This window comes from Dromiciops gliroides, chromosome 3 (genome assembly GCF_019393635.1).
Source record: "Dromiciops gliroides isolate mDroGli1 chromosome 3, mDroGli1.pri, whole genome shotgun sequence".
Taxonomy (NCBI): domain Eukaryota; kingdom Metazoa; phylum Chordata; class Mammalia; order Microbiotheria; family Microbiotheriidae; genus Dromiciops; species Dromiciops gliroides.
The window spans coordinates 449,518,380-449,650,664 of record NC_057863.1 but is presented as its reverse complement, the minus strand read 5'-3'; the positions used below and the strand labels follow the sequence as shown (position 1 = coordinate 449,650,664).

The 132,285-nt window shown below is 35.8% G+C and overlaps 1 protein-coding gene across 2 annotated transcripts; it reads right to left on the bottom strand.

The window, feature by feature from the left end:
- Nucleotides 1–28,151: 28,151 nt before the first annotated feature.
- Nucleotides 28,152–130,936, bottom strand: TTC21B (tetratricopeptide repeat domain 21B). 2 transcript variants are annotated; one of them, XM_043998361.1, is made up of 29 exons: nucleotides 130,747–130,936; nucleotides 120,244–120,373; nucleotides 120,037–120,147; nucleotides 116,604–116,770; nucleotides 114,925–115,047; nucleotides 111,923–112,080; nucleotides 111,399–111,483; nucleotides 105,791–105,889; nucleotides 104,465–104,657; nucleotides 98,548–98,645; nucleotides 98,034–98,234; nucleotides 94,365–94,494; nucleotides 92,617–92,774; nucleotides 86,062–86,283; nucleotides 80,437–80,675; nucleotides 73,028–73,100; nucleotides 70,561–70,671; nucleotides 68,592–68,730; nucleotides 66,277–66,383; nucleotides 60,591–60,779; nucleotides 58,887–58,997; nucleotides 55,314–55,395; nucleotides 43,265–43,415; nucleotides 42,498–42,659; nucleotides 39,783–39,978; nucleotides 35,339–35,563; nucleotides 33,309–33,429; nucleotides 30,580–30,647; nucleotides 28,152–28,739 (listed from the first exon to the last, which is right to left on the bottom strand). In XM_043998361.1, the coding sequence occupies exons 1-29, from the start codon at nucleotides 130,765–130,767 to the stop codon at nucleotides 28,662–28,664; spliced, it is 3,948 nt and encodes a 1,315-aa protein (XP_043854296.1). In that variant the 5' UTR covers nucleotides 130,768–130,936; the 3' UTR covers nucleotides 28,152–28,661. The 2 variants fall into 2 exon arrangements, with proteins under 2 accessions (XP_043854296.1, XP_043854297.1); XM_043998362.1 differs by having other exon boundaries at nucleotides 66,277–66,359.
- Nucleotides 130,937–132,285: the final 1,349 nt, after the last annotated feature.

Sequence of the window (132,285 nt, the reverse complement as noted above, 5' to 3'; positions counted from 1 at the left end):
ATATATGTATAACCTATATCTGATTACCTGCTGTCTTGGGGAGCAGGGAGGGAAGGGAGGGAGGGAGAAAAACTTGAAATTGGAAATCTTATAAAAACAAATGTTGAAGACTATCTCTACATGTAACTTGAAAATAATAAAATACTTTTATTTAAAAAAAAACACCCTCCAGTTCATGTTCTTTTGGTTAGGGTAGTTTATATTTGTATAATAATCCATATTTCTTTTAAATACTCAGGTTTTCTGGCATATAACTACATATAAAATAGGTTCTTATAATTATTTTAATTTCTTCTATACTGTGATTCTATCTTGTTCATTTTTAAATTTTGTTCATTTGGTTTTCTTTTTTCTTTTAATTGTTAATGGCTTATTAATTTTATTGGTTTTTTCAAAGAACCAGCATTTAGTTTAGTTTATTAATTCTATAGTTTTTTAGTTTCCAATTTATTTCTCTTCCAATTTTAAAGATATATTATTTTTTAAAACATTTTATTTTTCTCATTTTCTCATTTGTTGGTTTTCTAACTTTTTTCAGTCACATATTCAGTTGATAATCCTCTCTTTTTCTATTTTCTCAAAGCTTATTTTTTTCCTCTGTGGACTGCTTTAGTTTACCGTCTACTCTGACAGAGAAAACAAATCAAAATTAAATATACAAACATTAGCTAAGGCAGCATGATTTAGCAACCTTGGGTAAGCCACTTAACTCCCGAGCTTCAATTTGTTCTTCTATAAAATTAAGGGTTTTGTCTAAGTGATTTTCAGTTTGTCTTATAATGCAAATTTTCTGTGACTTGGAAACAGAGATTTTGCCTTCAGAATGGGTCTAGGAAACTTAACTAAGCTCCATGAGGGCAGTAACTATCTTATCTATTACCTGTCTTCTATATGTATACATGTATGCATTTATATATGTATATATATGTTCATTTGTGTATATCTATACACCCATGTGTATATATTCATATATTCAATAATATCTGTGGGCCTGGGTGGCTAGGTGGCACAGACACTTACTAGCTTTGTGACCCTGGACAAGTCACAACCCCAATTGCCTTACACTTCCAGGGTGATCTCCAGTTATCCTGATGTATGTCTTACTACTGTACCCAGATGGCTCTGGAGGAAAGAGTGAGGTCGGTGACCTTGCACAGCCTTCTCTCACTTAAATCCAATTCAGTGCAAGTCATGACATTACTCCTATGTCATGGTCCTCTTTGAGAATGAAGAACAAACAACAAACAACCCAATATCTGTGGAATTGAACTTCTATGATGCTGCCCTCAATCAAAACTTTTTTTGGAACTTATTTTTTGGAAGGGACTTCAGGAAAAACCAATGTATTCCTTTTAATTCAAGTCAATGAACTATGTTCTAGAACATGTGATTATGTGTTAGGGGGATAAGGAAGGGAAGGAAACAAAACAAAACAAAACCAGTCCCCCAAATTGAGAAGGTTATATTCTGTTGAAGAGGAAAGGACACAATTCAAACAGATAAGTAAATCCAAAATATAATGGTGTTAGTGGTGGGGCATTACCAACTGGGAGAATTAGGAAGGGTCTCTGGGAATATATCAATAATGTTAATACTATATGGTTGCAGGATGGATTTGATTTTGGGAAAAAAGTATATAATGGGACACAATAAAGTAGAAGGAAGCTCATAAGACAATGTAGATGAGCAGTGAAGTTTGATTATTGTGTTAAATTCAATACACACTTTTAAAACTTGCTTATAACAGTTCACAATTTTACCAAGACTCCTCTTTTTCTGCTCTGTTTATTGAAATTTTCATTGTCTCTGTCAATTCATACATTTTTTTAAAAGAAAAAAAAAGGATTTTTAAGGCCAAGACTGGAAAATGAGACATTCAATTAAGATGGATTATGCTGTTTTGATTTTTAAAAAAGAGCTAGATAGTGTCTGGGGCACCCTTTAACTTGCAGGGTGGATCTCCCAAGAACTACCTTAGGCTCAAGGTACTCTTTAAATCTGCTCTCAAAACCTTGGCTCAAAAGCCTCTATCTGTATTTACAATTTTAGTTAGGCAGAAGACACAGTTCAAAGCAAAGACAAAATGACATAGTAAGAAAAGTAGCAATAAAATGAAGTCCAGGCTCCTTCACCCAAGCAGCCAGACAGAGAAGAGGGGAATTCCCTTGATCTTCCACCCTTGTAGCCTGACAAGTCTAGGAGATGTTCTTACTCTCCTTATCTTTGGCTCAAACAAAGTCAAAGGGAGTTCCTTATGTCTTTCTAGAACCTACATAATCCCATTCCTTCTCCCTGAATCCCAGTACAGTTTGAGCCTGGGAAGTGTGAGAAATAATTATTAATAATAGATATCTTTGGGGACCCAGTGATCTCCCCCTTTTTCTTAGTCTTTTATCTCCCCTCCCTTAGCTCTGGTTTCTAGCTTCCAAGCTGGAAGCCAGAACTCTGATTCTATCATTTTCCTATCAAGTCTTCAAGTTTCAAGTACCACCCATAGCTCTTATCCTTAGGGTGAAACCCCCTTCATTCACAGATTCAGGTCATGTTTAGGCCACCATTGCTAGTCCTTGTTCTTCTACCATTTAAAAAATTCTTGGATAGAAAAAAATGGCAAGTCAAAAGAAAATTGAGACATAATTCAATACATTTAATGAAAGATCTAATACTAATGTACATGCTAACTTTGGTAATATTTTAAAGGAATTTTAAAAAGGAATCTAATTCATGTAAAATATACATACATAAAAAAGAAGATATGGAATCATTAGGGAAAATAAAATGTCCAAAAACTAAAACCAGCAAAGGATGTGGCATAAAACAGACTAAATTAAAATTTAAAAGATCAATAGATAACAAAAATAAAATTGAAGAGGAAGCCCAACATATAGCAGGACTTGAAAAGCAACTAGTTTTGAGGGACAAAGTAGCAAAATTTGAAAAAAAAATAAGCACAAATATTAGATTAATTTGGATTCCAGAAGGCACCAACAAAGAAAAAAAAACAACTGGGTACTATATTTGAAGATTTAAATAGTGAAAACTTGTATAAAGAACTGGCCCTGGATTCAGGAGGACCTGAATTCAAATCTGGCCCCAGACACTTGACACTTTAATAGCTATGTGACCCTGGGAAAGTCACTTAACCCTCATTGCCCTGAAAAAAAAAGAAAAGAAAAGAAGAAAACTTTCCATAAATGACAGGTAAGCAATGCTTCACAAATTGATAGGAAATAATAGAATCATAGCTCATATACCATTATGATTCTCATTAAAATTCTTTTTCTAAATAACATTTTTTAAAACAATCTCCCTTCCATCCATCTTTAAAATTGAAAAAAGAAAAACAAATCAAAAACCATGAAACAATTATGGCTAGTCAAGCAAAACAACTTTCCAGACTGGTTCAGTTCCAAAAGTAAAATGTTTTTGCTTTACTAAGTAGACTGTTTCTGTTTTATGTAATGAGAATTTCCCACCTTCAAAGGGAAGGGAAAGAGGAAAGCAGGAAGAGAGATGCACATGGAGTAAGGGTGCCAGCACACAGTTCAAGGATGTGTTGGGGCTAGGGACAGGAGGAGGAAAACACCTGGGCCTGGCCAGAATGAAGAGGAAAAATGTTGGGTGGGGCAGAAACATAGGGACTGACAGGGAGGCAGACAGATGAGGACAGGCAATAAAAGGGTCAGGGACAGATGTGGTACCTGAGCACAGTCTGATGGGAGAAAGACACTGGGGTCTTGACATGCTGGCAAAGCAGGCAAAGTTCTCCTTTCTCCACACCCAGGTCCAGGTTCTCAAGCCCACTCCCCCCAATTTTGCTCCAGTGGCAGCATTGGTGGACTCTCCATGGATCTATTCTGCTTTCATTTGGAGGGCTTTTTAGTGTGGGTTTTTGTTTGTTTGTTTGTTTGTTATTTTAGATTCTGTTGGTTGTTTAGACCTAAGAAAGTGATAGGAGAGAATGTTAATACTTCAGGTTAATTTTAAAACTGTTTAGTGCCATATTTTTTCTGAGAGTCAGCTGTTCTTCCTGAAGTCAGGAAAACTTTTCCAGGATACCTGTAGTCCATAGGCTAATTGTGTTTTTTTAAGACATATAATTTCTCAATTCCAGAATTACTAGGACAAAGGAAAAATAGTCAAAGGAGGAAGAAAATTACATTTTAAAATATCTATTATAGTATCATTGAACTTTTAAAAAAACAATAAAAGAAAAAAATCATCAAGGTGGACAAAAATAGACAGTCGTTTAAACACAACATTGGATCGCTCAGGGCAACTAGGTAGTATAGTAGATAGAGCACTGGTCTTGAATTCAGGAAGACTCATGGTCCTGAGATCAAATTCAGCTCTAGATACTACCTATGTAATGCTAGGCAAGTCACTTAAACCTATTTGCCTCAGTTCTTCATCTGTAAAATGAGCTGGAGAAGGAAATGGCAAACCAAGTCAGTATCTTTGCCAAGAAAACCTCAAATGGGGTCACGAAGAGTCTGACAAGGCTGAATGACTGAATAAGAATAATTAGCTAAGTCACATACATTGCAAATGTGACCAAATTGTTTGAAAACAAAACAAAAAAAATACTTCTAATACTAGAACCTTGAAGAATTTTACAATAAGAAAACACAAAGAAATACCTACAAGTAAACTTTCTAAGTGCAATAGGAATAATAAAATTGAAGGCAGGATGGTATAATTGAAAGACTAATTTTTTGGGGGCTGGGAGATTTAACTTTGAATCTTGCCTTTCCTTATAATTATGCAAACTACTTAAGCTCTCTGGTTTTCAGTTTTTTCATTGTCTATATTCCTCTTATGAAATTAGAGTTTGTGTTCAATGTGAATTATGAAACACAAAAAAGCTGAGCAACAAAATAAATCCATATTTATTAACAAAATGTTTAAACCACATAAGAATGAAAATCCTTTTCCCCCTGCCCCCTAAAAAGAAGGGTAAATAAATAAATGATCCAATGATCCCCAAAACAAAACTCCCACCTATAATGAAAAGGGGAGTAAATTTAAGTTATTGTTTCATTTAGTTGAAATAACTTGAACAAGGTAGATTTCATAATTTTCAAGCAATATCAAGAATGGTAAGAAGAAAGTCAAATTTAAAACATGATAAATGTGAATGGTCTGAATACTATAATTAAAAGGGAGAGAGAGAGACTGAATTGAGAAATAAAACTCATATTATTTACAACATAACATTAATGAAAAAACAACATAGATTAAAATTAAGAGCATAGTCAAAATGTATCATTTTACTAAGTTCATATAAAGAGGAAGTAAACAATTGAGAAAAGCAAATTCAAATCAGAAAAAATTAACAGGAACAGACAAGTATATTAAATAATATTGAAAAAGATATTAGTAGAGAAAAACGATCAATTTGCCAGGAAAAGTGAAATCTCTTCAAAAATTATCAGCAATATAGAAGGTATTAGATAAAACATAATAATAGTAGGGAATTTGACTAATTAAATGAGAGAAAATTTTAAATATAATAAAAGACTAATAGTAATAGCCAATATGAACTGTTATTTTCAAAATTATTTTTGTTGACATATTTTGACATAATAGATGCTACCTAACAACTACTATAGTAACCAGCCAACCACAAAGTTCATTCCCTGAAAACAATTAAGCAAAACAACTAATAGAAAGATTCCATGCTACTTTACAATGCCCTCAAAATAATCTTACAATTCTATTCATCTTTGTTTTTATAGACCATTTCTACTTCCTCAAGCAGCACATCTGGGACTAACATATTAGATTCTAGGTATGTTGACTCCATTGTAATTGACGGAGAAAAGAGTTTGGCAAGATAAAGGATTTGCTGGATAAGATGTTTTTTAGGTTTGTCTAGAAAGAATTATTCATTATAAATAGGTATGTTACTGTATAATCTATAAGCCTTTGATGTTTCACATTTTTGTACTCCTAAAGTGTTTTTAGCAGGTTTTTTTTTTTGAAGGGGGAGGTAAATTCTCTTATGTGCATCTTTACATTGAAGACATCAATTATTAAACTTTTTGAAATAATTTAGGGGATAGTAGGTAGGATTTCTGTATCTCCTCTGTAAAAAGTGTTGGCACACGAGCTATGCTTATTTTCTTGGTGGTTCTGGAAATGCTTATAATGAGCACCGCAACAAAAGAGAACCAAATGTCCTATGGAATGGTGTTTCTTCTTGCCTCTGGGTGCACAATAAAACCAGCTGTGCTAACTCCTCTATTTGCCTCTAAAAGCAGAATCTGTGAGTCACCCTTCCATTAGTTGCAGCCACTATTTGTCTTCTGGTTTTACTTACAGAAAGAATGCCAAGATTAATAACAATTCACTTCCTCCAGTAGTATTCCACTGGTTGGTCACTGAAACAGGACCTGACATTGATAATGCCAATAGCTGATTTCATGCTTGTAGGTGGCCTAAAAAACTGTCTGATTCTTAGACCATCTCTCTCTTTTTCTAATACTGTGATGCCATTGCTGCAGAAGTGAAAAGGAGCTATATAAGAAAACCATTTTCATTTTACTTTGTTTCATGGCTTGAGATAGCCAAAGACCTTATTACAAAGTAACAGGGCAGCTAGATAGCACAGTGAATAGATCTCTGGGCCTGAACTCTTCAGTTCAAACCCAGCCTCAGATACATATAAGCTGTGTGACCCAGGCAAGTCACTTAGCCTCAGTTTATCTCAATTACCAAATGGGAATAGTAATAGCTCCTACCTCATAGTTGTGAGATTTGAATGAGATATTATTTGTAAAGTGCCTAACACAAAATAATTGCTTAATAAATGTTTGTTTCCCTCCTCCCTAGGAGTGTTAAGCTTCTCCATACTTAGCTAAGCTGGTACTTAGAAAGTACTCAGAGAAATAGTCTATTTCTGGGACCTTACTTGAAGCTTTTCTGAAATGGTAGAACAAACTGTAAGCATTGGGGATTCACTGGCATGGCCTTGTAAAATCCAAAGCATACTTCATGCCTCTGTGAGGTATCTGAGTAGGACTGTGTGGACTTTCTCTCTTTGATACGTTTTTTAAAAAAGGTTTTAAGAATGAATTAAACACACAAATATATCAGAAGAACATATTCCAAAGGAAAGTGAAAATAGAGAGATAATAAGATTACTAGCAGAAATAGACTAGAAAATGAAAGAATTGTTTAGTTGTTCAGCTGCCCCCAATTTTTCATGACCCCACTGATCATAGCAGTCAAGCCCTTCTATTCTCTACTATCTCCTGAAGTCTGTCCAAGTTCATGTTCATTGTTTCCATGACATTATCTATCCATATCATCTTCTTCCAGAGTCCCATCTCATTATGTGGCCAAAGTATTTAAGCTTCAGCTCAATTATTTGACCTTCCAGTGAATAGCTAAATTAATTTCTTTAAATATTGACTTATATGATCTCCTTGTTGTCCAAGGAACTCTCAAAAGTCTTCTCCAACAGCACAATTAGAAAGCATCAATTCTGCAGTGTACACATTCCTTATAATCCAACTCTCATAGAAATACATTTCTACTGGAAAGAATAGCTCAATTGATAAATAAAATGAAGAACTTTTTAAAAAAACAATAAAATTATATACTAGCAAATAATAAAAAATGGAAAAAAATAAAAATCTACAAAATTGCAAATGAGAAAGAATAACTAGCAAACACAAAAGAAGTGATTATCAAGAGAAAATATTATAGTTAGCTATTTATTAAATCTGAGAACTTAAAGGAAATAACTAATTGTCTATTAAGTTATTAGTTAACCAAATAGGCAAAAATGGACTACAATAATTTAAATAGATCAATCTTCAAATTGTGTAAGTCATCAATGAATTATCCTGTAAAAAAATAAACCTAGGTGAGATGGACTCATACTTTCTCATAATAAGCAATTCCTATAGGCTATCCCTATAGGTGATATTTGAACACTGGTCTTCTTGTATCTGAGATCACCTCTCTCTACCATGCCATGGCTATCACTCATGATATATTACTTAGGGCATAAACCACAAGACCTATATAATTATATCAATAGTAACAGAAAAAGCCTCTGATAAAATCCAACATAAATTTTAAGAAAATGTCATATTGATTCAATTTGTTTTTATCTAGCCTGTCATTTCTGAAAATAACCATCAACCTCCCACATTGATCATTCAACTTGTAACAAAGAAAAATGGTTGAGTTAAACCAGTACCAAATTAATGTATTTACTATGTGACATTGTGAGCAATATTCTGTACCCACGATTCACTCTCCATATTCTCCCACTTACCCCACAAATACCTATCTACTGAGAGGAAGGAAATGTGCTTCATTCTTTGGGACAAAGACTAGTCACTAAAATTATTCAGAGTACAACTGCTCTTATTGTTATTATTTATATGATTATAGTCATGGTATCTATTCTTCTTCTAGTTTCATTTCACTCAGCATCTATTCATAAGTCTTCCAATTCAGTATTCATGTATGAAAAAAATACTATTTAAAGTTCTTACCTAAAACTGACAACCAACATAGTATGAAATGGAGAAATATTAGTAGCATTCTCACTAAAAAAAAAAAATACTGAACACACTACTTCTATTTGACAAAATATCAGAAGTAATAACAATCGCCACAAGACATTAAAAGATATTAGGGGATTTAACATCAGAAATTATGAAATCATTATTTACAGATGACATGATAGTTTATATTGACAATAAGAATATTTAAAACAAAAACTTGAAATAATGAATGAGTTTAGGAAGGCTGCAGGATATATTTTAACAGATAAACATTCTTCTTTTTTAAAATACTATTTGCTTCTAATGACAAACAAAAAATTCTGCAAATGACCAGGAGGAAGACCTTCAAATATAAAGGGAAGGATATTTGAATAATACAAGACTATTCTCTACCCACCAGAAACTGCAGAAGGGAATGGAATCCTGTCTTCTAAAGAACAAAGAAGCCCAAGATCCAATCCAAGGTGACATACCCTGCAAACCTGAGCCTAATCATTTGTGAAAAAAAAAAAAAAGAATGTTCAATAAAAATAGACATTCCTAGGGAGAAACATAGACCTAGGTAGTTAGGTGGTACACTGGATAGAGTGGCGAACCTGGAGTCAGTAAGGCCTGAGATCTAATGTGCCCTCAGACACTTATTAGATCTGTGACCTTGGGCAAATCATGCTGCCTCAGTTTACTTTATTGTGATGGTGAAATGAGATATTCAAAAATTGCTTAGCACAGTGTCTAGCACATGTTAGGTGCTATATGCTTATTTCCCTTCTATTCCTACCTGAACAAATTATTTACTTTCAAACACCTCAGAAAACAGAAATACAAGAAAGGTAAACAAATAAAACAACCAAGGACAACACCAATAGCAAAAATAAAAACAGAAAGACAATTAAGAGATTTCATTGCTGTTTGAACAAGTTCTCTGGGGTTTTTTTTTGACAGTTATTAAAAAGCATTATTTGAATAATAAAAAAAGAGTTCATTATAAGAGTACACAAAGAGACACAGGTGAAAGAAGAAGGTAAATAAAAGTGATAGTGGAGAAACAAGTCTCCTGGTTATACACTAACTCTCACAACATCCTACCTGGGGGTGAGTCAATATTTTTGTGGGACTAAATGACAGAATAGGAGGCTGAGTCCTAAATAGGGTAGAGGAAAAGGAAGAGAATACATGTAATATACCCTAATCAAATCAAAAGTTAACAATAAAGAGAAAAAGAACTCCTATAGTCTTTTGGGAAGAAGAAAGCCTAAAGGAGAAAGGGCAAGTATCCAAAAGGAGGGGTTAAAATTGGGGGAAATAAAAGAGGAAATCTTGTTTAGTGGGAGGAGGTGGAATTACTGTTGTATGCTCCCATGAGGGAAAAGAGATAGTCTATAAAGGGAGATGGAGAACCTTACAATTGATATGATCTATAGAGATTTGGTACTTACTGTGACCATTCATCCTGCCTCAGGGAATCAGAACTACTCAGGGCAACCAACACTCAGAAGAGTGAAGGGCATGGACTCAGGGAGGAGATTTCATGTTAAATGGGAGGAAATTACCATGTGGAGGGCAAAGGTTAATAATGAAGTAAACTATTAGGGACATGGAAGATTCCTACCATGGGGGCAATACTTTTTCAATCACCTCTCAGAAATGGTATTTATGAGTGTTTCAGAACAGAAAAAAGCTCAAGAGGCAAGATCTACAAGGCAATAACAGAAACTGTTTAGAAGAAGCAACACAAGTGTCTTAGAAGCTTTAATTCCATGAGGAATATAGAGACTAAAGAAAATCTAAGTATAAGGGCCACAAATCAGAGAATAAAAGTCTAAAGTAGACAGAAAGAGGAGATAAGTAATAAAGATATTAAGGAAAAGAAATCTGTTTTTAAAAAAAAGGAGCAAAAAATGAAATTTAAAAGACAATAGACAAAACAAGTTGAAGGGGAGAAGAGGAAGGGTAATTTTATCTCATCACTTGAGAGGGGGAAAAAGAGGGATAGAATGAAACAATTAGATAAAATAAGAAGGCAAAAGGAACTGATAAGTTAAGCAAAACTCTAAAACTAGGGAAAGGACTAACATAGGGAAGGGAAACTTGAGAGTAAGAGAAAGAGAGCCCATTGGAATAGGGTTACCTTAACATAGATTGAACTACAACAACTAAAAATGCAAAGTATTGTGCTTACAGAGGAACAAGGGAAAAACCCTAATTTGGAAAAAAATATATTATTAAAGGCAAATGGTTTAATATATAAACTTGACTCTATAACTTTAAATTTAAATATATTAAATGATCCAATAAAATGAAAGTGACATATTGGGAGAAGAACAAACAAAATCCTACAATCTGTTGCTTTATAAGAAACACACTTAAAAATAATATATAAATAGAATAAAAATGAGGATCTGGAAAAAAAAATACCGTGTAACAGGTGAGTCCAAAAAAGCAGGTGTAATCATGCTATCAGACAAAGTAACAATAAGCATTCAAAACATAAAAAGGGATAAATAAGGAAGCCATATTATGATAAAAAGAAACATAGACAACAATAATAACTAACATTTATATACTGCTTACTATGTGCCAGGCATTGTGGTAAGTGCTTTACAATCATTTATTTATTTATTTGTTTGTTTGGTGGGGGGGGGGGGCAGGGAATGAAGGTTAAGTGACCTGCCCAGGGTCACACAGCTAGTAAGTGTAAAGTGTCTGAGGCCGGATTTGAACTCAGGTCCTCCTGAATCCAGGGCTGGTGCTTTATCCACTGTGCCACTTAGCTGCCCCAGTGCTTTACCATTATTATCTCTTTTGATCCGCAAAACAAACCTGGGAGGTAGATGCTATTATTATTACCATTTTACAGATGGAGAGACAGAGGTAAACAGAGATTAAGTGATTTGTCCAGGGTCACACAGCTAGTAAGTATAAAGTGTCTGAGGCTGGATTTGAACTCAGATCTTCCTAACTGCATGACTGGTGCTCTATATACTGTGCCACCTAGCTGCCAATGTTAAATTTACATTCTCCAAATTCCTCAGCTTCTGAATTCATAAGTGGAAAAGTTAACTTGACTACAAGAAGACATAGATAGTAATATGATAGTGGCTGGGGATTTCAATGTTCCTCTCTCAATTTTGGATAATTTTAACAGAAAGATAAAAAGAAGGGAAAACATAGAACTAAAGAAATAGCTGGAGAAAGTAGAGCTAAAAGACATGACTACTTTGAAATGGAAAAGACTTATGACTACTTTGAAATGGAACTCCTAAAGAATGTATAATATTTTCAGTGCCACATGAAACCTCTACAAAAAATGACCATGTATTAGGGCACAAAAAAGTTGCAGACAAATGCAAAAATATAGAAATAGTAAACATATCTCTTATAGAGCATAATGCAATAAAAATAATAATAATCAGTTAAAGAAACACAAGCAAAAGACATAGACCCAAGTGGGGACTTAATAATGAAATCCTAAATAATGAGTCAATCAAAGAAAAAAATCATAGAAGTAAGTAATAATCATGTGACAGCAACATTGTGTGATGATCAACTGTGGTGGACTTGACTCTTCTCAGCAGTGAAATGACCCAGGACAATTCCAATGAACTCATGATGGAAAATATTTTCCACATCCAGAAAAAAGAACTGTGGACTCTGAATGCAGATTGAACCATACAGTTTGAGGAAAATTTCCTACAAAATTGAGCTTAACACAACTTTAAAATAGCTTTGTCAATAATCAAATCAAACAATAAGAGTTCTCAAAAACATGTGTAAGGGAATTCAGAATCTTAGTTGTTACACATGAAACATATAATAAAACAAAAATTGATATTTAAATTAATAAATAAAATAAAATAAAAATTAATTTAAAATAAAAATTAATATTACTATAGTCCCCCCTCATGGAGGGTAAATTGAGAAGACAATTGCTGCGATAATAATTTCTAAAAATAATTTTTACCTTTGTTTCATCACTTTTTGCATCATCTGCCTAATTATCCTCATGCCATTATGAGGAATTTAAAAATCTAATATAATTGGTAACAGATGTCAAGGCCAAATTCAATACTGTTATTTATCATGACACTGGAGATAATTATGGGGGTTACCATAAAAGAACAGAGAAATGATGAGATATGAGCATTCCCACACTTGAGCTATTGCTCAAGCCATGCAGTATGCCAGGCTTAAAATAGGTGGATGGAATATATGTCCATGCCACCAAACATATTGGAGGAAACTGAGTCAGACTTAATCAGATGCATGGGATTGAGATGTCCATGGCATCGGGCATATAGGAGGGGGCATAGAAGCCAGGTGTAGAAATGAGGTGGGTGGGATCAAAACTTCCAGCCATCTGTACAGTATTGTGGGGAAAAATAAAATAAAATATTAAACCAAGAGAATCCAACCTCAACATTTGTCAAAAGCCGTTCCCTAGGCCATACCTTGACTTCATGCATGTCTCCCCTCATGTGACAGTTCAATGTCTGCTCTTCCATGTCTTCCTCTTGTGATTGGATGGCATCTTGGCCAACTGGCATCTGATAACTCAGAATAAAGGCAATTAATATCTTAAATGATAAATTCCCATAATCCAAGTCTCATATGGATTTAAAAATTGAGGATAATAAATGGTCGCAAAAAATGTGAATACATCTTGACTCAGAATATAACATACAATTATGCAACAATTTCAAATAATACCCCCCCCTTTTTTTTTTTTAGTGAGGCAGTTGGGGTTAAGTGACTTGCCCAGGGTCACACAGCTAGTAAGTATTAAGTGTCTGAGGCCGGATTTGAACTCAGGTACTCCTGACTCCAGGGCCGGTGCTCTATCCACTGCACCACCTAGCTGCCCCAATAATACCCCTTTTAAAAAAATTAAGTATACAATTACTTTTGTGGAAAGTCAGAACATATTTAAATACAAGTTAAAGCACAACACAATCTCAAAGAAAACTTTTACAAACTTTCTTGTACCATTATATTGGTAAGAAGAATCTAGTCTATCATAGTTGATCAATATATAATGTTGATGATACAATTTACAATGTTCTTCTGGTTCTGCTCATCTCACTCAGCATCAGTTCATGGAAGTCCTTCCAGGTTTCTCTGTTCAGATCCTTTGACCATTTATCAATTGGGGAATGACTTGTATTTTTATAAATTTGATGTAGTTCTCTATATATTTGAGAAATGAGGCCTTTATCAGAGATATTTATTTCAAAAATTCTTTCCCATTTTTCTACTTCCCTTGTAATCTTGGTTACATTAGTTTTGTTTGTGCAAAAGCTTTTTAATTTTATATAATAAAAATGATCTAACAATATTATTTTAATAACAACTTTGAGTGACTAAGTAATTTTGACTACTATAAATACCTAGATTAACTACAAAGGACATGTAAAGGAAGATACTATCTGCATCTAGAGAAAGAAGTAATAAAGAGAACTATGTATAGAGTGGTTTTATACACACACCCCCCTCCCCCACACACATTTGTGTCTAATGGTAGCCATTTCTAGGGTGGGAGGGAGGGAGGGAAGAACAAAGGCAAAAACCAGAAAGTTACATGATAACTTTATTATATATTTAAAAGGAATAGCAAGTTGCCTATAATAGATATTCAGTTTCATGTCTAATCATTTTTCCTATTCCACTATGTTATGGAAATGCTTTTTCTATTTCTTAAGTTCAGAAGAAAATTTAAAAACACAAATATTATCTCAGTTGATCCTCACAACTCCCTGCTGTTATTATTCCCATTATACAGTTGAAGAAATTGAGGCAAACTGAGGTTAAGTGACTTTCCCCAAATCACACAACTAATGAGTTGCCTGAGGTCATATTTGAAATAATTTTCCTAACTTTAGGCCTGACACTCTATCCATTTTGCCACCTAGCTGGTGTACAGCAAACCACCTACAATTGAGAGAACACCATCAGTGGGGGCTGAAGCCAATGATAGAGAGATTAGATACCCCAGAACTTCCTTAAGGATACATACCCCAGAACCACAAGGGACAGGGTGAAATGTAACACACCCAGTCTTCAGTCATTATTACCCTGGAAAGTTATTTGAAACTATGTCCATAAAATGACAAAGCGGTAATTTTGACCCAGCAACACCACTACTAGACCAAATAAAGAGGAAAAAGATATGAACGAAAATATTTATAGCAGCTCCTTTTGTGGTATTCAAAAATTGGAAACTTTTCAATAGGGCCATCCTCCTAATAAGCTATGGTTAAAAAAGTTGTGATATAGGAATTGTTCATGAAACTTATATGAAAACTAGGTTTATTACAAGAGAATTGAACATTCACATGGAAGCCAAAGAGTTCACAATCCATATAGAAGTTTTAATTTTTATAACAGCAGGACAAAGTAAGAAGGAGATACCAGGAAGGGGCTTGGCATGTGAGGATGAAAGGTGAAAGAAAGGCGGGGAAAGGACAAAACCCTTCCCAAAGGGGAGGAGCAAGGCAAAGGCAAAAGTCATATTCTCTTCCCTTGGGAACTGCTACAGGAAGATAGGATGGTCTGCTTATCTACACAGGGTCCCAGCTGTACAAACCTACTGCAGACTGTTTAGTGCCTGTCGACTCCCAAGGACACACAGGGAATCCAGCTTGGGATGAAAACACATTATGTCATCTCATGTTGGGGGGCAGGGTGGGGATGGCAGGGAATTTCATCCTTAACACAGTCAGGGCCTACTACATGCTCTGGACCCAATGTTTCTGGATAATATGGCAACCCAAAAAGACAAATTTAGGGGACTCAACAGTCCTTAAGAGGATATAATGGAATATTGCGGTGCCCCAAGAAATGACCAAATGCACAATTTCAAAGGAAACTGGGAAGATCACTATGACCTGAGATAGTGTGAAATAAGCAGAACAGAGAGCAATATATACAAAGAGAACAACGTTATAGAGAAAATAAATTTTGAAAGACTGTAGAGTTTTTATCAATGTAGTTACAAACCACAAGTCATGAAGAATGAAGATTCCTGTAAGAAAGGCAATGAATTAGAAATGCACTGAGAATCATATTTTCAGACAGGGCCAATGTGAGAATTTGTTTTGCTAGACTGTAGATATGTGTTGAGAGTTTTATTTTTCATGTTATTTTTCCCCTTTAATTTTCTCAGTAAAGGTGACAGGAGTGAGAGAAACAGACTAATGGAAGAAATGTAAAAATATATAAGAGATCACTCTTGGGGAGGGGGAAGAGGAAGCATACAGTAGATAATTTAGATAATATAGAAAATAAAAAATAGCAATACAAAATTATTTCTAACAATTAGGTTAGGGTCAGGTAGTATAGAGCTTTAACATCTAAACAGAAGAGATTATATTTTATCCTAGATGCAGTTGGAAGCCAATAAAGTTGATTGAACAGGGGATTCATATGTTCATATCTGCACTTGAGGAAAATTACTTTGGAAGCAATGTGTAGGATGGATTGAAATGTGGAGATGCCTTAGGAAGCCATTATGATAATCTAGGAGAGTGGTGATGAGGACATGAACTAAGATGGTAGCTGTGTAAGAACAAGAAAGCATAGGATGCAAAAGATGTGAAAGTAGGAAAGTAGAAACAGAAAGATTTGGCAAATAATTGTGTGTGTGTGTGTCTGTATGAATATATATATACACACACAATTATTTGCCAAATCTTGCTGAATATATACGAAAGCTGAGGAAGAGGGAGAATTCAAGAATGATGGATGATGCCAAGGTTAGAAATATGTGAGAATGGGAGGAGAATAATATGTCTACATAGATAGAGTAGTTTGGAAGAGGGGAGGATTTCAAGACAAGGATAATGAATTCAGTTTTGGACATTTTATATTTAAGATGTCTCTAGAGCATCCATTTGAAAGGTTCAATAGGCAACTGATGGTGAGGACTGAAACTCAAGGGAGTGATGGGCTTAATATAAAAACCTGAAAGTCATCTGCATAGAAATGACAGTTATACCCATGGGACCTGATGAGATTACCAAGAGCAGCTGTAGAGGGAAAGGAGAAGAGGGCCTAGGACAGAGATTTGAGGAACACCAACAGTTAGTAGGAATGATACGGGCAATGTAGCAGCTAAGAAGTCTGAAAAGAAACACTCAGATGAGTAGGAGGTAAACCTGGAGAGAGGGATGTCATTAAAACCCTGACAGTAGAGTGCATTGAGGAGAAAAAGGTGGTAAAATGGAGCAGATAAGTCTATACATATTAAGACTAAGTAAATACCATTGGATTTGGGAATTGAAATCACTGGTAGCTTTGGAGAGGTCAATTCCAATTGATTAATGATGTTGATTGCTAAGGATTGAGGCATTAGCGACAAGAGAAGTAGAAACTACAAGCATAGACAACTTTTTCAAGAAGTTTGGCTGAGAAAGGGAAGGGAGATAAAGTAATTAATTGTATGAGGGGACAATAGGATCTAGTAAACCTCTTTGCAATTTATTATTTGGTGATTATGAAAAAATGATTTAGTTGAACAAAATGCTGCCTTACAAGCTCTCTTATCAAAAAGGTGTTTCCTATCCATCATCAAAAACATTGACGATTCATTGACAATTATAAACACACAATCATACTCAAATGATCTTCTGTCTTCAAGTATCAGTCATCAAAAAAGAGAGATGTGTGTTCTCCAGAAGCGTTCATCATTGTGAGAAAGGAGATTTGGAGCAGGGTCTAAAGTGAAGAGAGATTTCTGGTGGTTGGTGAGGTTCTCCAGTCACTCCAAATTGTGGATGACACCGTGATGACTGCATTAAGCTTCAAAACATTGCAGTTTCATGGAAGAGATCTATAACTAGTCAGAAGAGTTTGGCCTGATCATCTACACAGGAAAAAGTGAGTGTATGTCTCTTGCTCAGATTAAGACATGCAGTAAGTTGGACAACCTATAGACCATGTCCATCATTTCTCCTGGGGCAGATAATTCAAAAAAAGAACCTAGAATAAAATGGGAGAGAGGGGCTTGGATTGCTTGAAAGAAATTGCAAAGCTTTTGTAACGATCCCAAACTTTTACCAATGTTGTTGCATGGCTATGACACATGGAACACAATGGTCTCCAAAGAAGCAAAAATGAATATTACAGTAAAAGCAGTGCAAAAGTGCATGGTATGGGCAGCTAGGTGGTGCAGTGGATAAAGCACCGGTCCTGGAGTCAGGAGGACCTGAGTTCAAATGCAGACTCAGACACTTGACACTAGCTGTGTGACTCTGGGCAAGTCACTTAACCCCAATTGCCTCACAGAAAAAAAAAAGTGCATGATGGGTGTGAGTAGGCTGTAGTACTTGAGGACCTCAAAAGAAGAATGGGAATAAAAGATGTCATCAGGAAAATGTATGATAGGAAACAGAGAAGGACTGGTCAGGTATTGAGGATGAGGGATGACAGATAGCCCTAGTGCTCTAATGGTATCCCCTTGATGAAGTGAGGAAGGTCCACCTGCATTTTGGTTAGATTTTCTATTGCAAAAGGATGGGAATACATGGACAAGAGTCATACAGAATGGCAGGCATGAATGACTTGTAATCTGCTTGATTGCAGGGAATATTCAAAGTGATGAGATCACTGATTTGAGCATTTCAGTAAAATGAGAAAGTTGGACTAGATCAGGGCCATATGCATTTTTCCAAATTAGTGGATCACGTGATTAGAAATCGATGTGTTGACCACATGAATGTAATTAAAAAGTTAATTATTCAACTCAATTACAATGAATGATTGATGTTAGTTTTTTTTTTTTTTGCATGACACCTGATAGCAATCAATTAAATTGTTACAGAGCAAAGGGTAAGTGGTTAGGTTCTACTGGCCTGTTATTTTCCACTGGCCTGTGGTAATTAAATAAATTATTATTGTTGTTTTTGTTGTCATTATCATTGTCATTATCATCATTTAAAATCTCAGGCAGGGGGCAGCTAGGTGCAGTGCAGTGGATAAAGCACCAGTCCTGGATTAAGGAAGACCTGAGTTCAAATCTGGCCTCAGACACTTGACACTAAGGTAGGGTCCTTGGTCGACATATTAAGATTCTTTCTAAGGTGCCTTCTAGCCCTAAGAGTTTTTATTTTTATGTGAATTCCACTCACTACTTGTTACTACACATTTGTTACTATTTGCTCCTTTGTGCCTAGGCATCAACATCCTTACCGCACAATTTAGGTTTATCAAGTAACTAGCTTCAAGAATTGCAAAGGGATTGCTTGCTTTTCATGTGAGCTTGAAGGAAAAGCATTGGAGTACTTAAAAAAATAGGTGCCTGATTTCTAATTAGTGAGCATGCCAATTGAGTACCACTGAACCTTGGTTGAACAAATTTCAGCCATCCTCCACCTAAGGAGAAAAGCATGCCCTTCTGGCTTCCGTTGCTATAGTAACTGATACTTAGCACTCAGTTCAAGTTTCATCAATGAGTACTAACCGCCTTTTGGAATTTGGGGAAAGTCGGCTTCATGGAAGGAAAGATAGCAAAGGGGGAGAATTTTTTGAATGTCCCCCAATATAATGGGTATAGGGAGTTTCTGTCATTGGACCATATGCATTTGGTTTCCTTCCAATATATCTGTGTATGATTTAAGGCTTGAAAAAATGAAGTGTATGGATTTTTGCATGTGAGAATCCAAGATGGTTAGGAGAGGATGAAGGGATTTGTGTGCTATCCTCTGCTAAAATCTACTCATATTAGGAAGGCATCCCTGCTTGAGAACAGAATCAGCTCCACTCTCCATACCCACAAAGGGGGAAGACTAAGAGATAGGTTGCTAGGCAACGTCACACTGAAGATTGGAGCTCTTTGAAATTAACATAGCTGACCTCTCCAACATCTCTAGAGCTCTCTATACAAAACCCATTTTTTAAGCAGTAAATTGAATATATTACATATAAATAGTTTAGATAACATACATATATGATATTATTTACATAGTTTACTAATGTAACTATATATGTAACATAGTGTATATATACATATACTATAGTGTAACAGAGTATGCTATTAGTATATAAGTAATACTATTGTTACATAGTATTATATTACCTAATACATAGTACTATTATATATATTATGTAACATAATAGCATTACATAGTATTCATAATAATATACTTTATATTTTGTGTATTATATACATTGGTATTTTATATAATAGTATAATTTATAGTATGTATACTTTTTCTTTTTGGTGAGGCAATTGGGATTAAGTGACTTGCCCAGGGTCACACAGCTAGTGTCAAGTGTCTGAAGCCGGATTTGAACTCAGGTACTCTGGACTCCAAGGCCAGAGCTCTATCCACTGTACCACCTAGCTGCCACTTGTATATTATTTATATATAATGTATTTTACACATACAACAATAAGCCAGGAATCACTCAGGAAAGAGAAAAAAGCAATTTGGAAATAAAGTTGCATTATAGAAAAGGTTGTGATTCACTAAAAATTAGAACTCTATTTTTAATAATCTGGGATGAAATATTTCTTCAATAAAATAACTATTAAAGATATTTTATAACACCTATGCAAACTACAATCAGCCAAGAGTCTGGGGGAACAAATTAATCTGAGGTAAAAAAAAAAAAAGAAATTAGGATTCCTGAAAGTAAATTAAAAATTTTGTTTTAAAAATCTGAATCCATAATAGTCAGTATATTATATCATGCTTAGGCTATTGGTCTTCTTGACATCTTCTACATCTTTAATACAACACTGATTAGCATAAAAAGGAATGGGAAATATTTTGCAAGTTGAGATTTTTTTTTTATATTGTCAATAAGATTGGTCTACAATGAATGGATAGTTTGCTTTGCCATTAAATAAGGATAAATTAATATTGCTTTTTAAAAAATGGATTTAAAAATAATTCTATTACTTTTCAATAACTTCTGACCAAAATCATCCCAAATAAAAAATTGTTAATGCTTAAAAAAATTGATCCAACTTTCCAATAACCTCTGACTGTAATACTCCCAGGGAAGTACTGGGATTGGACCTGTGAGCTTATGAATTTAGGGCATTCCCTAGTGAGGTCACTCCTCCTACCAATGTACGTCAGCATCTTCTCTGCAATTTATGGTCTTAAAAGAATGGCCTGGCACACTGAGATATAACTGATTTGCCCAAGATCACAAAGTGTGTATATGTCCTTTAACCCTTTTTTTTTGGCCTTTAGGGCAGCTCTCTAACCACTAAACTGTATTGCAAAACAAATCAACCCATTGGTTATATCTGAAATGTATGTCTTCCTCTGCACCTTCTCCTGAGAGGAGGATGACATGTTTCACTGTCAGACACCTAAAGTCAAACTTAATCACTTTATTGATCAGAATTCTTATGTCGGGGGCGGCTAGGTGGTGCAGTGGATAAAGCACCGGCCCTGGATTCAGGAGTACCTGAGTTCAAATCCAGCCTCAGACACTTGACACTTACTAGCTGTGTGACCCTGGGCAAGTCACTTAACCCCCATTGCCCCGCAAAAAAAAAAAAATAAAATTCTTATGTCTTTCAATGTTGTTTTCCTTGACTATGTAAATTATTCTCTGCATGAGTTCATAAACGCCTTAAATTTTCTTTAAATTCTTTGTATTTGTCATTTTTTATGGTACAATAACATTTTGTTACCGTCCTTAACAGTTTTTCTAGCTCTTCCTAATCAATGAGCTTTCACCCTCCCCCGCCTCCAGTTTCATGCTGCCACAAGAAATCACTATAAATATTTTCATAAATATTTTCCTGTTTTTTGACTTTTCTGACATATAGACCTAGTAAACATAATGTAGGTCCAAAGGCTATGGTCATTTTAATGACTTCTAGTATAGTTCTAAATAGTTTTCCAGAATGCTTGGATCAATTCACAGCTTCACCAACAGTGTGTCCTTGTCTTCTGACAGCCTTGCTAACATTGAACAGTTTCATCTTTTGTCATCTTTGCTAATCTGATAGATGTCAGGTAAAACCTCAGATTTGTTTTATTTTGTAGTTATTTTATTATTAGAAATCTGTAGTATTTTTTCATATGGTTATTGATAGTTTTCATTTCTTCTTTTGAAAAGTTCTGGATCATGTCATTTGACTATCTATTGGAGAGTGGCTCTTGTTCTTATCTACAGGTGCTTGGTTTTTGAAAAAAAATTATTCTACACTATCAAAACCCAGTAATATATAATAGCACTAGGATAAGTAATTAAATAAGGCAGTTAGGTGGTACAGTAAATAGAGCACTGGGTCTGAGTTCAAATCTGGCCTCAGATACTTACTCTGGGCAAGTCACTTAACTTTGCCTCAGTTTCCTCATCTGTGAAATGAGCTGGAGAAGGAAATGGCAAACCACTATGGTATTTTTGCCAAGAAAACACCAAATGAGGTCATCAAGGGCCAGAAATGACTGAAAAAGATGACTGAACAACACAGTTAAATGATTCAATATCTAAAAGTCAACTGAGAAAACAATCTATTTTTTCCCACATAATTTGGTAAAACAAAAGTCTCTTTGATATTGAATTCCTGAATATCTATCATTTTAAATAGGCTTATGGATAGATCTTTAAACTGACCTCAGTAGCTTTACCTGAGGCTGTTGATTTGCAGCTATACTCCCCATCAAGAGGGGATATACTCCCTCTCTACAATGACCATGGTCCTAGAACTCTGCCTTGTGCTCTTCCACCAGGATATCCATGGCATTTCTCTAATCTCCTTAAGGTCAGCTTTGCCCCTTCCCATCATGACCACTTTAATTGTTAGACTGCCCTTTGCACTGCCATCACCACCCCTTACCCCTTCACTGGATTCCTCTGAGGTTCTGAGAGTCCTAGTAATAGGGTCATGGAGCTATAGAAGAGAGTTGTTGGGGGCAGCGAGGTGGTGAAGTGGATGAAGCACCAGCCCTGGATTCAGGAGTACTTGAGCTCCAAAAAAAAAAAGAAGAGAGTTGTTGATTCATTTTTACAACTTCCCAGGGCATAGAGAGAATATCTACACTCGGGTCCTGTAGGCAATGAAATTAGCCATCATGGTGGCCATGACTAGTACTGAGGCAGGGCCTTCATGATTTTTCTTCCCATAGTTATTCTTGGCCTGGTTTGAAAGGGAAACCACTCCTCCAGAAGAGGATGGGCTGAGGGGCATGGCTGTAGGGAACATCATACCCAAGTGGAGGAATAGCCAGATCCACAAGATGGTAGAGGCAACTAAAAGTGACCAACATTCATGTTCTCATCTCAGTATAACATCACCACATCACTGTTAAACACCACTGATGATGATGATGACATCAATAATAATAACAGATAACATTTACATAGTACTTAATATGTGCTAGGAACTATGCTAAGTGCTTTACAAATATCTCCTTTGAACCATACAACAACCATGGGAGGTAGGTGATATCTTTATCCCCATTTAACAGATGAGGAAACTAAGATGAACAGAGGTTAGGTGACTTGCCCAGGGTCCCACAGCTAGTAAATCCAATCTGAAGCTGGATTTGAATTTAGGTCTTCCTGACTCCTGGAAGATGTTGCATCCATTGTGCCAGCTAGCTGTCCTAAAACCATGAAGTTTTGCTTTGCTTTGTAGTTATTTGCTCTTTCATTCCTCCTTACTAGATTATAAACTCCGCCCCCCCCCACTGTAGTGTGATGCATTTGCTAAGCACCTAATGTTTGTTGAATAAATATTGAATGAAATTGACTTTAACTGAAATGTACAATGGGATGCATTTTTAAGTAAAGAGAAAAGTTAGCATTTCACAATTTTCTCTTAGCATCTTTCAGTTTACATATTTAACCATTAAAAATAAAACTAACCTTTATTTGCAGGAAACTGAGATCATAATTAACTTATTCAGATGATCCCATTTCCGGTATAAAAGTAATTTGGAGAAAGATAAATATAATCTATGTGCTATTTGAAGACAGAATGGTTTAAAGAATACCCTAGATTCCAAGGCTGTACTGCTTGGAAGGAAGACATTCAGAGCCTACTCATTACTCAGCTTTCCTCATTTATGGGATAAAACTGCCTTTATGGGCTTTCTGCCAGTACCATTTATGTACAGTGTAAGGCAGATTGCTGGAGGAAAGTACTTTGCTAAAAACATCTGTTCCTCATGAAGAATGTTACAATATGTATCACCCATTATTTTGTCCATGATTATTATATACTTCATTACAGTGCTGCCCCATTTGTTTAGTGCTCAGACTTCCGGTGATCTTAACCACTGAACCACGGGCACAAAAGTGGAAGGAAGTGAAAAACCTCCCAGCAGCAGGAAAACAGATGCCATTATGTGCAGGCACAAAAAGAGGCAGCACAGCCCTTCAGGCTAAAGCTTATTGACTTAGAAATACTGTAGAATTGAGTCAACTTGATGAAATAGAACACTGCACCAGGAGATGTGAATTCCAGTGCTAGCTCTGCCTCTAATAAGCTGGGTTATATTAGATATTTCACCTCTCTGGGTCTCAGTTTCTTACTCTGTAATAATTAATAGTATTTATATAACACCTGTGATGTGCCAGATGTGCTAAATTATTTTAAAATGCTACCTTATTTGATCCTCACAACAACCCTGTGAGGTAGGTACTATTATCACCCCCATTTTACAGTTAAAGAAACTGAGGCAGACATTGGTTTGCCACTATGCTTTGCCCAAGGTCACATAGCTAATAAATGTCCGAGGAAGGATTTGAATTCAGGTCTTCCTGACTCTAGGCCCAGCCTTTGTAAAAATTAGATAGCTGGACATGACCACTAAGTTCTTTCCAGGATTAGGATTCTATTATTCTATTGAACTGCTTAATTAAATAAATTAGACTAGTTAATTTCTTCTGCAAACCTCTTGTTCTTTCTGCATTATAGGTAACTACTAAAGGGTATGTATATACTTGTGTGTGTGTGTGTGTGTGTTTGTGTGTGTGTGTGTGTGTGTGTGTGTGTGCGCGCGCGTGCGTATGTATTTATGTGTGATACTTAGGGGAGAATCTACTAGATGACACTGAGAATTGATGGTTGATATAGAAGAAGGAAAGAGTAGAACTGACTGTGACAAACAGGTGAGATTTAACAGGAGTGTTGATGATTTGACTGGTAAAAATACAGTAAAAGGGGGTGCTGAATTATTTCAGAATGCTTTATCTCAGATAGCCACCAGGTGGAGTTCTATCTGAGCCATCTTTCCTAGGATCATGCTGCAAAGGAGCAGGGTTATCAAGCTTTTATTAGGCTTTAGCATCCCTGCTGGTCAGTAAAGAGAGGTCAAAACCTTCAAATACCTTAGTTGCTTCCCACAATGATGGTGTGATTTTTGCATTCAGCTGAGAAGCAGATTTGTACCCTGCTAAATGCTATTAATTCTACAAGTCCTAGTCAAGGAGAGGAAATTAAATGAAATTGTATAGAATTTTGGCTCCATCTCTACCCCTTGGAAGAACTCATCATCTCTCAGTTTTCTTGTTGTCATATCTACATATTTAAATACAAGGCTGAAAAGTTGACTGCACCTTTTTCCTACATGGGATCTTCATAGAAACAGTGACATGAGGCAAAATTCTCCCAGGCTCTGCAACCAAAAATTAGTCTGGGGCCATTTAGTTCATCGGCAAACATTTCAAAAGCTCTTGAGGGCATTACTATGCTAAATATGAGATACAAGTAATTTTGATCCCCAAATTAAGTCAAATTATGGTTAAAGTCTTTTTAGGGCAGTGAAATGTGTAAAATAGCTTTGCATGATTAACATTTTTTTAAAAAGGACCTGTGATTTTCTTGGTGTAGGGAAGGAAACCCTCTCTATTCATGCATGGCTGTCTGAGAGCAGGAAGAAGTTAAATGGCTTATTGAGCATTGGCAGTCATTATATGTCAGAGGTGGGATGTGAACTCTGGCTTTACAGATTCTGAGTCTAGGCCTCCAATCACTAAGCCATATGGCCTCTTTATCAAACATTAGGAGAAAAAAGTTTCTCTTGCTGTACTTTTCCTTTTCCCAGTCCCCCTTCTTCCTCCCAAAGCACTTAGCACAGTGTTAGGTAACGAATAGGCTCGATGATTAGTTGTCAAATTAAGTGTCCTTTAGTACTCGTAGACTGAGATCTGAAAGAGACCTCAGAGGCCATGGAGTCCAACCCTTGTAAGAAACCAAGCAAAGATCCTTTAGGTGACCAATACCCAACAGAGAAACCAGATAACCAAATCACCGTGGATGGGGTTTTACAGCTGGACTTTTGGTTAGAATACAAGCTCTTTGAGGGCAGGGACTGCCTTTCCTTTTTGCTTTTATTGGTATTACCAGCATTCAGCACAGGGCGTAGCATATACCAAGCACATGATAAATGTTTGACTTTTGAAATCCCAGACCAATTATATTATTCATGTCGTTATAGGACCTAGCACCCCAGAAATTTTCTGGGGTACATCAAAGAACCTTCTCCTTGAGAAACTAAACCAAAGGACAGACACCTAAAGAGATAAGTGGCACCGGATCTGGACTGAGCTAGCTCCAGGACCACCACCCTTCATTCCCCCTGGGGAGATAAGATTAGGTATGGCTGCTGCCTTTATGGCAGGAGGAGGAGAGAGATGGCTTGAGAGATCTGCAGCCACCCCTCACCCAACTCCTCCAGCCACCACCAATGGGGGAGGGTCCTCCCCCAATAAGGGAACTTTCCACAGATAGATGATCACCCCCATCAGTCCTCTATAAAAGTACCTGCCTGTCTCCTGCTCGAGGAGATTGGTATCTCAAAGCCATGCTCTGTGCCATGCCTTCTCCCCATGAGAAGAAGTCCAAAGATTTCTCTCTTGGTTTCCCTTCCCCAGCCCCTAAATAAACTATTATCTTATTCCATTGGATTTGTGTGCAAGAGGGTGTAATTCTTTAAAGAGAAATTCTAAGGACCCCAACCCCCAACCCCCATACCCTATTTCCCCATAACAATGTACTCCTTGCAGGAGGTCCTGAGGTCCTGTTGGTGCCAGTGTGAGGGAGAGGAGATGGCTGTAAGGTGAGATGAAAGTAATGATTATTTTGAATAATGAGTCCTGTGAGCTAGTCACATTATTCAAATTTATACTCCATACATTGATTAGCTGGAACCAATGACTACATTTTATGTAATTATAACTTCAAACAGTGTGAATTCTAATATGTATGCCTACCTTATAGGATCCATTATTCACATTAATTGGGGCCAGTCTATAGAGGGAGAATCTAGGAGGCTGTAATCAGCTTTTTTGACTGCATTATTTTCTCATGTTTTTTTAGGAAAACCCAGGGGTATATTACTGTGTACACAATTATCCCACCACTAAAGAATTTTTTTCCCAAATAGCAGATACCAAACTTTGTTTTTTTAAGCCCCTAATAACCAATACAGTGCACTTCCTTTGTACACTGTACTGACATACTTCACTTTAAAAAATATTTGAGAAAGGATTTAGTCAGTATGTTTGCATCACAAAAATAAACACTGAAAGTGAAAATTGAATATCGTACCAGAAATTGCTCTTTCCCTCACACCTTATTCCTAACAAGTAACAACATGTAAAATTCTAGTAATTTGGCTGCATTTTTTTTTACTAGTTTCAAATTGTCTTAACACTTCTAATTTGAGATCTGAGGTGATTCTTTCTACTTTCCTCATCAGCTGAACTTATTACTATTAGCCTCTTTCCAGGCTTGGTACATTCCTGTATTATAGTGTTTTGAGATAGAAGGGCGTAATGTCATATAAAGGGAAATACTGTAATATAAATAGTACTTTTTTTTTTTTGTAGTGCAAAAACAAGTAAAACTAGATGATCTGTAGGTGCTCTTCCATTTAAAAAATCTAAACATCAAACTGATGAGGTTTCCATTGGTAAATTTTAATCTATAATCTGACATTGGATTATTATGCATTTATTGCAGTTGAAGTTTCAATGTAATTTTTTAATGTTTCAAATTCTTAGGGAAGCCTCAAGTATTTGATAGGCTGCCAAGTAGAAAATGTTTTTGACTTGTTTTGCTTGGCCCTATGTGTCAGAACTAGGAGTAGTAGGTGGAAGTTGCAGAGGCAGATTTAGCTTGATCTAAATAAAATGTCTGTTATAATAATAATAATAACACTAAAGACTTACATTTATATATCACTAATTATGTCCCAAATACTATGAGAAATGTGTTACATATATTATCTTATTTTATCCTCACAACAACCCTAGTGTTAGCCACTATCATTAATCTAACTTTACACATGAAGAAATTGAGGCAGAAGTCAAGGGACTTGCCCAGTATCACACAGCTAGTAAGTATATGGGGCTGGATATGAACTCATGAAGACTGAACCTGACAGACCTGGCGCTGTACCCACTGTATTCTCCAAAGATGGAATAAGTTACTTCCTCACTAGAAGTTAAGCAGAAGTTGAGATGTTTTACAGGGGATTCCTGTTTGAGATGGCATCTGAGGGCCTTTCCAATTCTTAAGATTCGGTGATTCTATTTATAAGTGCTGAAGTGCATACAGACAAAAAGATATGGCTGCCTTAGAATGAGCATATTTTTTAGCATATCCTGTTGTTTAGAAGACTAAAGAAAAATGCAATTAAGATGAAGACAACATTTGAATTAGAAAATATTTATTAAAACAAATTGATTTTCTCTTATGAGTTACTTACAAATGACATTTGTATTTATGTTAACAATTGAAACTACTGAAAAATATTAACAGAAATTTCATAGTTTTAAATGCACTTCCATGAAATGAACACAATTATTACATTAAAAATTTTGGCATTAAGTTTGTCTTAACTTGATTTTGTCAAGACAGTTTTTAAAGAGAAAGGAAATAGCTTTTTCTATTGTGGAAGACTATAACTTCGGAGGCAGTTTTTAATCAAAACAGTCAATAAAAGAGACCTCTTTTCAATAAGTTCCCCTATACTTGAAAATATCTATTTGAATATTTCTCTTTGTATACAACAGCAGCCTCTGCTGGAGAATCATAACTATCAACTCTGAAAAAAATATTTTTCTTTGTAAAATAATTTTGAGCTAAAACTTAATGACAATAGAGAGAATTTTAAATCATATTTATTTTTTAGGAATTTGAGAATCTAGAGAGAATAAGGTTCAAGTTCTTAAAGCTGCACGTGCTTTATCAAGTATATCTTTTCGGATTTTCGGATAAGTTGGATGTGCTTCAAGAACCTGTAAAGTTAAAAAAAAAGTTGAAAATAATTACTGAGTATTTAGAACTAGGAAATCAAATGAGCTTTCTGATTACTCATTTTTACAAAAAGATTTGTGATTTTCTGATGGATATCTTTCAAAGGATTTTGGAACCTGAGCATATTAAAAATATACCTAAAGAAATCTCAGAGTAACCGAATATGAAGTGATTACATGTCAGGGTGATAATAACAGGATTTTACTTCATGTTTTAAGAAAAAAGGATAAGATTTTTCTCATCCTATATCTATTTAGTCTATTTACATTTAACCAGTCACAATTTAGGTTTCATAAAGCCCAGAATAAATTAAATCATCTCAAGTTATATATTAAAAGGTCAGCTCAGACAACTCTGATTGTCCTCTAGATATTTCACTAGTTCATTCCTGAATCTGAAACTATATACATCAAAACAATTGCTAATGTAGTAAAAGCTTTATCAAACAGATCTTAATTAGAATCTCTTATTTTCCATTTTTAAAAATACCACATTTAGGAGAATCAAATCACAAGAAAATAACCTGTCATGAGAGATTTATTTCAAAACAAAACACAAAACTTTCCATGTCACATCCTAGGGACAGTATACATTCTGCTGCATCTCTTACAGCTTCAACATCTACAGAACTGTATTATGAGAACTGTTCTGAATGATCACCCTGGGGCACTAAAAACCCCTCAGTTATTTTAAAAAAAGATTTAATTATATTCATTGTGCTGTATTTGTTAAGGCATGAAAGTAAACTAATATTTTAAAAAAGGTTTTAACAACAAGAATTGAAACCAAAATATTTGCTTTCAAATAAAGAGCACACCAAATTCCTCAAATATTGTGCATCAAGATTTATTGTACTGGCAGGATACTCTTATCATGTTAGACCCTTTTTTTCCTTATGAATAACTGACTTGTATAAGGACAAGTCAGTGTATTTAATGGGACGATTTATTAGTAGTGGTAGTTGTTATGAGTCTAATGGCATTATTGAGACATAAGAAGTGAAGAGATCACCATAAAACATATCAGTTATAATGTCTCAACCTCATAATCTTAGGAATTTTTAATATGAAAAAGATATGATTGGGGTAGCTAGGTGGCGCAGTGGATAGAGCACCAGCCCTGGAGTCAAGAGGACCTGAGTTCAAATCCAGCCTCAGACACTTAACACTTACAAGCTGTGTGACTCTGGGCAAGTCACTTAACCCCAATTGCCTCACCAAAAAAAAAAGAAAAAAGAAAAAGAAAAAGAAATGATTTATTTAAAGTACCAAATTCCTACAGAAACTGGGTAGCACAGCAAAAATGATAAAAAACCCTATTTACCATAATTACATTTCAGTGCCATGAGAGTAGTAATTTAATTTCAATCTGAGATACTACCAAACTGAAGCAAACTTTATCACCCAGAATTCTGTTCATCTGAACTCTATTTGCTAACATTTAAGCACCTCAACAACAGAATTCTCTGTAGTGATGAGCTTGAGACTCTACAGGATGCTAATGATGTACCTTTTGAATCTTCAAAGATTTATGAAATTATGCTTAAGATAATTTTAGTTTTAATTGCATTTTATCACGTTCTAAACTCTGTGAAAATTTATAATACATATTTAGGGAATATTGAGTATCCACAATGACCAGAATGCTCCATATCCCAGCAACGGTGGATAAGAGTGTTCACTGTGCTTACTTATGATTGCAGTAATGTAGCCAAAGTCTATCCTGAAGTTCATTAAAAAAAAGGTTATTAAACAGTTACATCAATGTTTATTATGGTAAACTGTACAGGCATTAAATTATTTTTATTTTAAAAGTATTTACCTTGTGACATATATCAATGGCATCAACATATCTTTTCCCTTTTAAGTAATTAAATGCAAGTTTGTAGCCTATAAAGAAAAAAATGAGAGTGATAAAATATATATTCATAAATATGCCCTTTTTAAAAACTTGATTTGTTCTACCAGGTTGCTTTAATTTTGTGGGATACAGGGGACTGCACTGGGATGGGCAAAAATGAAGCAATAGGGGGCAGCTAGGTGGCGCAGTGGATAGATCACTGGCCCTGGATTCAGGAGGACCTGAGTTCAAATTTGGCCTCAGACACTTAACACTTACTAGCTGTGTGACCCTGGGCAAGTCACTTAACCCCAATTGCCTCACTTAAAAAAAAATGAAGCAATAAGAAGACAATAAGCCAGGAAAACAATTAGAAAAAGACATATGCAGTATCTGCAGAAGGGATAGAAGATTGTGTCAGTCAGGCAAAAAGCATTTGTAAAGTACTTATTATGTGAAAGGTATTGTCCTGGGATATAAAGAAAGGGAAAAACAATCTCTGCTCTCAAGAAGCTCCCAGTCTAATAGGAAGGCAGTAACAAATAGTTATGCACAAACAAGATATACACAAGCTAATGAGGTAATCTCATCAAAGGGAAGACATTAGCTTTAAGGGGTACCAGAAAAGGCTTGCAGAAGGTAGGATTTCCACCAAGACTTGAAGGACGCCAGGGAAGCCAGGAGGCTGAGGTGAGGTGGCAGGGCATTCCAGGCATGGGTAACATATGGAAAATATATGGGGTTTGAGATTGAGTGCCTTGTGCAAGGAACAGAGAAGGAAATCGGTGTCAGTAGATCGTGGAGTATGTGGAGTGTAAAGAGAATGGAAAGGTGGGAAAGGGCCAGTTTATGAAAGGCTTTAAAAAGCAAACAGGCTTTTAAAAAATCTTTATTTTGGAGGTAAACGGGAACCATTGGAGTTTACTGGCTAGGGGAGTGACATGACTTTTACTTTGGGAAGATCACTTTGATAGCTGAGTAGAAGATGGAATTGAGTGGAGAGAGAATCAGAGCATTGAGGCCAGTCAGATCGTATGGGCTCACACATTAAATTACTGCCACCACTACAGTTTTTTTTTGGGGATTTCAAAATTTGTTTTTGTAACATATTCAGTTATTGAAACCTTTTTCTGAGACCTTCAACTTCTGAAAAACACTGTACTAGAATATAATGAAAACCCATCTCAAGACACAAAAATCCTAAGCTTTACTATAAACGCCAGAGAATTTCAGCACAAATCAACTGTGCACCTAAATCATATAAGTGCCACCACAAATAATGTCATGTTAAAATGCACACCTTTGCTAAATCAAAATTGAGAAAAGTGTCTCAAATGACCAAATTCCTACACAAAATTAAATGTAGGCTCAGGAGATAACCATGAGGGTTTCTGAGGGTGACCTGCAGGAAGATGACTAATAAAATATATGGTGACTTGAACAATGGATTTAAATGAACAAGACAAAATTTAAGAGGAAAAGATGTAAAGTCTTTATGTTAGATTAGAAAAAAAACATTTATATAAGAGCAACAAGAAATATGCTTTAAAAAGTAGCAATTTAAGTGAAAAATACCTGGAAGCTTTAAACACAAGACCAATATAAGCCAATCTGACATGACTACTAAAAAGGGGCAATATGATCATGTGCTGTGTCAGTTCATTAAACATGTATGCAATAACCACTATGTGCTAGGTGCTATCGGTGATGAGTCAAAGAACAAGTCACAATTATTACTCTTATGAAGCTTCATCTAATAGTGCCTACATCTGCAAGCTGTGCTGGTCAGACTATAAGAGAGCACTGTGTCCAGTACTGGGAGCTGTATTTTAAAGAGACATAGACATGCGAGTATCTAGGTGGGTAAGAAGGATAATGAGTATTCTGGAAACTATGTCATATGAGAAATGATTGAAGAAATCGGATATGGTTGGCTTGTATAAACTGAGGACAGGCTAGATAGATGTCTTGAAGAATTTGAAAATGTGTCATGTGGAAGAGGGATTAGGCATGTTCGGGATCCTAGACAGGGAAGAACTAGGGTCAAAAACTAGGTGGTTCTGTACTGGGAAGAAAATTGGACTGAAGACCTTTTTTATGATCATTATCAACTCTAAGACTCTATGAACATATAACATGTTAAAAGAAACAGTGAATGATGAAAAGTTTTTTTTTTGGTGAGGCAATTGGGGTTAAGTGACTTGCCTAGGGTCACACAGCTAGTAAGTGTTAAGTGTCTGAGGCCAAATTTGAACTCAGGTCCTCCTGACTCCAGGGCCAGTGCTCTATCCACTGAGCCACCTAGCTGCCCAAATATTTTTTATTTTATTTTAATTTTTTTTGTGGGACAATGAGGGTTAAGTGACTTGCCCAAGGTCACACAGCTAGTAAGTGTCAAGTGTCTGAGGCCAGATTTGAACTTAGGTCCTCCTGAATCCAAGGCCGGTGCTTTATCCACTGCACCACCTAGCTGCATGATGAAAGGTTTTAAAGAATTGTCTTTTGTAAGCATAAGCGGTTAAAAGATTAGCATGGATATCAAGAGACTCTCTTTTAGGAAGGCTCTCGAAAAGCTCTTTAAGTAGCTACTTCTTATTGTGGTTTGTGCTGTGGATGACAAATAAACAAACAAACAAACAAAAACCCAACCCTATTTAAGTAAAGATTTAGGAATAAAATGTGACTGTTTACTATCCCTTTACCATACTTACCCACTGTTGGATTTGTCTGATTGCCATATTTCCATGCCATCTCATAATTCATGGAAGCATCCTTATAAGCTTGTTCTTTCTCCATTATGTATCCCATATATTCATAGGCTTTGCAGCAAGACTGAAGAAAAATGTGTTTTTATATATTTATATATATGTATATATGTATATGTGTGTGCATGTGCACACCCACACAGACACACACCCACACCCCAATACCTCCAATATTTCATTCAGGATGTTTGAAACTATATCTTTATAAGAAATAATTCTCAAAACCCTTTTGTTTATTTTTTTTAAAGCAGTCAACTACTTAAAGATTCCAAAGTGTTCAGAAATGCTATAGTATAATAATTAGAAAACAAACAATTTATCTCTTCCAACCTGTTATCAACTAACACACATTTGGAAGTATGAATATTGTTTCTGAGTTACTTTATTACAATCAATACAAAGGTGCCTTCAAATGAGGGTAAGAGAATGTGTGTGTGTGTGTGTGTGTGTGTGTGTGTGAATTATAAAATGTGATGTTTCTAAGCTATAGGTTCTTTTTTCCAAGTCTCACTTTTTCTGCATCTATAGACACAGGAAACCAATGAGCATGACAGCCATCTTAGAAAAAAGTCACCATATCCAGGCATACTGTGTCAACAAGTCATCAAACTGAATTTTGATGTGCCCTGCACACTTATCATTGCTGAGCAGACTATTTTTCGTATACTGTGTCAAGCCTAGAGACATGACAAGATCATATATTTCTATAGTTTCTTAGATTTTTCCAAGTTGTGTTTTTTAAGTCTAGTTAAAAATCTGTATACTTCATCCTTTTGGAAAGACAAACTGATAAATGGCCAATCTTTAAGTTTCCTAAGAACTTAGTAACAATATTTTTTCATGAGAAAGTCTTACTTATAACTCTCTAGGAAAGGTATTTACTAATATATTTCCCTGAAATTACAAATGTAGTTTAGGTTAATATAGCAGAAATTCTGAAATAACTTATATGAAATTATAAGACAATTATCCCCAAGAAACTAAGGCAAATTCGAGGTATTTTTTGAGTAATTAAATAAATTAATTATGAAAGAACCACATATTTTAAGTAGTTTTGTTCCTTTATAAGAGAATTCATGATTAAAAATAATTTTGTTATGAAGGGCTTTATGCTGTAAAAATCTATACTACATTTTACAATTAAATATTAACATTTTGATCAAACAAAACAAATTAAAACCTGAAAAGGCATGTTTTACACAATTTATTTTGCATAGAGTATTCTAATACATGGAAATGGCATCCAGCTGCAGTAAATTCAGTCAGTGTTTCTTTTGGCACATGAGGCAGAAGCCTACAATTGATATTTTTCTGCAATTTTCATTAGCTCTGGATAGGATAGATAATCAGAGGCAAACACTTGACATTCCACAAACACCTTTAGTGAGTAGTGCAAACTCACAGCTGAAACTTGAAACATGCATAAATTACTTATATGAATGAAAATGACTACATGGCATCTGCAGTTATTGATTTTTTAACTCTCAAAGATAAATTGCTTATCTCCTGTTTTTCTTAAGTTTATTTCCTGATCACATCAAGAACATGCTTTCCATTCTTCCGTCCCCACTCTTGCAAAGGAATATACAAAAAACTCCTTGCAAATGAACAGTATATTCCAAAAAGATAATAAACTTCATAAACTGTGAGTGACAACTATTCTCAGCAATACAATGATCCAAGACAATCCCAAAGGACTGATGAAGAAGCATACTATCCACCTCCAAAGAAAGAACTGATATTGATGGAACACAGACTGAAGCATTTTATTCAAGTTCTCTTATACAAAATGACCAATATGGTAATGTTTTATATAATTGCACACATATAACCCATATCTGACTGCTTAATGCCTCAGAGAAGGGGGAGGGGAAAGAGGGATAAAATTTAGAACTCAAAACTATAAATAAAAATGTTTATTATTTTTAAAAAAGAATATATAAAATAAAGGAAGAAAAATTACTTTTATTACTTACCCTATTATGACGCAGGCACCGTCTTAGCAGTTCACCTGCCATATCATATTTTGCTGACTGAATATAAATATCAGCTAGCAGCAGCCAACTCTTTTCAAATTCCTCAGCATCGATAGGATTCCAATTCATTTTTGAAATTCGTTTCAGTTGGTTTCTGGCTCGTGGTGTCTGTTTCAAGATCATAAATGCTGTTGCCATCCCCAAAAGTGCTGGAATGTGATCTTTCTGTAATTAAACTTTTGAAATTGAGACACTGTAGATACACATATAGGTTACTAGTTTTTCTTAAGGAATTGCTAATATGTTATTTATTTACATGCAATGTAAAATTAGAATCTGACAGAAGGAACTTATTTTGGGTTCCATCACTTCTGAAATATATGATTATCTGAAATGGTCATCCTTAAATGACATTCTATATCCTTATTATTAAACCTATATCAGATTATCTGTTGTCTAGGGGAGGGGGGAGGGAGGGGAGGGGAGGGAGAAAAATCTGAAATTGGAAAGCTTGTATAAACAAAAGTTGAGAACTATCTTTACATGCAACAGGAAAAAAATAAAATACTTTATTAAAAAAATTAAATTAAAAAAAAGCACTACACTAGATGCAAGATGAAGAAACTTTGGCACATATAACATGGAAACACACAATCAATCATGCAAGTACGACATTCTGATGCCAGAGAATTAGTCTGATTCTACTTTTGGTGTATGTTTTGTTGTACAAGTGAAAACAAGCATTTTAAACATAGTCCTTACTTTTCAAGTGTTTATGTTAAAAATTCACTTAACATTTCTGTCAGTTTTCCTAAAATGTGGAATTATAACAAGAAATGGATTTGTGTACATGTAATTTAATTAGTCTCCCCTTTCTTTTTGCCTCACTTTTAATTTTGTTCACCTCTCATCCAGTACACCCAACCAAATATTAATCTTGGTATAGATTACCTTTCCTTTAAGTAATTATGAGAAGTATCAAATTCATATTTATAAAATATGTAGCATTATAGGAGTTTTAGAGTTGGAAGGGATCTTGGAGGTCTAATCCAGCCCCACCATTCTTTTCTGAGGAGGAAACTAAGGCCTAGACAGGCCAAATTACTTGGCTCCATAGGTAGTGGTCAACCAAAGCTTCAAACCCAGGTTTTCATATGCCAAATCCTGTGTTCTTTCCCACTATGCTACATTTCCTGTTTGGATAAAAGTGAGAAATAGTATAGATAATCAGTTACTTACGATTGTAAGGAACAAAGTTCATCCACGGATAATATATCCACAGATATAATACAGAAGAGCACTAAATGTGTGTTCCTAAGACACACTATTTTTACAGTAAAATATCGTGAAAGTGGTATATAGTATGCAGATCAGCAGTTATGGGGGAAATGTGAAGACCAGTCCATTATTTGGTTTTGGTGAGAATATAGATCATGTATAGCTAAGTGGATTAGTTTGATATCATCATGCATACCTTAAAAGATTATGATGATACTATTATTCACATATGTGCACACAAATGAAATTAATCCAGGCACATTTGTCAACATTGACAAAATGTGTAGTCTGTTACTTGGAAGGTGGCTGTAATTGGCTACAAGACAGTAGGAAGGATATCAGTCACTGGTTTTATGTCTTTTTCTCTTTTCTCACCTTATGGAGAGCATAACACCCTTGCTCACTATGAACTTTCTCTGATTGTTACACACTTGAGTGCTGTTTTCCAGCATTCCGTAGCTATGACATATCACTTGAGACAGAGTTTCATCCTGTTCTTACAGATTTTCTTAGGCTTGGCAAACTTGTAATTATCTTCCTTCTGTACTCCATATAGCAGCTGCTATCATCCATCTGCCACACATACACATTTCAGCAGAGTGAAACTACTTAGGGCATTGTTTGAATGGTAGTGGAAGGTTGTGCTTTAGGACCTTGCTGTTAAATGGTACCACTTTGAAATTTTGTTTAAGTGTATATTCTAAGGGATAATGAAACTACTCAAGAATCTGATCATTCTCAGAATATTTATGGTACTCCTACTGGGTACATAGCACTGTACAAGAATCTGAATGAATGGAACAAAATGACAAATTATCAGCAGAACAAGGGGAACATAAGAACACAGGGCTAGAATCTTTTGAATTCATTAATATAACCTTGTTGCAACAATCAGTGCAATTTTAAGTCTTAATAACTTCAGAAACAGGAATGCTACCAAATTTTAAAAAGTAATTTGAAAGTTAACTATTGAACTTTTATATTTAGTTTTATGAATTTTGAATATTTTTCATTTTACTAAGATGGAATACCCTGTCGTTATGCATTATGTGTTGAAACTTTCTCATATTGCTGAATTAGGTAGAGGAGGTCACTTTGTGTGGCCACCTCAATCACCTGATCTATCTGCAGTAGACTTTTTCTTGTGGGGGATCACACCAAAATTATCATGTATATATCAAAACATTATTCTTTGGATGATCTTAGGGTTGGGATTACCAAGGCAATCCTTTCAGTCACTGAACAGCAGTTGATGAAAGTGTTTTACCTAATGAAGCTTGAAAACTGAATAGAGCACTATATAACAGCAGATGGTGATTATGTTGAATATTAATCAATATTTACAAATTCGAATAATTTATACTTTTTAAGTAATGAAAAATTAAAACTGAAGTAAGATTTTTGGCCATTGTATTTCAATACTTTTGGGAATGATGATTGCATCTATGTGGTTAGTTCTTTCACAGTCATAGATCATAATCCCTTCATGTAACTTCATAGGCAAGTGAACTAACGTAACCAAAATCATTCATTACCTAGTGGCAAATTTTCTGATAATGAATTTATGAATTTAATGTATCTGATCTCCATATGACATGCATACTTTGCTACCAGGCCCATACCTGAAGCCCTTTCAGTACAGTGAGATCCTCCAAAGCTTCTATTCTACTGCCATAACCTTTGAGAACCCAGAATCTTCTCTATGCCACAAAGAGGCATCACAAAGGGACTTAGGGGAGGCACTAATATTTATCAGCATAAAAAAGATGTAGAGAGGTTGGGGTGACTAAAAAATATATGGGAATTAAACAGTTAAAAGATAGAACAAGGAAGGGCCAATTTTTCACTGTCATCTTACCATCTCTATATACAAAAGGCAATAAATAAAAAGACAGGGGTATTAAAATAAATGAATGGTCCCAAGAAATATTCAAAGACACAAAATTTAATAATAGAGAAGTAAGAGTTGGTTGGCTATCCTGTAGCCAAAACAGCCATACTGATGCTCTGAGAAAACAGTGCTGCTGGGAACTCTTTAGGATCTTTCTGAGTTTGGACCAGAGTAAGCCTTGATGTACCTTGTTCTTAGAGAGTAGTGTGATTCCTGGCTCCTTCTGTGAAAGGCACAGTTACATAACTAACTATGGATTCTTTGCAACATTCACAATGTCTGGTGCCTTTCTAGGGCACTAAAAGTAGGATTTAAGCAACACGATGTTATTATAAACATTTGTGCTACATTTAAGGAAACATTCAATTGCTGCCTTGACTAGGACTCTTGCTACAAGTTAAAAAACCAACAGCAGATAGCAAATTACTAGTTTTCAGTGGTCAGCAATGTGGCAAAATAGTACAAAATGGAGTATACTTGGAATTAGTTGTCAGCTGAAAGGAATAACTAGTATTTCCTCTTTATCATTTTCACACCAAAAAGGGAAATATGGTAGTGTGGCTGAAATGAAAAATGGAAAACCAGTCAAGAAGAAAGTTGTTTTTCTTTTACTTTAGGGGTGGGGAGAAGTTTGTATAGACTAAGAAGGGGAATGAATCACTCCTTCCAAGAAAAAAAGGTATAGCTGAAATCTTCCCAGGAAAGAATAAAAGTAGGAAGAACTGAAGGTAAAAATCAGTTTCCTGTGGCTGGAACTTATGCAGTATTCCTATACAAGCAATTCATTATTTGTATGACTGATAAGTAATATATTCACACACTTGTCAACACTGTCCCCATTTAGCCTCATAGTTGGAAATCTTCCAAGTTCACATCAGTTGATAACTTGGATACCTTACAGCAGCCAAATCTTTTTTTCTTAGTGAGTCAAACTAGGACACCTTTATAATTTGGAAATTCTCCAGAGGATCCATTCAGCAGTTGCCCTGAGAATTAAACTTAAGTCCTATAGGCCACACTGAGGATTTCCTGTTCTTTGCATCCTAACTGCAGCAACTAAAGAATATCCACATCAATGGCAGTTCTAAACACAGGAAACACATTATCTTTTGAAGTAGGGGTCTGCTGTGTGATTTTTTTTTTTTGCCAAACCAATATTTATTTAAAAAGTACCAAGGGATTGATTTTTAGAAATAAGCAACTATTCAAAATACATAATTCTGTGATACTTTGGAAAGAAAATATTCATTCATTAAATAAAAGAAAACTACCTACCTCTGAAGTTGCTATTTCAGTGAAGGTATTTAATGCTCGCTCAACGTTGGCTTTCTGCTTGGTTGCCATTAGGCAATAGTTCTCCATTATTCGAAGTTGTATGTGACCTTGGACAGTCTGAGGCTTTAGTTCTTTAAGGAGTTTTTCAGCTGTTCTCACAGCTAATTGCACAGATTCTTGCTTCTCAGTGGAATTGCTATATCAAAAACCAAAAGATATGATTCTCTATACATAAACACACACACACACACACACACACACACACACACACACACACACACAGAATGACTCCCTTCTGCTTACAAAATAAGGTTTGCTAAAATTGGAATCAGATCATCATGTCAGTGGCCTTGTTTTAAAAAAATAAGCCACAGTCCTTTCTTAATGTAATGGATATAGTAAAGAACGTTAAGAATGGTTTTAAGACAAGATAAACTTTAATGAGACAATATTCATCAATTCTGATTTCCTATGGAATAAAAAGACAATTTATGTGATGTTTGTGTGTATGGTAACACCTCTGTGTTATGAATGTTAGTTTAGCAGAAGTTATAAACTAGAGAAATTAGCAAATTAATATTATTAGCATGGAAATGATAGGAAAAATATTTATAAAAATGATAAATTTTTATATGTGACATTGTCAAATAGTGTGCCTTAGCAATACCATTTTGGCCATTAACAGGTTTTAGCTGCAGTAGAACATGGAGAGCCCATTGACATTTTACCTACTAAATATTTTGTAAAAAAAATTTATTAAAACTATCTTGAAAGATGCTAGCGGTCTCCTCTTCACCAAATCCAATGCATAGCTCCCAGTCCTCATTCTCCCTGATTTCTCTGTAGTACTTAACCCTGCTAACTTCCGCCTATGTTAAACTTTTTCCTTTTCTTTTTCTGACACTACACTAGCCTGATTCTCTACCTTTCTGATACTTTTTGTTTGTTTTCTCTCCTTCTGCTCTTCTTCAATGTTCTTCTTTGCCTAACGCTTGGTCCTTGGCCATTTGCTCTTTTCTCTTAACTCACAGCACTGGGGATCTCAAAAGGACTTATTCACATTCACTGCTTCAATTATCATCTGAATGCAGATGACAATGAAATCTTTATCTTTAGCCATGATCACTTTTTTAAAGAGTTCTGATTCTGCATTTCTATCTAGCTATTGCACATTTCTATCTGGATGTTCCATCACATGTAACATTATGCTCTCTCATATACCTATACTTTACTTTCCACTGCCAAGGCTCTGGTCTTACCAGGTCTTTACCATCTCATGACTTGACTATAATCACCCGATTGGTTTCCTTATTTTCAAGCTTCAACCTATTTTGCATATCATTATCAGAGTAAGTTTTCTAAAAATACTGCTTTTATCCTATTCCCTGTCCTGCTATTTAATGGATAATGTCCTCTGTCTCCAACCTGTCTTTCCAAACTAAACTCCCATTCTTCTTCTTCATCCTTGGTTTATTTATTCTAGCCAGGCTGAGCTAGTTGGTCTCCCCAAACAAAATTTCAGCCTATTTATCTGTGTGCATTTGCCATTTCCCCTACCTGAAATACCCTTCTAAATCCTACTCATCCTTCAAAGTCCAGTTCAAGTCCTACTACCTCCCTGTGAAAGTCTTCCTTGAGCAGCACAACCCAAATAAGTCTCTGCATTCTGAACTCACTTATTGTCTTTAGATTCGTTTTGGTACTTAAATATTATCTTGCAGTGTCACTAAATTATTTCATGGGTGTAGATCTTATCCTTCAACTATATGGAAGGTTTCCTGAGGTCAAGGGTCATGTCTTATATTTTTTTTGTAATGATGCTTTATGTAGTAGAATTGAAAACACATAACAGTCAGTATTTGTTGACTGATATTTGGTTGCTATTTAGATAAGAATGTATTAGCTATAAATTCTACAACTTACCGTGTTTTTCCTAAACCAAGTAAAATCTGTTTCAGTTGAATATATGATTGAATGCCTACTATGTATAAGGTAGTATGGTCAGTGATGCAGGGGATGAAAGATGTATAAGTTACAGTACCTTTCTCAAGTAATTTATAATCTAACAGGCAGATAATACAAGATCACAAAGAATTGTAATACAAGTCAAAACAAATTAAATCTAAAGAGATGTAGAAAAAAAAAGCTATGAGAATTCCAAGGAAAGAGAGCTCACACTTTAGTGAGGGTAGGGATCAAAGAAGGATTAATGGAAGAGGTGGTATTTAGGAAAGTACTTGGAAGAGGTATTAGCAGAAAGAACATAAGGATGTGAAAAGAAGAGAGCTCAAAATATCCAGCAAGTTCAGTTTAATTGAAAGGTAGAATACTGAAAAGTTAAGTGGTAGGAAATAAGGCCAGAGAAACAAATCTAAATTCCAGGCTGAAGAGTCTGGACTTTATTCTACAGGCAATGGGAGCCACTTAAGACCTTTGAACAAGTGAATCTCAGGATTAGAGCTGTTCTGGAAGATGAAACTGGCAGTGACAGCTAATTTTTACAATTAAAGGCTGTTCTGATTCAGTGAAACTCCAAATGCTTTCTCTTGTCTCTGTTCCAGAGACCAAAAGATCAATTATGCAGTTGAGACCAGCTTGTCTGACCTTTTGATAGTGCTCTAATATAACTTTACTTTTCCTTGTACATTGGATCCATATCTCTCTCCTAACCAAGCTGTTAAAAATGAAAAAAGTGATGGATTTTCATTGACTCACCCTAGGTCTCCATCCAGATTTTCAAATACTTCACCTCCGACAGTTTCATTATCTGGGTTCAAACAGATTTCTATCATATTATAAATGGCATTTTGACCCCAGTCACTATCTTTCCGGGCTTTATTAAAATGTCGAAGTGCATCATTTGGTTCTCCGGTATACCTTGGTAGGGTTAAAAACAAGAAACAAAGTATTGCTTTTTTTCTTCAAGTATCCAAATACTATGATTAAATTTTCAATTAGATTGCTATTTTGTGTGTCAAATATAAAGTGTGTAAGGGGCTAAAATTCTAGCTAGTCTGTCTAAAATATCTAATGAGTGTGGTTGCCAATAAGTTATAAGCTTTAGCAAGAGTTAGACTTTTAAGCATTTATTAAGGAGAATAAGAATTTGGTGAAGAGAAAGAGAAAGGCCTAGATTCATCTATCTATAAAGGGAGAGTGCATTTCTCGCTCCCTTCTCCACTGGAGTCCTGAGGAAAGAGAGGAGAGCGCCAGCCTCACCCCCTCTTCCTCCCACAAGCAAGCGTCACTTCCTGATGCCAAAGAAAAGCCTCATGGCCTTGCCCTCAGAGGCCTTCTCCTCATTGTGGAGCTCTCCTACAGTAAGTCTCCAGAAGGTGGCGTCACTCCAATTGTTACAAGTGCAAGAATATTTCAGAATGTTCAGATTGTGGAATAAAAAGAAAGGTGAGTTTTAATTTAACCCAATGGTAGAATTAAAAAAAAATTGTTATAAGGGAAATTTATTTACCAAATTAATTTACCAAAGATAAAGTCCTCTACAGTAATGAAATCCTGGCTCAAATTTGGCTCTGGCATTATGTTTCTCAGCCATCAAAAGAAACCTTGGAACATCTTCAAGCTTTCCAGCTCTTCTTAGTAGATCAATTAAGCGAGATAGCGTTGTGTAATTGTCTGGTAACACACAATATTTGAGATATGAACAAAATAGTAAATTAAGTTTTAAATGTACTTCAAAGTATATTTAAAAGGTAATCATGAAAACATATTATAATGCATGGATAAAAATGTATTATTGGATGACTGAATGAACCATTGGATGGGTATTGGTTAGTTATACTGGTGGCCAGCCTGATCTTGGCAGTCAAAGTCTGTACTATCAAATCTGGAAGATTTAAATTCATCGGGATTTGCTACTTATTTCTCTGCTAGGGCCATTGGCCTTTATGTATATGAGCCACATTTCACTTTGAAATAACTCCTGAATATTTCCATGCCACAGAATTCAGGATCTATGTGCCACACTACTTTTGACTTCCAACTCTTATATTTATATAAATGTATCATACACATATTTGTTTAGTATAGAACTATAAATGCAAACATACAAATATATATTTTTAAATTTATATTTATACTGAGAGGAAGTTTAGGGATGCTTGCTGAATAGAAAGGGTTTGATGGGTAACTTAGCTTCAGATGACACTATCTGATATCTAGTAAACTAGGAGTTCTATTTCCTTATCTTCTTTCAGACATGTACACACAAAACATACAAGATAGATGTCAACATATAAACAACACTTTTATATCTATTTTTTTCCTTTTAGATAAAATTGTTCTCAATCCTCCTTCAGATAATTAATTTTGTTTTCTGAATATAAAATTTTCATTCCCAAGCAGCTTTTTCTTGATTACTTACATTTTTGATGACTGTATTTTTTACTTAGAGTTTTCATATATCTTTTAATCATTTCTTCAGTATCTAAACATACAAATCTTACAGAAGATAATACTCAACTTTATTATGTTTTTAATTCTTAAGTTTTCTTCATTTGTGCATGTTGTATATCTCTGGCTAAACTAAGTGGAAGATCACATACTTTTGTATGAGTACTTGTTACAATGACAATTCCTGAATATCACCATCTGGCCAACATAATTTCCTGTCTTAGAGAAAGTGACAGGAGGGCCAGGATTTAAAAACAAAAAACAACCTCTACTCTTGAAAATTCTTGGAGTAAAGGAGCTTCTTGTAACTTCCCTTCTCTTCTCTAAGAACCATTGCAGTAGGGCATCTCCTGGGAGCTAGAAAGTGATATGTACATATTAAGTAATGGGTGTCCCAAAATATAAAGTCATTCATAAATGGAATGATCTAGAGTAGTTTCTTTACTTTTTTTTTTTGGGGGGGTGTGGCAGGGCAATGAGGGTTAAGTGACTTGCCCAGGGTCACACAAGCTAGTAAGTGTCAAGTGTCTGAGGTCATATTTGAACTCAGGTCCTCCTGAAATCAGGGCCAGTACTTTATCTACTGCGCCACCTAGCTACCCCCTTTACTGTTTTTTTTTTTTTTTATGTCACAAACCCATAGTTGGCAATCTAGTGAATCTATGAACCACTTCTTAGACTGTTCTTTAATGCAAAAAAGGGCAAATAGTATAATAAAGTAAACCAATTTCATTGAAATACAGATGTCAAAATATTTTTAAGGGCAAGATCATGGAAGCCCTTAAATTTATCTATAGATGCTTAGGGCCTTTTGACCCAAAGTTAATTTGTGTGGTCTGCAAGATCTTATTAGCCCTGGGGAGTCCTTTAATTTGAATTCTAAGCTGGACACTCCATGATGGTGACAAATACCTTTGGTAAATATATATCTCCCTATTTTATGTCTCACATGATATAAATAATCAGAGGGTCAAACAAGTGTAAGGTCTAAAATTCTAGCTGTGATGTCTAAAATCTAATGAGTGGTTGCCTTAAATTAGAAGCTTTAGCAAGAGTTTAGCCTTTTAAGTATTTATTAAAGCATATTAGAGTTATTGAAGAGAGAAAGAGAGAGAGGGAGAGGAAAACCCTAGTTTAGAACTATTCAGTATAGCTAGAGAGAAAAACTTGCCTTTCCATAACAGCCCATGTGCAGTTCTCCCTCTTCCGCCTGTCCCTGCCACCAAGCCAATGTCCGGAAACGAAAAGGCCCCTTGCTTCTCCCTGGCTTCTCCCAGAAGCCCCCATGTCAAACCGGAAGCAGGTTTGCTAATTGGCTGGTAGCACTGATTGACACGACTAACAGGTGGTAACATGACTTCCTGATGCCCATCTGACCTTTGGAACCCCAGAAAGGTCACTTCCGGATGCCAAGTCACATGCTTTCTTTTCATGGTGGAGCTTCCCTGCAATATCTTTCTCAGCAGGTTGATAGCACTCTGATTCTCACACAAGGTTATGTTTGTTATGTCTTTCAGGGACTCATATAATTCTGAGATACAGGGGCAGCTAGGTGGCATAGTGGATAAAGCACCGGCCCTGGATTCAGGAGGATCTGAGTTCAAATTTGTCCTCAAACACTTGACACTTACTAGCTGTGTGACCCTCGGCAAGTCACTTAATCCTCAGTGCCCTGCAAAAGTTTTTTTAAAAAAATTAAAAAAAAAAAATTCTGACATCCTTGGGAGATACATTGTTGAAAGAAAGCCCTTAATGTGGCCTTTTATTCTATAAAGCAAATGCTTTTTTAGTTAACAAACAAAACTTTTGGCCAGTTGTTCAGTTGTTAAGATATTGGTGGCTACAGAATATTGTTTGTAAAAGCACTCCTGTTCTCTCCTCATACTTTCATCAAGGATACTATGTATGTATAATATTTACATACAGATAATTCCCATAAAATTTGTAGTGGTGGGCCATACAAAAGGCAATGAGAAATGTTGATGCATGGTAGACATGAATATAGTGCAACATACCACTCACCAAGAACTGCACAAGGGAAATGGCTTAAAGGCTGTCATCAGAAGGAATTTGAAGTGAACATGAGAAAGGCTGATGGTGAATTGGGTGGATCCCTATGAAGGATTTACAGGACATGCAAAGAGTCATGTGGAAATAAGAGATCAAAAATTCAATGAAGATTCAGAGTATAATTTTAGCTATCAGAGTAAGAGGTTGGTGAATCAAGCATTTATTAAGCAAAAGGCACATGTCTTAGGAGTACTGTGCCCTCTAATTATTATGGCTACTTCATTAGATTGTAAGCTCCTTGAGGGCAGGGGCTATCTTTTGCCTCTTTTTGCATCTTCAGTGATTAGCACAATGCTAGGAACATTGCTATTGTTTTGGATGGCAGATAGTACTGATTTCAAGATAGTTTCTGCCTACATCATTTGTACTTACTTTACTATTCTGCCACTCTTAGGCCCCCGTCCTTTCTGTGTTGTGACAAATATCATTAGGGTTTTTGAACGGATAATTGTATGATATCTCTTTACAAAGTGATTTGTTTCCAGTAATCCTTATGTGATTTATTCTCTGTCTTCTAGGTTACATAAAATCACTGATATCTAAAGTCAACATAAACCCTAACTTCCTGAATTGCTACAGCCTTAGAATATTGCTAAAAAGCACATTGTAATAGTGAAGGAGCATTGCATATATACTTAGAAGAGCTGGGCTTGAGTCCCAGCTTTGCCACTTAATAACTTGTCATTTTGCTTTGAGTAAAAGATTTAATCTCTCTCTTCCCAAGTTTACTTAATCTTCCATAGATTAAATAAAATCAAATCTCAAACTGTATGTTCTTTCAATTTCAACCTACTGTAATGATTGGAATGATGCCACCTACTGGAGACTTGCTGTGGGAAAGCTCCACCATGAGGAAAATGCCTCAGAGGCATTGTGGCTTTTCCATGGCATCAGGAAATGACGTTTGCTCATGGGTGCTGTCTATCAAGGCTACCAGCCGATCAACGTGAGGAGCCTCCTATTTTCTGGGAGGAGACAGGAAGGAGGAGAGGGAGCCTGCGTGGAGAGGTCTTGCGTTTTTGGGTTCCTGACTTGGTGGTGGTGGTGGCAGAGGACTTCACAGGAAATTTGAGGAAAGATAGGAATGCCAGGCTGTTGGAATTCTGTTCTCAATCTTTTTCTTTCTATTTTCCAATAAACCCTTAAAAACCTAAACTCGTTTTATCAGTGATTTTAGTCAGTTTCCCCCAAAACTGGGGGAACAGATTAGAATCCACAATTAGAATCTTAAATTACACACTACCAACACCGAAATTTTAGATTTACCTTAACAACTAATCATGTCTGCAAAGTACTTTAAATATTTTTTCTCATTTGATCTTCACAACAACCCTGAAAAGTTGGTAATTCAAATAAGATCTCCATTTTACATATAAGCAAATGACATTGTGAAAAAAGCTATTAAACTTTGTTGACACGATGTTTATTGTTGCTAGATGATGTGCCTGAAGTAAGAAAGGAAATCTCTTTTAGCCATCTAGAATGAATTAAATCAGACAGAAAATACGTCTGAAATGGTTAAGCAGCTGAAGAGAGGGCTATGATCAATGGAGGTTGGCTGAGATAAACAAAATAGTTTGTAAACTTACGAAATCCTGCTAAATAAGTTTTATACTTTGTTTACAAATGAGTATTAGTTCGGATACCCTCACTTCTCTAGGTTTTTGTAGCAGTGCTCTTTTCTGGTTCTCTTTCTACTTGTATGACATTCCTTCTCTGTCTCCTTTGCTGCATCTACCTCAATCCCATGAACACTAACAATATGTATCCCTCAAGGTTCTGTCCCCACTCCTCTTCTCTTTTTGCCCTACATTATTTTATTTTTTAATCCCATTAGGTTCCATTGGTTCAATGATCATACCTATGAAGATGATCTACATATTCAGTCCCACCGAGTCTTTGTCCTGAGCTCAAGTTCTTTATTACTAACTGTCTTTAGATATCTTGAACTGATGTTCTGTAGGCATTTCATATTTAATATACATAAAACAGAACTCCTTACCTTTCCTCCCAAACCTTTTCCTCTTCTCAACTTCCCTATTACTTAAAAGGACATCACCATCTTCCTAGGCAGCTAGGTGGCACAGTGGATTGAGTGCTAAGCCTTGAGACAGGAGAATGAGTTCAAATCTTAGATACTTACAGCTCTGTGACTCCAGGCAAGTCACTTAACCTTTGCCTGAGTCAGTTTCTGCATCTGTAAAATGGAGATAATAACTGTACCTACCCTTCCAGGTTTGTTTTAAGGATCAAATGAGAGAATATCTGTTAAGATGCTTAGCACACTGCTTAACAAATGCTTGTTCTTCCTTCCCCTAATCACCCAGCCAAACATGGTATTATCCTCCACTCCTCACTCTCAGCAGCAAATCTTGTTTCTACCTTCACAATATTTCTTGTTTATTTTCCTTCTCTCTACTCATACCACATATTAATTCAGGCTCTTATCACTCTCATCTAAACAACTATAATAGTCTAACTGGTCAAGCTGTCTCAACTCTTGCTTCACTTTAATCATCTTTCATTCTACTCAGTTGCCAAAATAATACCCCCTTTTAAAAATAAACTCCAGGGCAGTTAGGTGGTGTAGTGGTAAAAGCAAAGGCCCTGGATTCAGGAGGACCTGAGTTCAAATCCAGCCTTAGACACTTGACACTAGCTGTGTGACCTTGGGCAAGTCACTTAACCCTCACTGATGTGCAAAGACAACAACAACAAACTCTAAGATTAAATAAACCGCTATTTATAACCTGGTCCCTTTGTACCTTTCCAGTCTTCTTACACTTTATTTCTCTCCATTCACTATATGATTCAGCTACAATGGCCCACTTTCTATTCCTACACTCTATCTTCTGTCAGTTTCCCTGGCTTCTTCCAAGGCAGTTCAAATCTCACCTTCTTCAAGAGGCTTCTCCTAGTCCTCTCAGCTAGCTGTGCCTTCCACCTATTCTGCATCTATCTTGAAGTTAACTATTTATATGTTGTCTTCTCCATGAGATTCTAATTACTTTGTGTGAGAAAATGGGGTGCTGTCTCCTCTCAATGTGGATATAACAGTCAGTCATACTCCTCCTGACCTGTTTGTAGGACAAAGGTCTCAGATCCCCTCCTCCCCCTCAGGTTAACAAAATCACATGGTTCAAGGAGCCCAGGTCTCAATAAGGTCCACTCCTGAGTTATGCCCATACAAGGAAGAGGGGTGGGAATACTGCATTCTGATTAGCTAGTTTTTTCGTACAGATTGTAACCCTTGAGTAATCCGACCAGTGATGAAAAAGTCCATTTGCGTTGGGGACTAGGGTATAAAACAGGGCCTGCAAGCCCCTTTCTTGGCACCCACTAGCTGCACACTAGGGTGCCTCCTTCTCATGAGAAGGAAATAAAGAGCCTTTGTCACATCCCTGTTGAGTTCCTGAGAATTATTGAGAAGAGGATGGTTTTTTCCCTCACACTTTGACAGAAAGGGCTAGTTTTGTCCTTATTTGTATCCCTAGTATCTAAGTAGTTGTGTCTGGCACATAGTAAGCACTTCACAAATGCTTGTGGCCTATTCAGTTATATATGCCTGAGGGAGCTAACTCACTAAGCCAATGTTGCTAATACTTGGGACCATGTCTACCTGGGTTGCAGGTAGTGAAATACAACTCCTAAAACCAAAATGACATAAAACTCTTAAGAAAGGTTAAAAGATGAAGGGCAGAGAATTATTACAAATGGTTTCAAAATGTACAGGAAAGTATGGGACTAATTCTTTTAATTAAGCAGCAAAGTTATATTCTTTAGCTAGAAAAGTATCCCTGAATTAGAACGGATTGGGTGTAAACACAATGATATTACATGTATCCATCCCCTTCAAAATTCACTGATATACTAGATAAACCATGGAACAAAGAACCAAAAAGGGAAAAGGGAAAGAGGAGAGGCTTAAAGAGAACAGATGGCAGGAGAGCTAACAGGCTGGGAGAAAATTAAAGCTGCTTAGAGGTATTTAGCCCTCAGAAAGGGTAATAAAAGTGATAAATAATACCTATATTTTAAATAGCAGCCTATTAAAAACTGAAACAGTCCGAGCTAGAAACTTTCAAAATAACCTCAGGCAGCCTATAGGCATGCCAAATGATAGTCCAATGGATAGTTATCCGTGGCATCTTTGATGAGGGAACTCCTGTTCATCTTGGGCAATTCTCATTCATGTCTTCCCATAAATATTGCCACAGGGGATCCACCCAATGTTCTAGAGGCCTTTCTCTCAGAGGTATCAGTGGAACAGGAAAAAAATAATTAAGGAAATGTAAATTAAAACAATGAAATGGTTAGCAATGAGCTACTTCCTTTTTTTTTTCCTCCTTAGTCTATATTTAACTGGATCTTTTCATGGCTGATGACAGAAGACATCAATAATGACTGATTTATATTGCTTACTTTCTCATGTCTATAAAATCTTTATAAAAAGGATCAATGTATCATAAATGAAAACATGAAAAGAGCCAGGCTTTCATGGGTGACCTTTTGATATTTTTTTTTTTTCCTTTTCAGGGCAATGAGGATTAAGTGAATTGCCCAGGGTCCTACAGCTAGTAAGTGTTAAGTGTCTGAGGCTGGATTTGAACTCAGGTCCTCCTGAATCCAGGGCTGGTGCTTTATCCACTGAGCCACCTAGCAGCCCCCTCATGGGTGACTTTTAAAAAATATTTTCATTTTTAAGTATTTCCCAATTAAATGTAATTAAAAAAATACAATCACTTTAAAAACAATTTGAGTTGCAAATTCCCTCCTGCAAATTACAAAACAAGTTGATATCAATTATACATGTGAAGTTATGCAAAATATATTTCCACATTAGAAACACTGTGAAAGAAAACTGACAAAAATAAAGTAAAAAAACCAGTATGCTTCAATCAGCATTGAGAATTCATCAGTTCTTTCTCTGGAGGTAGATAGCATCTTCCATCATAGGTTCTTTTGAACTGTCTTGGATCATTGTCTTGATCAGAGTAGCTAAGTCTTTCACAGTTTATTACTGCTACAATATTGCTGTTACTGTGTACAATGTTCTCCTGGTTCTGCTCTCACTTCATTTTGCATGAGTTCATACAAGTCTTCCCAGGTTTTTCTGAAACCATCCTTCTTGTCATTTTTTATAGCACAATATTATTCCATCAAAATCTTATACCACAACTTCTTCAGTCATTCCTGAAATGATGGGCATCCCTTTGATTTTGAATTCTTTGCCAACACAAAAAGAGTTTCTATAAGTACTTTTTGTACAAATAGATGCTTTTCCATTTTCTTTGGGATACAGACGTAGTTGTAGTATCTCTAGATCGAAGGGTATGCGGTTTATAGCCCTTTGGCCAAAACTGTTTTCTAGAATGGTTGGACCAGTTCACAATTCCCATAACAGTGCATTAGTGTCCCTATTTTCCCAAACCCCCTCCAGCATTTGTCATTTTCCTTTTCTGTCATGTTAGTCAATTTGATCGATATGCTGTGGTTATCTCAGAAATGTTTTCATTTACTTTTTTCTGATCAGGAACAATTTAGAGCATTTTTCCATGTGACAACTGAAACCTTTGATTTCTTCTTCTAAAAACTGCCTTTTCATTTCCTTTGGCCATTAATGAGCTGGGGAATAGCCTCTATTTTTATAAATTTGTCAGAGTTCCCTATATAGTTGAGAAATGAGCCCATTATCAGAGAAACTTGCTGTAAAAAGTTTTTCCCCCAGTTTCCTGTTTTCCTTCTACTTTTGGCTGCATTAGTTTTGTTTGTGCAGAAGTTTTAAATTTTAATGTTATCAAAATTATCCATTTTACTTCCTGTAATTCTCTATCTCATGTTTGGTTATAAACTCTTCCTTTATCCATATATCTGGCAGGTATATTTTTCCAAGTTCCCCTAATTTTACTAAATCATTATCCATTTTGATTTTATCTTGCTATACGGTGTGAAATGTTGGTCTAATTTCTGCTAAACAGCTTTTCAGTTTTGCCAGAAATTTTTGTCAAATCTTGAGTCCTTCCTTACTCTAGAAGCTTGGATCTTTGGGTTTATCAAACATTAGGTTACAATGCTCATTTACTATTGTGCATTGTGTACTTAATCTATTCCACTGATCTACGACTCTATTTCTTAGCCAGAGCCAGATTATTTCAATGATTATTGCTGTTCTTAAGTCATTTCAGTGGTGTCTGACTCTGATTTTATTTGGGTTTTTCTAGGTAAGGAAATTGGAGTGGTTTACTATTTCCTTCTCTGGTTCCTTTTACAGATGAGGAACTGAAGTAAACAGGGTTAAATGACTTGCCCAGGGTCACACAGCTAGTGTATGAGGTGAGATTTGAACTCATGAAGGCTTCAAGTTTATCCCCATTACAGATAATATTTGCTCTTGGTTTTAGTAACTAGGACTTTTTCTCATCTGTACATGGCACCCTCATAAAAACTGACCATGCATTGGGATACAAAAATCTTACAATCAAATGCAGAAAGGCAGAAATATTAAATACATCCTTTCCAGACCATAGTACAATAAAAATTACATTTAATAAAGGGCCATGGAAGCATGTATTAAAATTTTTCAGGATTTCCATTTTGGTGTTTAATTGGAAATTAAAAATTTGTTCTTTTTCTAGTTTTTTATTTTAGTTACATGCCCAATTCACTGATCTGCTTCTTTTCTCATTTACACAGTTAGATATATTCAAATTTTGGAATATGGTTTCATTGATGTCATTCCCTTTAAGTAAAATGTTTCTATGATTTCTTCTGTGACCCACTCATTCTTTAGGATTAGATTATTTAGTTTCCACATAATTTTTAATTGATGAGCCACCTAGCCCTGTGCCTCTTTTTGTCAAGATGTTAACTGTCTTTTCATAATTTTTTTCCTTTGCTTTCATTTTTTTAAACCTCATTTTCCCTCTACCACTCTTATTTGATTTTGAAAATTATTTTTTAGCTCTTCCAAGAATTCTTGTTCAGAGTGTGTCCAAATTCACACTTTTTCTTTGAGAATCAGCTTGTAGCTATTTTGACTTAATTGTCTTTTGGGTTTGTGTCTTTTTTATTTTTTGCTCATTTTTCCACCTGGTTTCTTGATTTTGAACTTTAAGCTAAAATTGGGCTCTGTTCCTGGCATTAGGCATTGGGAAGTTTTTGGTGCTCCCAAGGTGGTGTGATCTAGGGAGAGGTATAGTTACTACATTCCTGATCTGCACTCTGGTCTTTATCCAGGAAGTACCCCTGATATCTTAGAATTATAATCAATACTGTTCCTCAGGATTCCTGATCCTTTGTGACTAGAAGTGATATTATTCCTCAAGGTCACTGATTCCTTCTGATCAAAAGTGATACTGCTTCTCAAGGCTTCCACTCTCTCTTCACCCTTGAACTATGGACCCTAAAACAGGTATAGGCAATGGAGTTGCCAAAGAGCATTTGTTTCTTCACTCAGTGCTAGCATAAGGGTCTCCTATAATTTCTTTCTGGCTAGTTCCTAGGGCCCCTTAGCATCTCTGGCTTGAGAGCTCCTAAAGCTGCTGCTGCTTCTGTCACTAGCACCTGGTCCCACCATAGGTATTTCATTCATTTGGGCTCTATCTAGTTTGCACCTCTATGTCACAGATCTCTCTGATTTTCTAAGTTGTCTTGGGCTAGAAGAATTTTTCATTCTGACCTGTTGGCTCTGCCACTTGTTTGAGGGAAATGTTGGGAGAGCTTAGCTGGGTATCTTCTCTACTCTGCTATATTGGTTCCACCCCCCAGAAGTGCTCTCACTGATGATTTTTTTGAATGGTGTAGAAAATACAAGATTCTGCTATGTATACTATGTTAATTACAAAAAAGCATGATTCAGTAGAACAAAATGCAACTTTTAAGGCTTTTAAAAATTCTTCATAAAGTAGCTTCCAAGCACATGTTAAAATCATACAAGACTCTTTGACAGATGCAAACAGAGATAATATTGTTCTAAGAGTGTTTGAAGTATGAATAGAAGTAGAGTCAGAGGTGTAATAAGGTGTTTGCCAGTGTAATAGAGGAAGCATTGCTCAAGGTCCAAATGGAAAAAGATTACTCATGAATAGAGTTGTCTCCAGATGCTCCTGTTTTCAAATGACACTTAACCTTATTAAATGAAGCTCCAGAACATTACAGAGAGTGTGGATCAGAGAGTTCTATAGACACACAAAACAAATTAGTTTAGCAATGCATATAGGAAAACTCAAGCAGATGAGGAATTAGATGGGAAGGCTTTTGAGTTAGTGCATCAGTGTATATAACTTGGATGAATACTGGCAAATGGACAGTCATCAGAAATGAGTAAGAAGAAGAAAGCATTGTGACATTTGAGAAAATGCTCCAAGTTTTCAGTGATCCTGAGCTACTCCTTGTGCCTCCTTGCCCAAGGTTGAAAAGCCCATCAATATTCCCCCAGTGATCCTATGTCGCTATAAATCATGGAATGTCTATCAATGTGCATAAGTGGAGTGCCCCCAGAAATGATAATAGATTCAATTATAAGTAAAAAGTGACATTTAATGGCATATATGGTTGTTGAAATATTCAAATGCATTTTCATTAAGTAAGTACACTGAGTGCTATCATTTTCACTTCCTCAGACTAACTGCACTGGTTTTACTATTTCAGGATCACATATCATTTATTTATTTAACCCCCCCCCCCAGGGTAATGAGGGTTAAGTGACTTGCCCAGGGTCACAAAGCTAGTAAGTGTCAAGTGTCTGAGGTCAGATTAGAACTCAGGTCCTCCTGAATCCAGGGCCAGTGCTTTATCTACTGTGCCACCTAGCTGCCCCTAGGATCACATATCATTTAAGTGAAATTATGGGACCTTGGAACAACCAAAGGCTTACACTTAACTTCAACCACAAATCCTTTTCAATGACAAAAATTTCATAGACATGCATATTAAGTACTATTTTAACAGCATTCCAAAAAGATTATGATAAACTTTTCATGTTTAAAATCTACTAGAACAGCAATTCAGTATTATTTTCACATTTTGAAAGTACATTTAGAAAATACTTACCTGGTTTACGTTCTAAAAGCTGTTGGAAATGAAATACTGCTTGTTCATAGTCCTGTTTTCTGAACATGAGATCAGCCATCATCTGCAAAGGTAAATATTAATTGTTCTAAAAATACTGTCACATATTCAAGTGTTTTCTGCAACACTGGATTTAACAACAGGAAAAACATAGCCTGAAAACACAAAGAAAGTACAAAGATCTATGAAAAGGAGTCTTTTTTTCACACTACAAAATACCCTGGGGTGATGATTTTAGCTCTCTTTAAAACAACAGGAACTTTGCTGTGAGATTAGCATAGTGGGAAATAATGAAAGATGACAAATGGATCCCACTGTTAGCATAAAATTATACTTTCATCAATTAAATGTTTCTAGGAATAATTTAAAAGGACTTATTGCCTAAAACGTTCTGTCCAAAAGCAAGTATCCAAGTACATTACACTTTCACATTACTGAAAGGGTCATACTAGACTAAAATGCTACCCAAAATTGATAGTTAAAGAGGTAAAATAGTATTACCACTGGCTAAAGTTTTGACCAATTCCTTAATAGAATTAAAAATTAACATTCTCAAGCAGATCTCTCTTTTTTCTTTTTCTTCCTCTTCTTTTTTTTTTTGGCGGGGCAATGAGGGTTAAGTGACTTGCCCAAGGTCACACAGCTAGTAAGTGTCAAGTGTCTGAGGTCAAATTTGAACTCAGGTCCTCCTGAATCCAGAGCTGGTGCTTTATCCACTGAGCCACCTAGCTGCCCGTAGGTCTCTCTTTTGCTTTTCTCCTTAGATATTTCAATAAATGCATTTGAATCATGGAACTAATAGATAATAAATAGAATTTTAGTCTTAGAAGACTGTAGAAATCATCTTCTAACCTATTTATTTTGAATAGAAAATTGAGATCTAGAGAGGTTAGATGATTTGCCCATGGTTATATGTATAAGTGGCAAAACAAGGCCACTAATCCCTTTCTTACAATTCCCAGTCGAGTAATGAATTCTGTTGCTCCCTTGGTGAGATGGACTGCAGTTTGAGGGAGAAGAATTGACTTTAGGAATTCCTAGTACTTTCCTTGTTTAACAATGCTTCAATCATAGTGTTATGGGCCTGAGGTACCTCAGAAGTTTTCTGGGGGAAATCAAGGAACCTTCTCCTTGAGAAACTAAACCAAAGGACAGACACACCTAAAGAGATAAGCCAGTACCCAATCGGGACTGCCTTTGTATCATGAGGGGGACAGAGATGGCTTGAGCAGCTTCTCACCCAACTTCCCCCAGTCACTACCAGTGGGGGATGGTCCTCCCTCAATAAGGGAACTTTCCACAGTCAGATGATCACCCCATGAGATCACCATTGGTCCTCTATATAAGGATTTGCCTGTCTCCTGCTCAAGGAGATAGGTATCTCAGAGAGCTACACCTCTGTGCCATGCCTTCTCCCCATGAGAAGTAGTCCGAGGACTTCTCTCTTGGTTTCCTTTCCCTAGCACCTAAATAAAATATTATTTTATTCTAATTGGATTTGTGTTCAAGAAGGTGTAATTCTTTAAAGAGGAATTCCTAAGAACCCATACTAATTTTCCTCATAACAATAGGATGGTTCTTATATAAGTCAGAAAGCTGTAGGAGTTCCTGGACCTTCCCAGGGAGTAAGGGGTTGATTTTTCTATAAACCCCAAATATTGTCCCTTTACAATGGAGCTCTGAGTCTATGGTCATTCATAAATTGGACAACTGTTATCCTTCTCCCCTGGGGGAGGTGAGACTCATGATTGCAGAAAAGAAGAGTGTTTTTGACTGTTTATTGGCTCTTTGTTCAAGTCCTTTGTGTTTAGAGTTTTTTGTAAGGTAAAATAAAACTTGCTCAGTATTCAGTGTATTGTTAGTCTGAGTATTTGTTTTCATGAGAGCTGAAAGCTCTTTTACTTTTTTTTTCTGCACAGACCTAGACATGAGCTATATTATGATGTTCCCAGGGGAAGCCCTGGATGACATAAGCCAAAGAGAAAATTTTGTGAGAACACTTGCCCTCTCTCTCTCAAAACCCTTGCCACAATTGAACCCAGTCCCTGTAAACCCAGATAATAGGTCTAGACTAGAGGTTTTAACTGTTATATCTAGCATATGCTCTGTAGCTTTCTTTGTATGAACTTCCACAATACCCTGCCTTCTCTCCAAACTCCAAAGAATATAAATCAAAACACGCCTTTTCAAAACATGTATCAGTCCTAAATATAACATGTATCAGTCCTAAAATAACCTAAGACTTGATGGATATAAACACTTCCTAATAATTAGAGATATAAGAGAGGTAGAATGGGCTGCTTTAGGAGAGAGATTTCTTCTTTCCTGGAGATCTTCAAGAAAAGGCTTGAATGATCACTTATTTGTTACATGAAACCTGTAACACTCCTAAGTGCAGACTGAACCAGATTAAAATGTATTGGAAAATTGGGAAATATTTAACAAAAAGTACAAAAGAATATAGAAAATGTTGATGTGTTTTCCATTAGTGATCCTTTTGCATAATTTAGTGGCCCCTATTTCTAACTAAGTTTGACATCACTGTTGTAGAAGACTTTTTTTTAATCAAGTATGGGTTGGACTGAATGGCAACTGAGGTAAAATTCTAAATCTGAACTTCTGTGTTCCAAAATTTTCTCTTCTATTTTTTGTCAAGATTGATATAATTGAATTCCTCTAGTACTATATAGTCATTAGTGATTTAAAAAGGACCTTACATTAAGAGTATTAACATTTAAGTTAATGTTTACAGGTTGTCTAAAATGGTCAATGTGGAAGCAGAAGGAGGCCTCACAGGACTGACAACCAATTTTTATTTTTCTTTGTTTTACAAATTGTCATTGCTGAAGAACACATCATTAAGCAGTGAGTTTACTGATAATGAGCCTCTCTATGATTAGCTTGGCTGGTCCTTGGAAAGTAGCCTTAGTGTGCTGCCAGAATCAAGCTTTTCCCACATTGAAGATCTGATGGAGCTTACAATCCTTGGGCATCATGTTTCTAGGGGCTAAAATTCTAGCTAGTCTGTATAAAATATCTAATGAGTGGTTGCCAATAAATTATAAGCTTTAGCAAGAGTTAGACTTTTAAGCATTTATTAAGGAGAATAAGAATTTGGTGAAGAGAGAGAGAGGCCTAGATTCAGCTGTCTATCTCAGGGAGCCAGTGTCTCCAGCTCCTGTACCCACTGAGGTCCTCCAGAAAAGAGAGCAAGAGAGGAAGCCTCGCCTCTTTTATAGACAGTACCCACGAGCAAATGTCACTTCCTGATGCCAAGGAAAACCCCCATGGCTTGCCCTCAGGTGCCTTCTCCTCATGGCAGAGCTTTCCTACAGTAGCTCTCCAGCAGGTGGTGTCATTCCAATCCTTACAATACCCAGAATCATCTACATCACTATGATGCACAGATGTAGGAACTTAACCCACAACACAAAGAAGTTCTGAAACTTTACCTGGAATGTATGATTACTTCAGCAATTTCTTTTTAGAAGGTGCAAAGGAAAGCAAATACCTATATTTTTTGTAGTTGAGTCTCTTGGAGCAAAATTCACTAACCATGGTAGCAGCTTCATTATCTTGATCATTCTTGAGTAAGAGTGCACAATGACGCTGACAGGCATCAGGGTCATCTTGTGCCAGGTACAAACGTGCAAGTTCCAACATTGCCTATATATATATATATGGGAAAAAAAGGTTGACCCAAAATAAATACATAAATACATAAATGTATGTATATGTGTGTATGTATGTATATGTGTATACACACACACACACACACACACACACATATAAATTTTCCAGGAATCTTTAGAATTATATTGCAAATAAGATAAATATTTTGCTAAATTTCAGGGTCATCAAAAAATAGTTGAGTTGAAAAATATAGGGCTAGATCCTAAAAATAATATGATGGTAGTAGAAAAACAACAGATGCTTTCCATGTGCTTTTGTGATACTTCTGGGATTTTAAAAAATCAACAATTTCAACTTTTGTAAAGGCAATGTGGTATAGTAGAAAAAGTAATTAATTTGGAGTCAGAAGAATTGGAGAGGAGAGCAGTTCAAGTCCTTTCTCTACTACTTCTAATTAGCTGTGTGACTTGGGGCAATGCACAAGTTCATTAGGTAATTTTCTTTAATTGTAAAACAAAGAGGTTAGATTAGATAATTTCTAAGGTTCCTTTTATTTCCCAATGCTCAACAAACTAAACCTTTGGTAACTAGGGAAAGGAAGTGTCTGTTTTGTTATATTTCATTAATGATAAAGAATACTTTAAATTTAGTTCTCACTTCTTTTTGTTTGTTTGTTTGTTTGTTTGTTTTTTTTAGTGAGACAATTGGGGTTAAGTGACTTGCCCAGGGTCACACAGCTAGTAAGTGTTAAGTGTCTGAGGCCGGATTTCAACTCAGGTACTCCTGACTCCAGGGCCGGTGCTCTATCCACTGCGCCACCTAGCTGCCCCTTAGTTCTCACTTCTAAAAGCATATATTAGTTTCAAAAATTTTAAACACAAGCTTTCAGAATACAATGATGTTTTGTCTCTTCTTTTATTCAAGAATTTTACCTATGTAGCACAATATGCTTATTTAGCTTAATAATACACTAAGTAGATATTAAGAACAAAATTTCATCTAGCAGAAGCAGGAAAAAAAATTAAGTTTGTCCACATATTCTTTATTCTTTCTTTTTTTTTTTTTGTGGGACAATAAGGGTTAAGTGCCTTGTTCAGGGTCACACAAGCTAGTAAGTGTCAAATGTCTGAGGTCAGATTTGAACTCAGGTCTTCCTGAAACCAGGGCCAGGGCTTTATCCACTGAGCCACCTAGCTGCCCTAGGGCCCATATATTTTTAAGATATGTTTGCCAAATGCTTTCCTACCCCAATTTCACTAATCATGCTCTAATTACAAAATTTATACACCTAGTCTGAAATGGTCTGAAACGGATTACTGGATCATGTGATGAACAACATTGGAAAACAATGATTTAGGGATTTACTTTACACTTATATACATGATATTTTCATTATAATAATTTAATTTGCTAAACATTTCCAATCTGAAGCATCATACCAATATCTTTGTTTTTATTCTGAATTTGTTTCCTAACAACATTTCTTTAATTTTCTTTAAAAATGCAATTTGTATTAGATTTCTTCTCATATGTTTTTATAAACAAGATAGTTAGAATTTGGTATTCTGAGAAATTTGATGATATTTGGTATCAAAGGTACTATGAAAAATTTATAAGAGAACTGACCTTGTTATCTGTTTCACAATAAACAAGAGCCTCTTTGTAAAATTTAATTGATTTCTCGTAGTCTCGCTGAGCAGCAGAATGTTTTGCAATTTCTGCACAAATTTCAGCTGCTAACTGTTTCTGTGTGGGAACTGCATCAGGCTGCTCCATCTGAACACGTTTTAGGACTCGGGCTTGTAATTCTCGAGCCTGAAACCAATAATGGATAATAACATGGGGAAGTGGAAGAGGGAAAAGAAAAGAAAAAAAAGTGCATTCTAAATAATTTATAAATAACTGTCATATAACTTCATTTCCCACATTATTGGCCTGGTAGTTCACAAACAAAATGCCTTTCCTATATCTCATTTTGCATTCATAATTTATTTAAAATGAAAATGTACCATTAAAATTTTTGTAAGTGTGAAAACCTATAATTTCTTTCCAAGTGTAAAAAAAAGAAAAAAGTCCTTTTTTGAATTATGTGAGCAATAAAAGGCCTAATAAATAAGAACTAGCATTTATATAGCACTTAAAAAGTTTGCAAATCACTGGAGACATTATCTCAATTGATTCTCACAATAGTGTATCTGTCTTTCCACAACCCCTCCAACAAAGAATTTTCCAGCCTTTTGTTATCTTGGTTGCTCTGCTGGGTCTAAGATGAAATACTTCAGAATTGTTTTTATTTGCATTTTTCTTAATATTAGAGATTTGGAAATCTTCCATTTGGTTTTTAATAAATTCCTTTAAAAACTGTTCATAACCTTTGACCATTTATCTATTAGGAAATGATTCAGTCTTAAATATTTGTGTTAGTTCCCTATATATCTTTGAAATCAGAACTGAATCAGAGATATCTGATGCAAATATTTTCCCAACTGACAGCTTCTGTTCTTACCCTAGGTTAGATTCATTATGTTGGTAAAAAAACTTTTCCATTTTGTGTAGTCAAAAATATTCTATATTTTATAATAGCCTTGATTCCCCCATCTAGTACTCCTGCTCTGGGTATAACTGTGAAAAATACCTTATCTAGGTCTTTCTCTTTCTTGAAAAAAATTAAGCTTGTGTTTATGTGTTCTGTTTCTAACATCACCATAGTTATCCCAAGTATCCAAGTATCCCACTATCCATTCCAAAGCCATCCCATATAACAAATAGTATTTTTTAGAGACTTATGATTCTTGGGTTGTCTCTATGCATACTGCTTTCAAGATTAGCATGTTTTACATGCATAGCAAACATATGTTCTTTTAATGTTATCTTCTGCTTCTCTTCTAGATTGTCCTTCACTTCTGTATATTTGCACTCACTCTACTGTTGTTTCTTTTGTTTCTTTGGTGAGACTTGTCATTGAAGATTTCAGCTTTTATACTGTATATTTTCTATCCACTATTTCTATTTCATTATTTTTTGCTAGGCAGGCCATACATTCTATTCTCATAATTCTCATTTTTTAAAAAACCACTCAGGAACAGTATATTGTGGTTCCATATTGTCACATTCCACAGGATCCTCTGTTTTATTAAGTGTTGGATCATTTTCTTTTATTCTGCAGTATTAATTCATAGATGCCTGACCTGACTTACTTTATCTAGAGGTCATATTTCATTCTGCTGTTAATGATTTTCCTGTTGATTTATCTGTTTACGTTTAAGGTTTTTGAGGTTTCCTCTTCCTGAGATCTTTGGTACTTTCAAAGTCCTCCCCCCAACCTTATTTTCCCCTGTTACTCACTTTCTGAGTCTCTGACTCACTCCCCTCTGATGGTGGTTTCTTTGCTGAATCTCATAGTGTTTCAGCCTTTTCTGTGCCAGATAATTCACAGGACACTAGCCTAGGTCTCTGCCCCAGTTGACTTTTGAGTAGACTGAACTAGCCCTCACTGAGTACTGAATACTTTCCTTCAGTCTTAGTGAAATGTCACATAGGTCACACATACTATGTTCTGTCCTTGTATCTTGTCCTGTCCCCTCTAATCCTCAGCATTCTTGTCAGGTACTCAAAGTTTACAGAGCTGTTATGCTGGTGCTGAGTGTGTGATTTTTGTAGTATGGGTCTTTGAGGCTTTGGGAGAAGCGAAGGGTGGGATGTGGTGTTTTGCTCTATTTTAAACTCAGACATTTCATTCTGTTTCTAGCCCTTCTGAAGACATTTCTGCAGCACATAAGAATGCCTGCCACAGTGCTACTCTGTGATCCCAATGAACTTCCTTAGTCTGGAATGTGGCAGAGGCATGCTGGCTATTTGTCCTGGCCAAAGCAGATTTCTACAGCCTTGAGCTGGGATCTCCATGGCACTAGAAAGAAAGAGATCAGGGTGTTGGCTAAGGCAGACTCTAGGCAGATGGTGTGGACTGTGAGTAAGGGATGATGAGTGAGTAAAATGTAGAAATCAGTTCATTTTTTTTTTAACCTCCTTTTGGATTCCAGGGGTTCTAAATCATGGAGACAACTGAAACTTCTTTATCTTTGGTATATACTTTCCATTTTGGAGAGGTCTGAGAGGTTGAGAGATCAGAGAAACTATCTAGTGCTCCATTTTGTTTATCATACTTCTCAGAAGGGCGGATTCTCATCTAATTTATTCCTATTTATTTTTTGTGGGGGAATGAGGGTTAAATGACTTGCCCAGGGTCACACAGCTAGTAAGTGTTAAGTATCTGAGGCCGGATTTGAACTCAGGTACTCCTGACTCCAGGGCCGGTTCTCTATCCACTGTGCCACCTAGCTGCCCCTCCGTAATTTATTTTTAATGGTGTGACTTTGAATACATTACTCAAGTCACACATCCACTTTCAGTTTATTGTAGCATATGGTGTAAAATGTTAGTCTAAACATTACTTTCTGCCACAATGATTTCCAGTACTCCCAGTAGCTCTTGTGAAATAAGGAGTTTTTTTTCAAGTAATTTATGTTCTCAAGTTTATATAAATAACACTGGGTTACTGAGTTAATTTTACTCAATTCTTACTTTAATGTTTCACTGATCAAGTTTTCTATTTGTTGTTGCTGTTGTTTAATTGTGTCTAACTCTTTGAGAGCCGATTTGGAGTTTCCTTGACAAAAATACTGGAGTGGTTTGCCACATCCTTCTCCAGCTCATTTCACAGAGGAACAACTGAGGAAAACAGGATTAAGTGACTTGCTCAATGTCACATAGCTAGTAAGTGTCTGAGACCAGATTTGAACTCACAAAGATGAATCTTCCTGACTCCAGGCCTGGCACTGTGTCACCTAGCTGCTCCCTTCCATTTTTAATCAACAGCAAATAATTTTGATGATTACTGTTTTATAATATGAGGTCTGGAAGTGTTATTTCATTCCTACTTCAAAAAATTATTTCCCTTGAGAGTATAGTTTCTTCAAATGAATATTTTTATTATTTTTGTCAAGCCCAACAAATTCTTCCCTTGGTGGTTTCACTGGTATAGCACCAAATTTGTAAATTAGGTTAGGTGGAATTGCCATTTTTTATTAAATTGGCACAGTCCAAACATGAGCAATTAATATCTCTCCAATTATTTAAATAATTCTTTTTTTCTTTCTTTATTTCTTTAAAGACTATTTTATACTTGTACTTGTATGTGTGCCTTCATAGAATAACTATCAAATACCTAATAGATTTTGCAGTTATTTTGATTGGGAGTCCTTTTTCTATAACATATTTCTGGATTTTGTTATTCATATGTAAAAATGTTGCTGATTTTCTTTATACAGTACTATTTTATTGAAGCTATTGTTACAATTAATTTCTTTCCTGATTCTCTGGGATTATCTTATTGTGAATTCCCAAAGCATTTTGTCCCTTATGCAATTTTGAAATCAATTTTGTATTATACTTGTTTGTGTGTGTGTGTGTGTGTGTGTGTGTGTGTATATATACACACACATATATATGTATGTATTTATGTATATGTATATATATATATTTATATAGTTCTTATTTCTCCCAGCTGAATTGTAAGCTCTTTGGAGTTACTGACCATCATTTCTTCATTCTCAATTACTTAGCATGTTACCTAGGAATTCCTAGGACATGTTCAGTAAATGGTTGTTGTAAAAGGCTAAAATTAGCTTTGGGCACCCAGAACAGGTCCTCTCTCTGTGCCCCCAGGCCACAAGCCTCGTGTGCCATGCCCACACCCCACTGGGGGCGGGGGCAAGGTGGGGGGGGGGGAGAGAAGAAATATGCTTCTGGAGCTCCGGCACAGCCTTAAGGGTGCCAGCGAATTAGCTTGGTGTGCATGGGCATGGCCGGCTAGAGGTTCAAGGGAGAGAAGGATTTTATGTGGGTGGGAGGGGGGGGGTAGAGAAGCACCAGGAGGACTGAGAAAGGAAGCTCAGATTCGGCAGGGGGCATGACTGAGACAAGGAGAGTAGTAGAGTGAAGGGGCAACTGAGTGTTCGGGGGAAGATAGACAAGAGGAGACTGGAGAAGGAGACATGGCTTGGGGGTATAAACTCAGGCAGCAGTGGCCAGACACACCCACAGGCGAGAGAAGAGGGAGGAGATTTCAAGGTGGGAGGGAAAAAGTTAAATGCAGTCAGGTAGTATAACTTATTTTTCGTTATCCTTATCTCCAAGTTTGTTCCATGTCAATAAACCCTGTTTTTGTTGTTAAATTGAAAGGAGGCTTTTAAATCTTTTTTTCTTATCAGTCTGGGTCCAGCTATACTTTTTCAGATAGTTTAGAGTTAAAAATTTTTCATTGTTGAATTGTAGTGCATACTATTTCAAAACCAAAGAAAGTGACAATTTTAATAGAAAGTTAAATCTGCTTATTTAACTGCACTGTGACTGTTTAAGCAACTTCTACAATTTTTTAACATTTGCTGTATTTCTTCTGAAAATTTAGTTTTATGCAAGAAGAAAAACCAGACTATTACCCTTTCAAGTCAGCTATGAATTCTATCAAACTATTTAGATGTCTATAGTCCAAAGTTACACTGAAACACATGACTATGCACACAAAAAAGTCATTCATATTGCTTATAAATGAGAAAGTGGCTAGAAAGAAAATTGACTTTTTAGGTGACAAAGACAAAATAGTACAATCTCATTTTGTGGAAGCAAAGCATTGCCTCCCTACCACTTATTTCTCTATAGGAAAACTATAACTGTTATAGTTATCTTACATTTGTGATGTAACTAAATATCTCTTTTTTCTAAGGGTTTATCAAATGTACTAACTGCTATACTGGGGCACAAAATATAATAAAAGGTCCAGCAGTGATCTGAATAATATTTCAAAGTTTTTAATAAAGTATCATTTTTAGTTATTCTAAACCAAAAGCAAAAAGGCTATAGAATGTTAAAGTTGTTCCCTACCATGCCTTAGTGCTCTTTGTCCCTTTTTATACACTAAGAAATTTAGGCCTTGAGAGGTTCAACTACTTGTCTGAAGTCAAAGAACCAGTCAGTGGTAGATCTAGGACTAGAACTCACACCTTGTGACTTGAAATCCAGGGTTCTTTTCCATAACATTGCTTCAGTTTCAAAACAGTTATTCAGAATGTTAAAGCCAAAATGACTGCCATTTCATATGGCCTCTCTATTTTCAGAATTTTCTTTTTATTGTAAACATTCCTCACTTAGGCCTATTTTTCTGGTCCCTGCTCTTCCTGATTCAATTGTTGGGAGGAGTGGGTAATCATATTGTTTCCCTGAATGCATACATGTAGTATATTTCCTCCATCATTACCTGTTGCAATGCAGTGATTGCTTCAGCAGGCTTTTCCATTTTGCTGTAAATTTTTGCTAGGAGAACTTGATAACGTCCATCTTCTATTAGAGCAGATAGTTCATTTACTATCAAGAAGTTAAATATTGAAAAAAAGAAAAAAATTTTAACTGAAAAATAAAAAGTGTTCTGAAGTTTACCATTTCTCTTTTGAGAAATAATTAATTTTCTTTTTCTTTCTTTTTTTTTTTTTGGTGGGGCAATGGGGGTTAAGTGACTTGCTGAGGGTCACACAGCTAGTAAGTGTCAAGTGTCTGAGGCTGGATTTGAACTCAGGTCCTCCTGAATCCAGGGCCAGTGCTTTATCCTCTGCGCCACCTAGCTGCCCCCAAAATGATTAATTTTCAAAGTATGGAGTGATAATTACAAAATGTTCAACCGTAGTTTAGTCAAAGCTTCTTAAACTGTGGGTCACAATGCCATATGCGGTCATGTAACTGAATGCAGGGGTTATGAAAAATTTGGCAAGTAAAAGGTTATGTACACCTATTTTATATAACTATATACACGGGGTTGTGTAGAAGTTTCTTGGGTAAAAAGGGGTCACAAGTGGAAGAAGTTTAAGAAACCCTGGTTTAGGTAAAATATTGCTTAGAATTGGGGGACAAACTTTAGATGATAACTGAATGCAATTTCTACATTAAGAACAAAAAAATCTATAAATACAAATGTAAAACTTTTATTTACATTTGATCTTTCTTCATCTTTTCCCCCTTTACAACCCTTTCCCCTGCCTCTATGGGAACAAGTGCTGTAGAATGTTGTGATCGTCTAACTTTTTTGCCAATGTATTTCTACCCATCAGCCCTCCTGGCTGGGCACTAATCAACTCCCTTTCTTCCCTCCTCCAATTCCTACCACTGTAGAAGAAAAATCAGAATTTCTTTCAACTCATACCCTCAGACCCCACTCCCTGTGTTGGGCAGGACCCCTCCAAGCAACTGACCAGTCTTGAGTAAGTACTCATACCTTTTTCAATGAGCAAAGAATCACTAAATATAGTTCTACTTGTAAGATGGAGAACTTCCAGTCCCCATCAACTATCCTGTTGGAGCATCCTGACAGGACTTATTACTTGACCTGCTATGCACCTTAAAGACTGATGGGCTTTTCCATCAACTATGTAGCTAGGCTTTCTTTTATATGTCATCTCCTCAATTAGAGTATGAGCTCCTTAAGGCCAGGGACTTGTTTCACTTTCTTATTTGTATTCCCAAGGCTTAGGACGTGGTAAATACTTAATAAATTATTTTTCAATAATTCATGAAAGATATGATTATTGTTTAAATAAAAAAGCAAATAAAATGTTCAAATTGTACCGATAAGAAAAGTAAAAGACTTTAAGTAAAGGCATAACAGCCCCATTTATGATTTCTACAACTATGGTTATGATTGAAAGTGGAAAAAAAGGTCTCTGGCTTGAATATTACTTATAGAAAAGGTATCCATATTATTATAGCTAAATATTGTTTCTCACCATTACTCAATTCAAAAATATTTCCAGTTTTTAACATGAAGATGCTTAAAAACAAATAAGACAGGGGCAGCTAGATGGTGCAGTGGTAAAGCACCGGCCCTGGATTCAGGAGTACCTGAGTTCAAATCCGGCCTCAGACACTTGACACTTACTAGCTGTGTGACCCCGGGCAAGTCACTTAACCCTCATTGCCCTGCAAAAAACAAAACAAAACAAATAAGACAGGGGCAGCTAGGTGGCGCAGTGGATAGAGCACCAGCCCTGGAGTCAGGAGTACCTGAGTTCAAATCCGGCCTCAGACACTTAACACTTACTAGCTGTGTGACCCTGGGCAAGTCACTTAACCCCAACTGCCTCACTAAAAAAACCAAACAAATAAACAAAAACCAAATAAGACAAAAACATTTAAGTGTAAATTAATTGAACATTTCATATGGACACTTCAAAATACTAACAAACCTATACATTTTGTATAAAATTGTACTGTAGGCAACAGTTGTGTTCTTGAAAAGTATATGTTTAAGTCTTATAAATTGAATTTTATGTTAAATTCACTTGAGGTACTAGCCATTTATGGGAAAGAGGTCTTCCAGAAAGTAACAAAACATTTTATGATGTATTTTCAAATACAATGCATCTCTAAAGAGTAATATATTTGAATATTAGATAAAGAACTAATAGTAAACACTGAGAGTACCAAGATTTATGCTTAAGCAAAAATACTTAAAAAAAACTAAATTTAGTTTACAAATTAGACAACTATGGCGTTTGTTATTTTAAATTAATAAGGCATTCATACCAGGTTCATGGGCTAAAGCATGTTGAAGAACTTTCTCTGCTTTTTCATAATGTTTCAGTTTCAATAAAAGCTCAGCCAGATCATAACAAAGAAAATTCTGTTGACCAGTTTTTAGTGCAGCTTCATAGTAAGTGATTGCCTAAAACACAAAACATTTTTAAGGGCAAAAGGAAATTTGAAAAACATTCAACAATATTTTTTCCATGTACTACAAACAATAAATACATTTAAAACAATAAAAAGATGTAAATAACAAGAGGATAATCTTGTTCATAGATACAGTTCCTAAAATAGCTTAATTTTTGTGAATTATACATACAGGGAAAGGGTTTAAAACTTCAAATATAATAATGACATCAAACTTATATATTTTTTTTGACACTAGGTCCATTACCCAAGCTAAAGGTGCAGCAGCTACTCATGGGCCCAATCCCAATATTGTTCAGAATAGAAGCTTTAACTTGCTCTATTTTTCCAACCTGGACCAGTTTGTCTCTCCCAAGGCAATATGCTTCTCACTGTTGCTAGGGGTTCACCACATGTATTCCAGACTCAATCCAGATACCTACTGTAGCTCAGAACTCCTGAACTCAAGAGATACACTTGCCTCCATCTCTGTTAGTAACAGGGGATTATAGGCTATTGTATCAGCCCTAACATTCTTATAAGCAGTTAATTAATTTACTTAAAACAAAATCCAAATGAGAATAAGGTTGCGGGTTCAACTTCATAGACCAGTTAACCTCACTGCACTACAAGGCTGGATGTAAAATACAAATACATAAGGTTAATCAACTTATAAATGTGACAGTCCTGAAGAAATTTGGAAAGGCAGTGCAAATCCATAACCAAAAAAAGTCAAAGTGTTTATTTACAGTGGATCAAAAGGAAGTAGGAGGATTAGGAACATTCATACTTTATCATATATGAATAACAACTGCAATGCAATGTTAACTTTAAAAATGATGGTGTAGGCCTTAGTTCATTTAGTACTTAAGGAGCAAGAATTTACTGTAGAAAATTGAAAAAATTTCTCTGCGTTCAAAAAGTTCTGAAAAAATATAATGACAAAGCTTTTGAGGTTGGTCAATCAGTCAGTCAATGAGCATTTATTAAACAATTACTCTGTGTCAGGCCCTGTGCTTACTTCTGGAACTACAAAGAAAGACAACAGTTCAACAAATATATATTAAGCACCTGTTGTGTACAAAGAATACTGTCCCAAATGTTAGGAAAAACACAGATTAATTAAGACCTGGTTCCTGACCCTAAGGATCTTGCCATCTAAGTGGGGGAATAAGATACACAGGTAATTATAACGTGTAACAGTGAGTACATTATAAAACTTTTTGAAAAGGAGATGGATCTGAAAAGACTTTCCATTTGACTTAGGCAATTTGGCATTTGACTTGAACTTTAATCAGTCAGTCAATAAGCATTAATTAAGTGCTATGTGATAAGTACTCAGAATTTTAAAAAAGGCAAAAAATAGTCCCTGACCTTAAGAAGCTCAGCATTAGAGGATGGAGAGGAATTTAGCAGGTGAAGAGTATGAGAAAAGATATTTTAGACATATGGAAGAGAATGAACAAAGGTGGGAAGACACAGAGGACATAAGTGGAGGTAGGTGGCAAAGCATAGTCCAATTGGCACAAAATACAAATAAGGTAGTAATATGAAATAGAAAAGATAAGTAAGTAGGTGCCAGATCATGGAGAGATTTCACTGCAAGGTAAAAAAGTCTGAACATTATTTAGAGGGCAGTAAGGAGGCATTTAAGACTTTTGAATAGAGAAGTGACATGGCTACACCTATGCCCTCAAAAAGAAATTCCAGTTAGTGAATACAAATTTGGAGTTTTGCATACATTAAGTGTGTGCATATTATTTTTTGAAGGGCTACTCCATGGTAGAGGGCTTGGGGAATTAGGTCCTGTGGATTTATTCCCCACTACATTATATATAAGTACCTTGGAGTAGTTATGAGTCTTCACCAGGGCTTTCCCAATCTTACTCGCCAGAGTGCCATCTTTTGGGTTCTGCTTGAGGGCTTGCTCATATGCTTCTATGGCTTCTTCAGGCTAGATTTGTCAGAAATAAGAGCAACTAATTAGAACTGGCAAATTAACTTGTTACACTTCCCTCATTAGACTATTAATTTGCCTACTTTGTAAAACTAGTTACATGTGTAGCAACACTGAGCTGTATTTGTCTGACTGGTCAACATTCAAGAGTTAAAAGGGATCAGTTACCATCATCAGGGCTACCTCATTAGCACAACCACAACTCATGGGAAATGATTCCTTCCCTCCTAAGGCAGGATGGCAATTAAGAGCGCATACTCTCTCTTATCAATCACTGTCAAATAACAGTAGACCCTGAAACTTAGTATCGAGGGACACTTTACCACCCATGGCAGCTGACTGGCCCATTTCTATGTCTAATCAAAAGGGCTACTTATTATGCTTTGGGTTGTCTTTTTCATTTTAAATTAAAAAAAAAAATCTGAACACCTAGCTATCAAATAAGTACTGGGCATCTATTTCTTATATTACAATTTTCCTTTTGTAATTATTTGACATTTTAATAATGTCAAAATCCCTAAATCATTCTCATTAAGCTGTTCTTTGAATGAACACAACCACCCATGCTTATGCATGTACAACTGTACAACTCATGTTCATTTACTCACCTAAATTCATGACAGAGTCAGTACACTCAACCTGCTTGAGGCTAAACACACAGGCTGTTCACTGGTTATTGCTTGCTCCTGTCACATGATATGTGGATATTCATTTTTTTCAATTACACATCTCCTATGACATGTTTTACTTCAGATATTTATCATAGTTAATTTTTTGCTAATGTATTTTAACCTGCTCACTCATATCCAGCAAAGTGATGTTCATTTTTACTCTTTGGAGATTGTAGTGTTCCATGACATGCAGCCATACATTAATACTAGACGAATTATTATGCAGTTAGGTGGCACGGTGTATGGTGCTGGATTTGAAGTCAAGAAGACCTCAAACACTGCCTAGCTATGTGACCCTGGGCAAGCTGCTTGATATCTTTTAGCCTGAATTTCCTCATCTGTAAATAAGGACAATAATAACACCTATATTACAGGATTGTTGTGAAGATCAAATGAGACAAGATAAATATGTATAAAATATATTTATATAAATATTTTACACATTTATATAATCTACATATTTATATATTAATATAATATAATTTAAATATATTACTATAATTTATATAAAATGTATAAATATATACATGTGTATATATGTGTGTGTATATATGTATATTTAAATATCTCTATCTCTATCTCTATCTGTATATGTAAATAGAAAAATAAACAGTTCAGTTTCCCAAAAAAGTAGACATTACTGGTCATGAAAGTCTCACTGAGGATGTCCCCAGTGTAAGTGTAGATGATTTAGATAAGTATTCTATATAGACAATAGGCACAAAAGTTGATGTGTTCTTTTGTTTTGAGAGGGGAGGAAGTAATGGTTAATATTAGTACCACCTCTTTTTATATGAAGCCTCTCCAGATTCTCTACATAGTTGCTACTGCCTTAAATCCCTGAACTATCTTATATTTATTTATATTTTGGATGTATTTTCTACATACATGCATATGGTGTCAATGAAAGCACTTAAGCTTCTTGCCAGCAGAGACTTTCATTTTTATTTTTTTATCTCCTATACCTGGCACAGGATAGGCACTAAATAAAAGCCTGTAGAATGACAGTTAAATTAACAAAGCATGAGGTTTGTTTTTTTTCTTCACTCCTTTGGTATCTTCTTTTAATATACCTTTTGAATTGATCTATCAATATTCTCTGTGAATATTTGGTCCAATCCAATTGCTTTTCCAATATTTATTCTCTTTAGTGCCATTTCTATATCCCCTGAAGCACTTCTGCAATTATAAATTAGAATCCAGGTGTGGTGGCTATACTGTTTTTGACAGCTTAAAAAGTTTGTTACAAAAATTACTGAAAATTTTTTTCCTTTTTTTCTTCTATTTGTTGTCTTTCATTTCTTTACTTAGTTGGATGAATCTCTTGCTGAGCTTTATTTAAACTTGTTTATGGTTTAAAATAAATAAATGTAGATTTTTAAATGTTATGACATCTTTTTCTCATTTTTATTCTTCCACCTTTGCACTTATTTTCATCTGTACTCTAACAAGGGGAGGTTATTTTACACAGGTACCTGATTCAGTGATGACCTGCCAACATCAATAACAAGTCGCATCTCGTCCGTGAAAATAGAATCAATTTCATTTTTATAGTATATCATCTCAACAATTAACTGTAATAAATAGCAATTTAGATCGTCTTATAGTTCTTACTACTTTAACTATCTTGTGCTAATCCTTAAGTATAATGAATTAGATTCAGAAGCACTGCAAGTTCTTACCTCTTGTATGTTCATATATGCATCACCAAGGAGAAGAAAAGTATGAGGATTGGGCAATTTTTCTACAAGGTCTCTGGAAGACAAATTTTACTCTTTAAATTATTTTTAATATGTATGTGCAAATATCCCTCTAAACCTAAAACTTACTTGTTCTCCAAATCATAGGTATATGATTTAGGTAAACTAATAAGTATTAATATACTTGCTATATGCTTTATAGTGAACGATTTTTATAGTATAAAACTTACAAAGACTATGGTCAAAATTTATTATAAATTACAACATTTAACATCTCTTCTTAAATATTGAAACTACTCAAAGTATACCAGTAAAATCTTGTTTCAAGCTCAAGGAATTGGCATTCTGTTTAAATGAATTTTCCAATGAGTATTAACCAGAAATTCTGTTTTGTTTCAAACCATATTATGTTTAGAAAACTTTCTAATGAGGCTAGGTTTTGGCTTTTAGCAACTAAGTCAGGTAAATAGTTTACTTTTTTTTTTTGAATGATGCAGATTGTTGCAGTATGTACGCAGTTCAAATCTAGTTTTAGATACTTACTGTCTGACCCTAGGCAAGTCTAATGGAAGAACTTATTTTTGGTCTCCTTCAGAAACATATTGCCCACTTTGTCTATATCTTGTTTTTGCCAAGGATCATACATAATTTATACCTATTAGATTAAAAGTCCTAGAAATGGCCATTTTTTTTAGCACATGGGCTTCTATGGTTTGACATAATAGGTGTAAAAGGTGAAAAACATCCGTAAGCCTCATTTTCATCATCTGAAAATGACTGAATTGGATTAAATGGCCTCTGACATTCCTTCTAGCTCTAGATCTGTGATTGTATGAACACTTTGGAGTGTGATGATTAAAAAGTTTGAGGGACGTAGTTTCTGGGTAATTTAATCATTTTATTAATAAGGCCAGCAGATTATTAATAAAAGGATGGTCATTTGACCATCACTCTTAAACTAAAGATCCCTAATGGCACTGGGGTCACAGTTCATATGCCCTTCAAAGAGGAGGTATTCCTAAAGGGTGACAATCAACTTGGAGTGGTTAACACAAAGACAGGTGTGGGCTATATTAAAATGAAGGTCTTAGGGGCAGCTAGGTGGCACAGTGGATAGAGCACCAGCCCTGGAGTCAGGAGTACCTGAGTTCAAATCTGGCCTCAGACACTTAACACTTACTAGCTGTGTGACCCTGGGCAAGTCACTTAACCCCAAATGCCTCACTAAAAAAAAAAAAAATGAAGGTCTTGGGGTATATGACTTAGGTCTCTCAAATCTTGGTCAAAGAGACAACGATTTCCATATCGTCTTGATAATAAAGAGAATCACCATCTCACAGGACCTGTTTGAGCAAAAACAATGAGCAGGAATACACCCATTAACCTAAACTTAGAATTTCTTTTACTGTCTGATTAGATCTTGGCCTGGGTAAATCTCTGAGAGATTTCCTACACTGTTTGATTTCTAGATGAAGAAGTTGAAAAGAGGAAAAATCTTGGCCCTAATACAATAAATAGTTATTAAATAAGAGAGAAATATTAATTTCTCACAGGAGATATGATACTGAGACATGATTTTCTTGTTAATTTTTAACATTGAAGGCCATTTCATATACAAGCCAACAATAAAAATGGCATCTTTAATGTTATAGCAGGAATTAAAGTCATAGATGGAGTATTCCAACAGTTTAAGCTACTGAATCTTATTATTAAAGCTTATCATTATAATTATAGCTTAAAACTTGACTTAAAACTTTTAGGATAACTTGTATAGCACTATATAGATAACATTTTTTCAGGAAATCTATCTAATAGTAATAAATATTCTGAAAAAAATAGCCTATTCCACAAGGATGGGTAATGAAATGACAATGGAAGGATGGCATTAAATTATTCAAAGATACCAATAAGAAGTCACATTGTTATAGTATGTAAAGGCCTATAAAGCACTTTTTTCTTCACAACTTTTATACACTGAGCCTCATGACAACCTTGTGAAGTAAGCATTATAGGAACACAAAGGTGAAATGACTTTCCAGTGGTTAAAAAAGAATAAATTCAAATGTTGGTCCATCTGATTTTAATTCCAGTGCTCTTTTTATCCTAGCACAAGAAAGCCTTTATAACAACATTTTGCTTTCCCAAATCTAATGGGGGTTTTTGGTAGTAAAAACAAATGGGAAAATGGGATCTTGTATTCTTGGTACCTTTCTTTAAGTCCAGTGTTACACTGAAAATGAGTCTCCTGTAGAATACCTTTTGTGAAAGCATGTCTGTCTGTTCCCACCTCATACCTTAATCAACAATGTTCTCAGTATGTAGATATAAATTATTCTTATGAAAGCTTTGTAGAGAGGAGAAAGTAGACACAGAAGTCAGCTGTTTGTTTTCTTATCATCTTTTTCTGACTATAGTAGTGCCCATGCTTTTTTCTGGCTGTTTGGTTTTTTTACCGTCTTTCCCACAACTTGAGAACTGATTCCTCTATATTCTCAAAACTGTGTCATGTCTAGCATGACATTCGTCTGTGTGGACACATGATCTTATCCAGTTGTGCTATCTCTGGTGTGTGTGTGTGTGTGTGTGTGTGTGTGTGTGTGTATGTGTGCCACTTCAATTTCTGCAAGAACACCTCTGGGAAATGGGAAAGCTCTCGTCAGTTATAGGGGAAAGTTTTTTTTAATAGAAATCTTAACCAAGTTTTTCTATTTTCCTTCTCTTTATTGTCTTTCACTTCCACTATTAGAATGTGAGCTCCTTTGGCAAAGGATTGCCTTATTCTTTTTATTTGTATCTTTAGTGTTTAGCACACAGTGCTTGGTACATATCAGATACTTAATAATGCTTGTTGACTGATTTATCCTTGGATAATGTTGCCTGTCAACCTTTCTGCAAACTTGTTTTCCTGTCCCATTTCTTCTAGTTGTTTTATAAAGCAATACCATTCAATCTTCAACTATCCTTCTCTGCAAGAATTTGTAAATGGGGTTATATTCTAAAATGGCATTGTCCACAGCTGCCATGTCTTTCTGGATGATAAGAAGACCAAGTCAAGAAGTCCCCTCCAGCTCTAAATTCTATGATCTTTCCTCTAATCTTGCTTTCACATGACAGCCCCTCAACTATCTGAAGATAGTTCTCATACTCCCAACACTCCTAAAAAAGGCTGCTAGTCTATAAATACACAAAGCTAATTCACTTGAATTTGCTTATAAAAATATTTTAATTAATATTGAGTGACAGGGGCACTTTCTGATTTTTAGTGAGGACTACTCATATATAAAACTTTATCTGAGTGCTTTAATTTAGCTGTGTGCAAGCTGCAATATTCAATGGCATTAGCCAAATCAGAATCTTCAAAGAATTTAAACAGCTGCCTTAATGACTCTTTCTATAAGGAAAGCCAATAGAGTACTGATATATAAATATTTATGTGGATTACAATTCAATAACCTTTTGTACATAATACAGTGACTGCATCCTTCATACTGCTAAACTATACAGTGCTTGGTATATAGAAGCGGGTGTGAACCACAACTCTGACGTTTATTAGGTATGTTATCATGGGAATGTCATAATCTCTCTGAGTCTCAATCTTCTTATCTCCTCCTTGGACGTTACAAGTACCTGTAGTATCTATTCTGTAGGGTTCTTGTGCAGAACAAATGAGAATAAATGTTACGTACTTTAAAAATTTTAAAGCACTAAATAAATGTCAGCTACTACTACAACTACTAAATACTCTGTTTATATTTTAAAGTCATTTGCTATCTTGCCCCCAACTATCTTTTCACTTTAATTATATAGTGATCCTCATGCCACACTGTATGGCCCAGCCAAACTGGCATCTCTTTGTTCTTCACATGCAGCATGTCATCTCCCATCTCTGTGGTTTTGTACTGGTTGTTTCCCATGTCTGAAATGCAGTCCCTCTTCATCTCTGCCCCCAAATCTTCTCTTCTTTCAAGATGCAGTTCAAAATACTACCATTTACATGAAGGCTTTCTCAAATCCCTAAAGAAGGGATTGTTTTCATCCTTTGTCTGTATTCCTAGCACCTGGTGCAACATTTGGTATGTAAGGATAGGGATAGGAATTGTACTTTTGATTTCAGGAATATATAGGTAACTTCTAGGTGAGGAAACTCCCTCTGTTAATGCAGGTCAGCACTTTCTCTGCAACTTCTAGTCTTGGAGAGTCATGTAAAATACTGGGAGGCTTAAGTGACTTTATCAGTCACATAAATACTCAGTATTTGTCAGAGAAGGAACTTGAACTCCAGTCTTCCTGGCTTCAAGTTCATCTTTATCCATTATGCTATGCTGGCAAATAGTAGGTGCTTAATAAATGTTTGTTGATTTATTGATATGATCATGCTATCAACTATTAAGGTGCAAATGAATGTTCTTTTATGGCCTTCCTGCTCCATAAAGGATAGAAAAATCAGATGAGATACAGAATACAGTTTTTCCCATGCAGAGGTATCTATTGTATTTTTGTTGCGAGCTCTTTTCTTCTCTGATATCAAGAGTGTCTGCTGTTCAGTGACCCCATAACCTTCTGTGCTTCTAATCTCTTACAACCTATTCCCTTTTCTTTTCTCATGGGTCCCATGGTGTATTTACTGGGATTCTCAGTTTTCATTTGAGAAAGTTGACTTGTTACAGACAATACAGGCCAATCTGAATGTTTCTCTTTCTTTGGTCAATGAACTGTTTTTGAGTGTTGTGGGTATAATCTTTGACTCTTCAACATCATTTTGCAGTTTTCATTGTTTGGGTGGTACTTTGGGACTCCTGTTTCATCACCAAAGGTTGTTTTGTTTTATCCTCTGGCCTACTTCTAGGTTCTGTGACTATTCCAGATGGCTGGCTTCCAACCAAAGGGGAGGTTTTACTGCAGAGTATGGCAGAGATTAATCTGAATCTGTATTGTTATGATAATAGCCTCTCAATATTGCTTTTTAAGAACTATAGTCCTCATACATAAGTATTTTGCCATCATTTGCTTCTTTCTCATGAAAAGGCATAACCAAAGCAATTCTACTTAAGGATTCCAATTAGATGGATCCAAGTAACTCAGGATATCCTCTATTATTATAGCACCTCAAAAGAATCCATGATTTTCCTACTGTGTGTATCCCCTTCATCAGTTTACATTACAACTCATCCATGCCTTCTCATTCTGTGGATTCTTGTCCTTGTTCTCCAATAGGACTACCAAAGGGCATCCACCCAATATACTGAAAAACTTTCTAGGTCTTTTTTAAATTTCTTAGAAGTAAATGGACTACTTTGACTCTCTATCTGTTATCCATCCTTCTTGATACATGATTTCACAAGTCTTTTTCCTACCAGTTCCTTTTATCACTGTGTTAAGCATAGACTGTTACCAGAAATAAACTGCAGCCTATTTGCACCCACTATTCATGTCATTGTTACCCTTTGGGTAACCTGCAGTGTTGATGGTTCACAGAATATGGTGTTCTGAGATTTGAAATCATATGGTTGTGACTAGGAGAACATTTTGGTTAAAAAATGGGTCACTGTGTTTGGGTAAAGCTTTGAATGATTAAAATCAGTATGCATTTTCCAAAATGCAACCTAGTGTGTTCTAATCCTCTAATTCAATTCTGTGCCCAGCTCTTTGTACATTTGCAATGCCTCTCTCATACATGTATACTGATGTATTCTCCCATCTAGCTAAATATAAAAATCTGAACAAAAGGCATTTTCCATTTATTTCATTTTTTCCAAATGTATCATTAGCCAGATCTTATTAGTAATCACAGTTGTCCCTGAAATGTTCTGGAGTTTCATGAAATAGGTTAATATCATGCACAAATAGTAGTACTTGGAAGCCTTATCATCTATACAAGGGTTCTTAACCTGGGGTATATGAACTTGTTTAAAAAAAATGTTTCACTAACTGTATTTCCTTTGTAATCCTATATATTTTACGAATTATTTGGAGAAGGGACCCATGCATAGGCTTCACTAGACTGCTAAAAGATCCCCAGACCCAGGAATCCCTCTTTCAAATATGTGAGATATTATTATAATCTGATATATGTGAAAATATACTGATATTATTATGCAAACCAAAATGTTGTGGTTTTCTAGAATTGTCCCAATGAACAAGTTTGTCAAGTAACTAAACTTTTGGAGTGACAAGTTTCAAAAATTTTAATTATCTTGGTGAATTTTGTTTTTCTAAACTGATTCCACACTTCTCTACTTTAGTAAACAGAGTATATTAGACATTTATTGATGACCCAGTACTCTCATTATAAAAAAATTACTTACTGTGTTTGAACAATGGCTTTCAAAAGTTATTAGGAGGGGGTAGCTAGGTGGCACAGTGGATAAAGCACCGGCCTTGGATTAAGGAGGACCTGAGTTCAAATCCTGCCTCAGACACTTGGCACTTACTATCTGTGTGACCCTGGGCAAGTCACTTAACCCTCATTGCTCCATCAAAAAAACTAAAAAAGCTATTGGGGAAACTTTAGCTTTAAATTGTTATGTTTTGGGGCGGCTAGGTGGCGCAGTGGATAAAGCACCGGCCCTGGATTCAGGAGGACCTGAGTTCAAATCCGGCCTCAGACACTTGACACTTACTAGCTGTGTGACTCTGGGCAAGTCACTTAACCCCCATTGCCCCGCCAAAAAAAAAAAAAATTGTTATGTTTTCTAGGATGAAATGCATTTTTCCCTTTTCTTGCATGTGACCTCTTTTTCTATAGGGGTCAGTCTCTTGGGCATGCCCACTGCTACCTGTAATGTTGATTGCCAGTTTAGCCCTTACTGCTTCTCCTGTCTGTTCTTTTAATCTCCTTTCTCCTTTAATTGGTGCTTATTTCAAACTTCTTAGGTTTTGTGTTCAGAGTTTAGCTTTAACAATTATCACCAGCTAATGAAAATACATCATTCTTCTAGCTAACAAGCTGATTTAAAATGTTATTTAGCACTTCTTACTGCTGACTGTACCCAGAACCCATTTTACATTCTTATAGATTTAGGTGCTGGAATCTGACATCTAAGACAACTGAGGCATTACTATACTATTTTTAATTGTCGTGCCCACAAAATTATTATCCTTGAAAAAAGTTCTATGTCACGTCAGAAAAGTTCCTGTAAGTGGTGATTTGTAAGGAAAAACTCAGGGTCTAGAACTGCGGTATAGTGAGATTTTGGAAAGTAGGGTTAACCATAGGAAGATGTTGTCATAAATGAACCTTACTAATAAAGGGAAACTGGGGTTGGGGAAAATATAGCCAAGGAAGAATGGGAAAAGATAACCAGGAGAGTACTTCTTTAGGGAGAAACACTTGAGAAATTAATTTCTAGTGACAACTTGGTAATTTAAATGAGATTGGAATAAACTTTTACCTGTAACAGCTGGCATATAATTTTTTCTCTTTTCTATGCTTTAGATAAATGTCTGCCATTTTCTCTTTGGTTTCGACAAAATAAGGCTGCTCTGGTGTCACATTTCGGAGCATGCTTAAAGCTCGTTCAATTTCTCCTTGGGCAAGAGCTAGGTCTGCGTTAGCAATAGTAACGCGTAATTCTTCAGGCGTTCCAGAAAATTCATTGATGGCATCTTGCAAAACTTTTGCTGCTTCGTGCTATACAGATGAAATGAAAATATTATCTCAAGCAAAGATGCATATAAATATATGTAGGTCAGAAAGGACACATTTCCAATTACGAATAAGTGATATAAACTAAACTGTATAAATAATGCATAGACAAGACTGATTTAAGATGTCTAAATAAGAGGATGAAAAGAAGACAAGATATTCACATACTCCATCAAAAAAATAACAGAAAGATGGGTATTTCTTCCTCTGAGACAGTAAAAAAAGGAGAGGAGACAGAGTGATAATACTTAAGAGTGGAACAAAGGAGTTAAAGGAGTTCCCACAAGGTGGCATGAATCCAGTGAAATGGTAAAGTAGGTAATCTGTGAAACAGGTGAAGATGATGTTGGGAATCTGAGAAGAGGACAATATCTGGAGTCTCCTTGTGAAGGAAAGAGGAAATTAATAAGTATAGAAAAGAACTTTTAAGCAGTAGTGTCCCATGAAATGACACTTATTTTTATAACTGATATGTGAGGATAGAGGATAGTAGACAGAGGAAAGCCTCTGAGTCAAAAAGACCAAGGTTCATGTCCTGCCTCTAATACACATTACATGTGTGACCATTAACAGGTTATTTACTCTCTAAATATCCCAGGCAATTCTCTAAGGTTGTAAATTAAGAATGTAAGTTAGAGTCACAATCTGCATTGGTGAAAAGGTTTTTACACCAAGAGTTCCCTAGACTCTTGAAATCACAACCCTGAACCAAACAAAGCAAAATAAAATAAAATCAGCACAAACTGATTCTTGTACTACAAAACACTATTGGCCAAATGCATTGTGAGGGAAACTTATTATGACCGTTCACAAAGTCAAATAAACTTTCTCAGTGTGTTTCCCCATTTATTTATTTATTTATTCATTTATTTATTTATTTAATGGGGCAATGGGGGTAAAGTGACTTGCCCAGGGTCACACAGCTAGTAAGTGTCAAGTGTCTGAGGCTGGATTTGAACTCAGGTACTCCTGAATCCAGGGCCAGTGCTTTATCCACTGCACCACCTAGCTGCCCCCTGTTTCCTCATTTATTAAATAGGGATAATCCCAAATCCAAGTCTTGGGCTTTATTCAGTATGCCACATAGCCTCTTTAATGTTTTATTTTTAAAAAAAATTTTTTTATGATTAAAAGAATGTTTGATTTGTTAAGTTTGTTGTTACAGATATATCCCAGCATATCTCTTAGTTATTATTTTCTAATATATTCTTAGGTTTATAGAATCTTTACTATATTAACTCTCCAAAGACTGTAAGGTTGTTGAGGGCCTCTATCCCTAGTAATTAGGACAAGGGAATCAATCATTCTGCATCATTTCTTAAGCACCAACTATTTCCCAGGCACTGTGTTAAGTGCTAGGAACATAATGACAAAAATCAAAGTATTACTCCATCATTGATTTAAAGCTAAAAGGAGTCTTAGAAACTATTAAGCCCAATTCCCTCATTTTATACACAAGAAAACGGAATCTCATAGAGTTTAAATGATTCAGTAACTCAGCTAATAATTGTCTGAGGTGGAATTTAAACCCAAGTCTTTATGACTTCAAGCTCTGTATTATATCCACTGCACTTCCTTCCTGCCTTCAAGGAACTATATCCTATTAAGCAAAACAACATATACATATACAAAAATACACAGAATGAATACAAAATAAATATAAATAAAAAAAAAGTTGGAAGAGGAAGGGCATTAGTTGGTGGGGGAGTCAGAAGAGGTTTCATGTTACAAGACGGAACTTAAGGTGAGGCTTGATGGAAGTAATGGATTCTACAAATTAGAGAGGGGAGAATTTATGCCAGACAGAAATAGCAAGCGAGATGGAATACAGAGTGTGAGGAACAACAAGAAGGCTAGTTTGTCTAGATTGTAGGAAGAGAAAGCATTAAATAATGAGGCTGGAAAGGCAGTAGCCAAACAGAAGAACTTCTATTTTAGCCCTGAAATCATGGGAAATCTGGAGTTTGCGAAGGAGAGTGACATATTTGGACTTGTGCTTAAAGAAAATCAATTTAGTATCTGTGCAGAATATGGAATGGAATGGGAAGAAATGAGGCAGGTATTAGGAGACTGCTGTAATAATCTAAATAAGAGGGTCTGAACTAAAGTAGTCACTGTGTAAATACTGAGAAAAGAACAGAATAAAGAGATGTTGTGGAGGCAGAAATGACAGTCAATCAGTCAATAAACAATTATTAGGCATCTATGTGCTAGGAACTCTACTAAGCCCTAGGGATCCAAAGAAAGGCAAAATATGTACTCTCAAAGAACACAGTCTAATGGGGGAGGTAACATGCAACTATAATATATACAGGGTAAATTGGAGGGAAGAAAAGAGGGAAGAAACTAGCATTAAGGGGGATCAATAAGACTTTAATTAGGACTTGAAGCTATACAGAAAAGCCAGGAAGTAGAGTTAGGGAGGGAGAGAATTCCAGGCATGAGAGATAGCCAATGCAAATTCATGGAGTCAGCAGATGGAGTGTCTTGTGACAGGAACAGCAAGGAGGGCAGTGTCACAGGATCAAAAGGGTACACAAGTTGGGGGAAAGATATGAGAAGATCAGAAAGGTGGTGGGGGCAGGGAATAGCAGGTCATGAAGGGCTCAATGCCAAACAGAGAATTTTATATTTGATTCTACAGGTAACAGAGAGTCAATTGAGTTTACTGATTAGAGGGATGACATATTCATACTTATTCCTTAAGAAGATAAGTTTGGCAACTGAGTAGAGGATGGACTATAGTGCAGAGAGACTGGAGGAATAAACAGGAAGAACAAACAGTAGGTTATAGCAATAGTCTAGGTATAAAGTCATAAGGGCCTTAACCAGGGTGGTAGCTTTGTCAGAGGACAGAAGAAGGGAGTCTGTTAGAGATGTTACAAAGGCAAAATAGGCCTCAGCAACAGATTGAATATAGAGGGTTGAGAAGAAGTGAGGAGTTAAGTATGATACCTAGACTGTGTGTGTGTGTGTGTGTATGACTGGTAGTTCATAATGGGGAAATAAGAAAGAGAGGAAGATTTTGGGGGAAAGCTCCTATTTTAACCCAGCTAATGATTTTATTTTTGGGCAAGTGGGGTTTAAGATGTTTGTTATACATCCAGTTCAAGATATATAATAGGAGGGGCAGCTAGGTGGCACAGTAGATAAAGCACCAGCCCTCAATTCAGGAGGACCCGAGTTCAAATCCGGCCTCAGACACTTGACACTACCTGTGTGACCCTGGGCAACTCACTTAATCCCCACTGCCCCACAAAAAGCAAAACAAAACAAAACAAAAAACAACAAAAAAAAGATAGATAATAGGCAGGTAGAAATGTGAGAATGGAGGTCAGTAGAAAGGTTAGAGCTGAATAGTAGATTTAAGAATCATTAGGATAGAAAGGGTAATTGAATCCATGGAAGTTGATGAGTTCACCAAGTGAAATAGTATAGAGGGGTAAGAGCCCAGGTAAGGGCTCAGGATAGAGTTCTATAGAATACTCATATTTAGTGGATGTGATCTGATGAAGTTACAGTCAAGGAGACTGAGAAGAAGTGGTCATATAGGTAGAAGAAGAAACAGGAGAAGAGCAGTGTTATAAAAATTTAGAGAGAATAGAATATTATCAAGGAGAAGAGGGTGACTATGTCAAAGGCTACAGAAAGATCAGGAAGAAAGAATTGAGAAACAGTCACTGGATTTGGCCATAAAGAGATCATTGGTAAATTTGGAGGTACTAGTTTTAGTTGAATGATGAGGTCAAAAGCCAGACTATAGATGAGAGAAACATGGGCATGTTTGTAGGCAATAGCAGCCAAAAGTCAGAGAAAGACTGAAGTGAAAGAATGAAGATGCTGGAGAAAATGGGATGGAATGAGATTACTTGTTCATGTCAAGGAGTTTGCCTTCTGAAGGAGAAGGACCATCTCATTCTGTGAAATAAGGCTGATGGTGGAAATAGTGGCAGAAGGCATCTGGGAGATCTAAGCTGAAGAGGTGAAAAGAGGAACATTTTGGTGAATCGCCTTAATTTTTTTCGGTGCAAAATGAAGTAAGATTCTCATCTGAGAAATTAGAGGACAAAGAATGATGGGCTGTTGTGGTGAGTAGGACAGTAAGTCAATTAGAGAAGAAGAAAAGCATTGTCTTGCTGCAATGAGGGGACAGCTGAGTTTATATAACATAAATCTGAAATGGATTCAGTCAGAATGGTTTTGTGACTTTCTCTAGCTTTATCTGGCAGTGAGTGAGTAGAAGCAAAGACACTAGATGGTAGGAATAATCCAGGGCTGAGGCTTGGTAGAGCATATTGGTGATAGAATAAAGGGACAAGGGATTTAAGAGAAAAGGACAATGTAAAACTGAACTGGTTCACCACAAGATAAGGATAGGAAAGAGAGGAAAGTAAAGCCAGGATAGGGGTAATGGCTTAGGAAAGAATAGTGAAGATGAAGAATAGGGTTTGGAATCACAAGGCAGAAGGAATGACAGTAGATTATGATAGATAAGATAATTTTAAAGTTCATAAATCTGGAAGTGGAACATTTCTGGGTGAAGGCAAAATCCATGCAGATGAGAGGGGGTGGAAGAGATTAGGGGAAATGATTAAGTTGAGGAACTAGGAGGTAAAGGTGTTTGAGGAAGTATCAATATGTATGTTCAAGTCCCCTAATATGATGGCAAGAGTTGAGGAAGAGAGGACAGGATTTGGCAACTAATTAGATATGTTGGGTGAGGCAGAATGAAGAGTTATGGGTAATGTTGAGAATGCAAACTAGAGAGACCAAAGGATGGCGGTGTTCTCAAAACAAATAGGGAAGTGAGCATATGAATATCATAGGCACATTATAATATTAGTTTGCATAATCAATAGGAACTTTATAATGTTTAGTAAATTAGGTACATACTCATAGGCATATTATAATATCAGTTTGTTTAATCCATAGCAGCCAAGATGATATAGAGACCCTATCTGTCCTCACTTTATTTAAAAGTAGTATGCTTTTAGTTAAGATGCAGTGTGATAATAGTGAGAGAATATGAGTTCGGGAGTAAGAGGGCCTGGGTTAAAATTCTGATACTAACTTACCTGTATGACCTTGGGAAAATTATTTAACTTCCCTAGGCCTCAGTTCCCTCATCTATAAAATGAAAGAATGGACTGTATGGCAACTGAGACTCCTTAAAGCTCTAAATTTATGATCCGAAAATGTTACTCAGGATACTGAGTAAGTGTTCCCTAAAACAAAGTGCAGGGGGTTCTAATTCAAGGCAATACAAATTATTTTTAGGTAGAGAGGGATGATCCTTGTTTTATGCTTATTACTAAGTAAGACTGATCAATAACACTACTGATGAGATTCTCTGAATTATATCTCTACTTACCTGTTCTCCATTTAAGCGATGAGCATCTACCAACTCAAGAAAGATTGACAAACGATGACTTGCTTCAACCTCAGACTTTTGGGATTTAGATTTTGAAGTTCCATTTCTTCTCATCCCAGGTAAACTCATTGCCATATGCAAAGTTTTAACAGCTTCTGCTATCTGTCCCATTTTCTTCTGTGACTGGGCTTTTATTAAATGATATAAAGGATATTCTCTTACCTGAAAATATTTTGAAATGCTTTAATTATTTAGAGATAATTTAAAAATGGTAAAATGACAATACACATTTAAAATGAATGAAATCAGGGCAGCTAGGTGGCGCAGTGGATAGAGCACTGGCCTTGGATTCAGGAGGACCTGAGTTCAAATCCGGCCTCAGACACTTGACACTTACTAGCTGTGTGACCCTGGGCAAGTCACTTAACCCCAACTGCCTCACCAAAACAACAACAACCAAAACCAAAAAAAAAAAAAAAAAAAAGAATGAAATCATTTAGGAAAGGTTAATGTTTACATGTATTTGTTTGCTTATAGTATTTATTTCCTTGTTTTTCACTTTTATATTGTTATTCATTTAAGTAGGATAGATATAAAGAAACAATTACTATTGAGGAGCCCCAAATGTCCTTCCCCTACAGAGCAATAAGACAGTTTACTTTCATTTTCAGAAAGACTAAAAACATAAGCCTCCAACAACTTTTAATATAACTATTACTCATACATGGCTGTTGAGTTTTATGGGTTGTCATGGTAAAGAAGCTAAGTACACAAAGAAGTGTGTGCTAGAGGTGACCACTTTCAAAGGCCTTAAGAATAAAATCTCAAGATATTTCAAAGAGAGGAAAGTTTAAAAAAATAGAAAAAAGCTCATGTATAATGTTTTTTCTTAAGAAGGATGCTTGAGAAGACATTAACAACTATTGACCCATGTCTGCTTTTTCATCTTTCTATATAAAATCTTCTTGAGGATAGTTTATGCACATTTTGAAGACATTCCAAATGAAATCATGATGGAATATGAGGCAAGCTTTCATAGGCAGTTTGGTGAAGCAAAATGTATTTTATGATCATAAAGATGACTGAGAACTACAGAAATAGAAAATTTTATTATATTTATTGATTTTAAGAAAGCATTTGGGGCAGCCCTCTTTGTGGTAACAAAGAACTAGACATAAATTGTTTACCCATTGATTGGGCAATGGGTATAAAAACTGACATAAGAATGTAATAGAATATTCTTTTTGCAGTGTGAAAATGACAAATTTGAGGAATTCAGAGAAACATGGGAAATCTATATGAACTGATGAAAAATGAAATAATGTGAGAGGATTACAACAATGTAAATGAAAAAGTAAAATCACTAAAAGGAAGTGGAACCTGGAATAATGGAAAAATCAATGCAGGTACCTAGAGAAGAGATAATGAAACATACCTCTTAATTTCATAACTTTTAGATTTGGATTATTAGCACGGAATATTCTCAACACAAAGTTACTGTATTAGATGTTTTTGTTTAACTGTTTTTCCTTTGTCCATGACTCACCCATTCTCAAAAAACATTCACTCCAACTGATCCATCCATCTACACTAGCTATCGTCCAACATCTCTTTCCTTTTATGTTAAATTCCTTGAGAAGGACATCTACAATTGGTATCACAACTTCCTTTCTTTTCTTTTTAACTATCTGCATGCAGTCTGCCTCCTTCTGACTTCATCATTAAAAAACCAAAAAACTGAAACAACTCTCCAAAATTACCAATTATCTCTTAACTATCAATGTTGATGGCCTTTTCTCAGTTCTCATCCTTCTTGACCTCTCTGCAACTTTACCACTGTCAATTAGTCTCTTTTCCTTGATATTCTATTCTCTCTGGTTTCCACAACAATGTCCTCTCCCAGTTCCCCTCCCACCCAAGGAGGAGGACCTAGCTGCCTGACTGCTCCTTCCTTTACTCTTCTAAATATTTATCCAAACTGTTTCTGTAAATACAGATGTCCTAGAAGATTCAGTCCAGGACCCTCTTCTCTTCTCCCTTTATACTATTTCATTTAATGATCTCATCAGCTCCCATGATTTTAACTATCATCTCTATTTCAATGATTCTAAGATCTATTTATTTAGCCCTAACCTCTCCTTTCAATCTTGAATCTCCAATTGCATATGAGACATCTTGAACTTGATGTCCCATAGACATCTTAAACTCAGCACATCCAAAAACGAACTCATTATCCCCCCCAACCTCAATCCTAACTTCTTTCTAATTTTCTTTCTAATTTCCTTATTATTGTCTGGCACACCATCATCCTCCTAGTCTACTCCTCACTCTTTTGCCACCATATCCAATATATTGACGACCTGTGAATTCTACCTTTGTGACATCTCTGGTATGCTCCTCTTATGCTGGGGCTACCCTCAAATTATGTCACACCTGGAATATTGCAATAGCTTTCTGGTTGGTTTTACTGCCTCAAGTCTCTCCCTTCTCCAGGCCATCCTCCACTAAGTAATCAAAGAGATCTCCTAAAGCACTGGTATGACCACGTTAACCCTCTAGTCAATAAACTCTAGTGGCTACCTATTATTATTTAAGGTCATACAGCAGGTAAATGTCAAGTGTCTGAGGCCAGATTTGAACTCAGGTCCTCCTGGATCCAGGGCTGGTGCTCTATCCACTGCTCTACCTAGCTGCCCCCAGCTCCCTATTATCTTCAAGATCAATGATAATGCTCTCGCTGGTCCTCTGTAACCTGGCCCTTTCCTATCTTTCTTATCTTCTTATATTTTACTCTTTTCTAGGGACACAGGCTTCCTTGACATTCCTTGCACAATACCATCCATGCATTTTTACTGGCAGGCCCCAATGCCTAGAATGTTCTCTCTTCATTTCTGCCGTCTGACATGCCTACATGGAATCTTTCCTGATTCCTTCATAATATTAGTGCCTTTTTATTGAGATTTTATTCGATTTATCCTGTTTACACACACACACACACACACACACACACAATGTCTCTAAAGAGTTGTTTTTATGTTGTTTCCCCTTCGCCTTCCTCATTAGATTGTGAGCTTTTAGAAGGCAAGAATTATTTTTGCTTCTCTTTGTATTCCTACCCCTTAGCACAGTGCCTAGCATATAGTAGGTAATAAATAAATACCTGTTGATTTGTCACAAAAGAAGGTCTATTTTGGAAGATTAGAAAATGACTGAAAGAAAAAAGGCATCACTAAACATACTTTTTTAAAAAAGTATCTGTTGCACAAGGGAAAAATAATTTGGCTCAGGAGTGTAAGATAGTTTTAAAAGCTCTTCTCAGATAAGCTACATTTTATCTTTTTCAAAATTACACAAGACTATAGCTGTTCTTCTTGTGGTGGCAAAGAAATGAAAATTGAGGGGATGCCCATCAATTAGGGAATGGCTAAACAAGTTGTGCTATATGAATGTAATGGAATATAAGTGTGCTGTAAGAAACTATAAGCAGGCAGGAAATATTTACATGAACTGATGCTGAATGAAATGAATAGAACCAAGAGAACATTCTACACAGTATCAACAACAGAACAGAAATATTTCCCCGTGATGGTTCTCTAAATGTTCCTGTATGAAAGGGTACCCTTGCATCAAAACCTGAAAACTACAATGTCTCCTCAATCAACTCCACTGTAGTTTGAAGCAAACTGGTCTAATCATTTATACCATAAAACAGTAAATGAAAAATGCACATTGCCAGGAATCTAGCAGCTCACTAAATTTGTCCCAATATGCATATCTTGGGCAATGCTTCAGAAAGAGAATGAGTGAGATCTAAAATTGAGATCAGGCTTTACTGAATTTTGGAAAATGTGCAGGGCTTTCAAATTTACCAACATGCCTATTGTTCAAAAGCCTATTTTTTTTCTATTTTGTTTTAATAAGAATGTTGATAACATAATCTTAGAAGAATAAAAGTATAAATAACAAAAAACAAAAGGCAACGGAAAGATTCAGTGGGAGTAATCAAGAGCAGAGCAGTGATGACTTATGTATTAGAAGAAGAGCAAAAGATATCAAGGATATGTACAATCAGAAAAGGCAATGCTGGTCAATCACAGAGCAAGAATGTGTTAATATGAATGTATGGATCACCTGGATTTGATGGAGATGCCTTATTATCCAAAAGTATTTTTTATGAAACCCTGGGTTAATAGAGCAAAATGTCCTCCAGTTGAACTCCAAACTGAACCCAGATAGCTAGCAGATAAAAGTCCCTACCTGATGACTTCTTTCCTCAGAATAGTAAGTCTCTATCTTATGGGGACATCTGGGCATCCTCATCCTTGCCAAACTCCTTTGTGGAATCCTGTAATCTTATCATGGTGCTTCTATATTTCCTCCATACTTGTTGTAACTGAAATGGTTAAAACTGCTTTGCATTACATCCATTCTTGTTATAGTATTTGCTTTGGGGTTGATTTGTATCATGCTAATGAAACTGACAACAACATCCTGTGACCAGGGAACAAAAAAAACCTTATATACCCTCAGAAGGAAGGAATCCCCGAGCCCCTTTTGGAAGGGGTTTCCACATGATCATGTTTCTTTCTTCTTGGGACAAATAAATTGGTACTATGTTTTTCCTGTCTGAATCTGGTTTTTAGACATGTTCTCTGATCTGTTTTTTTGGTAGGAGGACAGGTATGGAAACAAACTGCAGGAGATATTATAAAATTAATTTCTCTGATCTGTTTATTATTTTTTTGTAGGAGACAGGCAAATAAAAACCATATTTAATTATTGATAAGAGAAAACAAAGAAATGAACAATCTTGGTAGTATATTTGATATGTACCTTTTATTTTATGTTTTGTTTTGGTGGGGCAATGAGGGTTAAGTAACTTGCCCAGGGTCACATAGCTAGTAAGTGTCAAGGGTCTGAGGCTAGATTTGAACTCAGGTCCTCTTGAATCCAGTGCCAGTGCTTTATCCACTGCACCACCTAGCTGTCCCCACCTTTTATTTAAAAAAAAAAAAGAGCTAGGACTCTTGCAAAATGTGTCAATGGAGATCTTCTATTAAAGATTTATTGTACAACAAAGGTAGGAGCAAGATGAAAAGGTATTGTCATTTATATTGAAAGGAACACCCACATGAATAAAATCACAAGTCATCCAGAGTATTCAAGTATCATTTGAGTTTCTGGACAATGAACTTATTTTTTAGGGGGAGGGAGAGGAGTTTAGGAATGCAATGTAAGGCTAATTATAATCCATTTTTCTATGCAAAAATGTACAGTATACTTTATTCAAACACCTTTTGATACTACTCCTGTGACATTATAAAAGTTACATTACACAGGTTTCTATGCTGAAAACGGCAAAGACCCCTAAGAAAGTAAGTATACAGAGAAGCAACTCAGACAATACTGAGACATAAGAAGACCAATGAACAAGATGCCAAGAATAATAAAAAATAAGGTCCGCTGTTTAGAAGAGTGAGCATATGAAAGAACTTTCAGTTAACCTATGAAATAGCATATATTGCACTCTATCTGTAACTTTAAGGCTTTACCAAAATGGCTTATGATTCTATGAGTCATTTTTTTTTTTTTGGTGAGGCAATTGTGGTTAAGTAACTTGCCCAGGGTCACACAACTAGTAAGTGTCAAGTGTGGCCAGATTTGAATTCAGGTACTCCTGACTCCAGGGCCAATGCTCTATCCACTGTGCCACCTAGCTACCCCTCTATGAGTCATTATTACTAGAAGATTCTGGAGTTCCTACATAGGCACATGATGAAGGTACCCTTTTCCTTTGAAATAAGTTTAAGAAGAAGCTGAACTTTTCTTTTCTTTCAATGCTATGCATAAATAACCAGGATAAAAGTATAGTATACCTACACTCTTAAGCCATGTGATGTTCAAAATGACAAGACAGCATTTAATTATGACATTATTCTACAAAGTACATCATATCACAATTTAAAATTTCTCAGTCAATACACAGAATCAGTGACAGGATTTGTCACCATTTTTCAATGGTTTAAGAGCTCTGAAGAAATTTAACAGTTCTTATTTCATCCTAAAATAAAATGTATAGGGTGCAGCTAGGTGGCGGAGTGGACAAAGCACCGGCCTTGGATTCAGGATTCCCTGAGTTCAAATCCGGCCTCAGACACTTTACACTTAACTAGCTGTGTGACCCTGGGCAAGTCACTTAACCCTCATTGCCCTGTCAAAACAAAAACAAAAACAAAAACAAAATAAAAAAATTAAAAGATAAAATGTATAGGGGGGCGGCTAGGTGGCGCAGTGGATAAAGCAGCGGCCCTGGATTCAGGAGTACCTGAGTTCAAGTCCGGCCTCAGACACTTGACACTTACTAGCTGTGTGACCCTGGGCAAGTCACTTAACCCCCACTACCTTGCAAAAAAAATAAAAATAAAAAAATTAAATGTATAAAGAAAATTTAAATTATAAGTGAAAAAATTTGTGTTAAAATTAAGTAATCCTTAAAAATTTACTTAAATTCCATGGAGAGTAGTAGTCTTACCCATTTAAATCTGGAGAACTCACCTCAAAACTATAACTTAGACAAAGTTCAAGAGATTGAGAGCACAATTTAAAATTATCTTGAGACAGATAAACCTGAGCCATGAGAAGATGAGCATCTGCATAAGAAGGATTATGCTCTAGGCAATGCTGTAGATTATTATGGGATGCTTCAATATCACCTAATAATGGAAACAAAACATCAAAGTAAGCCATAATTCAAGCAATTAAGCATTTAGGGATATTTCTATAGGAGACAATTACTAGCTCAAACATCTCTTTGGATGACTAGTTTAAAAGAACTACTCACAAAGTATTCACAAAGACATAGGCATAGGTTGGTTAGCTTTACTCGAGAGTTTATGGCTATAAAACTATATCTGTAATTTGTTTTAGTCAAAAGATAAATATAAATATTATAAGCTCCTTTTCAGTTCTGATAAGGAAAAAAGGTTAGAGCTTAGCCTGAAGGTAACAGATTGGCAATAATCCTAGGAGTCAAGGTATACTGAAAAGAATTTTATCTAGCATTGACCCTGATCACAAATAATAACAGTTTATGAAAATGTTTTTGCCTTGCATACCTGTACTTAATGTTCCTTTTGCTGGAAAACATATGAAGGTCATGTGAAAGTTTTTTGTTTTTTGGAAGGAAGAAATGGTACCCATATAATGTGGCTATCTTTAATTAAATGAAATTGATTCCCAGAAAATTTATTAACTGAGGTATCAATACATAGTGGTTAATTAATATTAATTCTTAGAACAAAGAAAAAAATACTAAATAAATTACCTACAATAACATAGTCCTCAGTTTTATCACACAAAAGTAGCTCAATGAAAATAACATCATCCAATAATAACTATACAATTGAGCTGAGTAAGAAATTAGCAAGTGAACCCTAGAAAGGATCTTAGCATCTAGTCTAGGGATTTCAAAATGAATTTTTTAAAGTTTGGTCAAAGGAGTATGTAATTTAATTACCAATCAATGCAAACACAGAAATTTAACCAATATTGAAAAAATTTGCTGAAACTTAAAACTTTCTAATTGCATTGAAAACCACTAACTTATTGAAAACCTCATTTTAACAGAAGAGAAAATGGACACCCAAAGAATTTATGTGACTTGCAGTATAACACAGAGCTAATTAGTAGAGGTAGAGCTGGCACTTGAAATCAGGTATCTTCCTACTCCACATAATAAAAATTATTGGATTAGACGATGAGCTCCTTAAAACTAGTTTCTTCCCTAAGGGCTTTTCAGGGCTAATAATTTTTATTTAGTAGCCAAACCTGCGTGAGCATAAAAAGGCATATTAAATGCTACCTGTGGTCATACTTATAACTACATAGCTTCTGTGATAACTGTGATATCTTCAGAAGGTAAAAAGCTGGTCAAAGAAGGTAACTATTTAATGTGTTCCAAATGTCTAGAAAACAATGCTTGTCACAACTGTCCTGTATTTGATGTACCAATCTAGACTTGATGTTCTTATTCAGTCTCCAGTCTGGTATTATTGTGTTTTTCCAAGAGTCTATTTGATGGTCAATGATGAATTAATTCAATTAACTAATTATATTAATAAAATCTAAGAGAGGAAATACTGTACTACTTTATTTTAATTTGAATCAAATATACATACCTATGTTCTCATGAAGGATAACCATATAATTTGTTAATTTAGTCTATTTAACACTCACTTTGTCAATATTATAATGAACAAAATGTTGTTACTTAAAAGAAGTTTAATTTTAAAGATATACATTACCTGATAAATATTTCACTTTTGCAATTAAGAAAACAGCTTGCAGAAGACCTGGTACAGTTCTTACAATATTCTCCAACACTGAGGCACAATGTCTGAGAAGTGGAGAAGGTGGCTGTCCAGAGCTTGCAGGCTAACAATAAAAACAAATTAACATGATTACCTTTTACCAAAAGAATGCATGAATGCATCTATTCTCGGCCCCCCCCCCCCCGCCCACAAAAAACACACACACATCATTCATTTCATTCTGGTTGGGATTTTTTTCCCCCCGACTGGGGGAGGTGGGGGGGTCCAAACTGTGATTTAATCACTGTAGGGAGACACAGATGGTGAATTCTTTTTTTTTTTTTTTTTTGCAGGACAATGAGGGCCAAGTGACTTGCCCATGGTCACACAGATAGTGTCAGGTGTCTGAAGTGGGATTTGAACTCAGGACCTCCTGAATCCAGGGACGATGCTTTAGCCACTGTGCCACCCAGCTGCTCCAGATGGTGAATTCTAACACAGATCTATGACTTATAAAATCTTAGAGCCTTGCCTGGGATATTGACTGAAAGGTTTAGTGATTTACTTAGGTTCACAAAGCCAATGTGTCAGGTGAGACATATATCCAGGTCATCCTGACTCTGAGGCTGGTCTTCTATACATAATGTAACACTACCTTTCATTTTAATCTAACATTTTCACAAAATATTTTTACAGAGATTCAAAGAATGCTTTTGTTTCAACATTATCATTTATGTGGCTTCCCAATTGCATAAAGATACTATGTGAACCAGGGTTTCCACTTAGTCAACATAATTTCATAAAGCACAGCTTTATGCAAGGAATTTGTTGAATAGCTGGATAAGGATGTCTAGGAAATATGGACAACTAACTTGAATCAAAGCAACCTTAGTCTAATCTCAGAATGTTAGTCTCAACATAGCCTTAGACTAAAAAAATTTTCTCACCCTTAGCTACTTTCCCATGGTATAGTGTTGAAGTTGGAGCTGGAAAACATGGAACTGAATCCATCCTCAACCAATTACCAGTGATCACTGGCAAATGGCTTACCTCTCATTGTCTCTGCTTCCTCATCAGTAAAGGGGTATAATAATTCTCGCACTACCTACTTCATAGGGTTGCTGTGAGAAAAGTACTTTGCAATGTTGAAGAGCTTAAAATAAGAATTCTTGTTAACCAACACAACTATTCCTTGGAGATACTGTGAAGCTTTTATTCTTTATCGAGAATGGAAGGATAGAATACATCATACATGTTAAAAGTCTATTATAGGGGGCAGCTGGGTGGCACAGTGGATAGAGCACCGGCCCTGGAGTCAGGAGTACCTGAGTTCAAATCCAGTCTCAGACACTTAACACGTACTAGCTGTGTGATGCTGGGCAAGTCACTTAACCCCAATTGCCTCACTAAAAAACAAAACAAAACAAAAAGTCCATTATATCTGAAATGAGATTTACTTTCCATCATAGAGTTGTTTTTCTTTTTGTATGGCCATCTAATACTTTGAAATGAATTATATCTTGAATAAGATGTCCAGTACACATCTTAAATTCAATATGAACAAAACAGAACCTATTATTTTCCTCCTTATAGCTTCTCCACCTCCTACCTTCCCTATTACTGTAGAGGTCAAGCCCACGCTCAGAGTTCTTCAGGCTCCCAACCTAGGAATCATCCTGGACTCCTTACTACCTCTCACCTCCCCCCATTTCCCATGTCTAAGCTATTGCCATGACCTGTTGACTTGACCTCTGAAACATCTTTCTTATATGTCCCCCTTTCTCCTCTGATACCGTCCCTATTCTAATGCAGGCCCTCATTACCTCACACCTGGATTTACTGCAAAAGTGCTGGTGAGGCTTCCTGCCTCAAGTTGCTTCCCACTCCATTCAGCCCCAATAAGCAATAAGCAGGTCCAATAAGGTATTCCACCTCCTCAGTAAACTCCAGTGGCTTCCTATTGCCACCAAGGACATGTACTAAATGCTCTGTTTCACATCATGGTCCTTTATAACCTGGCCCCCTCCTACCTGTCCAGTCTTTTTAACTTTACTTCTCAGCACACATTCTTCGATCCAATGACACTGACTGCTCCGCGAACAAGATACTTCATTTTAGCACTGGGCATTCTCTCTGGTTGTCCCCCATGCCTAGAATGCTCTCCCTCTTCTGCTCCAACTACTGAGCTCTTAAGTAAAATCCTACTTTTAATAGGAAGCCCTCCCTAACCCCTCTTAATTATAGTGCCTTCCTTCTGTTAATTATTTCCTACTTATCCTGTATATAGCTTGATTTCTACATATTTATTTGCAATTTGTCTGCTTCATTAGATTGTAAACTCTCTGAGAGCAAGGACTATCTTGCCTCTTTTTGTATCCCCAGCACTTAAGCACTGTAGCTAGCAAATATTGGCATTAATGATTGATCAACAGTAATATATACTATACATAAGATTCCATTTAAACTAAATCTGTATTTAACATAGAATTCTAAAAGTCTTAGTACTATTTAAGCTTTAACAATAATAAGCTTAGTAATAGCTTAATAATAATAAGTTATTAAAGCTTAAACTGCAACTAGTACTTTTAAGACATGTAAAGTCTAGTCAAAATACAAAAAGTATACCATTTAATAAGAATCCTGTATCAATAAAGTAATCCACAAATTAAATCTTTAACTGAAAATTTCAGTGAGAGAGAACTCACTTGTCTTCCAAGGAAGTCCATTCCACTCTTGGATAACCTCTCATTTTTAGCAAGTTTTGTGTGTGTTTTGTATGTGCTAATGTACTTTTGTATGGTGTCTTCCCCTGATAAAATTTATGCAACTTGAGGGCAAGGACTATCTTTTTTTTTTTTTTACTTGTTTTTATATACCTAATGCTTAGCACAGTGACTTCCACATAACTGCTAAATAAATGCTTGTTGCCTTGACTTGCTTAAATGGAACTCAGGCATTACTCACTCCCTGATGCCTAAAAGTAAGTGGAGGGAAGAAATACAACCAGTTGGAGCTCAAGCTGAGAGTATTTGAAAAGACACACCCTCAAACCCTCAGGGTACCTACTCTTAAACTCAGAGTAAGTAAAATATCCTGCCTGGCTCTGGGATAGTGAGCTGAGTATACTAACTAGATTACATATTGGGCATTTTAGAAATATTTTAAAGTATATATTAAATTCAATCCTTAAATACAGTGTGTTGTGCTAGATACAGAAGACAAAGGTTAAAAAAAGTCCTTGCTCTTTAAAGGGCTTAAAATATAAGACAAATAGTTATTAGAAATAATTTCAGTATACAATGGACATTCTGTTTATATATGGTCTATAAATATGAAGTCTGAAGACCCAATGTTGCTCCTGTCTCATTCTGTACATCCCTAAAACTACTGATTTTGGAACACTGTTAAGGCCCTTCTAAATTCTTTGCTCCTGGGGTTACCACCACCACTATAAAGCAGACTTCCCATTAACTGCTGAGACTATAGAGAGATTTTCCCAATAACCTGAGTGGAATGCACTCGCTACTCAGTGCTATATGTCTTACATTACTACTGATACTAGGGTCGGTTTTATTATGAATGACATAGATTTAGGGAGGCCAGATACTCTTTATGGCATTTCAGTTAACTGAGTCATTCAAAAAAAGAACCAATATTACTTACCTGAGTTGGACAGAAATTCAGATACTCTGTAATAATTTCTAATAAGAAGTCGGGATTTAGCTTTTCAAAGTATTGTACACCAAGGGGTAAGGCTTGCAAGTTTGAGAAATGTGTATCCAGGACATCGTTTAACAAATTAATAACCTCTTCTTGTTGTTTATGTTTCTTCATGGCTAGGATGGCATGCAAATAGATCAGTTCCTAAAAGAATAAGTAGTCTTGTTTAGAAATATTGTACCTGATTAAGATTTGAAGTTAACATATAAATGTCTTTAATGGGTAATTTTATGCTCCAATGTAATCATTAGGTTCCATATCTGAACTTAAAAATCTTTCAGTCATATCTAATTTTGCACATAGGTAAATAAAGAACTTGCTTGACATTTTAAAAAAACTATCATACATTGATAAAATGCTGTCTTTATTAGGTTGTTCGATTTTGTTTTGTGTTTTTAAACTGGCATTTGTTTTGCATTATCAGTTACAAGTACCTAGCTGAAATAAAATATCTTACTGCAGATTTCCCAATGGACTGCTGAATTTCACTAAGGAATTCAAGTTGATGATCTGCATCCTCTAATTGCCCTTCTATTAGCTGACATCGAATAATTCCTATAAAAGGGAAAAATTATTCAAACTTAATATTTTAGTAATAGCTCCAAAATAAAATTAACCCAATCAACATTACTTTAAAATGGTCTTTGCTGTTTAATTATAAGGAATGAAAGAATTAGATGAAAAACATAAAAAAAAGTACTACCAACTACTTTCCTCCCCAATTTATATACAATTTAAATTTTATAAAACAGAATTTAGAACTTACAGAATTGATAAAATAGGGAAGAAGCTCTGGCTATACTTAGTTTCTTGAAGTAGTTTGAATGGAAAGCCACAGATAGGGACCACTGCCACATGTTATGCATCCCTATAATTCTATTTTCCCATCAACTGTCATATGAAAATGGAAAGTTTCTTTCAACCAAAATGACTTGGATGTAGCAGAGTACATGTAAGCGAACTTGCATATGCATGTCCACACACATAACTTTGACTCCATATAAGTGCTTCCCCAAATTATCTCCTTCTGTTGGTTAGGTAGAATAGAAAAAAAGAGTGAAGAAATATTTTTTAAAAATTAAAACAGAAAGCTATTCAAAACTATTACATTTTTCTAATAGCTCAATAGTGCTACTTTGGTCTGGATTTGTGATTTCATCAGTGTGGGTGAACTTCTGATAAGGAAAACTCCCTCTGTCAATACAAATTAGCAGCTTGTCTATGATCAGGGGTGTACTATAAAGTCTGTTCTTATTGTCTCTAACTTGTTTAGTTTTCAGTGTGAGAATTTATATTTCATAAATCATCAAATGTTACAAATGAGGGCTTGATTTATTGTTTTGTTGATTGTATAGACTTAAGAAAGTGATAGGGAAAACATTAATAACGCAGATTAAATTTAAAAGCATGGCAGGGGTACATCACCCCACCTCCCCAAGCTGGTTGTTAAACATTTATAAGCATGTTGCTGGTTAGTCTTAAAAGTTCTGCCAGAGGCATTGAAAGGGGTTGTGATTTACTGATGGTCACACAGCTATCATATATCAGAATGAGCACTTGAATAAAGATCTTCCAGATTCCAAGGCTATTCTGTCTCTCTTTTAAAAATAACCTAATTAGAACCACAGATTCTGTGGTTTCCTTGATGTAGCTATTTCTTCCAATGATAGAGCTTACAATTTAACCTATTTTGCTAATGCTAGTCCTTTTCTTGTCTGAAGTTTGTGACAGGGGTTCCCCTCAACATGTTAGGGGTCCTCCTCACTTTCTTTTGATGCTTCAAGGTTCTAATGGAAAAGTTTTGCTCTCCTCATGCAATCAGTCCATTTTTAGCTCATACATTTATCTGATAACAATCTTTACAATGCTTCATCTCTGTCATTCTTTTGTCATATATTACATCTTCGTTAAATACACATTAAGCTAATGTGTTTTAAAAAGATGACCCATTATTTCAGGGAGAAGATATGGATCATTGAAAAAATGGTTCAATTTCTCAAAGGTGATTGAGTTGTTTCTCATTCTCATATTCAATTCTGGGATTCACTCTGTCCATTTTTAATGTCTATCCAAGATTCTAATACAAACTATAGACATTATATATATATATATATTAAATTGACTACCATAGTTGGGACAAAAGGAATCCTCAAACCACTTTGAAAAAATTCTCTATGTGTGCATATATATGCATCTCTGTGTGTGTATGTGTGGGGCATAAACAAATAAAAATGTGTATATTTATATTTTTAGAGCAAACTTGAATGATTTTCAACTTCAATTAGGAAATGTACTGTTGTGGTGCTTGATGTCATTTGCAAACAGGAGCATCTGGAGGACCTCCCTCTTTGAATAAGACTGTTATAGATATGCTTTGATAAGCATATATAAACATATACCTTTGTTCTGTGTATCACTTAATATTAAAGCTCCAAGGATTAAACAAGGTTATTTCTGTTGTATCATTCAATGAATTGCATATGATTCTGATAGATTCATGAGAGATGTATTGCTGGAAGAAACTCTTTAAGGCAGTATTTTACTCTACAGAATCAAATGCTTTTTATACTCAAGTAATAATAAACAATTTTTTACTCAAGTAACAATAAGCACTGTGGAAGACTGTAATTTCTCTATCTTTCAGTCAACTGCATGATAATAAAGATGTAACCTACTAGATAATCAAGTATGTCTTCAAAACATATATAGATTATCCTGACAAAAATGTATTTAAATAGGGAAATAGGAATATAGGCAGGTAGCTGCTCCTTTGGACACCATTTTATAAGATTTCTTTTCTCAGACCTTTGATATCTTCCTCTTCTTCAGGCAACTTGTGAATCAATTTACTGACTCTATCTGTATAAACTTTATCTAGTCCAGTTACTTTTTTTATAAGCACAATCAGGACTGTATTTCAAAGGTTTTATCTTCAATGATTTCATCAGTTTGACAATTTTCCAGTTTCATTCTTAAATGTTCTCAGGAAAACTTTTTTGTAAATGGGGTTTTTTTTCCCTACTATGAGTGAGATTTTCCCCAAACCTTAAAGATAATTGATTTAACTACGGTAATAATCAGTATTTAGTCTACAAATTGTAATTTAATATGTTTAGGTATTCTTTAGTAGTTTAAGAAAATGATAATGGAGTAGGACAGATACTAATAGAGCAAATTCCAATGCTATATGACCATCAAGTCTAGAAACCATCTCACTGACATTCATCTATTCCTCTAGCAAACATCTGGTTCTACCTCAGTGCAACTAGCAAACATCTGGTTCTACCTCAGTAGTCAGCTACTAAGTGGCCAGCGACCCAAGTTGGCCGATTTTGGCAACTAAGGAAGCATTTGTTTAAGTGGAAAAGGGGAAATCCAAGTGGCTAGCAAGTCTTGATAGTAAACTTATGCATATGTACCACCTGGGGTGTAATCCATTGTGGGAGGGGTATAAAAGCAGCTGAGTGACACTACTCGGGGGTCTTTCAGGGTCCTATCCCTGACTGACTGACTTTATTGTGAGACAGGATTCTTCTCTCAATAAACCTATTTTCTATGGCTTGGAGACTTCACTGTTTCTTTTCCTTCATTGGACTTAGAAATTTTTGCTACACTACACTGTTTCTTACTCTTTTATAAGACAACAGTACTTAAAGTCTTTGACTATCCTTCTTAATGAGATTTTAAAAATAAGTTTATATTCTAAATCACTTTTATCCTTAGCTGTCAAATCTCTTTCTCTGACAAGTAAGTTAAGTGTTTGCTCACTAACATGTATTTTAGGCTCTTTTCATTTCCAGTCACTTGAACAGGAAAGAAAGCTTAATAGCTCACATTTCTATTTTCCAAGACTATACAATTTGTGACATTATGTTAAAGATGGAAGGAATTTTGCCAATCACTTAGTTTAAACACTCTTATTGTGCAGATGGGGAAACTGAAGGCTAAACGTGGGGAAAGAAATGCTTTGTTCAATGTCATCCCTGTCATTGGTAGCAGAAATGGAATTTGATGCCTGGTTTAATCAAGTTCAAGACCAGTGCTCTTTCTCTTTGATCCTTTCTTTATTGAAATTGCCTCCTGATTAGTTTCTTTGTATGAAATCCCCTCTCCAATCCATCTTCCACAAATGTGTGAAACTGGTATTCCTAAATCATAGGTCTGACCATATTACTCCTTTGCTCAAGAAGGGCAAGTGGCTCCCTTTTGTCTTTAGGATACAATACAACTACCTATGCTTAGATTGGAAAGCCCTTCACAGTCTTGCTCCAACCTACCTTTCCAGGCTTAATGCACTTTATTCTCCTTCCTTCACTCTATGTTCCACTCAGACTAGTCTACTTGCTGTTCTCCATACAGTATATTCCATGTCTCACCTTGGTGCTTCTTTTTTTTTTTTTAAGTGAGGCAACTGGGGTTAAGTGACTTGCCCAGGGTCACACAGCTAGTAAGTGTTAAGTGTCTGAGGCCGGATTTGAACTCAGGTACTCCTGACTCCAGGGCCGGTGCTCTATCCACTGCACCACCTAGCTGCCCCTCACCTTGGTGCTTCTGCACAGCTCATTCACTATTTCCAGAATGCATGTTCTCCTCACCTCTGTCTCAAGGAATCTCTGACTTCTTTTAAGACAGATCACCTTTAAGAAGCCAAACTTGTTTTCTCCCAACTGCCTCAAGCAATTATTTTATATTTACTTTGTATAAATTTCACATTTAATTTTCTAAGTATATGCTTTTGTTCCCAATGGAATGTAAATACCTTGAAAGCAGAGATGGGTTCATTTTTTTTTCTCTTTTATCCACAGTGCCTAGCACAATGCCTGGTATACAAGAGGAACTTAATAAATGCTTACTGAATGAATATCAGTTAAACAACTGTATGAAATTATTCTGATTGGTATCAATATATTTTCTTCCATCCATTCCTCACTTTCCAGTGTAAATAATTTGTTGAAATATATCAGGTAGGAATTATTTTAATTACACAACATTTTTTTCTCACATTTATTACTCAAGTTTTGTATTAATTTTGATCTTTGCTCAAACAAGTAAGTGGTCTGACTATAATAGTCAGATAGATGATTTAGAAATAATGCCCTATTGCATATCTCCTTATATGTGTACATGGTACTTCTCCATGATAAACTCCTTGAAAGCAAAAGCAAAAGCTTTGCAGTTATATTACCAATGCTTAGCATAAATCTGACACACAGTATCACTTAAATTATTGTTGAATGAATGACTCCCACATTAATAAGGGGTCATTTCTTCTCTGAAAAGATATAATCAATGAAAATGACTTTTTAATGATGCTAACTGGTGCTTGATCTGTTCCATGTCTTTAGATTATTTTCTCAAAGAGCTAGCCCATGATATACAGCTGTGAAGCTCATGTGCAATCTACAAAAAGACTTTGGCTTCTCTTATTTCTTATTCCTGAATCAAGTTTTCCAATATATTTTCAGTATTCTAACTATTCCCACTTTGGCATAAAGTATTTGCTGAATCTTATTAGGTTTTCCATTTAATTTTTCTACCCCTTCACCCCATAACAAGATATGTTGATCCACTAAGGTGGAATTATTTTCATGATGATCTTTTTTGCAAATCAAGCACTACAGTAAAAAACTAACAAATGCCCAACAGAATCTTTCTTGTTGCCTTGTGTTTCATGATAAAACCAATTCTGTCAATTTTTTATATGCTTCTTCAAAGAAACTGTGAGCCATCCTTCCACTTAGCTACAGTGTCCTTCTGTCTTTTTGTTTCATTTATAGTGATGATGCCACAATTCAAATGATTAATTTCCCCAAACAATACATGTACACATTGGTTATTGGAAAAGGATCTTAAATTTGTAGTACCAACTGAAAAAATGATCTTTTTAGAATGTTAAAATTTTTTTGCTCTTTTAGCATCCTATCTCCTTTTTCATCACACTATTGTCATCACTGCGGAATATAGGTAGCACAAGACTGAGGTCCATTTTGCATTTTTCTTTGTTTCATGAGTTGTCATGGCCAAAGAATTCATCATCAAATGGACAGCCTAGTAATGATGACCCTCCAAAAACAAACACAACATATTGCTAATAGTATACTTGAATTCTTTCCTGCATGGTGGACCTTTTCAAAATTTACATTTTGCTAGCATAGTCTTTGAGAATTCAGATTACCTCCACACCCTGATAAAGTATTAGGGTAGGACTCTCTGGAGGCACTTAAGGTCTTTTAAAATTATTTAATAATAATTAAATAAGTATCAATATAAGTATTACATTTACTCTTTTTAAAGAATTTTAAAATGATACATTAATCAGTCTGTAATTCCTTGAGAACAACAATCAAAAAAAGTTAAAAGGTGTGCGATCATACCAATTAGTGCAGACACACTGGTCTCATCAAGTGTCATTGCAGTTTTATACCATTTTAGTGCTTCTTTAACTTTTCCTTGTAATATCATTTGATATCCAAGTTCTGTAGCAAATTCTGCATCCTGAGGAGTTAAACCAAATGCTCTCTCAACTAATACTTGAGTTTTCTGAAGGATAAGCTGATTCCGTCCACACTAAAATAAAGAAAACCAAAAAGAGCTAGTTAATAGAATAACAATATCTTATTTCACAAAACAGTGGTATTCATTAAAAATAATACTGTACTTTTCACATTTATCTCTCACAAAAATATCGTGAAGAAAAATAAGGAATCTAGCCAAGTTGTAATCATTCACCTGTAAAATTCTCTTAAGTATACATGTTCTAATGAAGTAATAAAACTAGATCTTTAATGACCATGCCAGAACTTATATAAATTTGTATGGGTACTACCCTTCAAAGTAACTCCTATTTATTCCAAGGAGGCTGCCTCAAATTTATTACAGAATCTTCATGATCAACTGGACGATAATACTTCCAATGGCAATATTGTTATATTAAATGTATAGCCTCCAAAGGTCATTAAAAAAAGAAATTATTGTAAAGTAATACTTCTAAAACCATAAAATGTTAAAAAAAATCATTGAAAATTAGCAACATTTCTAAAAATAAAGTAGGTTGTAAAGAAGAAAACTTTTAAACCTGAGTTGAGTATGTCCCAATTTGCTAAGCAAAAAGAAAATTTTGAAAAATTGAGCAAGTATATATGTACACATATACTAATTCCTACACAAACCTTTCCAAACAAGAAACTTATCATGGAGACATATGACAACAAATCCAAAGATATTTAAGAATCTTTTTTCCCTGTAAAATGTTTCAGGTGAAACTGCAGCTATGCTCTAAGGCTTAGCACAAATGCTGCCTCCTTCATAGACTCTTTTGTGAGCTTGTCAACCAAATTTCATTTTTCCTTTCTGGAATTTTCATAAAATGTTAAATCACTCATGCATGTTACCATCAAATATTTCAGATATCATTCTTCCCTATCATGCTACAACTCTTTGAGAGCAAAGACCACGTTTCATTCATCTCTGTATTCTTCCTTCCTGCCCCACAGTTTCTCCTGGCACAATGCTAGAACACAGCAAGCATTCAATAAATGTTTTTAAATAAAAAGGATACTTTTTTCCTTAAGAGGAAAGAAGGTCAATAAAGTTGTCCTTGCAAGTTAAAAATATTCTACATCATAGTTGTTATCCTATTTTTAAATGTTACAAAGAAAGAAAAAATAAGTGCATCTTGCTTTAGAAGTCTAAATTCTTACAGTTCTGCTGAAAGCTAATGCCATGTTGTAAAAAAGTTGAGCATTCTGTGGTTCCATTGCATCTAATGTACTAATTAAATCTCCCAGCTTGTTGGTAGCCTAGAACAAAAATATAAATAGTAAAAATTTTAAATATATGCTAAAAAGAAGTTGTAAGTATACATATACTTGTGAAATATACAAATACTGACACATTATATTGTTTGTTGTATACATGTACATTAGATACATATAATCATAGCTATCAGTATATCTCCTAAATATAAAAGATTCTCATTTTCACCTTTTTTTGATGAGATTTGGATAGAAACAGAACAAAGACAAGTTGTTATCCTGCTATTATTCTTTTATATTCAATATTTTTAGGCTATTGTACAATTTAGCAAAATAACTGCTTTTTGTAGTTGAATAAAAGTTTTAGGATCGAAATTCACCTTCTGTAAGTTCCCTGAAAGCACCCTTAGCAGACTGGACAATAAGGATAACATGCATATCATCTTGTTTCCCACATGATTTTGGTCTCTGCTAGAGCTCTAAAAGATGAAGGCATTTCTTTTCATTTCATGTGGAGATTACAAACATTCAGTATTATAACATTTATTAAAACCATCCAGAATATTTTGAGGACATTTCCTCAAAACAGACTTTGTTTTGTCTGTATGTGAAGAATAAAGAGAATTTGATATATAATTCTAGACACTAGGTCATATCTTGCTAGAAATTTGGCAGGTAACAAGTTTTTAAAAACCTGAAATGATGCAATACATAGTTTCTACTTTCCTTGCCTAATCTACATTGATTATTATTATCTAAGATTAGTTCATAAAGTCCTGAGTTTATAGATTGTACATTGATAGAACAATTACAAGAAAATCTTTTAAATTATTTAAATTCAAGCTTTTTAATTAAGAACCCTAACTCTTCTATCATTTCTGGTGGCAAAGACCTTGTCTTGAATTGCTATTTTGAAAATATTAAGCTTACCAAGATACACACAAAAACTACATGAATGCAACTACAAAACACTGTTGATAGAAACAGGTGAAATATTAATTGTTCATAGATAATATAAGCTAATATGACAAAATGACATTACCTAAAATTAGTTTACTTATTCAGTGTCACAACAATCAAACTACCAAATGATTACTTCATAGAACTAGAAAAAAATAACAACAAAATTCATCTGGAAGAATAAAAGGTCAAGAATATAAAGGAAAATAACAAAAAAGGAAGGAAAGGAGCCTGCCAATATCAGATGTCAAACTATACTACAAACCAGTAATCATCAAAATATTTTGGTACTGGTTAAAAAATTGAAATTGGTGAGTCTACAGATTAGGTTCAAAGCATATGGAAGCAAAGTCATGTATCAGCTTAGTGTTTGGATAAACCCCAAGTCCTCAGCTTCTGGGGGAAGGATTCAGTTTTTGATAAATATTGCTGGGGAAACTGGACAGCAATCTAGCAGAAATTAAGCTTAGACCTCATACCATATACCAAGATGAGCTGCAAATGGATATGTGATATAGATAACAACAGGCATTAAACAAAGTAAAGAAGTAAGAAAGAAATCACCTTTTGTATCTATGTTTAGGGGAGTTTAGGAATCATATTTAGGAGTCTTATGTTTAGGAATCATGACTTAAAAAGGGATAGCGGGGCAGCTAGGTGGCGCAGTGGATAAAGCACTGGCCCTGGATTCAGGAGAACCTGAGTTCAAATCCAGCCTCAGACACTTGACACTTGCTAGCTGTGTGACCCTGGGCAAGTCACTTAACCCCAATTGCCTCACCAAAAAAAAAAAAGGATAGCAAGGGTAATAGAAGATAAAATGGACAATTCTGATTAAACAATTTTAATAGTTTCTGCACAAATTCAATGCAACGACAAAGTGAGCTAGAACACCACATAAAAGAGAAATTGTTGATTATGTAAAATTAAAAACTTTTTACACAAACAAATTGAATATAGCTAAAATTGGAAGGAAAACAGTTAACTAGGAAAAATATTTGTAGTAAGTTTCCCTGATAAAGGTCTCATTTCCAATATATGTAAAGAGCTTATTCAGGCTTATGAGAATAAGAGCCATTCCCCAAATGATAGTCTTAAGGCTATGAAGAGGCAAGTTCTCAAGGGAAGACGTGCAAGATATCTACAGCCTACAACAATTTTTAAAATCACCATTACAGAAACACAAATTAAAACAACGCTGACGTTCTACATCATACCTATCAGACTGACAAAGTTGATGAAAAAGGAAAATGACAACTGTTGGAGTAGCTATGAGAAAATATACACTGATATACTGCTGGAGCTGTGAATTGGTTCAACAATTCTGGAAAGTAATCTGGAACTCTGACTATAAAGTTGTTTGTTGTTTGTCTTTCATTCTCAAAGAGGACCATGACATTGGGAGGTGATGTCATGACTTGCAATAAATTGGATTTAAGTGAGGGAGGGCTGTGCAAAGTCACCACTCTCACTCTTTCCTTTAGAGCCATCTGGGTCCAGTGGCAAGTTATATATCCAGACAACTGGAAATGGCCCAGAAGTTTGAGGCAGTTGAGGTTAAGTGCCCCAGGATCTTCCCCAAGGTCACAAAGCTAGTGAGTGTCAAGTGTCTGAGGCTGCATTTAAACTCACGTCCTCTTGACTCCAGGTACTATCCTCTATCCACTGTGCTATCAAGCTACCCTGACTATAAAGTTATTAAAATGTGAATACTCTTGTCCCAATAATATCACTACTAGGCCTATACTGAAAGTAGATCAAATAAAAAAAGAAAAAACCCTAAATATACATAGGTGGCTCAGTGGCTAGAGCATTAGATATAGAGACAGGAAGATTTAGTTCAAATCTGGCCTCAGACACTATCTCTGTGACCCTAAGCAAATACAACTGCTGTGTGCCTCAATTTCCTGTATAAAATTGGAATAATAATAGCACCTATTTCCTAGGGTTACTGTAAGGATTAAATGAAATAATTGTAAAGTGCTTACCATAGTGCCTGGCACATAGTAAGCAAACTATACATGTTAGCTATTATTAACTATTATAAATGTATAAAAATATTCACAGTAGTTATTTTCATAGTGACAAAGAGCTGGAAACCAAGGGGCTACCCATCATTTGGAGAACGGCTGGACAAATTATGGGACAGCATATGAATGTAATGGAGTATGATTATGCTTTAAAAAATGTTGAAAGAGATGGTCTCAGAAAAACCTAGAAAGACTTGTATGAAGTACAGTACAGTGAGTAGACCAGTGAAGTATAGTGAGTAGACCAGGCGAATAACTTTATACTATGATGGCAACCTTGTAAAAGTAAACAATTTTGAAAGATTCAAGAAACCTGATCAATGGTCAACCATGACTCCAAAGAATCAATGATGAAGCAGGGTACCTATCTTCTAACAGAAAGGTGATAGACTAAATATACAGAATCAGACATACAAATTTAGACATGGTCTATATGGGCATATATTTTTGTCTTTCTCTTTTTTTTTCAGTTGAGGGAGGGAGGTTAAGAGACAGAAAACAATGCCTAATTATTGAAAAAAATAATAACCCCAGCAATGTAAAAATTCATTTATTTCCACAAACAAATCTGCATCTGCATGACTGTTATTCATTTGATATTTGTCAATAAATTATTGCCTGAGGTCATGTGCATTTTGTTTATGGAGGATCTTTTGATATCACAATTGGATTTTAGCTGTTTTACAGGCTCTATTCAGAGTGGAACTACTTTGTTATATTTGACAAATCCAATGATGTGTACCTGTCATCAGCCTGGGCTACTACTTGGTGAAGTGATACCTGCCCATTCCAAAAGTATCTCTGTCCATTTTTGACCTTTTCATCATGTGCTCAAGAATGTCTATTAGTCCTCTTCCTCCTTTTTGGTAAAGAAGTATTTATCATTATAAAGCTGCCTGTGAATGAGATTTTCCCCAATCCTTAGATATAAGTGGTTTAACTATAGTAATAATCAGTATATAGACTAAAGGATTCTGATTTCACATATTAAGGTATTCTTCAGTAGCTTAATCAAATGATAATGGAGCAAGTAAGACAGATACTAGTATAGCAAAATCCAATGCCATATGACCATCAAGCCTAGAAACCATTTAACTAATATTCATCTATTCCTCCAGCCATCATCTGGTTCCACCTCAGTGGTCAGAAACTAAGTGGCCAGCAACACAAGTTGGCAGATGTTAGCAACTAAGGTGGCATTTGTTTAAGTGGAAAAGGGGAAATGCAAGGGGCTAGCAAGTCTTGATGGTAAATTTATGTACATGTACCACTTGGGGTGTATTCCATTTTGGGAGGAGCTTGTTTAAAAATAGTAAGGTATTTAAGACTCAAAGGGGTATAAAAGTCTTAGACCAGCACTGCTCAGGGTCTTCGGGTCCTAGACCTGAGACCAGCTTTATTGTGAGACAGGTACCCTCTCTTAATAAACCCATTTTCTAGTTTGGAGACTTCGCTGTTTCTTTTCTTCACTGGACTTAGAAATTTTCGCAATATGCCTTAGGATTAAAGCCCTGTGTTTTGTTAATATTATGTGGATTTTACATTTTTTATAGGTCATCTAAAATGTACATTAAATATGGTATTATGGAGCTATTGTTTTAAATATGTTCTTCCTTTCAGCTTGAGTTTCAGGGTGCCAATAAGTTGCTTGATTTTTTAGCCATAGCCTTCACTGTGATATCTTTATCCTCAATGTGTCTTGGGTGGAGACCAATGTATCTGTAGGTATCAGCTTTATCTAATGATTCAATATAAACTCCAGATTCAAGCAAAGAATTTTCACTCTATCATTTATCCATGTAACACACTGAGAATTTTATACCAATGAATCCAAATATTTTAATATCGGTAGAGAAAGATTCTATGAGATAAAAGAGCTATTTAAAGTGTTTTTAGTGTTAGTTATATAGATTGATATCATTCACAAAGATCTCTTATTATAAGTCAATAATATGCTTTGTTTGAACTTCCTCTTTAATTTGGAAAATCTATTTAGTTTTATTTAGGAAAAGTGATAATGGATTTAAAGCTAAGTGGAACCATAATGGGCTTAAACTGTCTGCTGGAAAACTATACATTTTCTATAAATTATTCTCGACATTCTTGTACTTATTGCTTGTTTTAAACAGAGAATGGTTTTCCAAGTGAACATCACAAACCTGCATTTTTATCAAATCAGTATATGTTTGCAATATATAAATAAACTATGACTGAAGAAACGATTCAAAAGCCTTATAATAATCAACAATAGCAGTATAAATATTACAGCACTTTGAAATAATCAATGAAAACAGTATGTTACATAGCACTTTGGGTAAGCTTTTCCAATGGTGATGGTGATGGTGATGACGATCACATGCCACTGGAATTGGGTTTCATTACTGATACATTTGTATTAATATTAATTTGGGAGCTGCAAGGAAGGTAGGAACTGGAAGAAAACCAATTAGGAGGCTATTCAAAGTTCATTTAGCCCATAAGGTTAAATTGCATAGATTACAAAGAGGGGCATGATTGTTTAATAGCTTACTATCTAGGAATATTAAGTATTTTAAGATACTTACCTCTTGTATATTTCCCTCCCTACACAAATGGTAAAGGGCTAGCATTCTCAGGGATTCCACATTTTGATTATCTTGCTGAATTATCCTGTAGGAAAACATTCCAATCGTTATTTAAGTAAATGTGCTTTTCCTTTACTTTAGGGATGATCATAACCCAAATCTACAATTTTTAATTGTCAACATAACCAATGGAACTCCCAAACTGAAGTGAATTTACTAGTGTTAGAAAAAAAGCATCAAGAGGTTACTGTGTTCTTGTGTTTCAAACCTATGGAAAACAAAGAGTGCACATAGATATTTTTACTCATTCCCCTATATGTAAACAAAGTCTTAGATGACACTTAAGGGGGCAGCTAGGTGGCGCAGTGAATAAATCATGGGCCCTGGATACAGGAGGACCCGAATTCAAATTCAGCCTCAGACACTTGACACTTACTAGCTGTGTGACCTTGGGCAAGTCACTTAACCCTCATTGCCCTGCACCACCCCCCCAAAAAATATTTAAGATTCCATCTTTACTTAACCTTTGTGCTGTCTCAACAGTCTGATCCCAATCTTGCAAGGCTAACTGCAACTTCATTTTCTTTACAAAAGCAGGAAGAAAGCTGGGGAAGTTTACTGTTATCTGGTTCACAGTCTCCAGAGCTCCTGAATAATTCTGGCGTATTTCAAGGTACTGGGCCTAATGGGAGAAAAATATTCCAAAATAGTGATTCCTATGAAGAGTTAAAACTGTGTTAATCCAGAAAAGTTAAATATCTTTATTTAACACATTTACTTGAAACTGCAGAATTTTTTAAATGGTATTGCAGGAGGCAAATAAAAAACAAAGCAAATTAAAATGTATCCTAAGCACTTTTTCTAGAACTAAAAAATTTTGGGAGATTAGTAAATAGTTTACAGTTTTTTTATCCCCTACAGGAAAAAAAATGGGAAAAATGTGACATGAATTTTAAAAGCAAAACAAAATAAATCTAAAATATGGAATGAAAGCTTTTAAATGCAGATGAGAACCATTTTGCATGTAACATTATATTTAGTTTCATACTGATGCCCAGTTGGTGAGCTCAGTAGCTTCCAGGCATTCAATTATTGTCTCTGCATTGATGATTAGCAAATCTATGCAAACTCCCCTAATTTCCCTCCTGAATTTGTATCACACTGACAATTGTTCACTAAACCTTTCCACCTATTCCATCAGCATCTCAAACTCAACATGACCAAAAGAGAACTTTCTATCTTCCCTATTAAAAACCATCCCCTCCTCCACACCAAATTTCTCTATTTCTGCTTAGGGCACAGGAAGCTGCATGTCAACCTTGAATATTTTCTCTGTTATATCTAAAAGTTTTCATATCTTTTACTGATTCTATCTTAACAAAATATGTTCTCTTTCTCTTCATTCAGAAGGCTACTAGCCTAGTTCATCAAATAAAATATTGCAAAAGGTCCTACTTGGTGTCCCTAATTCTAGTCTCTTACTTCTCTAAACAACAACCTCCAAACAGTTATCAAATTCATATTTCTAAAGCACAGGGCTATGTCAATCTGCTTCTCAAAAATTTTCATGAGCTCCCTATTGACTCTGGGTTAAAATGTAAACTCCTCAGCCTGGCACTTACAGTCTCTACATTCTGGTTTACACCTACATTTTCAGACTTATTCCATATTACTTCTATTCACACACTCTATATATTTCAGGGAAAAAACAAAACAAATAATCCTAGTCTACTAACTGTAGCTAAAACCTTACTTTACACCTCTATGCATGTTTAAATGTTGACCCTCAATCTGAAATGTGCTTTTATCCTCACCTATCTAGCTTTTTAAGGCTCAACTTATGTGGCACTTTCCATCAAAGTTTTGACTGAGATTCCCTTAGTTGTTAGTACTTTCTTCCTCATAAAATTATTTTATCTACTTGTCTATGTATATATCATATCTCCCAAGAAGAATGTAAGCTCCTAGAAAGTAGAGATTATTTGTTTTTTCTTCATTTCTAGACTGTCTTGGATATTATAGGAACACCTTCCTCCTTTCCCAATCTTAATTCTCCTTTACTCTCAAATCCCTTGACCCCTTCTCCTACTTATGCTCATGTATTATCAAACCCCAACCCTGGATTAGTCCCAACACCTACATCTTCTACTCCTACTCACACTCACTTGAGGCTCAATAGCGTTGGAAGAAGTCACATAATTGTGAAGACTGTATTCACTACAAATCTGTGTTACCTAGCTTCAACTGGGCTCTCCCTGTAGCAAGACAATCATTTTTTCTTCTCCTTAAGGGATTCTCTTTTCTGTACCAGCTATTCCAAATCTTCTCCTCTTTACTTGATTCTCATATTACCCCCTCTTCCTACCATCTCAGCTAAGAAATTAGAAGACATCCATCTCATACTTTATTTAGAAGAGGCCAATCACAACTAACTCCCTTTTGTCCCCTTCTCTACAGCTTAAAACTCTAATATCCCAAGCCTGGAATATACTCTTTCTTCAGCTTGCATCTTAGAGTCCCCAGTCCCCTTTAAAACATAGCCAAGTGATACCTTCTACATGAAGCTTTTTCAAACCCTCTGGTTTTTAGTGTTATCTACTGAAAATGATCTTGTATTTTATTTTGTACATACTTGTATATGCATATATTGTTTCCTCTGATATAATGTAAACCCCTTGAATACAAGAACAATTTCATTTTTTTATTTTTGTCCCAAATATGTAGTATAATGTCTGGCAGAGAGTAGGGGTTGAGTAAATGCTTGTTATCTGATTGATTTGTTGAAATCAATTGAATTTTAGCCTGAATTAACTGCCTCCTGTCCTCTTGTGTGAGTCTATGCAGGGAAATTAGCATTAACACCCAAAAACTATGTTAACCGAATCCAAATGAATTAAGACTCTCAGCCTAGGTTTCCTTACTGGCATTGATGTGACTTTGCTGAAATATAAAGGGAAAGATCTTACATGTGCACACTCACACATAAGATAATGCCCTTTATATTGTTACCTGGATTTTTATCTTCAGGCATATAATACATAAAATTACTTTGATCAAGACTATTACGATACTAATATGAGCATATCAAAAGCAAATCCTACTATAATACTGCTAATTTTATATCATGATGCAATTCAACAAATATTTAAGTAAATTTCTATGTGCAAGGCCCTGTGCTAAGCTCTGGAGATAGAGAAACAAACAAAACAAAACAAAAAATTAAAAGCTGTCCTGCCCTCAAAAAGCTTATATTCTACTGAGGGATACAATGTAAACAGTTAAGTAAATGCAAAAGAGCTACCCCTTTGGAACTAACTACTTTCTCTAACCCTGTTTTATCTAATAAGATTTTGCAGAACCAAGTATTAAGTATAAATCCAAATTTAAATGTAATATTTCAGCAGTTGACATAGTGCTTGGCATATAGAAGGTACTTAATAAATGCCTGTTGACCATGATGTGCCAAACACCTTTAGCACTAATATATAAAAGTTGCATATACTTACCTCCATTTTCATGAACTCACCTTACCCAGCAGAGCAAAAATGTCATTTCCATCCTGTATGCCTTCATCAAAGTACCTCAGTGCTTTTTTAGCATAAGCTTCTTTTCCACTAGTTACATCAATCCATGCTCTCAAAACTAGTCCCTGTAAAAGGAAATATCTAGTCAGATTTCTCTTTGTTTTGGAAATTGATACATTGATAAGGAGTATAGAATAAATGTCTTTTGGAAATTATAATATAGAAAAACCTTCTTTAAAAAACTTATGAAAACATATCTTAGTGCTACAGAATTGGATTTTGAACATATGCCAACTATGAGTCAAAGAAACTATAGATTACTGTGAGGCCCAACAAACACCAGTTCACTGTACTTGGCATTAAGAAACATGTCACATATTCCATTACTGTTAAAACTGATTTATTGCTGTGTTCATACCGATTTGGTAATTTACCATTATGATTTTAGCATTTGTCTACTCTTCTGTGACATGTAAAAAACAAACTTGACCACCTAAGCAGACAAGGAAAAGTAGGTCAGTGATAGTGTTATTACATCCATTTTAAGTAAAGACAATCTTGACCTTTATAAGTGGTCTAAGCCACCAGAGATCAAAATAAAAGGATAAATCAGGTCAGAAAGAATGAAGCATTAATTGCTATCACTAATATGTACTATAGGGTTGAATTTTAGTGATCTGGTAGATTTTTTTTTCATATATGTAATTACAATAGCTGATTTGATTGATCTATACTAAAAAGGTCAAATAATTTTAATAGGGGGAATACACAACATACATACTCTCTTTCTCTCTCTCAATCCATTGATGACTTCTGTAATTTAATATATAGCTTTCCTGAATTACTAGGGCTGATAGATGTATCACTCTGGATCTAACCTTGTGATAAACCTCTCATGAATCTGGGTAGGCTGATCCACAGACAACAGACATAGTTGTCAATAGACTTGTCATTGGGGCCACACTAGAAGTCTTTCCAGATAAATAAGAAGTGTCAAAACCTCCATTTGGCTGGCATAGTCTATGATTCACCTTGATGCCATGTTGAGGTATCACAGTAAGACTTTGGTGGAAGGAATGATAACCTAAGTTTCCTCAACTGTAAAATAAAGTAGTGGTACTAAATGGCTTTTAAAGCTCCTTACAACTCTCAATCCATAAACCTAAAATAGAATTTCAAGCAAATAAAATTTAACTTGACACTATTAACATTTTTCTTAATAAATAAGTTGACCATGATAATTAAATAGAAACAAACATTAGAAAGAAGCTAAGAACCAGTTAAAATAAATATTTTTATTATCAATTTATAATTATGTAATTGGCTTTTTCAATTAACTATCAGGCCAATTCTTAAAATGAGAAAATTTCTACTTCTATTGTAAAGTTTCTATTTAACCACTTTTTTTTTTCATGAAAATATAGCTAAGTGAACTGAAGTAATGTTCCTTCTACTGACTAGTTTAGATCATGCTCTTCACTTAATGGAAGAGAAAATTTTATAGAAAACTCAATAAGTAACACAGATGAAAACTAACTTTTGTTGGTTGTTAGAATATAATGAGTTAAAACATTGTTGTTTATAGACATAAAATAGAAGGAACTAACAAAGATCCAAAAAACAAGACTACATTCAAGGAATGAAGATATTTTATGCTTGCATTGATAATAAAACTAGGTACCTCTTTACTACCATTAGAAATTTTGATCATTCTGTCAATATATTCCCGAGCCTTATCATGACGACCAATATGCCACAAAAATAATCCTGCATAGTAGAGAGCCTTTGCTCCAGCTGTTTTACGATGCTCCTTCATTTTAGCATCCAGTTCCAGGATAGCTTCTCGATCTGGAAAGGGGAAAAAAGAACTCTGAAATGAAAAACAATTCTTCTAAATTTAGGGTTTGGGGTTTCCTAAAGTGATAAATGTTTATACCTGGAACAATGATGACTGAATATACATATCCACTTTCCCATACATATATGGAATATGTTTTATATTTAATTAGCTTTACAAATAGTCTAGGGCAGGAATTCCAGATTCAGGGTACCTGCTGTTAATAATCAATCATTTATGGGGCAGCTAGGTGGCGCAGTGGATAAGGCACCAGTCCTGGAGTCAGGAGTACCTGAGTTCAAATCTGGCCTCAGACACTTAACACTTACTAGCTCTGTGACCCTGGGCAAGTCACTTAACCCCAATTGCCTCACTAAAAAAAAAAAAAAATCAATCATTTTTTCAGATGACTAGGTACTCTTAAAATCTTTGAGAAATGATGCAAAGATTTTGATCGTGTTCTTTTCTGTGAACACTGGATTTATTAGTCAGAAGATCTAATTATAAAGTCTGAAACCAAGTGATTGGTAAAGCTCTCCTAACTTGTTTTCTCAACTAAAAAAAAATTAGGATACTAATTTGAACTATCTATCTAAGATCTTTTTGTAAGAAAAGCAAATCTAAGTTTTAAAATTTAACACAAGGACTTGTGATTTTTACCAGTGTGGGTACTCCTACCAACAAAACTCATGGTAGTGCCTCTTGATTTATCAGCAGGTCTCTTAGAGTTGCTGTAGCTGAAAAATTCTTCACTCTGAGGATCATCCTTCAGATGTTAGACATAAAACCTATGACAAGCCCGAGCTGGCCTGAACTGAATTTAGTTGAATGTTTTTCCTTCATGGTGGGACCAATCAGAGAGAGCTTACAATCTACTAGAAAAGCCAATTAAGAAACCAGGATTTCCACATTCTGAGGCAGAATGGAAATAATTCTTTGGCAGATTTAAGTATTATATTATACATGTGAATTGTTAGCATTAAACAAATATGTAATTTGAGCTTGAGACTCTAAAACTAGTTTATGTCAACAGTCTGTCACAGAGATATTTAAGAATTTTTTTTCATTTACAACTCATACTTTTATATTTAAGTAGCTCTGCAATCCAATATAACAGGTTCCTCCTGAAACAAAATAAATCACAACCCAACTATGCCTTTTCATCTTGTGCAACTTTTGTACTTATTTTCACATACATTCTTTACAAGAGATTCGTCTAATCTTTTGAAGGTTACAATGGAAATCTTCAAGCAGAGGCTGGATTTCCACTTGCTGGGTATATGCTTGGGAAAGGGTTCTTGTTCAGATACCTGTTAGACTAGATGGCCTCTGTGTTCTACACCACTTCTATTATTATGTAATTATAGAAAAAAATTAATAAACAGGTGCTAGGATAACTAGTATGGTGAGGGAACTCAAAGTCATGGGGGAAAGACAATGAGTTTTGTTTGGGACATGAGTTTAAGAGGTCTATTGGAAATCTAGCTTAAGATGTCTGAAAGACAGCTGAAGATGCAAGGTCAAAAGAGAGATTGGGCAGGAAAGGTAGATTTGAGAATCATCAACATAAAGATGGTAATTAAACTCATGGGAGCAGATGAGATCATTATGTGAAATAGTATAGAGAAAAGGACCCAGGACAGAACGTTATGATTAGGGGGTGTGATATAGAGGAGGACAAAGGGGACAGAGGAATGGTATAGATAAGTAGGAGGAAAACCAGGAAAGAGTGGTGTCCTGAGAACCTTGAGAAAAGAGAATATTAAGAAGGAGTGCTCAACAGGGTTAAAGACTGCAAAGAGATAACAGAGAATAAGGACTGAGAAAAGGCCATTGGATTTGGCAACTAAGAGTTCATTAGTAACTTTGAAGAGAACAGTTTTGGCAGAATGTTAAGGTCAGAAGCCAGGCTATAAGGGGTTAAGAAGAGAGTGAGAAGAAAGAAAGTTGACGTAGCAATTCTAGGCCTTTTCAAGGAGTTTAGCTAAAAAAGGCAGAAGAGAAATAGGGTAATAGCAGGGATGGAAGGATCAAGTGGGATATGTTTCAGGACAGGAGAGACAGGGGCATGTCTGTAGGAAATAGGAAATGAGCCAGCAGAGAGGAAAAGATAAGAAATAAGTGAGAGAATGAGGTGATGGGCAACCTATTAGAGGAAACAAGATGGAATGGGATCACTTGAATAATTGGAGAGGTTAGCCTTAGGAAGCAGTAAGACCATTTCATCATTTGAAACGGGGTGAAAAGGAGGAAAATGGCAGAAGAAACCTGAGTGATAGGAGATAAGAAAGAAAGAAAAGAGAATGGCCTGATATTTTTTTTCTGTAAAATATGAGGCAAGGTTCTCCCCTGAGAGATTGAAGGAAATAGGAGCCATGATAGGCTTAAGTAGTCATGAAAAGGTTGTGGAGAATATATCTGGATGAACACCCAACAAGGCTTCTAACAATATGTAAACTCTGGAACAGATAGACAGTGAATTAGACCCAGATTTGGAAAGGAGGAGGAGAAAGGGCTGGATTGCATCTGGGAAACTGTAAAGCACTTTACAGACCCCAAACTCCCCATAAAGCAGAAGTCCAACTTTTCAACACAAATATTTTACTGTTGTTGCTATATGGAAGTGAAACTTGGAACACCACCGCCTTTGAAAAACTGAGGGGCAGCTAGGTGGCGCAGTGGAGAGAGCATGGGTACTGGAGTCAGGAGGACCTGAGTTCAAATCCGACCTCAGAAACTTAACACTTACTAGCTGTGTGGCCCTAGGCAAGTCACTTAACCCCAATTGCCTGACCAAAAAAAAAAAAGAAAGAAAAGAAAAACTGAGTATTAAACAGAAGATGATGGAAAGAAAGTATATGGTATAAGCCTGAAGCAACATGTAACTAACAAGAATGTCAAGAAGGTAAAAAGAGAAGATAGGCAGATCATGCAGTGAGAACAAGGGATGACAGGTGACTGGCTAGAGTGCTCTACTAGAATTTTCACTAGGGAGAAAGTGAGGAAGTCCTCCAGGATGTTGAATGGACCTCCAGTGGGGAATCTGAAGGAAGACATGGAGAAGATGGGCACAAAAGGGGCAGGCATGGATGAGAAGCCATCTTTATCACTAGAAGAAACTCCCAAATCAATGAAATCATATTGAGTGTTTGAGACTACAAATACTACAGGAATCAGAGAAAGATCAATGTGAATGGTGTAGGCCAACAGTCTTGAGTGCTTTATTTTTAAATGTCTTAAATGCTGTGATAAACATAATGATGATTATATACTATACCTGGATTAGAACTCATTTTATGAGCATATATCAATGCAATCAAGGAACAAACAGAAACATCTTGTTTGTTTTTAATGGCCTCCAATTCTCTAATAGCATCTTGGTTTCTACCTAAAAGCCAAATAAGATCAGGATATAGTCAAAGTTTTTTCACCTAACAACAATAATTTTAAGCATAAGGAACACATTCACTAAAATAGTACATACCTTCCATTAATGAGCCATATGCATGGTAAAACCTGAAAACTGGGTCACCAACATACCTCTTAAGCCCTTCACTTGCAACAATTATTACGTGATGGAAAAATCTCTCTTGACAATAACAATTGATCAAAGTCTGAAAGAAAAACAAATTTAACAAAGAAAAATTATAGAGCTTTTAGTGAAAAGAACATTGAATTTGGATAGATAGGCTCTGAGTTTTGATCCTGATACTGCCATTTATTTGTGTAACCCTGAACAAAGCACTTAACCTTTCTGCACTTCAGTTTCTTCATCTTTCAAAAGAGGGGACTGAACTAGATGATCTCAAAGGTCCATTTCAGCTCTAGATCTATGATTCAAATGAATGACCAAATAGCTAGAAGCATTTTTTTCCCCAAGAAGGGCTATAGTTAGGTATGCTGACTACAACAGGAAGGAAGGCAAAAAGAAAGATACACTTATTAAAAATCATAGACCCATCTGGAAAGGACTAAGACCATGTAGTTGAAACCCTTCATTTGACAGCTAAGGAAACTGCGGCCCACAGGAGAATTCTTACTACCAACAGATAGTAAGTAGTAACACCAGGGTTCAATCTCAGATTCTCTAACTTCAAATCCAATTATCTTTCCAATGAACCACCCTACCCAAGATCATTGTCACCCTTTCCTTCATCATTAGTTTTTTCTTCTAACCCACATCTCCACTTCCATCACTACCTATATCCCATATATGGGCCAAGAAGCACAGTAGAAAAATAGAGCATATATGTTTGGGAGGGGGGTAGAAAAGTTACTCCACCATGGAAGAGATTAGAAAACTCAGCTATAATGCTAGGAAGATTTTGGGTAACATGAGGTATTATCCTCATGCTAAGCAATCTCAGATATTGTTTTGGCACACAGCAGAGGGGGGGGGGGCGCGGCGGTGGCAGTGTTGAAGTGATTTTGGCTTAATGTTGTAGCAAGTCTTTCACAACTTTCCCATCTTCTCTTCTGTATGCAGTTAGTCTCTATCTTTCACATATCAATATGCTTGGCTACCAAATTAATTCTCACAAGTGGGCAAAAGCAATCTAGATGCGAGAACCACAGAATGTCAATGTTGGAAGAACCCTCAGAAGTCATCTATTACAACTCACACTAGACCAAAAATCACAGACAAGAGATTATACAACCTCTACTTAAAACCTTGTGTGAAGAGCAACTTATCAACCTCTTAGGCAGCCTATTCTACTTTTGGAAAGTTGTAATTATCAGGAATTTCGTGTGTGTGTGTGTGTGTGTGTGTGTGTGTGTGTGTGTGTGTGTGTGTGTGTGTATAGAGCCACATATCACTCAGTTCTGACTCCTATGGTCAAGTACAACAAATCCAATTCCTCTTCTAATTGGCAACTCTTCATCCTTTATATGACCTTTGTATAGTTCAAGACCCATTTTTATCTCCTTAGAAATTGTTAGTACTCTTTCTAAAATGCAGAATCCGTTGTTGAACATAATATTCCAGATATAGATTGATTCTGGATTAGATCAGAATGAAGCAGAACTACCATCCAAGAAAGCTAACTTAATCCTAAGATGAATTAAGAGGCATAATGTTTAGAACACAAAGGATGGTAGTTCTGCTTTATTCAAATTTGAAGATGTCATGAAACTAGTAAGCTGGATTACAAAGTCAAGATGCAAAAACAAGAAATCTATAAGCTATAATAATGTATTAAAGCTGATTAAATGGAAAGCTCTGTATGTGGGTTCTAATAATCAACTTCATAAGTACAAGAAAGGGTAATACTTCGAGTTAGAAAAAACTGGGTTCACCCTCAAAAGCAAAAGCATCACTACAGTTGGCCTCAAACATGAAGAGTCCTGCATGAGGCAGAAAAGGCAGCAAGGCTAAGCCTTGATAAATACAGTTGTAGCTAGACAAAGAACCAAACAGGAAGGTATAACCACAGCAGTGAGGTTAACAGCAACAATGAGGTTAGTGTGCCTACTGACAGTCTGTTTATAGCAGAGCTTCATGACAGGAATGTGATTCCTACGTGTGCTTCTCTGAGTTCAGGGACCACCTGGGGCTTGTTTGAACCAATTCTGTGATTTAGCTGTAGCAGAGTTCATCCAGAAAGAGAGCACAAAGGATTGTTGTTATGCCAAGCTTGGGTCACAGCTTGCTTGCTAGGCTTTAGCTCTGGAAAACAAGGTGTCTCCTAATATAAAGAAAAGAGAGGAGTAAAAAAGAGAGAAGTAGTCTTGGTTTGGGTGTCTTAACAGGGGAAAGTGACCTCTGTGGTCTCCAAAAGAAAAGAGCCTACATGGGAGTGGATGAGGAGAAGGGGGATAGTAATGAAAAGGTGGAAAGAAAAAGGAGGCCTTACTTTGATGATGGGAAAGGGCTCCATTGATGAATATTTTTATGGGTAAAGAGAGATGGTCTGGGGGGCAGCTAGGTGGCGCAGTGGATAAAGCACCGGCCCTGGATTCAGGAGTACCTGAGTTCAAATCCGGCCTCAGACACTTGACACTTACTAGCTGTGTGACCCTGGGCATGTCACTTAACCCCCATTGCCTGCAAAAAAATAAAAAAAATAAAAAAAAAAAAGAGAGATGGCCTGTGAAGGGAGACTGGGATCTTATTCTGGGTATAGTCTGGGAGATCTGGAGCTTGAAAAGTCTACTTTCTACTTCAGAAGTGAGGGAGTTGGAACTCCTTGAGGCAACTGGGCCTTGGGGGAGTCAGAAAGCATAAACAAAGGAAAGAGATTTTGAGGTAATTGGGGGGGGGAACAGGTAACCAGGTGAGGGTATAGATTAGTGATTAGCTATATAAGGGACTTGGTTGGGGAAGGGGCCCTACTACAATGAGGAAGTGTCTTGTCTGACAATAAATGCAATAAATTGGTATTGTTCTGGGGGTGAGGTCCTATGGAAAAGAGGAATCCATCCATCAATTCCTACAAATCAGAAACCACCTACAGGGGAGAGCTTATGATAACTCAGAAAATTTGGTTGCATGAAGAATACAGAGAAAAGAGAGACTAGATAATTGGAGCCCATGAATCAGAGAACAGGGCTTTAGAGTAGAAAGGATGGTTAATTAAGAGGGTAAAAGAAATTCTTGTTGGAAAAGGACACAAAAATGAAATAGAAAAATCTAATAAACAGTACAAGACGAAGGGGAGGAGAAAAAAGGTAAATCTACTTGACTGAGAGGGAAAAGGTTCGTGGTGGTGGGAGGGAAGAATTATATAACCAGATAAAAGCAGGAGAGAAAAATAAATAAGCAAAACCCCAAAGAGAAAAGGGTAACAAATTAAAGGAGCAAATTAAGTGTGGGGGGAAGAGAGCCACAGGGAAAGGAACCACTTTTAAAAAAGAGGAACGTAGTACTATGTTTACTACAGAAGAAGGAAAAACTCATAATTCAATAAACAAAACCCAAAACAACCAATATTAGATGGAAGAAAATATAAACCTAACATAACTTTAAATGTGAATGGATAAAAATAATACAATAAAACAAAAAACTTAACACCAGGGATAAGAAAATAAAATGCTACAATCTGTTGCTTACAAGAAAGCACATTAAAAACAAAACAAAAAAAACCAAAGACATACACAAAATAAAACTTAGAAGATGGAAAAATTTTTTTTACTGTGCATCAATTGAATCCAAAAAACCAGGAGTTGAAATTATGCTGCCAAAACAAAAACATTTAAAAAATAAAAAAGGAACTATAGACAACAAACCAAAATCAGTAATAAGCTCATATCCAAATTTTTAAAGGCAACATTTTCTGTTCTACAAGAAGACAAAGACAGCAACACAACAGTCATAAGAGACTTCAATATTCCTCCCTTTGTTTCAGATAAGTCTAATAGAAAAATAAGTGAAAGAGAAAATATGGAACTGAACAAATTCCTAGGAAAAAAAAACTACTGCTAAAAGACTTAAGGGGCCTCCTAAATGGATCAGCAAAAGAACATACTTCTTTCTTAGCACCATATACAGTTTTTACAAAAACTGACCATTTATCAGGGCACAGAGACAAATGTAAAAAAGGCAGAAAGACTTAATACATCTTTTAGAAACCATAAAGCCATTAAAACAGTAAATGGTTCAGGGACTATAAACAAAAGGTAAAGAACCAAATGGAGATTTAATAATAAAATCCTAAATTATGATTTGGCCAAAGAACAAATCATTAAAACAACTAGCAATATTAGTGACTAGCATTTATGTAGTGCTTACTAGATACTAGGCACTGTACTGAACTCTTTACAATTATTCTCATTTGAGCCTCACAGCAGTCCTGGGAAGTAGCTGGTATTATTCATCCCCATTTTACAGATGAAGAAAGTAAAGCAAAGAGAGGCTCACTGACTTTACCAGGTCACACTGCTCCTAAGTGTCTGAGACTGGATTTGAACTTATGTCTTCCTGACTTCAGACCCAGTACTCTACCCACTGTGCCAAAATTTCTGGGTTGCAACTAAAGCAGTCCTCAAGGGGAAAAAACAAATCCTTACAAACATACATTAACAAAATAGAAAAAGAGAGGATTCATGAACTGAGTATACTTTTTTTAAAAATAGAAAGCCAACAAATAAATTTAAAATAAGCACAAAGAAAATGTTAAAAACTAGAGAGGAAATAGATAAATTAGAAACAAAAAAAGAGGGCCATGATAATTAAAACTAAAAGCTGGTTCTCTGAAAAAAACTATTAAAATGGACAAATCTTTATCTAATCCAATTAAAGTCAATGAAATAGCAAATAAGGAAAGTAAAATCACAGCAAAACAAAAAGAAATAAAAAGAATACTCAGAACATATTATGCACAGTTATATGTTAACAAGACAAAAGAAAAGATTTCCAAAAATATAAAATACCCCAAATATCAGAAGACTAAATAGAAATCTTAAATAATCCATTTTGGAAAAGAAAATAGATGTAGCTGTCAAGAAACTACCAAAGGGAAAAAACCCTCCCTTTCCCAATGGTATCACAGGAGAATTCTATCAAACTTTGAAAGAACAATTAGTAACCACACTTCACAAAATATCCTCAAAATTTGAGAAAGAAAACATCCTGTCAGAATCCTTTTATGAGAAATATATAGTCCTAATACCTAAACCATGGAGAGAAAACACAGAAAGAAAACTATAGGCCAATATAATTAATGAATACTGACGCAATAGTGTCCAACAAAATTCTCAGACTCAGCAATTTATCCAAGAGATCATTCATTATGGCCAAGTGGGATTTATATTAGGGATATAAGGATGATTCAATAATAAGACAATCAACAATTAATCACATTAAAAACCCAAACATCCAAAAACACATAATCATCTGATTAAATGCAAAAGAAATCTTTGGTAAAGTATAACATTCTTTTGTGCTGAAAAACCTACAAAATTATAGGCACAGGGAGTTATTTTAAAAAATCATAAAAAATCATTTAAAACTAAAAGCAAGCATCATATGTAGTGATGACACACTAGGAACCCCTTCCAATAAATATGGGAGTGTCCACTCTCCCTACTATTTTTTGATACAGTTCTGGAAACGCTAGCAATTAACAATAAGACAAGAGAAAGAATCTAAAGGCATAAAGATAAAGAGGAGATAAAACTATTTCTATGCTTTACTTGTAAAATCCCAGGAAACCAGGGGAGATACCAATTGAAATAAAAGCTTCTGTACAGTTTCAGGTTACAAAATAAATCTTCAAAAATCAATAGCATTTCTATATATTAATAAAACACAAGAAACAATAATAGAATGGGAAGTCCTATTCCAATTAATTACAAAATGCATAAAATATCTGGGGATCAACCTACCACAAAGACAGAGATACAATTACAAAGTACTTACAGAAATGAAGAACTTAAATAGTTGGAGGATAAGTGCTGTAAGAAATGAAATCTGTTGGGACAGCTAGGTGGCGCAGTGGATAGAGCACCAGCCCTGGATTCAGGAGGACCTGAGTTCAAATCCAGCCTCAGACACTTAACACTTACTAGCTGTGTGACCCTGGGCAAGTCACTTAATCCCAATTGCCTCAAAAAAAAAAAAGAAAAGAAAGAAAGAAAGAAATGAAATCTGTGATAAGTAAAGAGAAGCATGGAAAGAGCAACATGGACCCATGCAGAGTGAAACAAGCAGAGCTAAGTAAATAATATATTCGGTAAATATAGCAATGTAAATGGAAAGAATGATACAACAAAACAATCAAAAGTAAATGTAACAAAATTATAAAGATCAAGCAAGACTTAAGAGATATGAGATTTGCTACCAACCACTTTCAAAAGGTTCATAGGTGTTACAAATTGCATGGTTTCAGAATTTTTCAACATATTGGTTAGTTTTGCTGGGGAGGGGGTGTCCTTTCTTTCTAAAAAACATGATGAGATGTCTCAAGACAGCTAAGTGGCTCAGTGGTTAGAGTACTGGGCCTGGCGTCAGGAAGACTCATCTTCCTGAGTTCAAATCTGGCCTCAGACACTTAATAACAGTGTGACCCTAGGCAAGTCACTTAACCCTGTTTGCCTCAGTTTTTCATCTGTAAAATGAGCTGGAGAAGGAAATGGTACACTACTCTGATATCTTTGCCAAGAAAATCCCAAATGGGGTCACAAAGAGTCAGACATGATTAAAATGACTCAACAACAACAACAATAAGATGGCTCTTTGGGTGAGGGAGAGGAAGAAATACTTGGAATAACCAGGATTATATAAGAAATAGAAGATGTCAATAAAAAAATTTTTTAAAGTTTAAAGTTATCTTAGGGAAGATATTAAAGGCTTGGAAAACTGTTTTTATCTTTTTAATGTCCAAAAACAGTGACCAAGACAACATCAACAACTACTATCCTATATACCTACTTTCCCATAGGGGTAGCTAGGTGGTGAAATGGATACAGCAATGGCCCTGAAGTGGAGAGGACCTGAATTCAAATCTCACCTCAAACACTTACTAGCTGTGTGACCCTGGGCAAGTCACTTAACCCCAACTGCCTTAAACATACAGGCCCATCTCCAGTTGTCCTCATACATATCTTGCCACTGGCTCAGATGGCTCTGGAGCAGAGAGTGAGGTTGGTGACCTGGCACAGCCCTCCCTCCCTTAAATCTAATTCACTGTTAAGTCATGACATCACCTCCCAATGTAATAGTTCTTTTCGAGAACGAAGGAAAACAACTTTCCCAGATATGTGTGCACTGTGTGTGTATTTTTATAAGTATGTATATATACATAAATGTATAAGATATATTTATACATAAAATATACAAAATATGTAAATTATTAACATAAATATAAACATTTATATATATATATATAAACATATACTGCATACATACACATTTTGGTGAGATCATCTACATATGCATCAAGGGCATTTTAAATCAGGGCATTAGGGTTGTAGGCATGCTTTAGGCAGTGACTTTCCAAAACAAAACACATATTTAACATTACACAACTGATCAAAAGATAGATAGAATATAAGATCTCACGTTTATTGTCCGTTGATTATAATAAAAAAAGCATTGGATTTATAGAGGAAATGCCACTTAAGAGGCTCTCTACCAACAAGGTACCTCCCATCTATAATATCAAAATAATACAAGATTCATCGAAAGATAGAACAACAGAGATTTTGGCCAATCACCCTATGATCATTTATATCAAAATGTTCTAAAACAGGAAGATATATACTTGAAAAAAATGTTCATTACCACTGTCAAGAAGGAAATCCAATATGGAGTCCAAGATGAAGGGGGATTCTTTAGAAATTATGAATAATACCATACTAGTTGCACTAAACCTAATAACACCAAAGAGCCTCCTGAATGAGACCAATAATCACTCAAAAGTTTTGTCTAATCATCTTCACAGGAAAAACTAAGTGGATAAAGAATGTCTACTATATTTGCAGTTAAAAGGACAACCTAAAGAACATATCCTTAAATATATTTGTACCTTGGACAGACAAAGCAAATGGATAAGTTGGGTACAAAATTAAACAGGAGGTAGAGAATGGACTGAATTGCCTATGGAAAATTATAGCATTCCATTAATGACCTCAAATTTCTCTATGAGATAAAGGCCTTTATTTTTACTACTAGTATTTTACCAGTGTCAATATATGGCTGAATCATGGGAAACTAGTCTTGGAAGAATTAAAATTGAGAATTACTCTGAAGGCAATGGAGAAGCATAAGGGGGCTGTGGGTATGAAATACATTACAATAGTGAACTATGAATAAAACCCAGAACAAAGTATATAATCAGAGAAATATTTGATCAAAAAAGAATATAGGCTAGATACAGAGAAGGGGGAAAAAACCCTGCTGGATGACCAGTGTGGTCCACTTGCAAGGTAAATTGAGGAAGTTCTTCATCATGTGTTAACATATAAGGATACCTGATAGAATGGCATGGAAGAGTTGTGATCTGTATCACTGGAGGGAATATCCACAAAGATAAAAGATCAAGGATTCATTTGGGTATATGAGAATTCTTACCTATTGATATGTGCATAAATCAGAGGTGCCCAAACTAACAAATCTAAAGTACTGATGAAATGATCTAATTTAACAAGAAACATTTATTAGGCACCTAGTGTAGATCCTGAGCTAGATTTATAGGAACACTGTACTCTTTCCCCCAAATTTCATAATCCACTAAAGTATACTGTTTAGTAAAGGTATTAGAAAAAACAAATATCATGTAATATTGTGTATTAGGATTACAAAGTAAAGTGCTGTATTAAGTAAAGGGAAGTTGACAAGAACTGATTGGTCAACAAAGGCTGCCCCAACAAAGTGGCATGTTTAAAAGCATGTGCGAGATTTTGCTAGGCAGAGACTTAAGAATACAAAATACATGTTCAGGAGGCCAGAGAGACATCCAATATAGCTATAGTTTAGAGTACAGGGAGAGAGGAGTAAAAAGATGAAAGGCTGAAAAGGTATGGTGGCATAAGGTTGTAAAGGGGTCTTGAATGCCAGGCAGAGGAACTTAAACTTTATTTGTTGGGCAGTATAGAACCATGGGAAGTTTTTGAGCAGATGAGTGATGTAACTAGATCTGCACATAAGAAACAGATCAAAATATTCATCTTTTAATTCATCATTCTCATTTCTGCTACCTCTAACCTAAGAGTGTTTGAACAATACCAGTCACAATCCTTAGACCACATCTACATTGCTTGATTTTCCAGCTGCCAAACAGGCATCACATCATTTTGCATCACACCTAATCTCCAAAGTAATATTCCTAAAACACCATCCCCTCCTAATGGCCCCCCTTTTTCAGTGAACCTGTGCAGCCCTAAATTGGGGGAAGAAAATGGGAGGTGGGGGAAGGAAGGAGTCCATTAAATCGGCCTCATTTGTATTCAAGCAAGGTCTCGGGATTAATTCCATTTTGTCTTCTCCTCCTCAAACACATTTTTATAACAGGAGAGGAGAAATTAGGTCCCCTCTCTCCAATTAGACAATTCTCTAAACAGGCAGTAGAGGAGATCCACTTATGTTAAAGGAACATTCTGTTATCATTTCAAACCTACCATAACATCAAATAAACATTCTGGGGGCGAGCAGCCAGAGTCCAGATAGGACTTGTGAATTCATCCCAGTAGGGAGATCCTGGAGTGGAAGCTCCCTCCACCGGTTGCTGATAACAGCTAGCTATAGTTTATATGGTGCTTTAAAGTTTGCAAAGCACTTTACAAGAATTATCTCACATTTGATCCTCACAATAACAATGTGAGGTACGTACTAGGATTATCCTCATTTTACAGATGAGGAAACAGAGGCAGCCAAAGGATTAAGGGGCCTTGTAAATTGTCACAGGGTCACAAAGCTATTGTGTCCGACCCCGCATTTGAACTCAGCCCTCAGCCCTTCCAGATTCCAGGTTTCTATCCACAGCTCCGGGACATAAAGAGTTGGCCTGGCCCCACGACCATTTAGAATCAGAGCCAGGCCCTGAACCCGGGTCTTCTTCGCAATTCCAGGCTCTGCCACAAAATAACCGGTGATACGAGAGCAGGGACATCCTTTGTGCTTAGCACAGTGCCAGGCACAGAGCAGGCGCATAATAACTGCTGAAAAACGGAATTCAATCAGTTCACATTAAGAAACCAAGGCGTCGTGCGGCCTCGGGGTCAAAAGACGGGGCCAGGGCTTAGACTCGGTGACAAAGTGACCCCAGTCCCAGGTGCTGAGAGGTGGGGTGGAAGGGTACAGTCACGACACATCCTATGGCTGTGGGAGCCGCGGGGTCCCCACGGGCCCAGCACCACGCCCCGAATCAAACGGAGTCAGCGGCCCCGGACCTTCCTCCTCCTCCTCCTCCTCCTCCTCCTCCTCCTCCTCCTCCTCCTCCTCCTCCTCCTCCTCAACCCCCCCCCCCCACACACACATTCCCCCTACCCCGACCCCTGCCTGGCCTCACCCCCCACCACCCGAAGTCTTCCCAGGACTTCATTCGTTCACCTTCAGACCCTGAGCGTCCATGGTTCGCTGGACAACCGAGGAAACGGGCGACCGCCCCCTGGAGACCTGGTCCAAGGCCCGCCCACCAGCTTCCTCTCCTCCCGCCTTCGACTCCCGCGGCGCGCGTCCAACCCAGAACCGGAGGACTGGGAGGTGTAGCCTCAGGGAGCCTCGCTCTGGGTCTGGACACAGGGACGCGCGCGGGGAGGGTGGGGCTGGTGGGGTAGGGAAGGAGGGGATAAGGAGGCGGGGATTCTCGGAGTGAGGCCCAGAGACAGGACACGCTTCAAGAGCTAGAGCCCAAACCATTGGCTCTCAAGCCAAAGGGGGCGGTCCCACCTGCACTGACACAGGGAGGAGGAAGGGATTTGAGGGTGATGAGGAGTTGGCGCGTAGAGGATTAGGGAAAAGGGAGAGGTGGGAGTAAGGAGGAGGTGTTCATTAAGAGCTACCTAAATAATAATAATAGTAACGATAATAATAATAAATAATATAGCACCAAGAAACCTTCCCTAGCAACTCTTACTTCCAGTACTTGCCCTGTCTTACTTATTTCTTATTCATTCTGGCTAGAGCTTGCCTTGTATTTGTTTACGTGTTGTCTCCCCCATTTAGATTGATTGTAAACTGCTAGAGGGTGAGGACGGTCTTTGGTCTCTTTTTGTATCCCCAGTGCTTAGCGCAGTGCCTGGCACTGAAGAAGCTCTTAACAAATGTTTGTTGAATCGAACAGAAAAACAATAACTAACATTTACATAGTACGTCAAAGTTGTCATAGCACTTTACAAATATTGTCTCATTTGATCCTAGCATAAAGCTGGGAAGAGTGGGAATGTGAAACATGACTGGTCTTCAAGATGAAAAGTGGCTATTTACTCACTTTCTTCACTGCTCCCATATCAGATTACACAGCCACACTGTGGCCTGTGGCTCTTCAAGGTGCTGATCCATGGTCCTCCGCGACTGCTAGAAGCCTACTATCTTCTTGTGGGAGCAAATTGTAGAGGAATACCACGACGTAGGTTAAGAAGCAATGCTCTGTTTTAATAGCTAGCAGTGGAAGTCACTAAATGGAGTGCTTGGCTCTCTTGGATCCATCAGGTAAGAAAATAGTTGTGCTCTCTCTGTAGGCAGGGCAGATAGGTTGTGCAGTCAATAGTGTCAGACCTGGAGTCAGGAAGACTCATCTTCCTTAATTCAAATCCGGCCTCAGATACTTACTAGCTGTGTAATCCTGGGCAAGTCACTTAACCCTGTTCGCCTCAGTTTCTTCATCTATAAAATGAACTGGAGAAGGAAATGGCAAATCACTCCAGTATCTTTGCCCCTCCCCCCCCCAAAAACCCAAATGGGGTTATGAAGTCAGCGCAAGTGAACAAAAACTAGGCAGAAAGATTTTTTTTTGTACCATAGGAAGCTGTTGGAGACTCCTATGCCTTTATTCTTACCACTGCTCCCTTTTTTCTTTCTGTGGAACTTCTTGTAATGGGAAATTACTCCTTTTTCACCTATTGGACCAATCATAGCATTTCATTTCCT

Bases quoted from the DNA above. Each gene is read 5' to 3' on its own strand.
- TTC21B (XM_043998361.1), bottom strand. From the start codon at position 130,767: ATGGACGCTCAGGGTCTGAAG. The intron at 105,890-111,398 runs GTAAGTATCTTA...TTTTTGTTCTAG, and splicing joins GGGAGGGAAATATACAAGAG to GCTACCAACAAGCTGGGAGA. The intron at 35,564-39,782 runs GTAGGTAGTTTT...GTTTAATTACAG, and splicing joins CTGAAATAGCAACTTCAGAG to AAAGATCACATTCCAGCACT.